The sequence below is a fragment of the Trichosurus vulpecula genome, chromosome 3 (genome assembly GCF_011100635.1).
Source record: "Trichosurus vulpecula isolate mTriVul1 chromosome 3, mTriVul1.pri, whole genome shotgun sequence".
In the NCBI taxonomy this organism is placed as follows: Eukaryota; Metazoa; Chordata; class Mammalia; order Diprotodontia; family Phalangeridae; genus Trichosurus; species Trichosurus vulpecula.
Window position 1 is genome coordinate 125,525,596 of NC_050575.1, and position 125,935 is coordinate 125,651,530.

The 125,935-nt window shown below is 41.3% G+C and overlaps 2 protein-coding genes across 2 annotated transcripts; one reads left to right on the forward strand and one right to left on the reverse strand.

Moving 5' to 3' along the window:
• Positions 1–1,533: 1,533 nt before the first annotated feature.
• Positions 1,534–28,901, reverse strand: RBM18 (RNA binding motif protein 18). The gene is made up of 6 exons (XM_036750549.1): positions 28,735–28,901; positions 26,137–26,255; positions 14,878–15,004; positions 12,610–12,696; positions 9,008–9,093; positions 1,534–3,724 (listed from the first exon to the last, which is right to left on the reverse strand). Exons 2-6 carry the CDS (start codon positions 26,247–26,249, stop codon positions 3,565–3,567), a joined length of 573 nt encoding a protein of 190 aa, XP_036606444.1. The 5' UTR covers positions 26,250–26,255; positions 28,735–28,901; the 3' UTR covers positions 1,534–3,564.
• MRRF (mitochondrial ribosome recycling factor) lies at positions 28,609–82,906 on the forward strand. Its single transcript, XM_036750548.1, has 7 exons — positions 28,609–28,980; positions 35,493–35,703; positions 36,938–37,093; positions 44,544–44,662; positions 54,427–54,518; positions 72,192–72,351; positions 82,196–82,906. Exons 2-7 carry the CDS (start codon positions 35,520–35,522, stop codon positions 82,271–82,273), a joined length of 789 nt encoding a protein of 262 aa, XP_036606443.1. The 5' UTR covers positions 28,609–28,980; positions 35,493–35,519; the 3' UTR covers positions 82,274–82,906.
• Positions 82,907–125,935: the final 43,029 nt, after the last annotated feature.

The following is a 125,935-nucleotide window of genomic DNA, read 5'->3' on the forward strand; positions in this document are numbered from 1 at the left end:
TTACCTTTCCAGCCCTATGTTCCCTTCCATGTATTCTATATCCCAAGGATACTGGTCAGCATTCTGCTCACTCTGTACCCTCTCACACCTCCATGTGCCTTTATTCAGGGTGCTCCCTCTGCCTGGAATGTCTTCTCTCTTCTTCAGTTGGATTCCTACCCATCCTTTAAAGCTCATCTCAAATACTAAGCCAGGAAGTCTTTCTTGATCTGAGACTAGAGGTTAAGTCTTTACACTTAGACCTCACACAGCACTTTGCTTTGCACTCTTTAATGGGCTTATATAATTTTGAGCACAATGGTGATCTGTATTGGTGTGTCATCCCTTTACCAAGTGATAAGCTCCAAGAGGAAAGGGCCCATTTTTATCTAAATTTATCACCTCCCACACTGTGGCTGGCACAGGGCCCTTCACATAGTTGCTTAAAAAATGTTTGCTGAAACAATGCTGAATGTTTGATCTAAAAAAATGAAGAAAATAGTATTTGTACTACCTTACAAACTTAAAAAAAACACTTTGGATATTTTCAGGCACTACAGAAACAACCTGTCATTCAGAAAAGTGGATATTCAGTGAATGCCTGAATACTGGCTCTACCAACTTATTAGGCTTAAATGAGATAAAAGAATGTGAAAAATGCTTTGATAAAGTTTACAAAGAACCTTACCAGAGATGACCTAAACATGCTACTATTCCTAATCAATGATAAGGTTGCATTGCAAAAAAGAACAAGTATGGTGCTGCAGTGTAGTTTCTGCTCCACACATGGAACTTTTCTATAGCAAGGGCAAGAGAGAAAGAGAGCAATCCACTGAAGCTGCTAAGGCAAGGTTGCTCTGCCCGAGTATCAGGAATAAAAAATCTCGTCCCCTACCCTAGCATCAGAACAGAATGGCAGAGCTGGAAGGGAACACAGAATGTTAGATTACAATCCACAAAATGGGAGAGCTTCAAGAGATCCCAGAATACACAATTTTGGGACCTAAAACTAAGTGCTCTTCCTTTGTAGCCTGGAAGTTATCTGTGGACAAGGGAAACTAGGCACAAGGGATCACATTTCTAGCATTTTTGACCAAGTAGGAGATAGGGGAGACAGAACCCAGTGTGGACTCAAGCCTGAACTTCTAGTCTAAATGTGTTATGCTTCCAACAGCAGGGTCCCAATTGTTAATACCAGTTCATATCAGTCCCATGTGGCATAACAGAAAGACCAGTGAATTCAAGATAGAGGATCTGGGGTTGAATCCTGGCTCTGCTCACCATTTGTATGACCTTGGCCAAATCACTTAACCTCTGGGCCTCAGGCTCTTCATGTTTAAAATGAGGCTGGACTGACTAGATGATTTTTATGGTCCCTTCCCAGTCTTGATCTCTTAGGAAGTGGTAGCAGTGGCAGCATTTGAGTTGAACTTTAAAAGATTGGTAAGAATTTAAAAGGTATGGGAGGTGGAATGGGATTATGGGGGGTAGGGAGAGACAACTTCAGTTTCACAATCTTGATTCCAGTGACCCAAGAGAAAAAGAAACTGTATCAACATTTTCTTGCATTTATTCACATAGAGAAATAAGAGTTGCTATAAATCATAACATTGCCTTCAATACAAATAAATAGCTCTGGTTTCTAAAGGAAACAGCTCTATAGAATTCAAAGTCAAATATTCTCAAAATTCCTATTAAAAATAGAAGACTGGTTTGCACTAAATAAGTCCTACTTCATCCCAAGCCTGCTGGGGATACCATCCATAAGACAATGGCTAGGCAAGCCCTCCTATCTTTCTGAATAGGAAGGGATATCACTTGCACCAAAGAGATGTCTTTATTTAATTGCCAATATGTGCTACCCAAAAGATAGCTCAAGAGACACTTAACCAGGAAGCAAACAAATAAACAATCCCCCACCCCCACCCCTGACTACACAAGGTTTCTCTAAATCCAATATTTCCTGAAACTATACCATGATACAGTGAAATTGCTAAGAAGCTTCATTTCTGATATTCAACAAATATAGGAAGGCTTGTGTTGCTTTAGAGAAAGAGCATGCTTTATTATAAAGAAATAGGGGGAACCTCTTGACCATAAAGTTAGGTGTCACCCAGAATAAATCAATGACTTGGAGGAATGAACAAGCTACCCAATGAAACACTTGGCCAAAATTTACCCTAAATAACTAAAATTATGCTAGTAGAAACACCATCCCCATTGGCTTCATGGTTACTCTACTTTCTTTTATCATGAGGCTTTTCAAAGCCAAATAAAATAGAAAACAAGCAGGTGGGTTCTATGTATGAAAATTAAGCATATCTGCCAGAATAGAAGCTGCCCTCCTAAAAAGAGATTTCTTCTAAACAAAGAAAACCCTGACCTGGATCATAGGCTGTACTCCGGGTTTAGAGGGAAAAGTACAGCTTATTCAGACCAATACAATAAATTTCAAGTCATATAGTACTTCTTATCAAAGAAAATCCCTAAATTACTAGGCCAATGACTGAAATACCAATTATACACACTCCCAACTCCTACTCCTTCCACTTTCCCTATCCCAACTCCCTTCCCCCACAACACAGCTCAATCTTTGCTATTGAATTAAAAGTGACAGATTAGGAAAGAGGGTGTCTGACAAGGACTATCTTGGCCTTCATGTTTGCTAAAAGAGCTATTTTATTTTACCACTCACAAAGGTGGCCAAAATGTAGTTCTGAGGAAGGCATTCTCATGCTATAAAACTCCCCTGGAAGACGTCTAATTTCTAAAAGTTTTTCATTAATACTCTTACAGGTTTATTAGTTCATTGTGCTAAACACTATTTTTAAAAAGATGCATCCATAGCTTGACAAAAGGTTTTCAAGACTGAATTGTTGTCTTGGTGAAAAAACATCAATGGGCTCCATAGACTTATCTCCTTTAAAATAGTTTTCAGACATCCACTATGTCTTCCTATTTGGAATTTAAAACATGAGAAAAGGAATGCTTAAACAGATTAAGGACCTGCTCTCTTTGGCAAAGAACTTTTCCTTTCCATTCCTTATCTGCGGCATTTCCACACTGTAAAACTTTGGGGACACCTTTGAATACAATTTAAAAAACAGAATGACAAAAGTAGTCTCTGGCCACCTTCTACTATCCACCCCTGCTGCTGCCCTTAGGTGTTGAAGGCATTTAGGCAAGGCAAAATACACACTTTTCCACCCCATCCCATTCCTACTTCTTTAGAAAATGAGCACTTTGACAAATTTTGTTTTCTCTGTTAAAACAGCCAGTTTCTCTTTGTCTGGTATATTGAATAACATTTTTGGACTCACAAAATGCAAACAGTTCAGTCAACTAGAGTATCCCTGTGTTAAAATCAGAGTTCTGGATGCAATCCAATTTATTCTGGATGGTGTTCAATTCTATACATACTTTGGGCAAGGAATAGCCATAAGAAAAGTTTAAAATGCCATGTTACAAAACTCTAACGTTGTGATTGTGCTCTTGGATAGTACCATTTAAATCTACAAAGTACAAAGGCAGAGGATTTCAGGTGTATAAAGCAGTTTTCTTTGCTGCTACAGCTTTTCCCAACCATCATCTTCGAGACTTCCAAGCAGTTCGGGAGTAAGGACTAGTCCTTTTTTTATCTGGTGGTTTAAAGTAGGAATAGACAGGAGCTGCTGAGTACTCGGCATCAGGGTTTTCGGCCATCATTTTCAGCTTGGCTTCAATTGCTTTTATCTTTGCACTGACACTGGAAAAAGAAGAGAAAAGAGTTCACGATTAAGTGATGGAATGATAATGATAAGAGTATGCTTTCTATAATACCCAAAGCGTATAAAGTGCTTTCATCACAGGTAGTAGTATTCCCATTTTGCAGATGTCAAAAATAGAGGTAAAATGATTTGCCCAGGGTCAGGCACACAGAGAGAGGGATAGTGTAGTGTAGTGAATAAGGCACTCGTTTCAGAGCCAAGAAAACCTGGGTTTGAGTTCTACTTCTTACACATATTAGCTACTGGACCCTCAACAAGTGACTTAACCCCTCAGTGATCTAAGCACAGGAACTTGCTCCTCATATGAATGAGATCATACCCTCAGTTCCTAGCCCCAGGAAGATACTAAGTGTCAGAGCTGGAGCCTCGACTCATGTGTCAGGACCACAAGTCCAGGCTTTGTTTCACTTTACTCTGTTGCTTCTGCTGTCTGGAAAAGGGGCTCAAATTTTACTGCTTCGAGCCCCTCACTGGAGAGAAAAGCACATGTATAGAGGACAGAACTGAGTCTGAGATCCACAGACCTGGGATGGAGTTCTGGTTTGGACATTTACTAGTTTCGTAACCAAGATCAACTCATTTGTCTGTTCTAGATCTCGGTTCTCCTCTATAAACCTACCTCTTAATGTTGTACTATGGAAATATGGTGGTTCTTATAAGCAATGGAGTCTTCAGATAGGAAGACTTCATATGGGCATATGTAGAACAGGATGTTATCAGAGTGTATAATACTGCACTCTGAATGGGGACAATAGTGATACACCATGCTGCTTGACCTGGGAGTCAGGAAATGTTGACAATGTGGTCAGCAAAACAATGGTATCATGAATTGATGAGCAAACACAGTGTTGTTCTGACACAGCACAGTGAAGTGGAATACCATCATCCTTTGCACCACTGTCAAAATAATTTTCCCTATGAAGAAATATGGTTGTCAATCCTCTGGTTAAAAATCTTTAAGAGGCTCCCTAGTAAAATTCAAACCATTGGCATTAAAGCCTTTCACAATCTGGTGCCATCCCACATTTCTAGCTTTCTCCCTCCTCTCTGCCTTCTTATCCCTTCAAGCAAGCTGGATGAACATTCCCTGCTTTCTCTGGCCTCAAGCTTTACTAACATTATTAACTAAACCTAATTCAAATGCCATGTTCTCCAGGAAGCCTGTGATTTCCTATTAGATAGCAACCTTCTCTTTCTATTCAGATGTTAAATGAGATTTTCACATCTAATGAACCTATGTAATACTGTATAAAACAAATATTTATACTTAGAAGTGTAAATAGATGTGTGTATTTAATATATTTTGCTGTTATTTGCATAATATTTTATCTCCCTACTAGATGATAAACTTCATTATCTAAACTTTGTTATCTTCCCTAGCATTTAGCAGTGTTCTGCACATAGGACCTAATAAATATTTGTTGGATGAATTACTTTAATTGTCCTGTAATGGTCTCTTGCTGAGTCAACAAGCAAGTCAAGGCACTGGAGCCCCTCTGGAGAGTTCCTAACTCATTTTCTCATCTTTCCATGTGCCTGGCCACCTCTCCTCCTCCTCCTGTGGTGCTGACTTCTTGCAGTCTGTGCATCTCCTTTCATGAAAGTCTGGGCTCTGCTTCCCTGGATTTGACAAGTGAAAACACCAAACCTCATAATGAATCTCTTTGGGATATCTGCCACTAAGCAGTAGGTCACTGTCTCTTCCATCCTTAAATACTCCTTCATTTCCACTTATTAAAAAACTCTCTTTTCCTTCAAGGTCCAGCTCAGGTACCACTTCCTCCAAGAAGCTTTCGTGGATTCTTCAGGTTAAAACCATCTCTTCTTCCTCAAATTTGTTTGGAGCACTTTGTTGTACCTCTCCCCTTACACTGATCACACTTACTTGTGCACGTCATTATCATCCTATTAGACTGTATGCTCTTTGTGTGATCCTGGGCAAATCACAGACTTTCTAAGCTTCAGATTTTTATCCGTAATATGAGTATAATTAACTATGCTACTTACCAAAGAGTTGTAAAGAAAGTGCTCTGTAAACCTTAAAGTGCTTTCTAAATGTGAGTTATTACCTAGTACTTTTCCTTTAGTAGGTACTTAATATTGAACTTAATGCCCTACAGGTACCAAGAGTCTTGGGAGAGCCCAGAAAGACAATCCAATCATTGCCTTCGTCAAACTTCCAAAGAGATATAGCTTAAGATAGAAACTGGGTCTCGAGCTCGTATGAGCCTACATAGAGGGGAAACAAACGTATGATTTGGAAAAAAAAAATCTTTGATATTCTATGAACAGGTCTACCAAAATCCACGGGCAATTAGGGAATGTCATTTCTCCAGAACTTCTGCCACTTGGATACAAATTGCAGGCAAATGATTCTCCATAAATACACATGGATTTTAATGAGATAAAAGTTGATGTTTTCTATGTAGGAAAAAAAATTGTAAGGTAACTACATATTACTGGACAAATGTGTGCAATGTGTGGATAACAGCTCACATAGACATTGCTCTTTACACTGACAAAATGCTTCCCTGGAAACTCTTACGTGGGAGATCCAGGACTCTTGACTACTGGCATTGATCTTTCCCTTTCACCTTGTTCCCTCCTTCTAAAGAAATCTAAAAGGCAAAGTAAATATGACCTGGAGATTGAAAAACAGGGGAGACATTTATGAGAATGATAGCTTGGGATGATGGGAAGACCACTGAATTCAGAATCTCAGGATAGGGGTTTGTATTCAAGTTCTGCTCCTTATTAACTATGTAACTATGTATGATCTTAGGAACTCAGTTTCCTTATATGTAAAATGAGCAACTTGGACAGATAATCCATTCCATCAAATTGTAAATTAATTCTATGACATTAAAACATCTCACATTTATATAGCATTTTTATAGTTTATAAAGTGCTTTTGGGGAAGCTAGTAAGTAGCAGAGCAATACTTAAATTCAGGTTTTCTGATTCCAAGTTCAGGGTTCTCTTCAGTATCAATTCAGCTGCTTCTCAAGAAACTAGAGACAAATTATTTTTAAAAAATTTGACAAAACACAAGAAACTATTTTTTTAAACTTTGTATCCCTAATGCCTACCTACAACTACACATGATATATTTAATAATATTTCTGAACTGAATTAAAACACAAAATGAATGGTATTCTACTTGGGGCACTCATATACTGTGGGAAAATTTAAAATAAACTGATAAGGATTTATTAAGCACCTATAATGTGCCAGGCATGGGGTCAGGTGTTGGAAATACAAGTATAAAGCAAGATAGTCCTTGCCCTCAAGGAGCTTACATTCTACTGGGGAGGGACAATATGACATAACACGATGTCAAGTAAGTAAATATTTGAACACATATAGAATCACCCAGAATAAACACAGGCAGAATAATACAGAGTAATTTATCTTGGGAATAGAGGGGAGGGCACTAACGACTACAGGAATGAGGAAAAGCCTTTGGGAGATGGCATGCAGATGAGCATGGGGGAAGGGATGCGAAAAGACAAAGAAATGGGGTGAGGACAACAGCAAGTAATCCAGAATGAAGGAGTCAAACATAACAAGGTTATCAACCTGGATTACTGGAATAAGAGTGCTGTGCTTCTGACAGAAAAAGGGAAGGCTGAAAGAAGGGTGGTGTGGAGGGGATTTTGGATACGTTGACTTTGAGATGTCTCCAGGACAATCAGTATGAAATGTCTGACAGCCAACTAATGAAGTGAGATTGAAATTCAGGGGAAATACTGGGGTTAGATATACAGATCAGGGAGTTGGCAACATAAATATGATACTTATAGCCATGGCAGCTAATGAGGTCACCAGCAGAGAGAAAGTGGAGAGAGAAGAGTGGGAGGCAGAGCCTAGAGGGGCACTCATGGTTGGGAGTGTGATATGGATGATGAACCAACAAAGGAGTTGGAAGAGTGGTTAAATGGGTATGAGGAAAACCAGGAGCATGGTGTCATGAAAACCCAGAGAAAAGAGAGTATCCAGGAGGATAGGGTACTCCAAAATTTCAAATAGATTAAGAAGGATGAGGACTAGGAAGGAACACTGGAAAGACAAGTTTCAGTCTGAAATCAGGGTGTAAAAGATTCAAGAGTAAATGCAAGAAGTGTAGACACCTTTTTCTAAGAGTTTGGCTGAGAAAGCTGGATGAAGTATAGGATATGAAAATTTGAGGGGACAGTCAAGCCTAGCGAAGGTTTTTTTTAAGGATGAGGGTGATTTGGGCATGTTTGAAAATAGTAGGAAAGGAACCAGTAGATAGAAGTTACATATTTAGAGGGGGGTGTGATCGAAGTTGCAATCTTTTAAAGAAGAGTCTGACCTTGGCAAAGAGAAGGGCCTCTTCTTTTTCAGAGCCTGGGGCAAGGAGGTAAGATTAGAGGATGATGTCAAGGGGTTTTGAGATTCAGAAAAGTGGATGAAAGGCTCTTGTTGAATGGCCTCAATTTTCTCAGTAAAATAAGAGGAAAGGTCCTTACCTGAGAGAAAGACAGGGAGAAGAGAAGGCATGAGAAGTCTGAGGAGGGAAAAGGCTTGGAAAAGCTTTTGCAGGGAGTAAGACAGGGAAGCAATTAGAAAGGAATAAATGGATTAACTTGCTTCAGTTAGGGTCCAGTTAAAGCTGGATAAAATATATTTATAAGGTACCTAGTTAGCATAGTTGTGTGACTTCTCCAGTTTCCAATTAATAGCATGTGTGTGGGAGTGGAAGCAATGGAAGGTAGTAGAAAGCCAGGAATAAAGTTTGACAAAGGATGGGAATCGATAGGACAAGGGGCAGAGGAATTTCAGAACAGAGGGCAGCATAGCATCAAATTAGCTAACTATAGGGTCAAGGCTGAAGAAAAAGGGAAATGAAAGCAGGGCAAGGGTAATGGCCAGAAAAATTAATGAGGAGTGGTTTGATGACAGATTTTAGGGACAGAGCCTAGAGTCAGAATGTAAGGCAACAGGAAGCTATTGAAGCTTCTTGAGCAGTGAAGTGACACACCCAGTCCTTTGTCTTGGGACTATTAATTTTGTTTCTATGTGGAAGATGGACTGAGAGGGGAAAGAGCAGACACAAAGAGACCAACCTGGACGTCTTTATATTTGTTGAACAGTTACCAACATAGACAGGAGGAGACAGAGTCTTCTTTTTGATGAAGTGGAAAGTTTACCTTGTCATGAACAAAGCCCAGGAATATCAAAGACAGATTACAACATGAGAATGACACTTTGCAAGATTCTGAAATACATGGTCTTACCTTAAGTTGGACTGAGTAGGTTCAGTGCTTGATGACGGCTCAAGACTGATTGGAAGGATTTTGTCATTCTTGTTATGATCGTATCTCTGAAAGTAAGGAAGAAAAGGACTTACTTCATTTTGGCAATGACTAGCCTATAATACTAATACTAACCAGCATTTATATAGTGCTTTAGGGTTTGCAAAGCAATTGCACATATTGTTTCATTTACGCCTCACAACAACTCTTTGAGGTACGTGCTGTTATTAACCTACTTTACAGGTGAGGAAGCTGAGGCTGACAGGGTAAGTCACTTGACCAGGGGCATGCAGCTAGTGTCTCAGGTAGGATTTGAATTCAGGTCTTCCTGACTCCAAGTCAAACAGTCCATTTATTATGCCCACCTTGCTGCCTTTAATTTGAAGCCTAAAACTAAGAAGTTCCCAGTTCATATGATAGTCAAATTTAAAATCCTTTCACATTTTGATTAAGTACAAAACAATATAGTGTTCTAGCTCCAAACCTTTAAGTTTAGAAACAAGATGAAAAGCTGATTTTGATATGGGTTATCTTCTTTTGTCAGGAAGTTTTAGTTTCAAATTCACAAATTCAAATTCACCAACAAACCAACATGGGCATCTCTTACGTTCTATACTTAAATTCCAATTTTACTGTTTCAACTTTAATAATGCTACACCTGGATTCTCTCCACATTCACTTTGTCTATTTACAACTCACCTCAAAATCATGGCCAGAAATGTTATGCTTGGAATTTTACCCATGTTTGCTGACTCCTGCAAGTCTGCACTGGTTTGAGGTGTGTGGAGAGGAACAGGAAACAAGACTGTAGTTACTGATCTAGAAAAAGTTCTATGGTAAAAGAGAAACCAGACCATCAAGAGTTGAAAGGGACTTGTGCTTGAAAATATTTTGAGCTAGAAGGGACCTTAGAATGTTACAACAAAAAAAGACCTGAGAACATTGATGCTGGAAGATACATTGTTAGAGCTGATAGGGATCTTACGGCAAGGAATATTGGAACACAATATGAGTTCTTGGAAAGAATCTCAGAATACAGCACATTAGTGCTGGAGATCTCCTAAGAGGTCATGGAGTCTTCAATTCCATATTCTCTTTGTCTGACCAGTACTTAACAGAGTGAGTCTCTTATAGGTAGGTGTTTAGTAATGCTTTATTGAATTGAATTCCTATGTGAGAACAAGTAAAGTTTTTCCATGAATGGTAAACATAGCATGGTACAGTAGACAGTATGCTGGACTCAGGAGTCAGGAATACCTGGTTTAAATCTGGCCTTCGACACGCATGTGGTTTATGTGACCATGGGTAATTCACTTAACCTTTCTGGGCCTCAGTTTTCTCATCAATACGATAAGGGAATTGGACTAAATGGCTCGTAAGGTTCTCCTCAGCTCAAAGTTTGTGATTCTAAAATGTGAAAGGGTAAACCATAAGTCCTTGGAGGTTTTTAATGTAGGGAGTCAATGCAGAAAAAGACGATGCTATGAAGGAAAGTCTCAAGTGAAACAGAGAAATGACAATTTACCTTGTTAGCATTTTTCAGTAGGATGCAGAACATGGACATAACCACTAGTTCAACAAATGTGCTCTAGTTTTCCTTTGAGGAAAAGGGCACCCAGTGATTTTTCTCTGCTTTTTCTATTCCTTCCAGATAGAAGAAGACATTAGTAATGCCATACATGACCAGAAGAGGAGGTGAGTCAGTCATGTAGTGAGAGGGAGGGGTAGCAGATACACAACCTGAATGCTGCACTGCTACCCAGGAACAATCAAAAGGACAAGAGGAAGGTCTAATTAAGCTTGTTGGGGTGATCCCATATGAGGATTTACAAGAAGACAAGCACAAGACCTGCATATGATTCTCATCCATTTAAAGATGGGTTCAGGTATGTAACAAAATAAATGTTTTTTCAAAGAGAACATACCATGATGAAATTGTGGAGTCATTAAGTTTCTGCACCTAAGAAGCTACATGTTGGGCTTTATGAAAGCTGAAAATCTTTCTAATTGTTCAAACTCATTTTTTAATAGAAAACTCTCAAATTTATACTTGGTTAATCTGGTTACCTGGTCAATATGGGTAGTTGTGTTTACAGCTGAGCTTTGAGAGTGAGGAAGATGATAGCTTTTGATGAATCAACTAATAATCCATTTATTCAATAAACATCTGTTATATAGCTACTCTACGCAAAACACTGTACTAGGTGCTGGGGGAGAAACAGAGAAAAGTCATGACAGCTTAAACTTCTGTCATGCTTTGTGTTTTACAAAGCTCTTTCTTCATTACAACCTGTGAGGCTGGCAACACAGATTATTAGACCACCTGCATTTAACAGCCAAGTAAACTGAGCCTGAAAGGTTAAATTAATTGTAACACAATAACAGTCACAGTTCAGACTTGAAGTTAGGGTGTTTTGATTTCAAACCTAAACTCTTTCTACCATTTGACGCTCAAGGAAATTTGGGTCTAGCAGGAGGTTTTCAGAACAAACAAATACCATTGAATTATAGATACACAGACCTATATAATGATTTAGGCTAACAATGTTAGATAATAGCCATCAACAATCAAATCTTTAAAGATACTACTGCATAGCCTTAGGGATCCCTTCTTGTACCCTCTCTCACCCAAAGGAATTAGCATTTCACCACTTCTATTTTAGCTAACTCCAAAGGAAGCTGTGGCCTGAAAGTTCAACAACTCAATCTTTGGGTTTAAGCCTTTCTAGGTTACAATCTCTAGGCCTCAATTCCTGGATGAATTGTCACACCTTGTTATTTAGGGACAAAACAGAAATCCCAAAGCCCCATGGCACTACTTACAACAATTCTAAAAGGCATTAAAATAAGCACACATGGGTGCTTCAAATCCCCTTAGCAACAATTTGCTTTCCAAATTCTTAGGACAAATAACTGCTTGGTGGCTAAAATGTAAGAAAACTCTAATAAGGATCCCAAAGTGGAGTAGGCATGGTACATATCATTATTCCTTTTTAACAGATGAGGGAACCAGAGCTGTGAGATGTGAAGTAACTGGACCATGAGTGTGCAGCAGAATCTGAACCAGTATCTCCAAATCTAGCAGTCAACAAGCATTTTAGGTGCTTGCTGTGTGCCAGGTACAGTGATAAGCACTGGGAATACAATACAAGCAGAAAGAAAGATGGTCCTTGCCCTCCAGGAGCTCACATTCTCACGTCAAGGACAAAAGTTGAATGAAGAGGTTAATGGTGGAGGTCAAGAGTCATTCCTTTTTTTTTTTTGGAGGGGGGAAGGCAGGGCAATTGGGGTTAAGTGACTTGCCCAAGATCACACAGCTAGTAAATGTCAAGTGTCTGAGGTTAGATTTGAACTCAGGTTCTCCTGACTCCAGGGCTGGTGCTCTACTCACTGCGCCACCTAGCTGCCCCAAGAGTCATTCCTAAAGAGGAATGAATGGTTCGGGCCCTTTCTTTATCTGCAAAAATAACAGGCTAGTTTTGAACGGTAAAAGCTGCCCCTTTTGTCTAAGTGCCTGACCGTTATTTTCAGTCTCTTACATCTGAGATGCTTATATTTTTATGTTTCTATTGAATGAGATTCACCTTAACTTGCGCATGTGCCCACCGTACCACCAACTTCTTAGATAGAGCCAGCTTGCCATTGAGACACTGGATCGCTTGCTCTGCTTCCTATACAGGAAAAAGACACGTTAATAAACAAAGTAAATGTAGGTTTGGTTAGATCTATTATCATAGGGTAACTTCAATTTGGGGAGCTGAAGATGACTAGCAGAACTGCTTTTAACAAGCAAATGACTGATGGCAAAGTGATATAGTGGAGAGAACACTGATGTGGGACTCAGGGAAGCTGCTAACTTCCTTTGGGATCATAGGCAAGTCACACAGCCCCCACTCGAGCCACCTAGGCCTGAGTTTCCCCATCTGTAAAATGAAGGAATTAGATTAGTTTCTAAAGTTCTTTTCAGCAGTAACATTCCATATTGTAAGGTCCCTTTCAGCACTGAAAACCTAGGCTTCAAGGCTGCATCAAAAAGCAAAAACAAAAAGTGGTACCGCCATGTATTTTTATCATGAGGCGCTTCACAGACTACAGTCCAATATTCCCTAGGGGGCCAGGGAACTCCTATCATGGAGCTGGACCCATACTTTGCACTCAGTGTAGTAGTGCTTTCAGATGTTGTGGGAGTCAAGGAAACTCTAGGCAGGAAAAAGCAGGAGTCAGTCAAGGAGACTAAGCAAGAAGGTGGTTGTGTGAGTCAATCTTTGCACCTGGTTTTCAGAAACAAATGCTTTCAACTAATGAAAACACCCTTCCTTTTCAAGGAGCAAAGAAGTTGAAAGGAATTCCTGAACCTGGACATTAGCTGGCCTAGGTCACCCCCAGGAAACCTGGCTGTATGGTTCCTGCTCTACCGAACATCCTTGCCCAATCTGTGTTGACCAAGTTAAGATTTGAAGGGCAAACAGCCAAGTGCCTATTTCATGTATGTACTGGGGATGAAAAAGCCATCGAGTGAAGGGAAACTGTTGAGAAAGGAGAGGTTATGACAGAGCATCACAAGAACTTTTTTGCTCATGTCCCAGTTCTGCCTTCCTGGGTGTCTGAAGTACTGTCTACCATCTGGAGTTGGCCAATGCTACTCTTTCCTGCCGCATCACAGAGCACAAATGGCTAGACAGAGAGACAAAGGAAAGTGTTTTTCATTTCTACTTCATGATGTGAATGGTCACTGTGCTCTGCCCCCTTCTATACTATACTACTGTGCAGGATCTTTGGGAGGTGGCAGAGGCAGATTGTATTAAAAATAAATATACCAATAATACTTTCATTTATCACTGATATGAAAGTAGTTTCATATCCACTGTCTCATTTTATAGTCTTAAGTAGTAGTAAACAGTAGTCCAAGTGGGTATTATCTCTATTTATAGATGAGGAAACTGAGGGGCAAAGAGAAGAAGGGTCCCGGTCCTGGTCACGTGGCTAAAGCTATGAATCACAGAATGTATGGTTGGAACGACCCTGGAGGTCACCTAGTCTACCCTTCATTTTACACAAGGGGAAACTGACTCCTGGAAGGGGAAGATGACTTGCCCACAATCTTGGGATCTTACCTGGGTCTCAGATTTTCAGGTCAGAACTCTTTCCACTACACCACACTGTCAATAAGTCATGCAGAATGTCCTCTGAACACTGAGACAGTGCTCTCTCCAGCTTCCTTGCCAAAATGGTGGCCGTTTTCAGTGATTCCGAATCAAAGAAAGTACCCATCATATTCTAATATCTGGGAAAAGTCAAGAAGAGACCTAGAGTATACTCCTTTTTAGGAATAACTGCTAAAAGGTAATTTAAAAGTTCAGTTCACTCAAAAAATCACTTAGCAAAGTCTCTTGTGTGGCAACTTTGTACTGTGCAGTTTCCATTTGTAAAGTTCATGATCTAAGCTAGCAAAGGAATGACGATTTAACACAAGGAATAAAAGGATCATAGCTAAAATTAAGATTGTTTCTTGCTCTCCACATACTCACATTGGTGCATGTTCCTAGAGGGTTTGGGGATAAGGAATGAATGATGAACCAGTCATAATAAAATAAGGTTTGTGGGTAGCCCCCCACAGAGCTCTAATATCTCAAGGCCCCAAAGCAAAACTAGTTTTGTTGGCTAGCCCCTGAAAGAATGCCTGAGACTGCCTGAACACTGGAAAAGACAGTTTTATGCCAAACACTAACACCCTCTGGCATTCAACTTGGAAAATAGGTCAGAGGAGCCTTAGTGCTTGGGCCTAAAATGTGTCCCTGCAGGAAGTGAATGAATTAGTTTCAATGAACACAATGGAGAGACAGCACAGGTACCTGTTTGGTTTCAAAGTTGACAAAACAGTACCCTCGGGGCTGTCCTTCCAAAGCACCAGATTTGTGGAAAAGAAAGTCAAATTGCTTTACTTTGCCAAATTTCTGAAGGAGTTTGAGGAGATGATACCTGTTGAGAGAAGAATAACAGGGATAAGATGCAAAGAACATGCCACACTTTGGCTAGCTACTTACTATGAAATGGAAAAGGTCAAGGTGGCTGAGAACAAGATCATTTACTTCACAAATGCTCGATTCTAACAACCTTAACCCATAGTTTATATTTCTGTAGAATTTTCCTCATGACAAATCTTTGAAGGAAGGTATGGGAGTACAAAGAGGCCTAGACTTGAGTCAGAAGACCTGGGTTCAAGTGCTGACTCTTCCACCTACTGCCTGTGTGACCTAGGGAAAATAATTGGTTTTTTTGAGTATGAGGTTGGAGAAACAAAGAGAGAAGTCTCAGGCCTCAAGGAACTGACATTCTAATGGGGGGGGGACAGCCTGTAGCCATAGAAGTAATAGAGAATAGCTACAAAATGAATACAAGATAGTTCAGGGGAGGGCTCACTAGAATGTGGGAGAAAGAATACTGGATTTTGAGGAAGAGAGTACATGGGTTAAATTCCTGGCTGTGTTATTTACTATGTTCATGATTGTGGGCAAATTACTTTTCTTCTCCAGGTTTACTTTCCCTCATCTGGAAAATAAGGAGGTCGGACAAAATGATTTCTAGTCCCTTTCAGCTATAAATGTTATGATTCTATGATCTCCCTTTATTATATGATTGACTATATAATCTTCAACTCTGATATTCTGTAATTCTAGTCCAAGTACTATTCTCATTTTGCCAACCAGCAAACTGAGACCCAGAGAGGTGTGGCTTAGTTATTGATGCTAGTAAGCTCTGGAGCCCAAACTTGAACCCACAACTTCTGAAGCTAAGTTCAGCTCTACCACACCCTTCTGACTCTCTAACATTCCACCCTGCCCAATGAAGTCCTATTTTGTTTGGCAAACAAAGTTGTTTGCCTCTACTTGGAATCCTGACTGAAATTATTGTAGTTCTAACATAAAAACAACCCCCTCCCCCACCCACAACCAACAGCTGTCTGGCCTGCAAGCTCCATTTGTTTTCCTTTTGGACAAGGACTCAAAAATAGTGTCGATTTATTTATTTTTAATTTCTTGGCAGTGGAGTGATATTTGTAAATAACTACAATACCACCAAGAACAAAACAAAACAGCTACACACACACACACACACACACACACACACCCCTAGAAAGCTTTTCCCATCAGATAAGGGCTCTTCTGCAAGTCCAACCACCATTGGTAGCGTTTCCATAATGGCTTGAGTGCTATTCCCTGATGTGAATGAACACCAGGACAATGGTGAGCCCCAAACTGAGTGGCTGGCCTGGTGTGGAGCTAGGGAACAGTGCCAGTCCCTTTGAATCATCTCTGAATAATTAGCCAGATACATGGGCTGTTGAAGAGCTGAGATTATGGGAGCCAAGGAAGAAATTTATTCCAGACAAGGGTGTTCACCCCCAAGCTCTTGCTTGCCTCTTCTGCCCCTCACCCCCTCTCTCTGGACTCCTTACTCCAGAAACTGTTTGGTTTCTATAGAGCTTTTTAAGTTATTCAAACAGATGTGGCCTCAACAGGTTGCCTCGGCCAAGCTCAATTTCCACTTCCTGTCATCTGATGTCGAGGGTGAGACAAACCAACAGCTCTCCCATTTCCTTTTCCGCTGGTCTTCCTCCTGGCACCCTCCATGCTATTCAAACTGAGAGTCAAGGCTCTCTCTAAACAATGCTGTCCCTGGGATACTAAAAAGGTATCAGACCACATGCTAAATCTGTTATTACTGGGAATTCTAGCCCATAGGGAGCTAGTAATGTTGTCATAGCCTCATTTATGTTTGTGTTTTTTTTCTAGGCAAAACTCATCAAAAAGGGTTCTTAAGTAAGGGTCCCTTTAGGGAGGGTGGAAGATACAAAATGGAATTTTGTCCTTTGCATAATCTGATACTGATGGACATGAACAGCACATTTTCCTGAGTTCCCAGGGGGCAAGGAGATATAACACAGGCCTAGTACTGGATTTCAGGCTCCCAAGGCACACTGCTGGTCCAGGTTACCTTTTCAGCCCTAGTACAGTATTTCTTTTCACATTATTCTACAATCCAGCCAATGGACAACAATCTTAGTCTAATCAGGCTCTGTATTTCTGTCTCTATGTATGCACACAGGCTATAGCCTATTCCTGGCACACCATCCCTCATCACCTCAAACTTTGGGGATTTTTTTCTTTCTTTAACATTCAGCTCAGGTGTTTCCTCTTCTATGAAACCTTCAGTGATCCACTAGGATAGAAATGAGTTTTTTCTCCTCATTTTTTCATAGAGAACTTTCTCTGGAGCCTTCTCCACAATTACACTAGATTTTCTATTTTGCTTATTTGTTTCCCTCAACCTGCAAGTAGACCACAAACTACTAATATCCACTTTGCCTTTGTTGGTCAGTGCCTTACAGCGATGCTGCACATAGTAGGCATGTGAAAAATTTCTGCTGAATTGATCCATCCTTTCAGGGTGCTTGGGAAAGGCAACACAACTGTTAAGTCTTCATTTCTCAGTTGCCCCTCAGATACTACTTGCTAGTGAGTAGGTAGCTAAGTTCCTACGAGGAAGGAAAGGGTTAAAACACACTAAGTATAAGTGGTGGTTTTGCTCATTTTTCTGGAAAGGTGAATTGTATGTGTAGTTTGTAGATTTCACAGAGGAACTATAAAAGCCTCCAGAGTGTCTTTGCTTTTAGCTGCAGCCTTTATACATGACACCCATTCAAACTACTGCCTAGTCAGTAACTATTTTGTGCGGCCAGTCGTTGTATTATGTTAGGTCAAAGTACTTTTTTTTTGTATGTTTGTAACTGACCCAAGGGCTACTATAGGTGGGTCATCTTTTCTTTAGCTCTGTTCTGCTTAGTAGCAGGAAGGTAAGGTGACGTGCATTTCCTAGGAAATGAATTTTATTCTAATCAGAAAGAAACATGCCGACAGATTATTCTTTGAAAAGCTGTAACAAACACATTTTGCCCAAGGAGTAAGACCTTAAGAGTTCAGGAACATCTGTGAGGTCTATGTCTTTCAACTGCTCCAGGATCCTTTTCTTGTCTGATTATTTCTCGAAATTATTAGAACACTGGAACAAAAGGAATTAACTGTTTACCATTTGGCTTCCTGGAGATGGGGACTGCAAACCCTGATAGTGGACAAAGCCTGAAGAGGCTTATTCTCACATCTGCAAGCACTTCTATCTGCTGATGAAGTGGGGAGGGGGGAAGGGGAGAAGGAGAGCTCATTAGTCATCAGAAACTGGCTCCATTTAATGAACTGTGGTCATCACAGCATTTAACTATAGAATTATAGCAGAAGATAGGTCTGCATCACCCCCTTAGAGAACGACTCTCTTACCCCGTGGTCACAATCATTTGCACTCCTATAGGCACTTTCTCATTGTACAATCGTGGGGCTAGATGTAGAAGTTTCTGTGATATTTTAACAACCTGGCTGCTGTCTTAGCCCACACAAACTGTCACAGGCTCTCTGGTCCAACCAACTTAGATTCCTTGCTGACTCCAGAACACAGCCTATAAATACTTTTGGGCCTCTGTGTATGCCTCTGTTCCCCTCAACACTCTCCCCTTGAACCCACAATCAATGCTTGTTAACATTTTACTGTTCTCTTCAAGGCTGAACTCAAATGACACCTCTATGAAGTCTTCCTTGATTTCTCACAAGATGAATTTGTCTTATATCTATTCACATAGATGTCTCATCCTCCTTCCTATTAGAAAGGGATTGTATCCTATTTATTGTATTTCCCTTACACGCTGCCTCAGTGTGTGGGCCCATAAACAGCCAAGATCTTGGTGCAGTGGAAGGTTGCCAGGGCACAGAGTGGGGATTTCTGGGTTCAAATCCACAAATTCTAGCTGCTAACCTGAGCAAGCACAACCTCACTGAACCACATTTTCCTCACATAAAATAGGGATAATGTGTGATATAGGAGAAGAGTATGGGGATTAAAAGTCAGAATACCTGGGTTTAAATCCTGGTCCTAAAACTGATTACTAGATGACTTTGGGAAAATTTATTTAAACTTCCCTGGGCTTCAGTTTCCTCATATACATCAGTCTCCATTTCCTGAAGCTTTAAAATAAAATTTCATTCAACTGCACTAAAACTTTTGGGACACCTTATGCACATACAGACACATAAATACAGATACAGACACACAGGGCAATGGATGACAAAGTTTAGGGGAAGATAAAGTTGTGAAACTACATCTTTCTTCCTACTTTATTGTAGATTTGGAAGACTAGGGGTATGGAATACTACATATATTGTCAAACCCAGTTGTTTTGTTTTTTTTTTGTTTTTTTTTTTTGTTTTTTTGGCAGGGCAAATGCAGTTAAGTGACTTGCCCAAGGTCACACAGCTAGTATGTGTCAAGTGTCTGAGGCTGAATTTGAACTTAGGTCTTCCTGACTCCAGGGCCAGGGGATAGGGAAGAGATCATAGGAACACAGATTTAGAGCTAGAAGGGACATTAGAGACAGAGGCCAACACTATCATTTTATAGATGAAGAAATTAAGACTCAGAGACCCAAGGTCATACAAGTACTAAGCGGTAGAGGTAGGATTTGAATTCAGGTCTTTCTGGCTCTGGGACCAATACTTTATTATACCATTATGTTCAGAAATGAACAAAAGACATCAACAAAGGTAAGATAAAATTTTTAAAAATGTTACGGGAGGTCCCTGGGGTGGATGGTTGGGGGTAGAAGGCAATTTTCTATATTGGACATCAAAGAAGGCTTCATAGAGGAGGTAGCATTTTCAAAGAATTTTAGTTTAGAAGCGACCTCTGGGGTCATTCAGTCTCATTCAAAACTGAAGCATCAAAGTCATCTACGACACAGGTGTCAAACTAGGGGCCCTCAAAATTCCCTGGTATGGCCAAAACCAGATTAAAATGTGATTAGGAAATGTTTAACACAATTTTAAAAATACAATACAGCATATATAATGTTACTTCGTGGTTTTTTAAGTCAATATGCAGGCTGCAGGGATCTGTTTCTATTTGGGTTTGACACCACCATTCTATAACATTCAACCATTACTTTAAAGCTTCCAGGAAAAGAACCCTCAATTCTTCGTGTGGAAGCACACACCAATTTCGAGCAGATCTGACTATTAGTATGGTTTGTCCCTTCACTGAGCCCAAATCCACTTCCACCATAATCTCCACACACTGCTCCTAGTTCTGCTCCCTGGGGTTGAGCAAAACAATCATACTCCCAAGTTCATAGACCTGGGCTTTAAAAGTATGGGTAGGATTTCAACAGGGCTTTGAGGGTGGAGCTTAGGGGACTATCAGAGCCATTTTACACACCACAGTTTATAAGATATGCTAGAATAATGACAGGCAGGGAGCCAAGATTCAGTGAGAAGGGGCAACTGTCATGATTCATGTAAGAGAGGAGGAAGATGTGTGGGAAAGAGCAAGAATATGAATAGGGAATCAAGATAAGAAGGGGATGTGTAAGGAGAATGCAGCAGGAATTAGCCAGTGATTTGTGGGTGACAAGGGAAAACCAAGCAGGGCAAATCAGTATGAGGCTCAAAGAAAGTAACAGCAGGAAAAATCTGGGAATGAATGCATTAACTAGGCCAATCAGGCCCTAAGTTGTACAGGTGACTACGTAATTAATACTGTCAGCTGGAAGGAAGGGAACTAGGGTGCAAAGGTGGGAAAGTGGCAAATCTGCATCACTGATGCTAGCTGCATTAATGGATAGGAACACTCAATGACTCAACTTTTGACACATGTGAAATGGCAAATGCCCACTGGACCCTTCCTGCTGGACATCAGGAGACCTTCAGGACAACTACCCCACTGCATAGAGCTATACTAGATACTGTTTCTACCCTTCAGATTTTCATTCAAATAGGCAGAGTAGGGAATGAGAAGCACTGGGTATGTTGAAAAGAGTTCTTCTCTTAATCAAAAGAGTACCACCTAACAAAATCTTGGTTGGGTATTACTTTACCTGAACTAATTAACAGGTCAATAAAGCCCAAGGAGAAATAGCAACAGAGATGGAATAACCAGATAAAAGATTTAGAGCTGTAAGGAACCTTAGTCATCACCTAGTCCAACCTCCTCATTTTACAGATGAGGAAACTGAGGCCCAAAATGAGTCAAGACCTTGCCTAAGGTGAGAGGTCACAGTAAAATGCAGAGCTAAGATTGGAATCCAGGTTATCAGACCTCATGTCTGGTATGCTTCCCATGGTACCATATTACATATCTGCATCCAAGCCGTAAGAGCAACTGACACCCAAACTACCATGGCTTTTATAGTGGTTTGGTGATAGCTAAGACTGATCAATTTTTTGTTTTGGGCAGGGCAATTGAGGTTAAGTGACTTGCCCAAGGTCATACAGCTAGTACATGTGTCAAGTGCCTGAGGCTGGATTTGAACTCAGGTCCTCCTGACTCCAGGGCCAGTGCTCTACTCACTGCACCATCAAGCTGCCCCAGGACTGATCAATTTTGAACTGGGGCAAGTTACAAGAAGTAAAATCAGTAGGAAAGCACGGTGTACTGGAAAAACATTGGGGTCTGAATCTTCTTTGAATTGAACTGAATCAATATTTCATTCCATCAAAACTCAGGTCAAGTGCTACCTCCTTCAAAAGTCTTTTCCCAATTCCCTCTGTTGTCAATGCTCATTGCCCAATCAAGATCATGTTGTACTTCCCCAGTAGAATGTAATCTTCCTGAGGGCAGATTGTCTCACTTTGTCAATGCCAACGTATGGCATACAGGTGCTTAGTAAGTCCTAGCTGCATTCTCATGTCATTATATATTTGTATTCCCCATCCCTCCTCATCATTACTAGGAAACACAGTTTCTTCATTTGTCTTACGAAGCCCTCTTTAAAATAGAGCAGGTGTCAACCTAAAATTTATGTTATCTGAGTTCTCACTGCAGCAAGGCAATCCTTTTATTCCTCTCCAGTTGATCTCACTGCACTCACCACAGCAACTCTTCTAAACATTCTCTTCTCTCCTCAAGCCTTCCACAACAAATCCTACCCCATCCTCTCAACTGAGGACTTCATCAAAAAATTGAGGCCATCTGACATGATCTTTCTTTTCTCCCCACCTCACAACCACTGGAAATCAGACTGTGAGCTCCCTGAGGGCAAGGGCTGATTTTGCCTTTCATGTTATCTTCAGGATTAGCACAGCACAAGGCATACAATAGGTGTTCAATAAATACTTGCTGATCTGACATCAACCCTCACGGTCGGTCTCCCCTCTTTTATTCCAGTCTCTGAGGAAGAAGTGGCCATTCTCCCTGCCAATATGAACCCTTTTTATACTTACTTTTGATCCTATCTCCTCTCATTTTTTTTCTGATTGGTCCCACTGCCATAGCCACTCTTCTTTAATCTTTTCCTATCAACTAGTTCCTTCTTGTATGTCTATGAACAGAATGTCCCCAGTCCTCCTTTGAACTTCCCTATTCCTGTCAATGGCACCATCCTTCCAATCACCTGGGATTCACAAGCTCCATGCCATCCCTGACTCTTCACTTTCTTTCATCTCAGCTATCCAACTAGTTTCCAAATCTTTTTTCTATCTCCACGACCTCTCTTGTAGTCATCCCTTTCTCTCCACTCACACTGCCACCACCTTAGTCCAGGCCCTCATCACCCCTCTCCTGTAGTGCAGTAGCTTCCTAATTGGTCTCCTTGCCTCAAATCTTTCCCTATTCTAATCTCTCCTTTACACAGTTGCCAAAGTAATTTCCTGAAGTGCAGGACTGACTACGTCACCTTCTTTCTCCATTGGTTCCCTTTTACATCAAGGATAAAATATAAACGTTCTGCAAAGCTCTTCATAATTTGGCTGCATTCTCTTTTCAGCCTCATGACATTATCTCGCTTCACAAACTTTAAAGTGTAGCCAAACTGGCTTTCTTGCCATTCCTCACACGTGACACTCCATTTCCCATCTGCTCCACCCCCTCTTGTCATCCATGCCTTGAATGCTCTCCCTCCTGACCTCCGGTTCTTAGAATCCTGGGTTTCCTCCTGCAGGAGGCCTTTTCTGATTCCTTCAGCTTCTAAGGCCTACTCCAACCAGAGTTTGGTATGTGCTTTGTTACAAATTGGTATCTGTGCAATGTTTGTCAATTGATATCCGAAAGGCTGTTATGTGACAGATAGATTAGCTCTGATCTGTATCTTTGATCTTTTGACCTGAGGGCACAACTAGGCCCACTGGGTGGAAATTGAAAAAGAGGTGTGTAAATTTAGGTTTACATAAGGACAAACTTCAGAAGTTAGAGCAATCCAGAGTTAACCAAAAATTGAATAGACTGGTTCTGGAGGTGGGAGTTTTCCCCTAACTGGAGGATTTCAAGGAAAGTCTTGATAACCACTTGTTGCATATGTTGTAGTGCGGATTCTTTTTCACCAGGGGGTTGGAATAGAAGCTCTAAAATTCCGTGGCTGATAAGTGCTACAGAAATGAAAATGGATCCTGACCCATACAATCACTTCCCAGCTATTAGTACCTTCTGGTCCTGGCCCAAATCCTAACTGAAGTATGGCCCTCTTCTCTTTCACCCTTCCCCTCCTCCTACTCTTCTGTCAGATCCTTTTCCAATGAGAGTTGTTTCTAGGTAAGAGAGTATGGTCTGAACTCCTTTTTGTTTTTTGCCCCTCTCAGACTATTATTTATCATGACAACTGAAGGTTCCCTTGTGGGAAAAAAAAGTCCCTCTCTTCTTCTTGTTTCCCTATCATGTATTCCATCATATGGTATACTGCAAACATTCACTGGTTTGGGCGTAAGGAGAACCGGGTTCCAGTTCTAGTTTAGCTACAACACCCTGTGTGTCCACGAGCAAATCATTCCTTATTCCTGGGTCTCAGTTTCTCCATCTGTAAAACAAGGGCTTTGGATCCTATGTTTCTCAGGTCCTCTACAACACCTTGTGTGTACATTCCTTATCTCTGGGTCTCAGTTTCCCCAAGTGTAAAATAAAGGAATTGGACCCAATGGTTTCTCAGATCCTCTACGACTCTATGCTCTAAGGCTCTTTCCCAACTCTAACTTTTTAATGTTCTATATTCTAATGGAATATAATTTTATCCCTATTTCATACACAGCTGAGTTAGTGTGAGTAATTAAGGTGGGACTTTCTTTTGCTGTTTTCTCTTTTGGAGCACTTATTTAATCAAGTGCCCTTGATGAGTCCTGCCTTTGCTTCTTTGATTAAATCAGGAGTCTTTGATGACCTCCTTACCTCAAGGGAAAGCCTAGTTTACATGGGTTTGAGTCACATGTTTGTGATTTCAGCTTTTAGGTCACATCAGTTTGAGTCGCATGTTTGTGACACATTTAGGTCACAGGGTTTGAGTCGCATGTTGTGATGACCTTTGACCCTGAGCAGGGTATATAAACTAAGAGGTTGGCGTTTTTTTCCTTTGGGGCTCACTCATGGAAGGAGTGTTGAGACTCCGGGCAAGCAGTTGTAACTACCCCCCACCCCCCACACCCCAGCCCTTGGCTTTGCTAACCCAGACCCATTGGTTCTTTGGTAACTATGAATTGTGGTTTGGTCTGTTTGTAATTTGTTTGTATTTGCTCTGAAGTTCAGGGTGCTGGCTTTTTCCCCTGAACTAAATGAGTAATATTTGTATGTGTGATTAAAGTGAGATTGTTAACCCCTTGAAGTTACTTTCCTTAGTAAGGCAGATCAATGAACCGGTGGGCAGCTCTTGTTACTAGTCTTGTTGGGTCTTACACCTCAACAGCAATTGCTAGTCACATTGTTGTTACAGTTAGTGTAATGAGGTCCTTTTCTACTTGATAACAGGTACTCTTGTGCTCCTTTTGGAAATGATTTCATTATGTGGGGAATATTTCTGGAAGAATAGTTCACCTTAACTACTGAGTAATGAATATTCCTTTTCCTGAGTAGTAAAACTAGGGAGAAAATCTTTAGCAAGAATAACATAAAATTTTTTAAAAAGTTCAGTAACATAAAGATCACAAGCACACCATTTGAAGTCATATCTCCCAACTCAAACCATACAAAAGATCTGTAACATATCCAAATTCTCTAACATAATGAGGGCATCAAGAGTGGGAAGAATAAGATACAAGGGAGAAAGATGTGTTAATTTTTGAAGTTTACTGGCTTGAAGGACATTTGGAAGTAAAGACTCTTCAAAGAAGTAACAATTTGCCACAGTGTGCCAGGTGGGATGCATTGTATGGTGTGGAAAAAACATTTTATTTGGTATCAGAAAACCTGGTTGTGAATTTTGACTCTGCTACTTACTAGTTGTGACCTGGGACAAGCCACTTCATCTCTTTAGGCCTCAGTTTCCTCATCTGTAAAATGAAAAGTTTGGACTAAATGACCTCTAAGGTTTATTTCCACTTTAAATCATAATGAACCTATAGTTTTAAGGATTCCTATTCTGCTGGCTTGCCACTGAAAACTCCAAATTTACACAAAGAGACAGGATTAATAAACATGCCAAATGTATATTACATCTTCAAAGCAGCTGGAGGTTAGGGGTAGGAAGAGGAGACATACACTCAGAAAACCAAAATGTTTATTTTTCTTCAAAAAATTTATCAATATTTCTGCCTCTACACCTTTACTCTATACCTGGATTGCCCATTTCTTCCTTCTCCAGTTCTCCTCCCCTATTCCAATTCCAATTTTATATTCTATTTATCTTCTAGGAAACTTTTCCAACTTTACCAGCTATAAAGGATTTTTCTTTTCTCAGGTCTAGCACTTTATACTCTTCTTATGCACCTATCATATTCAAATATGGGTTGTTTTCACAGAATCACTGATTTAGAGCTGCAAGAAATCTTACAGGTGACCTAATCCAACTCCCTCATTTTATAAATAAGGAAGCTGAGGCCCAGATATGTAAGATCTATTAATTTATATCCATGTTTCATTCCTCCATTAGGTGCAAACTCTTCCACGGCAGAAACTGACTTATTTATCTTTATGATCTCCCAGTGCCTACTGGTGTGTTCTGCACACAGTAGGCTCAAAACTCATTTACTGAATGAATAACCCTGCCTTACATTAACATCACCATTTATAGTTATTGGGAGAAAGCCATTTAGACTCACTCTGTGATCTTGGGGTCCAGGTTGCCAATCCATAGCCGATGCCCCTCTTGTAGGGAACCCTCTGAAAGGATAGATGCATTCTCCAGGGGAAGAGTTTTGGTTTCTGCCTCCATCAATCCCTGTGGTATTTAAGATGAAACAAGGGGAGGATATTCAGTTAGGCAACTAAGATTATGTGAATCTTTTTTGGGGAAGGGTGGGTAGAGGTGAAGGAGAGAGATAGGAGAAATCAAAATATAGACTCTTCCTTCCCGATCCTTCGGTAAGTCCCTCGAAGATTACTGTCCTAGGAGCAAAGGATTTAGTCCTCAAAGAGATTTTAAAGATCACAGGATCACTAATCTAAACTTTGAAGGGATCTTAGTAATCACTCAGTCCAACTGCCTTTTTTTTTTGGTAGGGATTCCTTCCTTCTTTCTTTCTGTCTGTCTTTCTTTCTTTTTTGGAGTGGGGAAGGCAGGGCAATTGGGGTTAAGTGACTTGCCCAAGGTCACACAGCTAGGAAGTGTATCAAGTGTATGAGCTCACATTTGAACTCAGGTCCTCCTGACTCCAGGGCTGGTGCTTTACTCACTGCGCCACCTAGCTGCCCCTCCAACTGCCTTCTTTAAAAGAAGAGGCAACATAAGTCTAGAGTGATTAGCTCAAGGTCACATAGTTTTAGAAACGGGATTTGAATCCAGGTCCTCTGACTCCATATTAGTCCTCTTTTCACTATAACATACTGCTTTAAAAACAAAGTGGTAAGACCAGATAACTTCTTGAAGTTCCCTCTCAACTCTTAGGCGTTATGATCGACTGATTGAGCCACTCTAACCACAAGGCCTCAGCACTAAAGCCCCAGGGACAGCTCCCTTGGTAGCCCTAACAAAGAAACTCTTCATATGAAGTATTGGGAGTGAATAGGTGGAATGTCAATAGAACTTACGGAGGCAGCCTGGTGGCTCAATGAATTGAGCACTGGGCCTAAAGTCAGGAAGACCTGAGTTCAAATCTGGCCTCAAACACCTATTAGCTGTGTGAACCTAGGCAAGTCATTTTGTTTGCCTTAATCCACTGGAGAAAGAAATGGCAGACTACTCCAGTAGCTTTGCCAAGAAAACCTATTTGTTTGACAAAGAGTCAAACATGACTGAACAACAGAACTTAAGTTTGGTATTTGGAGTATGAAGTTAGTTAGGCAGTTAATTTCAGTTCAACAAGTGTCACTCAAAATAAACACAAAGAATTTGGTATGGGGGTTTGCAGAAGCTGTTTCTAGGTGAGACTTGGGCATCTGAAGGAAAAATAAATCAACAAGCATTTATTAAGTGTTTACTACTTGTCAGGCACTGTCTTAAGCACACAGTCCCTGACCTTATGTAGCTTACATTCTAATGACGAAAACACAACATGTAAATAGCTACATACAAGATACATATAGAGTACAGGGAAGATAACTTTAAAGCAACTTGGGGAGGGGGGAAAGAGGGACCAGGAAAGGCCTCCTGAAGAAAGTGGGCTTTGAGTTGAACCCTTTGAAACCTTTGAATTCTGAAGGAAGTCAGGGATTTGGGAATCAGAGGAGAGATGAAAGAACGTTCCAGGAATTGGGGACAGCCAGTACCAAAGTAGGGATGGGAGATGGAACATTGTGTTCCAGGAATAGCAAGGCGGCCAGTATGTCTGGACTGCAATGTGTGTGGAGGAGAGTAAAGTATATGAAGGCAGGAAGAGGTCAGGTTGTGAAGAACTTTAAATGCTAAACAAGGTGTTTATATTTGATCCTAAAACTCAAAAGGGGGTCACTGGAATTTGAGTGGGGTGTGTGAGACACAGTACACCCTTGCACCTGAGGAGAGATGGGGGAATGGACTTGCTCCTTGCCGCAGTCCTTGAGATGTCCCATATGTTACCCAAGGCTATACATCCTTCAAGATCACTGGAAACTTCTTGGTAGGTCTGAGAACACACATGCCACTTCTGGGAACTAAAAAGGAGCCTGACGTATTGCACATTTCAGGCAAGAGGGCCTGTGGTTCTCAGCAATATGTAAACTTTTTTTTTCTTTTTATCGAAAGGCCTTGCACAATGCCGGCCACACAGTAGGCAATCAAACACGACTGTGGACTTGAATTGATTTATAGAAATCTTCGAGGAACTGTGGTGTTTCAGTTGTAGACGGATTCTTAAAGATGGTCAGGATTTAAAAAAGAAAAAAAAGGATGATGTAAGAGGGGACAAGATCATTCCGAGCAGTGTACCATATTAGGGAGGTTGGGAACAACATCTGAAGGGTGGGAGAACACAGCAGTAATAAAGGAGGGGGTGGCACAGAGGTGGGAGGGGGATGGCCAGAGGAAAAGTGTATATATAGTAATTGCTCGGGGAACTGAAAGGGGTAGAGGTGAAGATGGAGTGGGAAAGGGAATCGTGTGTGGGAGACACCATAAGGGAGTACAGGAGGGGCAGAGGAGAGGAGGGATAAACCAAGACCGGGGTAGGAGCGTGGGGGGACACGGCTGGCAAGGGGGCAAGTAGGAACAGTCGGTATGGGAAGGGTAGGGGGAGGAGGTGATTGACAACGAGCGGGGCAGTTCCCGGCGGGCCTCAACTCACCCTCTGGGCTCAGGCTTGATCTCCTCGGCTCCTCCCGCCGCTAAGGCGGCTGCGGCTCGGGATTCCACCACCTGACTCCAACCGCCAGGCCCGGACCCCGACCTCCCTTCTTCCCCTCTTTGACTCCGCCACAGCCACCAGAGATGCGCCTGCGCAATTTGCGCCTCTTCGTGACGTCACAGGCCTGCGTTGATGACGTGCGACCAGCAGCGAAGCCCGTTTCCCCGGCAGCGGAAGCCACGGCCGGTGAGTCCGAACCTCGGCCCACCTTGGCTTTTGGGCAGGAGGCATCGCGGCGGAGCCAGAGAGGCAGGGACGCGCGTGCAGTAGCCCAAGCCCGGAAAGGAGTAGGCTTCAGGGTCCAAAGCATTATCGTGCCCTATCTCCTGGACCTCCCCCTTCCCCCAACCCCAAGAGTTCGCTTTGACCTTTGCGTGAGGGGCGGAGCTTGTCGCCCTAAAGTGAGGCTCGGGGTGTGGGCGGGGCTTCGCCTGAATTTAGAAGACTCCGGGGCTGGGGGCGGAGCCTGTTATTTTAGATCGGGGCTGGGGCAGGACCTACGCTCTTTACCTAGGGTTTAGGGGGAAGGGGGCGGTGTTTGTTACTCCGGACCTAGGCTGAGGGCTGAGAGTGGAGTCTATGCCTAATCTGTGACCTAGAGAAGCGGTTCGCAAAATATTTTAGTCCCTTTACACTCTTAAAAATTATTGAGGACCATGAAGAGCTTTTGTTTATGTGGGTTATGTCTGTCGATATTTATTCTGTTAGAAATTAAAAGAATTTTAAAATATTTAATTCATTTCAAAATAGCAATATAAACCCATTATGTATGAGCATAAGTAATATTAATATGTAAAATAACTATATTTTCCAAAGCAAAAAAATCTAGTGAGAGGAATGGTATTACTTCACATATTTTTTGCAAATCTAATATCTGGCTTAATAGAAGACAGCTGGATTCTCATATCTGCTTCTGCCTTCAATCTGCCAGGATATGTTATGGTTGTGGTATATGAAGAAAATCTTACCTCAAACAGATGCGTAGTGGAAAAAGGAAGAATATTTTAATAGGAAAATAACATCTTAGTATTATTACGGAAATAGTTTTGACCTGGGGGACACCTTCCTCTCCGGGGAGACCACACTTTGAGAACTTCTGACCTAGAGCATTGAAACCCAAGAAAGTCATAATTTTCTACAGCTTCTAGTAAGGATCATAGAATCATATGATTTAGTGCTGGAAACAAGACTCTCTCAATCAGTTAACATTAAGTGCCTACTGTGTGCTGAGCTCTGGGGATACAAAATAAGAGGCAAAAGATAGTCCCTGCCCTCAGGGAGCTCACAATCTAATGGAGGAGACGACAAACAAATATATATGATTAAGCTATGTGTAAGATAATAGGAAATGATTAGCAGAGGGAAGGCATTAGAATTAAGAAGGATTGGAAAGGGGTTTCTATAAAAGAAGAGGTTTTAGTTGAGACATAAAGAAAGCCAAGGAAGAGAGTAGATGGAGATGAGGAAGGAGAGCATTCAGGCATAGGGGACAGCCCAACAAAATGCCCACTTGTGAAAGATGGAATGTCTTGTTCAAGAAACAGTCAGGAGGCCAGTGTTACCAGATTGAAGAGTACATGTTGGGAAGGAAAGTATAAAAAGGCTGGAAAAGTAAGTAGGAGACTAGGTTATGAAGGGCTTTGAACAGCAAGTAGAAGATTTTGTATTTTTGATACTGAAGGTGATAGGGAACTACTGGAGTTTATTGACTAGGGGTGGTTACATTGTTGGGCCTGTGCTTTAGGAAATGGCTGAATGGAGGTTGGATTGGAGTGGGTAGAGAGAACTGGGCAGGCAGACCCACCAGCTGGCTATTGCAGTAATACAGGCATGAGGTGACAAGGGCTTCACCAGAGTGTGGGAATCATCAGAGGAGAGAAAGGGATGAGAGATACTGGAAAGGTGAAATCTGTGAGCCTTGGCAACAGATTGGATATAGGCAGTGAGAGAGAGTGAGAAACTCAGGCTGATTCCTAGGTTTCAAGGCTGAGGGACTAGGACCGTGACGATGCCCTTTACAATAATAGAGAAAGTAGAAGGGAGGGAGGGTTTAGGTGGAAAGGTGCATTCTGTTTTAGACATGTTGAGTTTAAGATATCTTCTGAATATACTGTTTGAGATGTCTGAAAGGCAGTTGGAGATGCAAGTTTGGAGGTCAACAGAGAGGTTGGGGCGGGCTAGGTAGATTTGAGAATCATCGGATAGAGGTAATAATTAAATCCATGGGAGCTGATAAAATCACCAAGTGAAGTAGTATAGAGGAAGAAGAGAAGAGGGCTCAGGATCTATGGTTAGAGGGCATGATCTGGAGGAGGATCCAGCAAAGGAGACCGAAAAAGAGAAGTAAGATAGGTAAAAGGAGAAGCAGGAGAGAGTGGTGTCTGGAAAATCTAGAGAAAAGAGAGTATCAAGGAGAGGAGAGTGATCAACAGCACCAAAACTACAGAGAGATTGAAGAGAATGAAGACTGAGAAAAGGCCATTGAGTTTTGGCCACTTCTTCATGTGAGACTGAGGTAAAGAAGGAGGTAGTGACAGAAGGTCACTCTATGAGTGATCGGAGATGATGAAGAGGGGAGAAGAGGGAGCTCGCAGTGAATGGCTTCAATTTTTTTCTGTAAAACATGAGTCAAGGTTCTCAGCTGAGAGAGTGTGAGGAGGGGGGAGCCATACAAGGTTTGAGGAGGGATGAAAAGGTTTGGAAGAGTCTCTGAGAGTGGGGTAGTGAGTTGATAAGGCAGGTATGGAAGGATTACCTAGCAGCAGTGAGGGCCCAGTTGAGGCTGTGTAACAAATTTGTAGTGGACCCACTCAGATTGGCTGTGCGATTCTTTCCATCTCTAGAGATCATCTAGTTCAGTCCCATCATTTATGTTATTAGAGAGGCAATGTAATGCCAGGTGTGCTGGTCTGGGGCAGTCAGGGGAGATGCTTATTTGGTGTGCGAATAAGTTACTAGGGCAATTATTTGGACCTTTCTTCACCTCAGCTTTCTCACCTGTAAAATGGAGATGATGACACCTGCCCCTACCTTTGCCTCTACATTTATATATGTAAAGTCCTTTGTAAAGCTTAAAGTGATATATTAAGCTGTTGTTGTGGACCTTGTCCAAATCCATATACTCTGACTCCAAATTCTTTGCTTTAGATGGCAGGGACCTTGGAGATAAAGAAATCTAATGCCCTCATTTTATACGTGGGGAGATTAAAGCCAATGGAGTTGATCCTTTTTTGTACTCCAGCATATCTTGCAGGCTTCTTATATGTTACTCATATGTTCACTCACTGTGCTTCAGCTAAACAGACCTTCTTGCCTGTTTCTCGAAACTGCCCAGGCCAGACATGTCATTTCTGTGTTTCGTTTCACAGTGACAGCAATGCACTTCTTAGAATCCCTAGTTTCCTTCAATACTCAGCTCAAACATCATTTCCTATGTGAGACATTTACTGGTTCCCCTAGCTCCTGGTGCCTCCCTCCCCTGCTGAATTACCTTATGTGTTTTCGCATATTTTAAAATATGTTTATATATGTAGGTGTTATCTTCTCCAGTAGAACGTCACTACCTTGAGGGCAGGGACTGTTTCATTTTTGTCTTTGTAACCTCAGTGCCTAACACAGTCGCTAGTGCTGGGTAGGCACTTACTATTTTTTCATTAATCACAAACTTTTCCCCTCCAGCTGACCCTGCCTTACTTCCTTTACTGATTGATGAGAAACTTGGGAAAACTACCATTCTCAAAGTCTTTCTGAAGAGAACTTGTCTCTTAGTTGCAAAACTAAAATTGGATAATCCTTATGATACTCAGAAGACAACTTGATTGTCTGGGTCCTTTTGGATTGCTTAGCCACCTCATCACGTGTCATTTTCTATTTCCTTAACTTACTGAACACTTCATTGGACAACGAAGGAAAGGAAGAAGGTAAAACTTGAATCAGGCAGTGATGTAGGTCCACATCTGCCCCGTTGGTAGAGAAGGAAGAGTGGTTTAGGGATTAGGATTTTAGAGATGAGGTTTTTGGAAAGTTGGTCTTGACTTTTAAAAATGTATAAAGAAAAGACTATATGTAGCAAAATTGTAACTAGTTGCACTTTTTTGGAAGTGACACCTGGAAAGCAGAGTAGTATTATAGAAAGATCATTGGCCTTTGGCTTGGGAGGCCTGCGGTCTTGCCCAGTAGCTCTGAGGCGTTGGGTAAGCCTCTTCACTTCTGTGGACTTTCATTTCATCTAAAACATGAAGGGGCTGAGCTGTAAATCTGTGAGCCTAAGATTCTTTTTCTGAGGTCGATTCTAGCATTTGTGTTCTGAGATCCCTTTCAGATCTGACATTTAATTTTTCTGACATTTTATGTCTAAAGGCATTTCTGGCTCTAAAGTCCTAACGTCTTATGTTCTGAGATCCTTAGCCCTATTTTTTCCCCAAGATCCCTTCCAGATTTAACACTATTTTGTAAGGTTATCTCCATCTCTTATATGATTAAATTTCATAGGCTTTGGAGTTGGAAGGGACCTTAGAAATAATTTGAGAGGAAAACACTGAGACCCAGTGAAATGACTTCCTTGTTTAGTGTTACACAGACAAGAAGTAAGTAGCATAGCTGAGGTTTGAATCACTGTTTGGATTCCTCAGCCAGTGCTTGTTCTATTTTCTAAAATGTTGTTACAAGGTCTCTTTTAATTCTGATATACTATTTTTAAAAATCTCCTGCAGTTCCTTTTCTTTGCGTGTGTAATTAAACATTGTTTTTAGTCTACTATATATATATAATAATGTATCATTGTATACTTGACAAGCTAGTAACATTATTGAACTTCTCCTTTCAAATTTCCTGACTTACGTGCAATTAAAATCTTAGCCTTAAATGTTTCAGTAATGCAGGTTATTTATAGAGGCTGTTTTCCGGTTCTCTTGTACTAGTTCTACTTTTGGGTTCTGCATTTTCTTCCAAAGGTTGTTTATTTCTAACCCAATTCTAGTTTTTATTGCTATACTGCTTTCTATTATGACTTGTAAATAGGGGGACCAGGGAAGCTTGTCTCAAATTGAGCAGGCAGATTTAGGCACGTGGTAGATTAAAAAATTCAAACAATTCTTCTTTCCGCTAACACCTCCCCCTTCCCCCCTCAAAAAACCAAACCCTGCACATAATTAGAAGCCCATATTTGGACATGGGTATGGGTTAAAAAGTGACCATATTTGGCAGAAGCCCAGATATAGAAACCTTACCCGAAGCCAACCTTTTACGTAGAGCTCTGCTAAAATAGAGCAGGATACTGCTAGTACCTGGTGATATAAATTCCCGACAGAATTTGTTCCTATTGGCTCCTTGCATAGCTGGGCAATGTCCTGCATCCTTTGCTGAAGGAAATGCTAATTACTTTTACAAAATTGGTGTGTTCATAGTAACAGGAGGAGGAATTATTCATGTTTAACCCATTAGTTTGCATCTCTGGAAAGGCCATGCAATTACATTTTTTTTTAAATTAATGGTGACTATTAAAAGCAGCATGGCAAAGAGGATAGAATGCTGGGTTTAGAATCAGGAATACTTGGGGTCATATCACAACTCTTAACACTTGCTCTGTGAATTTATGCAATTTATGTGTCTCAGGCATTGAGCTCTTAAGGACTTAGCTACTAAGTCATAGATGGATTGCTATCCAAGAGTCTTCCAGTCTGAAGTCATAGATCTATGTGACTTGTACTTGATTTACACTGAAATATGAGTCTTTGAAAGAAAAAGCCCAGGGCATTATAGAAAGTTCCAGATAGAAAGGACTTTAGAATATGACATGTTGGAACAGAGAATGTTAGAATTGGAAGTTGCCTTAGAGATCATCATACAGGTAAGGAGCCCAAGACCCTGAGAAGGGGAATGGCTCTTAGGGGGACATAGTGAGTGGCATGGCCAGGACTCAAACCCAGATTTCCCAATTGTCATCCCTTTATACTGTATCACATTCCTTCTTTAGAGGGGCTCATTTATTTTGAGAGGGAGTCTATAAGATGAAAACTGGAACTAACTGGTAAAGATGGCAGACTCAGGGTGTTGGCTAATTTATTCATCTAAAACAGTGCCTTGCACATAGCAGGTGCTCAAGAAATATTTGTCGAATGAACAAAATACTCACTAAGTTATATTATCTCCCTGCATTCCCCAGCTGTGTGAGAGAGCCCCCTTTTCTCTCTGAAGCTATGAATACAACATTGCTATTCAACAATTATGTAGTTCTATCACAGAGGTAGCTGCAGGCTGGGAAATCTTTGAGGGTTTAAAACTATAGAAATATAATGAGTAACTTGTGTTTACACAGAGGAGAATGGCATCTTCCAGAGCTCTAGCACCAATAACATTAAAAGCCTCAGATCTGATCCATGCTTTAGACTTGTAGCAAAGAAAAGTACATTCTAATTTGTAATCAGTGCATATGGAGCAGAAGACAATTTTAATTAAAAGCTGTCATGTAATTTTTCCCATCGTTTTGTGCCTGTTGAGGGTTTTAAAAAAATCAGCTTAAAACCTACCTCCTATAATCTGTACTCCCTGTTTACAGTACAGCATAGTTACAATTTTGTATATTTTTTCCACATAAGTATTTCATTATAGTCAACAAGGTTCAGGTTGCTGGAATGGCCTCTTGCCTCAGTGTTCACTGCTTATTTCATGTCTTTGAAAGGATTTTCTTTCTTTCGTAGATGGTTTCTCAAAGATCGTTTTAAACCATGGCTTTGGGACTAAGATGCTTTCGTTGGGTGCAGCCTGGGTTTTGCAACTCTCTTTCAGTCTTGACAAGGCCTATTTCAGAAGTTAGGCTGAGGAGTATGAGTATAACCTGGAATGACTGCCAGCAATGTGGGGCCTATCCAGCTGTGCCCATCCGACATTTTGCTACCAAGAAAGCCAAAGGTATGGAAACCATACCTTAATCTCTCTTTTCTTCTTTTTTTTTTTGTTGTTGTTTACAGATACAGTCATAGAACTAACACAGAAGAACAGAACTGGAAAGGACCATAGCTTATGATAATAATTATAGTTCATTATTTACAGAGTTAGAACAGAATCTGTTAGAACTGAGAGAGACTTTAGCACATAGAATACTGGGGCAATAGAACACAGTATATTAAAATGGAAAGCAGTCCTTGAACACACAGTGCTAGAGTTGGAAGGGACCATAAGCCACAACATACAAAATAGCTTTTATGTGAAGTCTCATATCTTCATAATAACAATAACAGCTAACATTTATATAGCACTTACTATATGCCTTTACATTTATGATCTTATGTTATCCTCACAATAACCCTTCAAGGTAGGTACTGTTGTTATGCCCTGTTTTTACAGATGAGGAAACTGAGGCAAACAGGGCTAAGTGACTTGCCCATGGTTACACAACTAGTAAGTACTTATCTGAGGCCAGATTTGAAGTCAGGTCTTCCTAACTCCAGGCCTATAGCTGAACAAAAATCACCTCTAGAACAGGCCTGACAAGAAATGAAATTTCTGTTGTACTTTGCTATTTACTAAGTGTTTTCTTTACCAAAAATCCCTGGGAGGTGGGGAAGACAGTTATTTTTTTTTTCTCTGGACCTGTGGTTTCATTGGTATAAGGAGCTCTGTTGTATAAACTAACCATCAGTAAATGTTTGACACCTTAAAGTTCTAGAGAATTCCCTGGGGCACTGAAAGGTTGAGTGACTTGTCCAGGGTCACAGCCAGGAAGTGTGATCTGTCGGACTTGAATGCAGATTTTCCAGCCTCTGAGCTTGGCTCTTTCTCCGCCATACCACAGTGCTTCTTTGGCAGGTTATTACTATCCTCATTTAGCAGAATAAGAAACTGAGATTTGGTGAGGGGAAATGATTTGCTTAATATATAGATATTAAGGGGCAGAGTTGAAACCCAGACTGGGTCTGAGGTCTCTCAAGGTGTCTTGATTCTGAGCCCAGTCAACCAATTAACAAGCATTTGTTAAGGGATTACTATATATGTCAGGAGCTGTGCTAAGCACCAGGGGTACAAAGAAAAAGCAAAATGGGTCCCTGCCCTCAAGGAACTTACATTCTAAAGGATTTTAAGTCCAGTGGTTGCTGATGTTAGTGCTGTTGCTGCTGCCTGTGTTCATTGTGTGTTTGATTCCTAGCCAAAGCTAAAGGACATCCCCAGCCCCGAGTCAACATTAATGCATCCTTGGTGGAGGACACAATCCGTCTAGAAGAGGTAGATGTGGAAATGAAGTCTGTGGTAGAAGCCCTTAAGGATAATTTCAACAAAAATCTCAATATAAGAACCTCTCCAGGTTAGTAACATATATATTGCTATCCAATGTGTTATTGCTGTAAATTGAATTCACAGGCATAAGGACTTAACCTGTGGTTTCATTGATAGAGGGAACTCTGGGGGGAGGAAACTTTCTTTACCTCTGCAATTTCTAGTCTTAGGGAGCTGCCCAGATCACTGAAAAGTTGAGTTACTTGACTAGGGTCCCATTGCCAGTGTGTTTCAGATATAAGACTTGAACTCAGGTTTTCTTGTCTCTGATGCCAGCTTTCTGTCCATTGTGCCACACAATAAGTAATTAGAACCAAGAGCTTTGATCTGCATCCTCAGATTTCTTCTGGCGTATTATTTTTCATCACTCACTGGGAACTGAATGACTGTAACCTTGAAATTTCCAACTAAAGAGTTTCTACATCCTGGGTTTGACCAGGGAGAATCCGTTTGGGTTAATAACTTCCTGAAAATGGCTTTTTGTAAGTGGGAAATGTCAGAAATGTCTATGAGAACTGTTTGCAGATGTGACAAAGAGGCAAGTTGTCAGCTTGCACGTCAGCAAGGCAGGAAAAATCCAATTTCCACTAAATGAGCCTTTTGGAAATTGTCATCAACCTAGTGTCAGGCTCATTGGCATCTCTGGAGGTGAGGGAGTTTGGGCAGGGATCCCTCCGTCCATTCCCCTTCAGGATAGGCTGTTTTATATAAGATAATTGAAAATATTTTATTAAGTTGCTCTTGAGCAAACAAAGAGAAAAACATATGGTTCCATTTGTAAACATCATTATATACACACTGAGCTGTAAGATACAACCAGCATTAAGGAAGAAGACCATTCTACTCCTTTGTCAGCTGGGATATAGCTGTCTTTGCTGACAGGAGAGTATGCCATTCAATCTCTTTAACTGTTTATTTTAACCCTCCTTATTGTTTTTGGTATGAAATGAATAAAAGGTGGCCCCTTTCCCTGGTGTGTTTTATCCGCTAACATTCTGTAGTTAAAACCAGAGAGCAAGTAGAGGGGGAGCTCTGGGAGAAATATGATACCTAAAATTGGCCGGTAAATTTTGCTCCACCTGACCAGAGAAGATCTGCTGGACTGGCAGAGAGGGGCCATTGAGTGTCGTTTGTTAAATGTTAACCTCAGGGAATGTGAAGGGCAGAAAAGAGGAGGAGCAAGATCCTTGCTGGGGACCAATGAGAGGAAAGACTTTAATATGCTATGGAGCATAAGGGGTGATAACTATCATCAATGTAAACTAAACATTTCACCTGTTTTTAGAGTACTTTAAAGTTTATAAAGTACTTTCCTTTCACCAGACCTTTGAGGTAAGGAGACAAGGATTATTATCCCTGTTTGCAAGTGGGAAAATTAAGGTCCATGGAAATGAAGTGACTTGTCACTGGTATCACAGCTAGTTTGTGTTGGAGCTGGGGCTCGAATCCAGGTCTTCTGACTCTATTGCTTACTCTCCTCACCACACCATGATGAGACTTCCACTAAGATCACAGAAGTACTTTCTTTGGCAAAGAATGTCATGACAAATAAGCAGAGTGGAATTAAGATGCACTAGAAAGCATTTCTCCCTTCATCTTCTTAGTTTCTGAGTGATTTTTGTGAAGGAATAATAAGAAGAAGAACTCACACTGGCACCAGCTTGATATTTTACAGTTCTTTCCTCAAAATACTCCTGTAAAGTAGGATCATTGGTTTTAGAGCCTAAAGGAGTCTTAAAGATCATTCCCAACTCTCACTTTAGATGAGAAAATGAGTCCAAGAGAGGTGAATTGATTTGCTTAAGATGACATAAAGCATTTGAATCCAAGCTCTGACTTACGAAGGGAACAATTCTGATATGCACCCAACTTGGTCCCTTCAAACAACCAATATGGATGCACAGAGAACCTGCTAATCAACTTAGATTTTAAGAAGATATCTAAAGGATAGAAATAAGAACAGGTAATTAACACAAATTAATACAAAGAATTAATACAAAGTAGGAAATGAATGAATGAATGAAAAATTAGCAAGTGCTTACTATGTGCTGAGTACTGGAGATACAAAAATAAAAGCAAAGATTGTCCCTACCCTCAGGTCAAGCAAACCAGCATTTATTAAAGCACTTACCATGTGCCAGTCACTGTCCTGAGTCCAGAGATAAAAAGAAAGGCAAAACTAGTCCCTGCCCTCAAGGAGCTTACAGTCTAATTGAGGAGCTAACATGTAGATAACTTTGTACAAACAACATATTTAACAGTAAAAATAAGAGAGAATCTCAGAGGGAAGGTGCTAACATTAAGGAGGACCAGGAATGGCTCCTTGCAGAAGTTGGAATTTTAGTTGAGACTTGAAGGAAGCCAGAGGCTGAGATGAGGAGGGAGAGAATTCCAGGCATAGGGGAAAGCCAGTGAAAAAACCCAGAGTTGGGAGATGGAGTGCCTTGTGTGAGGAACAGTGAGGAGGCTAGTGTCAGATCATAGAATATATGGAGGGGGGAGTAAGGTGTTAGAAGAATGGGAAGGTAAGAAGGGTCCAGATTATGAAGGACTTTAAAAGCCAAACAAAGGATTTTATATTTCGTCCTGGAAGCAATAGGGAGCCACTAGAGTTTGTTAAATAAAGGAGTAACATGGTCATATCTGTGCTTCAGAAAGGTTTGCTTTAGTGGAGGATGAATAGGCAGAGAGGCCAACTTAAAGGTTTTTGCAGTGGTGGCAGCATGAGGTGATGAGGACCAGCCTCAGAGTGGTGGCAAGGTCAGAGGGAAGAAGAAGGCATGTATGAGAGATGTTGGAAGCTACCTTCCAATTCTGTCAGTTCTGCAATTGATAGCACTTGGCAACATATTAGGTAAAAGACTGAGAGGAGCTAAAGATGACTCCCAGGTTTTGAGCCTTGGTCACTGGCAGAATGGTGGAAGTTAGGAAAAAGGGAGGATTTGGGGGGAAAGATACAGGGTTCATTTTTGGATATGTTGAATTTCAGATGTCTACAGGACATCCAGTTCTAGATGTCCAATGAGCAGGTAGGGATGGGAAAACTGGAGGTCAAGAGAGAGGAGGTAAGGTCTGGAGAAAGGTTATGGCTGGACAAATAGATCTGTGTGGAGGTGATAATTGAATCCATGGGAGTTGATGACCAAGCAAAATCATATAGAGGGAGAATAGCATCCAGGACAAAGCTTTCATGGACTCTTGCACTTAGTAGAAAGGAGAACTAGAAGACAGAAGTGTCACAAAAACCTAGAGGGAAGAGAGTATCAAGGAGGAGAGAGTGATGGACAGTGTTAAAGAGAAGTCAAGGAGAATGAGTGTTTAGGAAAGGCCATTGGATATTACAGTTTGGGGGAGAAAACCCATCTAGTAGAGTGGTGGTCACGGAGGGATATCTTGATTTGAAAGTGACAGAAATGGGGAGTTGTTAGGGTAATTAGGGTGGGACTTTTTTTTTTTTTTTTGCTGTTCTTCTCTTTTGGAATGCTAAGGCCATCCAGTGCCTTTAATGAGCCTTGTCTTTGAATGGGGCAGGTAAAATGGGGCCTTTTGTCTTTTGTTTTGGAGTGCTTCTCAGCACTGAAGTAATCAAGTACCTTTGATGAGTCTTACCTTTCAAATGTAATGGCAAAGTGGACTTTTTGTTGTCTTTGTTTTGGAGTGCTTCTCAGCACTAAGGAATCTTTGATTGAATCGGAAGTCTTTGATGACCTGCTTATGGAAGGCCTAATTCACGTGAGTTTGAGACACATGGTTGAGACTCCCTTTGACTGTGAAGAAGTGTGTATATGTACTCAGAGGTTAGCATTTCACCTTTGGGCGCGCGCTCATTGGAAGAATGTTGGTGATTTGGCCAAATGAGACTCTGGGTAGCTGTTGGAGCAACCCCACCCCCGCCCCAGCTTTGAAAAACCCAGATGTTGTTGCTTCTCTCTGTGGTAACTATGTATGTATTGCTATGGATAGACTGGTTTGTGTTATTGGCTCTGTTTATATAATGCATGCTTGTAATTTCTGTTTGTCTACTCTCTGAAGTTCAGGGTGCTGACTTTTCCCCCTGAACTAAGTAAATGATATATGTATGTTTAATTAAAGTGAGATTGTTAACCCCTTGAAGTTGCTTTCCTTAGAAAAGCAGATCAAAGAACCCGTGCTAGTAGCCCTCCTGTGTGCTGGTGTTGTTAGTCTTTCACCCCCACAACAGCTTCTAGCAACATTGCTGTTACAGAAGTGGAGCCACGGAGGCGCAGTGACAGAATTGATTTGATTATATTCTGGAATTGGACAAGATGGGAGTAAAGGGTAGGCATTCAGTAGCATGGCAGCTAATTGGGAGATTAGCCAGGAAGTGACCTTTTGGTACTATGACAACAGTTTTAGAGATACCAAAACTTAAAATGAGCTGATGCTGGCAAGAAAAGACAGGGACATGACTAAGTTATTCTTGCTGTTTTAAAAGTGATATTGGAGAAAAGAGAAGAACCATTGCTTGGAGTGGTTGAGACAGGCATAACTGATTGCATAAAGAAAGTATAGCTGCCTAAATTCTTATTTTGCTTGTTTTCTCTGCCAAGGAAAGGGATCTTTGCACTGGAGAAGACAGGACAGAAATGACTTAGAAGATATAAATAAATAAGTAATAAAGAAATAATTAGAGAGCATGTTATCATCCTTTAATGAATTCAAGACCCCTGACCCAGATAAACTACCTCCTCCATTCCTGAAAGAACTAGCATATGTGATTTCTGAGTCACTGTTAATAATATTTGAATGACTTTGGAGAACGGGAAAGGGGCTGCAAGACTGGAAAAGGTTAGATGTCTTAGTTTTCAAAAAAGGGAAGAGAATGGAGTCTGTAAACCGTAGGACGGTGACCTTGACTTCAATTCCTGGCAGAATTCTAGAACATTATTAGAGATAAGTTTAGCCAACATTTGTGAAAGAAAGATGTGATGCAGCCTTGCAACAAGAACACATCCTAGGCCTTATTACTAATCTGGTGCATAAAAGAACATTGAAGATGTAGCTGACCTTTTTTTTTTAAGCAAAACATTTGATAAAATCTTTCCTGTTGTTCTTGTGGAAAAGATAGGCAGAGGTAGGTTAGAGAATAGTACAGATAGATTGAACTGGAGTTTGGTAAATGACCAGACTCGAAGAACACCCTTTAGTAGTTCAGTGACAACTTGGCAGAAGGTCTCCAGTACAGTGCCACAGAGATCTGTGCTTGTTCCTGTGCTGTTTAACGTTTATATTAATGACTTGGATAAAGGTGCGGATGATGCTAAGCTTGGAGGATAGCTAACTCCATGAATGACGGAGCCAGGATCCAAAAAGATCTCAACAGGCTAGATCTTTGGACTGAACCTGATAAGATGAAATATCATAAGAATAAGTGTAAAGTCTTACATTTGGATTCAAAAAAAGCAGACTTTAGGGGTAGCTAGGTAGTGCAGTGGATAGAGTACAGGCCCTGGAGTCAGGAGGACAGGAGTTCAAATTTGGTCTTGGACACTTACTGTATCGCTTAACCCCAATTGCCTCAAAAAAAGAAAAAAGCAGACTTTACTAGTATTATATGGAGGGAGTTATGGTTAGCAATTTGTCTGAAAAAGAACTAGGGGTTTTAGTAGACTGTAAGCTCAGTATAAGTCACTAGTGATGTGTCATCAAAAAAAGCTAATTCAATCTTGGGCTGCATTAAGAAAAACATAGCTTCTGAGAAGAAGAAGGTGATAGTCATGCTGTATTCTGTTTTGATCAGACCACAACTAGAATATCATGTTTGTTTCTTGGCATCACAATTTAGGAAGGTCAGTAATAAGCTGGAAAGGGTCCAGAGAAGGGCAGCCAGAATGGGAGAAGGGCCTGGAGCTCATGCCACAAAAGGAATGGTTGAAAGAATGTCATAAGAAGGGTCCCAGTGGAGGGAGAACGTGATAGGTTTCTTCTAGGTTTGAAGCATTACGAAAGAGAGATTACACTTATTCTCTGTAACCACAGAAGTCAGAAGTAGGAGCAGTGGGTGGAAGATGAAAAGGCAGATTTAGGCTTGATAATAGTAGGATCTTAATAATTAGAGCTATTCAGAAGTGGAGTGGATTGTCTTGTAAGAGGTTTGTCTCAGGCAGAAAATGGACAGCAAACTATTAGATACTGTAGTTGGTGTTATTTGGGGGGTATGGGCTGTACTAGGTAGCATCTGAAATTCCTTTTTATCTCTGAAATTCTGTGATTCTTTATTTCCCAATTCTGTTCCTTCTGCTACACCATGGATAAGTGCTTAGATAATTACCCCAATTTTACAGCTGAGGAAGCTAAGGAAGAAGAAGTCAGTTGCTCACTATTCATAGGGCTGGTGAGTGGCAGAGCTAATACCTTAACTCAAGCCTCTTGATTCTAAGCATGGCATTCTCTTTTGTTTCACCATGATATTCAATTAGCCTAGTGGAATTGGAGTCCCTCGACGCACAGGGTACATTCAAACTCCTTTTCGTCATCTATTGACCAGATTTTTTTTCTCCTTCATTTCCCTTTCTCTACTAACAAAATCCTTTGTAATGACTGAACTCACTCAGAGCAATGGTCTCCATTATTTTGCTTTTGGTAGCTAAATTAGGTAGTTTCCAACAAACTTACTCTTTACGAAGGCAACAATTTCAGATCAAGGCTTCAGCTCAGCTCTTATGTCTCTGGCAAGGTATTGTATTATAATAACATAAGAGGACCAGAGTAGTCTAAAATTTAGTTGCAAGTGACCTTTTATTTTCTTTTGCTTTCTTTGGTTCTCTTTGAGTCACAAAAGGTGTCAACAGCAATCGATCCCTACTATACCTGTTGTAGTTGTATTTTGCACAGGAAATCAGGGAATTTGGAAAAACATTTTTCTAGCTTTTGATTATAGACATATCTCTACCATCTTTGATGCTTTACAGCTGTGCCAACAAAGTACAGATTTGGGCAGGTCAATCCAAGGTAGAAGGACTTTGGGGATGGGCCCAATGACAGGTGAAGGCTGGTATCCAAGGACCAGTTAATGTTTGGAGAGAAATCACCAGAATGCTGGCCAAAATTGGAGGAGCCATTATCTATGTTAGGGGAGAGAACACTAGTCCTAATGAAATCATCAGTCTGTGAAGTACTAAAGTATAAATAACTGTGATAGTTTTTGCCATTGTCAGGCTTTGCATGGGTATTTTGCAAAAGTGAGCTTGGTGGCGACTCAGTATAGAGGTCAATTTTGAAGTGGCAAAAATTCAGTTTAATTCAGACTTTTCTGTGTTTGTTATTTTCAAAAAACCGTGTTGAGTGCCGGGGGGATACAAAGCTCAAATCAAAATAATCCCTGCCTTTTAGGAGTTTATGTTCTTTTTGGGGGGAGGAGTGAGGGAAGGGGCTACAATATGTATACAAGTAAGGGAATATAAAGCCTATACCAAATAATACAAGGTAATGGTGAAATGCGGAATGTTCTCTCTCAGGGTCCCTGGATCACATAACTGTGACAACTGGTGATGGAAAGTTTGCTCTAAATCAGATCGGCCAAATCTCCCTGAAATCGCCTCAGCTGATTTTAGTAAACATGACCAATTTCCCAGAGGTAAGATTGCATTGCTCAAAAGTTCCATGTGGGCTGAAGGTGGAGTGGGGAGGAAGGCAGAAAGCCTAGATCAAGAGGAGAAGGAAGTATTTCTTTCCCTGTCCCCACCATTTTCTTAGGTTTAAGTAGAAGACAGAATAACATAAACATTCAGAGAAAATGTTAACCTGGGTGGGGATAAAGAAAAATATTCTTGTTGCTGCTCAGTTTCCTTTTGGCTGATTATGGGGCAGTGTAGTGGTGCAGAGTACATTGTTAATTGTTGTTCAGTTGTGGCTAACTCTTTGTGACCACATGGACAGTTTTCTTGGCAAACTACTGGAGTGGTTTACCGTTTTCTTCTCCAGTGGACTAAGGCAAATAGAAGTTAAGTGACTTGCCCAGGCTCACGCAGCCACTAAATGTCTGAGGCCAGATTTGAGTTCATAGAGACTGACTCCAGGCCCAGCACTCTTATCTCTTGAGCCATCTAGCTGCCCCTGCGTCATTAATACTGCCTCCTAACTGGACTGAGTGAACCATTTGAGAATAGAGAGTGGGCTTTTTGAGGCCAGGTAAGGAAACTAGTACTAAATATGGAGTCAAAAAGACTTAGTTCTAAGTCCTAGCTCTGCTACTTACTAGTTGTGTGCCTTGGCTGAGTCCCTTCACTCCTTTAGGTCACAGTTTCCTCATTTATAAAATGAGAGTTCCTTACACCTTCAGATTTCCCTTTTTTAGGTCTAAATTCTATAAAACTCTTTCCTTCTTTAGTCCCTAAAATTCATTATCATCTCCACAGTATGAATTCAGTCTATGTGGAACACTGGACCGATTTATTATATAACATATTGAAAATCATAAATTCATAGAATTGGATGAGACCTTAGAACAGAGGGGCCCCCACCCCCTTCTCCCACCAGATTAAAATGTAATTGGGAAATACTTAACAAAGTCAAGTACAGCATAGAGAAATGTTAATTTGTGGATTTCTAAGTCAGTATGGGGCCCACAAGGATCAAGTTTCTATCCAAGTTTGACACCACTGCCTTAGAGAACGTCTAATCTAAGCCATGCTTTTGACTGAAGGGAGAATTAAAACACAAGGAGTTGAAGTCATTTGTTACATTGAGTTGGTAGCAGGGATAGGAATAGACACAGAGTCTCTTGACTCCAAGGCTTTCTACTGCACCTTCTTGCCTATTGTTATACCTTTCTCAACCTTTACTGTGATGTGGGGAAGGGGAGTTAGTTTAAGAAAACAACCAAAAGTCACTTGGAGCCAAATCAATTGAATAAGGTATATGCTCAAAATTAGCAATTTGCAGAGGGAAATATAAGGAAACAGTTGTCATATAATTGAAAGGACCCTTAATTTGGAGCCAAAAGATGTGGGTTTCAATTCTGGTCATGCTGGTTTGCCATGTGACCTCAGACAAGGCACTTAACCTTTTAGTATAATAATATGTAAAATAAGGAGGTTGGACTAGATTATTTATATTATCCTCTCTTCAGCTCTAAAACCCTTTTCTCTTCTTCCCTTTCCTCCCTTTCCTCCCTTTCCTCCCTTCCCCCCCAAAAAAGTCCCCCAAGTAAAAAACAAACCCCAAGACATTTTGATTATTCATAATGAATCTCATTTTCTTTTGTGACTTATAATTTGGTTCTGAAAGCAGTTGTGATATCACTGGAAGAAATGTCTAGCTTGTTAAGCCAGAGAACATTTGACAGGCTCAATTATAGAAGGAAGTTTCTATACCATTCTCCACCTTTTCCCACCCCACCCCTAAAGCTTTTGCTTGATGGATACCCCTAGAGCCTATAAAACCAGTGCTACTGAAGACAGGGGAGGTGGGAAATAATCCAGCATCTGTGCTGAGGTGAGCCTTTTCATGAGCACCATCTGCCCGTTTGAGACAGGATTATGGAGACTTAGAGCTAGAATATATCTCCCATATCTGCTTCCTCTGGGCCCCTCAGCCATATCTAGCTAGTTTATTTCATACCAGTGATACTGCAGAGCCAATTTAGGGAATGGCCTCCTAATTGCACAGCTTGAAGACCTCATCAGTGGGATTGCTTTACAGTTCCAGCCACTTCTGTTATTAAATATAAAATGGCATTCACAAAGGAGGAACCTGATTGGTCACTGCAGGCTGATAGGAGGCAGGAAGAGGACCCGTAGAAATTAAAGCACTTAATTTTTTTTTTGAAGTCAGACTGTCTTCATCTTTTTCTACTGCTACATCACTCTCATTTTCTGCCCATTACAACTCGATGACTTTAGAAGCACTTGCAGATGACTTGGAACAGAAGTTCATTGCCAAGGGCATCATGAGGAAATATAAGTTACTTGTTCCTTTTGTGATTCCTTTGTGTTATCTGGTGTTATCTGTGGAACAGTATTGCTGTAACTAAACATTTCCTTCCTATAGCTTAGAAACAGTACATAAAGGGATTGAACTTCCCAACTTCAACATGCTGACCTATCCTCTGTCTGTTGACTTGATTTCTTTTCAAATTCTATGATGTTTGTTGATGTAACACAAATTTATATATACATAGCATCATAGAGTCAGAGTTCATAGGCTTTAGAGTCGAAAGAGACCTTCAAGGGCATCTGGCCCAGCCTTCTTATTTTACACAGGAGGAGACTGAGTCCCAGAGCTGCTCAGTGATCTGCCCAACTCACCTCCAATAGAAGGAGTGGAGCTCAGATTCTCACTTAGATCCTTTGATTAGGAACCCCGTGCGCTTTGCAGTACATGATGCTCATTAGAACTGGAAAGATCATCATTTGAGATCATCTAATGCAAATTCTTTATTTTCTACAAGGGAAAATTGAGGCCCAGAGAGGGGAAGTAATTCTCCCTAAGTCACACAGCAGGTTTGTGGCAGGATTGTGACTTGAATCCGAGTCTTGTGATTTCCAACCCTGCATTCTTTCCACTGCACCACGAAAACAAACAAAAAAAACCCCATACCTCTTTTGCATTTGTTTAACATGTGTCTTGGCTGATAAATGATACCGGCTTGTAGCTGCCATCGACAGACTTGCCTGCAGCTAGAGTTAATGATGGGAAAAGAGAGGAATAGAAACCACAGCATGATTTTAGCAAAACAAGGCAAGTAGGAAAAAAGGATGCAATCAGTTCTTGCCCTCTTGCAGCAATGAAATTAACTAGAAATAATGGGAAAAGCATTGGTTTTGGAGTCTGAAGACCTGCATTCAAACCTCTGCTTAGCCGATTACTGACTGCGTGACCTTTGATAAACTGCTTCACCTCACTGAACGTCAGGATACTTCTACTGTTTGCTGCAAGGGGTTGTGAGGAAAGTTCTTTGTAAACCTTTGAATGCTATAGGAATACCGAAAGTATACATATATACCCAATGTGACAGAAAGAATGCTGGATTGAATTAGGCAACCTGGGCTGTAGTCTTCACTCTGCCACTGATACACTGTTATGTTGGCAAGTCAAATTGCTTAGCTCAGCCTCAGTTTCCTTCTCCATCAAGTCAAACATTTGCACTAGATTATTTCTGAAGTCTCCATCCAGTTCTAATATGACTCTAAGAGTTAAATAGACTTCAGACAACTTGAAATGGATCTCATCCATATAAGTTGGTAAAATCCCTGAGAGCTGTCCACCTGTACTGACCTGTGAAGGCCTGTGTGCAGTCTTCCTTCCTTTGGCTCATCACTCATCACCTTGGCTGGGATACTTCTCCAGCAGCAGATGTAGGCTGCCTCTGTGCCACACTTGGAGGCTTTTCAGCTTGGATCGAGCTACCAGTGCTTGCAGTCTATTGTCATGGCCTTCAGTAGTGCCCAGATTTGCCTCTGTCATTGCAGGAAGATTTTAGTGGAGGCTATTTGTAAGAACTCCAGGGGACTAATGACCTCATCAGTTTGTGTCTTCCCTCTGCAGTACAGATTGTTTCTCCTTAACACTCCTATTCCATGTGATTCTAGTTCAAATCTTTCCATGATTACTCCCAAAGGGATCCCACTAATGTGACCCATGAAACATCTATGTAGGTGGGGACTAGAGAGTTCAAATACGGCAATAAAGTGTGAGGGAATTTGGCTAAGAGTCAGAGGACCAACGTACTGTCCCTGCCCTGACATTTATTACCTCTGCAACCTTGGACAAGTCACCTTCCCTGCCTATGTCTTAGTTTCTTCATCTGTCCCATGAGGTGGTATGGATTGAATTCCTTCTAGCAGAGCATGAATGTAATCAAATTCAAAGTGTTATATGTGTAAATGGTAAATTATATTTTATGTGTGAAAAATGAGTTGTTCAAATGCCTTATTGTATAAAACCTTCCTCTTGCTCTTTGAAGGTACTGATTTCTGCCCCAATAGACTTACAAACAGTTTTCAAGGATATTTTGTTAAAGCCATCTACATATTTTGCAATGAATATCTTCCTCACGTGGAAAGTTATTTTTTATTATGTTTTTCCCTGTTTGTAAAATCAAAATTCTTTCATTGTAGTATTGAATAACTGGAACCAGAAATGACAGAATTCACTTTATTTGATGCTACATAGATGAAGTATAAAGTCCTCAGTGTTTTTTAAGCCAGCATGTCAGAATCTTTAAAAACAATTATTGCTGCTTTTTGCTTTTATACTGTTATTTTTTGAAGTACTCTACTCTTTACTTCTCACTATGTTCCTTCCCCTTGTTACACAGAAAAACAGTCAAGCAAAACCAGTTGACCCAGAAACCACTTCTGACAGTGTGTTCAGCTTTCTCCACCCTTAATCCTCTACTTCTCTGTTGAGAGGAGGGGAATCTGTTTCAGCATCTCTTCTCTGGAATCAAGATGGTCATTGAATTGAACCTAAATTGAGCTGACTTTTAATGTTTTCATTTACATTATTATGATGATTACATATATTGTACTCCTGATTCAGTTTTCCTCTCTCTGCATCAGTTCACCCAAAGTCTTCCCATGCTTCTCAGAATTCCTTGTATTTGTCATTTTTACAGTGCAGTAGCATTTTAGTACATTCATATTATACAACTTGTTTAGGGATTCTCCAATCAATAGGTACCCACATTGTCTTCAGATTTTTGCTACTACAGAAACATTTGTTGAAAAGTGCTATTATGAATACTTTCTATGTGAGAATTTTCTGTCTTATCTCTTTGGGATTTGTCCCTAGTATTGGGATTGCTGGGTCAAAGGGGATTTATATTTACAGTTTAGTGCCTTTCCTCACAAAATTCCAAGTTATTTTTTAGGACTTTGTAACAACTCACAGCTCTATCAGAAATATATTAATTCCCCTTTCTTTCTAGAGCACTTCCAACATTGACCGTTTTTATCTTTTATCATCTTTACCAATCTGATGGATGATGTGATGTGAAACCTTAGAGATATTAAAATATGTGTTTTTCTTATTATTAGTGATTTGCAGCTTTTTTCCTTCAAAAATGTTTTTGTTAATTTTTTGAATGTCTTTTCCCCCCCAAATATATTCCTTCTCCCAGAGAACTATCTTCTGTATCAAGGAGCAAAATAGAGAGGAAAAAAAGCAGTTCAGCAAAACTAACCAAGACATAGCATATGCAAAGTTTTCACTTCCATAGTCCTCCACCTCTACAAAGAAAAAAGTGACATGCATTTTCTAATCTCTCTCTCGGTCATCATAATTACTTAGCATTCATACTTGATTTGTTTTCTTTCCATTTTACATGTTATAATCATTGTCTATATTATTTATCTGGTTCTGCTTACTTAATTGTGTCATTTTCATGTAAGTTTTCCCATGCTTTTCCATAGTCTTCATATTTATTATTTTTACAGTGATACAGTATTCCATTACATTCATACATCACAGTTTGTTTAGCCATTCCTTAGTCAATAGGTATCTACTCTATTCCCTGTTTTTGCTGCTATGAAAAGTGCTACTATAAATATTTGGTTGCACTGTGATCTTTGTCTCTTTTACATTTGGGGGAATATGTGCTTAGCAGTGGAATCTCTGGGTCAAAAGATATGGACAGTTTAATCACTTTCCCCAACTATTTTCTAGAGTGATTGGCCCGATCATAGCTCTGTCAACAGTATGTTCATGTATCTTGTTGTTGACTGGAGCATTTTTCATATGGTTGTTGATAGCAATAATTGATACAGCTCTTTAAGGTTTGAAAAGGACCTTACACGCATTATCTCATTTGATTCTCACAACCACCTGAGACGTAAGTGCTACTGATGTTATTTCCATTTTAAAGATGAGAAATTGCCGTGAGAGTAAGTGTCTGGGGGTGGACTTCCAGCCCAGGGCTTTAGGCTTCTCTGAACCCTACTTTTTGCAGTTATTCCTTTGTAAACTGTTTATTCACATCCGTTGACCACTTATTTATTGGGAAATAACACTGGGGAGACTTTAAAAAAGAACAACCAGAGACATGAACACAATGAAATAAAGAAAAGAAACTTTGAAAGATTTCAGAGTTTTAATTAACACAATGATCAGTCATGACTTTAGAAGACTAAGGGTGCAGCAGGCCTGAGGTGATAAACTAGAGCTGCATCAAACATGACCCATGTGTTGGTGGGTTTTGTTTGACAATATTTATTTGTTATATTATGAGGCTCCTCTTGGGAAGAGGATGTGTTAGTGAGTGGTGAGAGAAGTGCAAAAAAAGAAGATAGGAAAGAACACCAGTAAGAAATTAAAAATACACAGAAGGAAGCAAAAAAAAAATTTTTGGAAGGAATTTTTTTCCTATAAACAGAAGGGGCAATTTTGTTAGGGCCTTGTTAAATAAAACAGACTAATACAAGTTCAAATACAATCTTTTTATTCTTTGTATATTAAAATGTTTGTTGATAATTGTTAAGTTCATAATAAAAAAGAAAAAAGGGAACCAGAAGAAGGCTATTAGTTTGTTGGGTACATCATTCATGGAGGCTTTAGAGGACAGAGGCAAGAATTGTACAGTATATAGAGATACGTATGTCCAAATGGATGTTGTCCCTTTAAAAGTAGCTCCCTCAGGATTGTCTGTCTGCCTGTTCCAAGATGTAGTCTCTGGCCTTGACTTTAGGACCAAATTATGAGTCATGCCAAGAAATGAATCTTACAATTTTATAGACATATCCCAATTTTGACCCTAAGCAGAATAACTTGTAGGACACTTTAATACTTGTGGAGCATTTTCTTCATAATAATGAGCCTGTGAGGTATTTTGTTGTTGTTCACTTGTTTCAGTTCTGCCTTATTCTTTGTGACCCCATTTGGGGGTTTTCTTGGCGAAGATACTAGAATAGTTTGCCATTTCCTTCTCCAGCTAATTGGTAGATGAACTGAGGCACAGGGTTAAGTGACTTGCCCAGGGTCTGGTAAGTGTCTGAGGCAGGATTTGAATTCGTGAAGATGAGTCTTCCTCATTCAAAGTCCAGTGATCTGTCCACTGCACCACCTAGCTGTGAGGTATGATCACAGCTATTATCATTCTTACTGAGGAAACTGAGGTTCATGGAGGCTAAACTTGTCTATGATCACACGCTAATAAGTGGGAACCATTCTTAGAGCCTGACATCAGAGCTTGATCATTCATTTACCCACCTTATATGTACCAGATTTGCTCAAATGACTTTTGGCTGTTTTCATGTCAGATTCACCCCCTCACCACTGCAATTCCTTTTAATCCAACACATTTATTACTAGAAAGGTTGAGGAGATATAAAGATTAGAAGGAGATGAAGGCAGTTTGGTATAGTAGAGAGTGAATTGGCCCAGGGACCAAGAAACTGGAGACTTATCCCTCCTCTGCCACTAACTCATTTTGTGACCCTGCACAATACATTCTATGAGTCTTTATTTTTTCTTTAGTAAAATCAGGGGACTAGGTCCCCTTATGAGTTAGAAGGTAAAGATCTGCCACCATTGAGGATTTTCAACAAAACATACCCAAGACCCTGAGCTGAAATCTCAAAGAGACATTCTAAGATTGGCTTGAGCAGTGGCAGCATGTTTGGAATAAGTGTATAAGTTTAGAGAAAGGCAGTGTTACATAGTGGAAAGTGTATTGGCCTAGGATTCTGAAGAGACCTCTATTTAGATCCTGGCTCTGGCTCCCACTTAATTTTTTGCAAGGAGATTTTTTTTATAAATTTTAAGCATTGTATAAATGTCAATTATTATTATTATCATCATGTCCTAAGAGAACTACCTAGCTGGATAGAGCAGTCGGTTTCTTTGTATTAAAAGGAAAAAAACCTCAAACGAGTTAGTGAATCCCTGTTAACTTTATAGTCACACCTTTTATAGAACCTGCACCTTGAATAGTGCTCTGCACAAATAGACCTTTAATGTTTCATGAATAAATGTTGACTATAGAAGCAAAGTTGTTTTTGGAATGGAGGGGATTTCATTTATTCTGTCCCCTTCCCAGTGAAAGGCACTCAACATAAGCTTAGGAATATCTAGGGGAAGAAGAGCTAGACCTGGAATTAAGGTATTGAGTTCTACAGTAGGATTTTGAATGGGCTTAGCTGTCAGATTTAACTCCCAGAAAATGTCTTCAGTGAAGGCTGCTTTCATTAATTTTTCAGGCAGGTAATGAAAGGTTCTCAGTTTTGAGCTGCTCCTTAGTATGGCAGACCAGGTATAGTTGCAGCATTGCTTAGGCATGAAGAAAAGTCATTAAAGAAGCTGTTCAGTCTCCATCCAGCACCTGGAGTAGCATGTGAACATCTTAGAGAGGCAGATTTGGGCTTCTATAATGGAAAATTTCCCATGGATAAGAGCTGTTCTGAACCAAAATGGCCTGGGGGGGGTGGGTAGTGGGTTCCCCATATTTATGGAGCCTAGATAACCGCTTGTTAGGGATGCTATAGAGTAGATTCTTGCTTGTATATGGATGAGTTGGATTATCAGGGATTCTTAACCTGGGGTCTGTGAACTTATTTTTAAACTATTGTGATAACTATCTTTTAGGATAATCGATTTTCTTTGTAATCTTATCTATTTTATTTGATGCCTCTAAAAACACTATTCTGAGCATGGGTCTTTAGACTTCATCAGACTGCTAAAGGGGTCCATGACACAAAATAGGTTAAGAATCCCAGAATTAGATGATCTCTGAGATGCCTTTCAATTCCCAAATTGCTGTAATTCTCTGATACTTAGTAGGATATAACTGTGTTTAAATCAGCCTCCAGGAGCCCTTTGAGACAGGTCATCAGCCCCTGGGCTCAAACACAGAGTTCCTTGAATCCTTAAATACAGACATTCTCACTGTGTCCATGAACACCCAAGCAGGCATTTCATCACTCAAGAGAAAGAATGAGTATGTTTGGCGTGAACACAGTCTAGCACCTAAGGAGTTAAATTGATTTAATCTTTCACAATCGGCACTGGGAGATTTCTAGTCAACTGGAATTTTTAACAGACAAAATCTTTCATCTGTCTTTACACCAATCTTTGCACAATCCAGCCCCCTCCCTGGAGGATTTATTGTGGTTTTGATCTGCATTGCCTCAAACCATTGAAATCTTTTCAAAGCAGCAGAGGTTTTTTTTTTCTTCTTCTTGTTACTTTTTTTTTTCTCTTGCAGTACCCTGGTACCAAGAGTGGACACAGTTTGCTATTCAGCCTGATCAAAGCAGTCTGCACCAATGTAACTTCCTGATCTTACGGGGAACAGAACTAAATGTTTCCATGTTCAGCTGAGATGGATCGCCAACTGTCGACAGAGCAGTTGCATCTGGCAATAATTATTTACTAATTCTACTTACCGTTTGATCTGGTTTGCAGTGTACAGCTGCAGCTATCAAGGCCATAAGAGAAAGTGGAATGAATCTGAACCCAGAAGTCGATGGGACAGTAATTCGGGTGCCAATTCCCAAGTAAGTTAAGTAACTCTCAGGTGAAATTCATACAGTTCAACTGAATTCAGCAAATGTTTATTAAGTGCAAGGTCCTATTCTAGACCCTTGGCATGTAGAGATAGATGGGCTGTCCCATCATGGTTTTATCCTCTATAGGATGTCAGAGATGGAAGGAATCGTAGGAAAAAAATGTCAGAAAAGATTTTAGAACATACAATATAAGATCAGAAGATGTCTTTTAGAAACTATCCCTTTATATATGATTTTATGCATGAAGAAATAGGTCTGTAGATGTCAGGTTACTTGCCTAGAGTTAAGTTTCCTGTAAATTTAATAAACTTTTATTCAGTGGCCAGTACTGGGCACTTGCACTGGGCAGGTTGGACTGAATTGGACACAGGCCTTGCTCTCTATTTGCTAATGTTAGTATCAAATACACAAATACATTGATATGAGAGGGGATTGAAATTAGGTCAAAGGAATAGTCTAGGTCGCAGGGGTGGGAAACCTGTGGGCCTCGAGGCCACATGTAGCCTTCTAGGTCCTTGGGTTCGGCCTTTTGACTAAGTCCAAGTTTTGCAAAACAAGTCCTTTGATTAAGGAGATTTATTCTGTGAAGTTTGGATTCAGCCAAAGGGTTTCCCTTGAGGACCTAGAGGACCACATGTGGCCTCAAGGCTGCAGGCTCCCCACCCCGCAAGCCAAGTGCTATGAAAATCAAGAAAAAAGAAATCACTGTTGTGGAGGATCAGGGCTGTGCATATGACTTGTTGTGCATTGTCCTGGAGTTGAAGTCAAGGTGAGTTGAGTTCCCATTTTGCTAATGGCCTTTTCTAGCCCATTGGGCAAGTCACTGAACATTTCTAAGCCTCGTTTTCCTTGTCCACAAAGTTATCACAGGGTTATTAGGAGCTTCAAAGGAGGTGGTGTGTATAAAGTGCTTTGTAAACCTTAAATGTCAGCTTTTTTAGGGTTATCATCCATGCCTTACTCCTTGCATGGGAACACTCCAGGACTCTGTTCTGATCTTTTCATGATCTCATCAGGTCTTATGGGTTCAACTCTCATCTCTATGCAGGTTATTTCTAAAACTACTTATCTAGCTCTCATCTTTCTTCTGAGCTTTAGTCTAGGTACAAGGGTGGGGAATCTGCTGCCTAGAGGCCACATGTGGCCCTCTAGCACCTCAAATGCAGCTCTTTGACTGAATCCAAACTTCACAGAATTCACAGAATCCTACTGCTGGACTTCTAACTGTGTGCTGGACAGTTCCACCTGGGTATCCCAAAAGCATCCGAACTTATTTCCAAAACTGAACTATTATCACCCTAAACCTAATCATCCTATTTCTTCCAGTCACCAGGTTCTCAGCCTAAGCACTATCACTCCAACTCTTCACTCTCACCCATTCCTCATATATAATATATTGCTAAGTCTTGTCAATTCTGGTTTTACAACATGTCTCATATACATAAGTATATTTAAGCCTTTCTCTATATATAACCCATAGCTACCACACTGCAAACCTTTATCACTTCTCACATGGGCAATTGTAATAGCCTCCCAATTGGTCCCCTTGTATCCAACCTCTTAACCTCTGCCCTCCCTAATCCATCTTCCACAGCTGCCCTTTTGATGTTCCAAAGGTATAGGTCTGACCATGTTGCTTCTCTACTCAGATAATTCCAGTACTTCTACATTCCTTCTAGAATAAAATACAGACTCTTCTGTTTGGCTTTCAAAACCTTTTATAAGCTGACTCTGCCCTATCTTTCTGGGATGATTTTAATTCACACCTTTCACATACTCTAGTACCTACCAAACTGGCCTCTTTGCCTTCCTTCATATACATTCTCCATCTCTTTCCTCCATGGCTTTTCACAGGATATCCTCCCTGCTTGGAATACTCTCTTCCACCTCTTGGAACCCCTTGATTCCTCAAGGCTACACTCAAGTACCACCTTCTTAAAGTAGCATTTCTTGATTCCCCCAGTTGTTAGAGCCCTTCCCCCCAATCACTTTGTGTCTGTTTTGTATATAATTCTTGTAGTTACTTATTTGTATCATATCCTGCCAGTAGAAATATAAGTTTTGGGGCAGCTAGGTGGCACAGCGAGTGGAACACCAGCCCTGGAGTCAGGAGGATCTGAGTTCAAATGTGGCCTCAGACACTTGATATATTTACTAGCTGTATGACTTTGGGCAAGTCACTTAACCCCAATGCCCTGCCTTCCCTGCTCCAAAAAAAAAAAAAAAAGAGGAAGAAGAAGAAATATAAGCTTCTAGGGGGCGGAGCCAAGATGGCAGAGTAAAAGCAGGGACTTGCTTGAGCTCTCACCAAACCCCTCCAAATACCTGTAAAAAATGACTCTAAACAAATTCTAGAGCAGCAGAACCCACAAAATGATACAAAGTGAAACAAATTTCCATCCCAAGACACCGTGGAAGATGAACAGGAAAGATCTGTTACACCTCTCTGAAAGAAGAGTGAAGTTCAACAGTGTAGGCTGTGCTGGACAGGGCTGGAACAGGCCTCAGGGCACTGAATCACTGTCGTGATTTCCAGACTTCTCAACCCAGAAATGCCAAAGACAACTTAGAAAGTCAGTAGGAGAGATCTGTTAAACCTGGGTGAGAGAAGAGTGCAGTCCAGCCCCAGGGCAGCAGCAGCGATGGCTGCTTCTGTAGTTCTTGACCCACAGACAGTGGGGGGGATATAGCAGCTGATCAGAGGGGGATTGCAGGAATCTCTTTGCTGATGCTGAAGCAGGATTCTCGTGCTTTGCCTGTGCTTAGATCTGGGTCACAGTCCTGGGTGGTGGTCTTGGGTCCAGGAGAAGCACTGGCGGAACTTGTGGCAGTGGTGGAGAGGGAATCCTCACAGTTCCAAGGCAGAAAAGAGTGCTTGTGGTCCCTCACAGACCAGAGCACAGGCCAGGAGAGTAGTTAACTCCTTTCCTTTGATCATGCCACGTTGGAAGAGCTGAAAATTTACAGGTCCCTAGAAGCATCAGTGAAAATAGCTGCACAAAACCCATGAACTTTGGGACAGTTTGTTCTCTACCCTGGAAGTAGAGTCCTACCTTAACAAAGAGCTGGGAAAATTAAATGTAACCTTCTCAAGGACAGGGACTCTCTCATTTTTCTGTTTGTGTCCCCATCCCCATTCCCCAGGCCATGGCACAGTCCATAGTACTTAACAAATTCTTGTGTTGGGTTTTCTTTTAAAATTAACTGATGAAATGCTTCAGAGAGGGAACATCTTCTGAAAAGTGGAGCTCATGAAACAATCAGAGTTAAATGTAAGACTGTGGAGACTCCAAAGAAATGCTCTTTCTGTCCTCAGAGAGGTTATAGTTTGGCTTGGGGAGCTGAGACAAGTGTGTAGATAAATTTAATAACAAGGCAGAATGTAATAATAATAGCATATTTATATATAATCCTTTAAGATTTTACCAAGCACTTTCCTCACAACATCCCTCTGAAGTAAGCAGCAAGAGAATTATCTTCTCTACCTACAGACCAAACCAAAGCTCTGTGATTTACCCATTATCATCACATATCTAGAAGGTGACAGAGGCCTGGGCTTGAACCTAGGTCTTCTACTCCCAAGTTGGTTATTCTAGTATACCGCTACTACTTCAGAGTGTGATCAGTATCATAAGACAGTTAAAAACAAATTTTTAAGAGGGTTCAGTTTTATGCTGCATTCCTTTGTCAGAGAAAAGAGGGATTATGTCCATGGGAAAGTCTGATAAAAGGGGTGGGTAGCATATGAGATAGGCCTTTTGAGAATTTTAGCTGGTGGAATTGGGCAGGACATTCCAGCTGGAGGGACCAGTGTAAGCAAATTTCTTGGGAGTGGGAAAACCTCAGCAAGTAGTACCCGCATTATTTGCTTTCTTTGACCTCTGTCCAAGTCGATGACCATATTGGACAGCCTTTAGCCTTTGTCCATTATGGATTGGACAGAAACTTATCGATGGATTTTTTACTTTAAGATCTTTGTTTGGAGCTTATTTCCATCTATGCATCTGTCATTTCGTCTGTTTTTATAAATGATCATAGTAGCTGGCTGTGGTGCAAAGCTAGTTAGAACATTGTTTGTAGACTTCATGAGATTAAAGCAAGATTTCAGACTTCTTTCATTTTGTGCAAAATAACCAGCTCATCAGGTTCCTTCCCTGCCCCCCCATTTTATCTTCTAAACAAATGTCTGAGTACTCTCATATTAATATTATTGCCAGGGTTAGTAACACATTGCCCTGGGATGTGCTCTTGACTAGGAGGAAGGCGAAGCAGCTTTGAGCTGTGGCTTTGCCATTAGCTAGGTGGCTGGGCAATCCTGGTCCAGTTGTTTACCTCCCTGGCCTTCATTTTCCTATTCTGAAAATGAGGTGTTAGAGCAGGGTGGGGGGACCTGCAGCCTTGAGGCCACATGTGGAATTCTAGGTCCTTGAGTATAGCCTTTTGACTGAATCCAAGTTTTATAAAACAAATCCTTTTTATTAAGGGAATTTGTTCTGTGAAGCTTGGATTCAGTCAAAGGGCCTCACTTGAGGACCTAGAGCCACATGTGGCCTTGAAGCCTCAGGTTCCCTACTTTTGGTTAGACCATATGGTCTTACAAGATCTCTTATAGCACTGACGCTGTGTTTGCTATGTTCTAACATCTGATAGAACATTTATTAAGTACTTACGATGTGCTAGACATTGTCTTAAATTCTGTGGTTGCAGATATAAGCAGGGAAGACAGTTCTTACCTTCAATGAGCTGAATTCTAATGGGGGAAGTTAATCCAGAAAGAGGAGTTGGAAGGTGAGGTAGCGGGGAAGAGGGGATACAAGGGGCTGGGGGGGGGGGTGTAGTGCAGCTACATGTGCTGTGGCATGAGGTGGCAATAGCTAGGAAGTATTGGAGAAGATTGGTTCTGGGGGAGATAAGGCAAGATCTCACCAACCAGAGCCTGGTGTCCCAGGGGAGGAGTCCAAAGTTTGTTTGTTTTGTGGAGGGTGGTTGCAGATGGGAGATGAAGATGTTGACTATTGCGGAGATGGCTTAGCAATACTTCTGTTCTGTGGCCAGTTTCCCAATATTTTATTTTAGAGCTCTTCTAGCTTCGATGTTCTGTGCCCTAAGTTCTGATATTCTCTAAGGTCTCTTGCAGCACTAGCTGTCTGATACAATGAATTTGTTATGAATGAATTTGTTACATTGTTGTAATGGATCCACCCTTCAATGTTGAGGCCCACTCATAAGATTATTTTTATGTCAAAGGTCTAACTTGCACATTATGGAATTCTGCAGTCCCAGAAGAGTTCTTCCTTCCTTTGAATGTGAATTATGTAACTTCAAATTGAAGAACTGGGGAGTTTAACTACCATTTACAAAGGCATAGGAATCTGTTGTGTTACATTAGAGTAGGCAATGGGAGTAATCTAAGAGAAAAATGACAGAACACGCCTTTCTGCTTCTGTAAACTCCATTTTACATCCTTTTTAAAAAATTACTTTAACAGGGTAGGTGAAGGTCATGAGGACATTACTGAATTATATTTTGGGGAGTTTTCCAGCTAGAAATTGATTTCTCAAAGGCAAGATAGCATGATTAAGAAGATTGATGCTTTACAACTTGACTACTATGAAAAAAAGTTTAATGCAAAGGTATATATAGAACCTATATCGGATTAAATGCCGTCTGGGAGAGGGGAGAAGAGGGAGGGAGGGAAAATTTGAAACTCAAAAACTTGTGGAACTGAGTGCTGTAAACTAAAAATAAAAAAGAAATTAAAAAAAAAAAAAGAAAATTGATGTAGGAGTAAAGCTAGGCTCTTACTGACATTGCCCCTAACTCACTTGTTATAAAATTGACATACTAGTACATAGTATCCTAGAAGGGTAATGTGGGGCGGGGGGGCTGGTAATAGAGATAATGTATTAAATGCTTTGAATTCCTAAGAAGGTAGAAACTATGTAAACACAGGATATTAATATTATAGGAAAAGCCCTTATTACCTTGAATCCATTTAATGGTATCTCTGAATTAATAATCCCAACACACTTATAAACTTTAAATCACTATACAAATGAGTTATTAAAGATAGAGCTGTAGAATAGATCGTCATATATATGATATATTTTTCATACATACATATTCTCCACAGGAGTCTTCCTCTGTTGCCTTATTTTGGTCCAGGTGTGACCTTGGAATCTCAGTGCCTTTGCCATTGGGAGCACAAGCTCTGGTCAGTTCGACCAAGTAGGAAAGGCTTTCAGTATGGGCCTGTTGATAGTTTTACATGTGTGTCATCTTCTGCCACTCGAAGACTGTCCTATGAGCAAAGAGGCTCATTACCAGAGAGTTGGCCACCTGATGAGAGGTAGTTGGTGAGAGGTTGGTGGTGTTGGGGTGTGTGTGTGTGTGTGTGTGTGTGTGTGTGTGTATGTAAAAGTAGAAAAGGAGGTGGACCAGTCCTGGAGTCACACTGAGGGATAGTAAAATGGACAACCTATGTGCTCCATTGGTATTTGTGAACCAGAGGCAGACCTTTGGTGTATTGGGTATATCCTTTCTGGAAAACTTACAAAAATGTTGGCAAATGTCACCTAAATGAGGTGGCTTGGATAGGTTGTAAACTGTACCAGTTAAGGGAGTGCCCACACAAATGAGACTGTTTTGAAGTATCCATAAATCTATTTTTATAGCTCCATCTTTAATAACTCATTTGTATAAAGATTTAAAGTTTACAAGTAAAGTGCTTATCTCATAATAAATACTATTACCTCCATTTTACAGAAGAAAAGACTGATACCGAGAATTAAAATGACTTCTCATGCTCTCATTTGCCCTAGGTCTCTTTTCTTTTTTCTGTTTTTTGGGGGTAGGTAGAGCTGAGCCATCCCCTCTCTAATTACTTTTGAATTGGCATACTTCATCTGGCCTCAGATATCCCAGACCATGTTTCAGCCTTCACATCTTATCCATCTCTCCCCTCAGGCCATCTACCTGCCTATCCATTTCTCCCTTCCCTAGCCACCACTTCCCTATTTGTGGTGTTTTCTCCTGTTATATTATAAACCCCTTGAAGAAAACAGGCATTTATTAAGCACTTACTATGTGCCAGGCACTGTGCTATGCACTTAAAAAATATCTCATCTGATCCTCGCAACAATTTTGTGAGGTAGGTACTATTATTGTCATCCCCATTTTATAGTTGGGAAAACTGAGGTAGACAAGTTAAATGACTTGCTTAGGGTCACAAAGCTAGGAAGTGTCTGAGGCTGGATTTGAATTCAGGTTTTCCTGACTCTGTGCTCTGTCTGCCTAGCTGACTTCCTTGAGGTTAGGGACTCTCTTTTTGAATTTGTATCCCCAAAGCTTAGCACAGTACCTGTCACATAAGTGCCCAATAAATGTTTTTTCATTCATTCATTCAGCTCAGACTACTGAAGAGTAGTTTGATTTTTAATGAACATACAGTTTGTTCCTTGAATATGAACTTTAAGAAAATAATGAATTTCTGGTAGATAAATCCCAAACAAAAACAACCCTATTTCTAGTAATATCTTTGTTTCTTTGTTTGACAAGGAAAAGGTTAGTCCTTGGTCCTATTCTTGGTCCTTTTGGACTTAATCTTTTAAAAGAAATCACCTCTGTGATTTGGTCCTACTGGTCCTATTCTTTTAGAAAGTCACCTCTGTTATCTTTCCACTCAGGACTCTTTTAGTCCTGACATCCTGGGAGCAATTGAGGTAATTGCTGTCATTTCCCCCTGTGCATTTGGAAGTTAGTGTGCCTTCTGTCTCTTTGAAGGAAGGGCCTGATGATCAAGAAAATTCCACCCAGAATCTTCTGTCTAGGACTTTTGTATGTCCATTTGGTACACTGCTGACCATAAAGTTTCATATAGCATGATGGGGGGAAACCCCAGTGGATTAGAGTAAAAAGAAATGGTTTCAAATTCTAGTTCTGCGTTTTGCCCCTGTGGGACCTTGGGAAAATCCCTTTTCATCTCTGAGCCTCAGTTTCCCTAGAGGTGGTTGGACTAGATGTGTTCTAAAGTCCTTTCCCATTCTAAATCCTATCATCTTGACTGAAGTACTAGAGCCCGAATTCTATCTTTTCAAAGCTATTTTCCTATAATCTGATCAGCCCCAAATACTACCCTCCCCCATTTACATGCCGGCTCCTATATCTGTCTTGTGGTTGATTGTGCTAGAGGGATAGTGTGTCTGAATAACACATTCCAGGAAATATTGGTAATATCCTCTCTTATACACACATACACACACACGCATACATGGAACTTTGGCATTCTTTAAAGAGAAAAATCAGTTAAGAATGAGTCAAAGACCTCATTTTGGATCGAGAGCCCAGAAATTTGCTTTGAGCAACTGCAGCTGTTTATGGTAGAGTTTGCTACCTCTTTCATTACCACACAGATACCAGCCATTGCTGTTCATCTCTGAGTAATTCATTCTGTCAGATGATTTTCTACACATGGTGCTTTTTTAAAGAAAGTATCTGGTGGGCCTCCATCAGTCTGCAGGACACTTGCTTCCTTTTATTTGGCCTTGCACATCCAAAAGAGAACCATCTTTTTCAAGAGAAACTTCATGCATTTAAGTTCTAGAGAGGCCCACATGTTTCTATGGTTTGCCTTGTGTGTATAATTGCAGCACACTCCCAAGACAGGAGACCCAGTGTTTAGGCACCTGCCTGCCGATTGAAAGACACAAAGAGAAGCAATCAGCTTCGCAGACACACTTCTAAAGGAATTGAGCTTTCCACAGAAACTGGAGAGAGAAAGTTGTCACCAACACCTATGCAAAACGTTGCATAAATAAGAGGCCACTTCTGTCCTCTTCTCTCTGATATCTTCTTCCATCACCTAATAGACTGATTTAAAATGCGAAGAAAGTTGCCAGCAATCTTCCAGGTTAGATAGCATCATTAACGTGTCTAACCCCTCTGAGCAGACATCCCTCCTGCTGCACTCAGATTGGAAGAGGGACAGGGACAACAGTGACTAATTACACATCTACACTGGCTCAGAATTTTCCAGTACCACTGATGGGGTCACAGCATTGTCACACCACGGTTCTCTTATAGCAGGGTTGGATGCAATAACCTTGATCAGACCACAGCTATAGCATAGCATTCAGTTCTGGGTGCCACATTGTAGGAGGAACATTGACAAGCCAGTGCCTGTCCAGACATTGGCTAGGCTGGGGGAGGAGACTGTAGACAGTTCCATACAAAGATTTATTGAAGGAACTGGAAGTGTTTGGCCTAGAGAAGAGAAGACTTGGGGGACAATATTGTCATCATCTTCAAATATCTGACCACCTGTAAGACTTAATTTTCTTGGCCCTGGAAAGCAAAACCAGGACCAGTGGGGAAGAAGTTATAAGGAGGCAGGTTTTAACTCACTGCAGTCTGGTAGGAGTTCTTGTCCAGAAGTGGAATTGGCTTCCTCAGGAGGTAGTGAGTCCTATGTCATGAGGGTCTTCAAGCACAGGGCAGATGACCACTTGTTATGGATACTACCCCAGGTTGAGGTAAAACTTGTTGACCTCTGGGGGCCCATCTAACTCATTTCATGTTTTTAGTATAATGGAAAGAGTCCTGGATTTTGAATCAAAGATCTGTTGAAATTCTGTTTTTGCCACTTAGTAGTTGTGTGACCTTGGCCAGGTTGCTTCCCCTCTCAGCCTCAGTTTCCTCATTTGTCAAATGAGAGGATTAGACTCCATGACTTTTAAGGTCCAAGAGTTAGATCAGTTCTCTCATTCTAACCTGTCATTGTTTGGGGATACAAAGGTTACCGACAAAAAGTTCAGTTACTTAAATGTGGGATGGCACTGGTATTTGTCAGACAGATGGGGATGCATGAGCTCTGTGACCTCAAACCAAGATGCATAGGAAATCAGGCCACACTGCACAAACAAAAACATTTCCTTCAAGGCCTCAGAGCCCCAAGTCCCCAGGCTGCCCCTGCCTGAAAACAATAAAGCTGGTGAGTGTGCTCATGGCAGATTTGCCGTCCTGCTCTTCCCATCCCTGGGGAGGAGTTCTTTTCACAGAATCCCAGCAGGAAGATGGCTAGATTCACACTCCTATATTTCCCCTTGCCCCTTAGAAGATTAGAGTTGAAGTACTGGAAAATCCCCTTCCCTAGAATAGCAGGACGTTCTTTTTCTCTGGAATATATTTGTATCATTTCTTTTTGCCAGATCCTGGGCCTAGAAGGTTTAAAGTACAACAGTTCTCATTTAATTCATAGGATCATTTCAGTATGTCTTTTAAATTTGTAAGCACCTTACTCACAGGTGTTTTGTGACATAGGGGGAGAATTTCATGAATTGCTTGAGTTGGACCTTGAAGGAAGAGAAGTATTCCAACAGGTAGAGATGAGGGGGCCACATTCGCCAGAGGACAGGTGCAGGGGACAGCAAGATGATATTGGGCCACTATGACTAGTGAAGTTTGGCAGGAATTTAGAGGGCATGAAGAGGATATGGTGTGAAATAAGCTAGACTAGAATCAGATGGAGGAGGGCTTTGAATGCCAGGGCTAGAAGTTTGTATTTTCTCCTGTAGGTAGTAGGGAGCCTAATAAGATTGTTGAACTTAAAGTTGGCAAGGACCTTGGAAGAGAGGTCGTCTGGTCCAGTTCTCTTATTTTATGGATGACGAAGTTTGAGGCTCACAAATTGTATTTTTCAAAGAGTAAGGCAAAGAAAGCTTTCAATTTCATGGGAAAAAAGTGGATGTATTGGTATTTTGCTTCATTAGACTGAGATCCTTGAGGATAGGTACCATCTTTTGCCTTTTTTTGTAAACTCAGTTCTTAGCACAGCCTGGAACACAGTAAGATTTAATAAATGCTAGTTGACTTAATGCTGAGAAGGGAAGAAATTCAGGCATTTTCAGATCTTAAGGGATGATGATTCATTTACAAAAGGATCCTCACTTTATAAAAAGCTTTGTAGCAAAGGTCATAGAAATCTGGAAGACACCAAGATTACTTAAGTATTCATTTATTATAGCTGGGATTCTTAACTTTTTTTGTATCATGGACCCCTTTGGTGGTCTGGGAAACCTATCGACCCTTTTCTCAGAATGTTTATTTCCTACACTCATAATTGAAGGAAATGCTAAGTTTCAGTTAGAGGTTAGTGAAAATAAAAACAAATTTTTTTCCCATCTAAGGTCTGGGACCCCTAGAAAGTTAAGGGGTCTCTGGACTCTAGATTAAGATCTCTTGGTTTATAGACTCTTACCATCATGGTGGTACCATAGGCAGTGGAAAGAACACCAACACCAGGTTGGGATGTTAGAAAATTTAGGTTTGAATCCTGGTCTCCTACTTATTTGCCAGTTGACCTTGGGCAAGTCATTGAACCTTTTTAGGCCTCACTTTCCTTATCTGTAAAATAAAGGGGCTTAACTGGTTTTAAGAACCCTTCCAGGGATGAAAAGTTAGTGAGGTCTAGGATTGGAGAACCATAAATAAAAAATCCTGGGAACTGATTGAAGATCTTTTAGACATGTCGATAGTGCTTCTCTGGGACTTAAAGCAAGTCAGTAGGAAAAATAGAATCCTCTTTACAAAATGTGCACTGGAACAAAGCATTTGGGGAGCACTGCATACTTTTCAAACCACATGCACCATCTTGATCACTGAGTTGGGCATCAGGAGATGCTGGTTTGAATCTCTCCATTTCTGCACCTAGTGATAAGATCTTGGGAAGTCCTTCTCCAGTGCTCAGTTTCGTCCTCTGTAAAACCATCATGATAATGCTTAGCATACTGCTTCGTAGAGGTGTTGTGAGGAAAGTGTTTGGTAAGCTGTAAGCCTTGTATAAATGACCTGTTTTTGTCACCACACCAAACTGCGATCTTTGGAGGCATGCAAATGACCCTGGGCTTTTGAAGGTTCTGGAAGGAATCACCAAAGATGAAGTTCCCTGTCCCTTGTACCCAGCTGAAAGGGATCTCTTCCTTCTTAAAGTTTTTGTACAATTTTGCCTTGATGGCTACTTGGAACTGCTTACTTTCTTCCTTGCATCATAGTTCCTTAATTGATTGACTTCTACCTTCTTAATAGAGAATCAGGATGGGGAGGGCAGAGATGTGTCTCCCCTGCCTAGTACCTTGCCTTAAATGTAAGATACTTAGCAAATGTTTGCAAAATTGGGCTGAATTTGTATCTTAGCACCTGACACAGCAATTTGCAATTTAAATTAATTTGTTTGAACAAATGTTTATTAAATGCCTGTTTTGTACTGAATATTGTGATGGGAAAGATAAGAAATATAAACACAAAGTCAATACCTAATGTGTATTAGTTTTAATGTCATTGAAATTATGTCCTCCACCAGTGTTGTATTCCAGTAACTCATCACACAGAGGAAACACTGGGTTCTTACAAACCCTGCCATTGGTGTTAGGCAAATAGTGGTAGGCCCCACCGAGCTGAAAAGGCTCCCAAGTATGGATCTGATGAGGAGCCTAGATATGTTTCTTGTCTGAAGACCAATTTGTCAAGGTTGTAGAGACTCATCCCCAGGTTGACTGTAGGATAATGCAGCTTTTGTCCATAGCATTTCTCAGAGACTGTGTAGTAAGTTGCAGAGGGAGATTGCTGTTGTGTCATGGGGAAAGGAATACTCTCCTAGAACCGTGTAGTATTTAAGTATTATATCCCCAATACTTGGTACAATTCTATGATGATCAATTTAATTCAACATACACATTAATATCTGCTGTATGTAAAGCATTGTGCCAGGTAGCGGGGGAGATACCAAGTTTGGGCACATAGTAGATGCTTGGTAGATGTTAATTGAGTTGAATTGAAAATTACTTAAAGTCATTTCCCATAAGTGTAATCAGAAAACCATTTAAAGTTGAATAATAGCTATCTTTTGCAGTCATTACATCTGCGTATGTTGCTTTCTCCTCCTTCATCACCTGCTAGATAGCTCTATGTACATTTATCCTGCTGATGTGTAAATAATAGGAAGCACTTATCTTACCATGGGGACTCTTGTCTGCCACGTGTTGAGAGTGGGGTGTGCCTTTTACACATTGTTCCAAGGGATATGTTCAAGGAGTCCAGGAAGGTGTCTGTCTTGGATATATCAGGAAGACCTAACCAGAAAAGTTTGTCTAAACAATGCCTCACCCTGTGGCCAGAGCCAAACCTGCTGAGTGGTTAAAACCTTTGCATTGTGTCATGGGGGATCTCTGACCCTGACGGAAGGGGCTGCTGTATTCATCAGCTGGCACAAGGCCCGGCTGGAGGGTGGACCCTGTGCCGTCTCTGGAGCCCTTCTGCACTAGGTCTGTGGAGTCGTTTGGAATGAGAGGGATGCTAGCCCTGCCGCGCCACTCTACACCTGCCCTGGGCAGAACACACCCAGACTGTTGTTTTCACTTCTAGGCGTAATATTTGAGAAGGGACACTGACAAACTGGGACACTTCCAGAGGAAGACAGCTAGCATGGGGAGAGGACTTGTGATGGTAGAGAATCACAAGTTTTAGAGCTGGAATTGACCTTGGAAATTTTCTAGGCCAGAGCTCCCTTTTTACAGAGAGGAAACTGAGGCCCAGAGAAGCTAAGTGAACTTTATATGGTCTGTAGCTTAGCTGGCACTTGAGCTCAAGTCTCTGATCCCAAATCCAGTCCTCTTCCTACTATACACTTCTGTCTGTCAGTTCACAGGATCATAGGACCACAGATTTAGAGCTGGAGAGGACCTAAGAGGCCATTGAATCCAACTCCTTCATCTTACAGATAAAGAAATTGAGGTACATAGAGGTTCGGTGACTTGCTGAGGGTTATACAGCTAGTGTCTGAAGCAGCGTTTGAACTCAGGTCTTCCTAACTCCAGGTGCAGCACCCTATCCTCCTAACTGCCTCATCGAAAGATCTAGGGCAGGAATGGTGGCCCACACCTTTGGTTCCTGCTATTGGGAAGGCTAAGGCTAGTGGATTGCTTGAATGTAAGACCTCTGAGTTGTAGTAGGGCTGAGCCAATTGGAAGTCTGAACTAAGTGTGACAGCAGTACGTTAAGCCCCCAACGTTTGAGGCCCATCAGGCTTCATTCAGGGTGAAGCTGCTCAGAGAGGAAACAGAATATGTCTGGGCTCTCATGCCTGTTATTGGTGGAATTGAGCCTATAGATGACCACTACACTTCAGCCTGGGTGAGGTGGGGAGACCCAATCTAGAAAGAAAGGAGAAGGTCTAGTGATGTTTTTTTAACCTGTAGAAGAGAACCTTGGCTTTGTAGGTCAGGGACAGGGGGCGATGGAGAGTGACAGAGGAAAGCGTCAAGTCTGTCTTCAGGGATTGTATAAAGGACTCTCCCAGGGAAGAAGGATTCAATTTCAACCCAAGGGGCAGGACTAGGAATAATTGTGACCACATTCAGTGCATTTTGAATGTTCCCTCCATCATGCTGCTATTGATCAACTCCTAATGGTACCTCAGAGCCTCAGGAACAAAAAAGAGACATACATGAAAGGTAAATCTGTAAATCCATGTCAATGGGCATGATAAAAATCAGTATTTTATGTAGATTTTTACTTCCCAGAACAACCTGATGATACTTTTTGTGCTTCAAAACTGAGGATGCTTAGAAAAACTCCATTTACTTATCAGAATGATGGTTTCTTCAAAAATTCTTTAGTTCACATGGTAGCACAAATTTTCATGGTTCTTTACAAAGCACTTTTCTCACAATAACCCTTTACAGTAGGTAATACAACCATTATTATATTCAGTTTATAGATGAGAAACTGAAGTTGAGAGAAGTTCAGGGACATACAACTAGTAAATATTCAAATATCCAGGAACTTCGAACCTAGGTCTTTTGATTCCAAGGTCACTTTCTCTTTCATTATACCAAATTCTTTCCTGGCCTGTATTGCAACAGAAAATAAGTTACAATAAATATGATTGATAAAATACCTTCTATGCAATAAGTGTATATATATATATATATATGAAATTATCTGCTGTGACATGTATTCTAACCTTTTTTGGACTGTTCATTTTCTACAGTTTATCAGCTTAATCAATACTTGTTGGATTGGATGGATGATGTTTTTGAAATGCTGTGAGAGACAAATGTATCTCTAGTATCTAAGGGCGCTGAGCCCAGCAGTTTATAATGATAGTTTCTTCCCTGGCAAGAGAAATGCTGATACTCAGCCATCTTGTAACAAAATTGTGAAATCTAGGAAAAGGTTATCTTCAGTCCTCCTATAACCTTCGCTGTTTTTGCCATTTTATGCCCTCTGTGGGGCTCTGTGATTGATAATGCTAGGTTAACAATCAATAATGATCAGACAGGTTAGAGACCATTCACTTATGCCTTAGTAAAAATTTAAATTATTTATGCCCTACTTCTAGGAGTATTTTCGTTACCTTTAATTATGGAGTCATGGTGGTGGCGGTGATGGTGGGTGGGGGTGGTGGTGGTGGTGGTGGTGGCGGCGGCGGCGGCGGCGGCGGTGGCGGTGGTGGTGGGTGGTGGTGGTGGTGGTGGTGGTGATGTGATAATACCAGCTTTTTGGCACCTTACAGTATTGGAATTATATTCACAGCCTTAATCTCATTGGAGCCTCACAAGCACCCTGTGAGGTAGTCAGGGCAAATAGTGTTTTTCCCAGTGATTAAATGACTTCCCCAAAGTCACATAACTACTGAGCGGTGGAGCCAAACCTTCTAATTCCAAAGCCAAGACTCTTTGCCATATCTCAGTGGTCTGTGTTTAGAAGTTTAAGTGGCTTCCCACTTACACAAATTATTCATAATGTTCTTCCTGGCATCACAATATGATTAGTTTTGGAGGTTTTTTTGGTGGATCAAGTTTCAATTTCCATGTTCCTTCCCTGTTTCTTTTGCTGTGCCAAAAAATAGAACCTAAAAGAAAAATATCATTGTGATTTCCATTAATTCGATTGAAAAGCATGAGGGCAACAAGAACCAACCCAAATTCCTCAACTACTGACATGGTGGTTAGATCCCACTTCAGCTCTGGAATTCATATTTTTGACTTTGAAAGTATATTCTGCCTAGAATCCTAAAGAATACTCTTTTAGGTGCAACTTAGGTGCCCAACTGTATGTGATTTATGCACAAGGCTCTCTCATGAGTGGGGTATCAAGTATTCTGACACAGAATTCTCCTTGTGGTACACTGTTTGCTCTTTAAAATGCTCCCTTTTCCATTGCCCCTTAAATTCCTTTAAACTTTCAACAAGGAGATTGAATGGGTTGTTTTGAGGAGGGAGAGTAAGAGTGTGGAAGCATCAGAACAGCAGACAGGATGAGGAGGTATCCACATCATAGCTTACGGAGAATCTTAAAAATCATATGTCTTAAATCCAGACAGTTTGCAGACTATAAGAATGTATGGTAAAATAACTGTTTAATGGTAAGAATCAGGTGTTCTGGGAATTAGGGGATCTGGACTCTATTCTAGTCAGGAGTCCAGCTCTGCCCCAATTAAGTTGTGTGAATTTGAGAAAGTAGCTTAACCTCCCTGAGTCTCAGTTTCTTCTTCTGTAAAATGGGAGTAATAGCTGTTTTACTTGCTCATCATAGAAGGTGACTGTGAAGAAAGTCAAGTAGAAGCTGTGAAGCACCCCTGTAAATAAATAAACACTTCTTTTGGTTTGGAGTGCTGATGTCACTGGTGTAGGGAACTCCCAGGGACAAAACTCCATGCACCAAAACAGATGGTGACACAACCAGTATGTGTCTTGGGCAGGATTTGAACCTAGGTCTTCCTGACTCCAGGGTTATTGTCTTCCACTACTTCTCCCCTCTTCTCCAGCCCTGCCGAACTACTGTTACCTTATTCTAATTTGTATTACAACTATTGGCATAGACGTCAGTTTCCTCCCTTTTAGCTTTTTAAGGGCAGGAACTGTACTCTTCCATCTTTGTATCCTTGGTCGCAGGCAAGGGGTCCTATGCATGTAAGTCAGTTCTATTGAGTATAGTGCTATACAATTTACAAGGTGCTTTATGTCCCTTTTCTTACTTGATCTGCCCAATATTCCTGTGCAGGAGTGCAAACATTCTTGTCCCTGTTTTAAAGATAAATCACAGAATCATGGAGAGTTCAAAGAACTCTTAAAAGTACCCCCCACCCAGTCAAAAATGTCTTCTGGGGGCAGCTAGGTGGCGCAGTACACATGAACTAGCAGTGTGACCTTGGGCAAGTCACTTAACCCCAATTGCCCTGCCAAAAAAACCAAAAAATAAAAAAATAAACAAAAATAAATAAAAATTTCTTCTGTCTTATGAGAAATGGCCATCCAACCTCTGCTTGAAACTGAGGCTTTCTCCAAGGTCATGTAGCTTTCGAGACTTTACACCAAGCCTTCAAAACATGTGGCCTGGGCTCTACTACCATCTGCCAAAGGATTTCAGGCAGCCTGTGAAAAATATAAAGGATATAAAACTGGCCTGCAAAACATACTGCCCTGTGGGCTGCTTTGGTGGGCCACATGTTGTGCAGGCCGGCTTTACACTAACCCCAGTGCTTCTCTACATAGACATGATCAAGCTTTCTAACTCTTATTTTTCTCTTTTCAGCAGTACCTATGGTAACAAATGTCTGGCTAGTTTTTTTCTAATGTTTCCCCCCCACCCTTTCTTGTTGATCAGAGTTACAAGGGAACACAGAGAAATGCTGGTCAAGCTCGCAAAACAGAACACAAACAAGGCTAAGGATGCCCTGAGGAAAGTACGGACAAATGCAATGAATAAACTGAAGAAATCCAAGGACACTGTGGCTGAAGATACAATTAAACTAATAGAGAAACAGGTAATTGTCATTTTCAGATCAGTACATAAATATACATAAAGTGAATGCAACAGCTGCCATAAATGCCATATGGGACAAGCAAGGGGTTAATTATTACAGGTCTCATTCTAAAATGCTTTACATATGGCAAAGTGCTGTCTTCACACCATCCTCGGGAAGTCAGTAGTACAAATACTGTTCCCATTTTATAGGTGAGGCAACTGAGGCCTGTAGAGGGGAAGTGACCCACCCAAGGACAAACAGGAGCAGAGCCAGAACTAGAGTCAAGGCGAATGTATGGGAGAAAAGAAGGATCATTGAACTTTTTTTCTGGGAGGGACCTTAGAGTGAAGAAAGTCAAGTAGAAGCTGTGAAGCAGCCCTGTAAATAAATAAACACTGCTATTGGTCTGGAGGGATGATGTCACTGGTGTAGGAAACTCCCAGGGAGAAAACTCCATGCCCCAAAGCAGATGGTGACACAGCCAGTATGTGCTGTACTACCTTCCTGTTTTTCTTCTGAGGAAACCGAGACTCTTACACTTTACTTGACGTTATGAAGATCATACAGGTAGTAGGTAGCAGAGCTGCTAACTCCAAATTCAATGCTCTTCACTCATGATTCCTGGGCCTTCCAGCTAGAAGGAGTTTAGATTTAGGGCCATCTGAGAGTTTTGAAGAAAACCGTGCTTTAGGAGAAGTAATTGTATTAAATTTATGCAGTGCTTTGTGCCTTACAATGCACTTTCCTCATAGCCCTCCTGGGTGGTAGGTGACGAAACTGAGCCTCAGAGAGGCTAAATGACTTGGCACGGTGACATACCTCCTAAATGTCAGAACCAGGACTTGAACCCAGCTTCCCTGACTCTAGAGTCAATAATTGAACAGCTTTTGGAGGAGGAATTAAGGGGAGGTCTTGGAAAGGGGTAGCTATGTTGACACAGGTGCCCTAGAGAAGGTCCTTGGTGCCCTGAGTGTCCCATTTGCTAGATGTTGCTGAGAGTTGGAGGTGGGAGACCCTGGAGGCTGGAATTCATGTTGGGGTCTCTTATTCTCCCAGCACTGTAGGGTAAAGCACAGTGGATACTGGACCCAGAATCAGGATATAGAGCTAGGCTTAAATCCTAGCACTTAGACTAGCTGTGAGTATGAGCAAGCCACTTCAACTCTCTGAACCTCAGTTTCCTTATCTATAAAATGAAGAAAATCATACTTGTATGAGATGCAGCTCAGGCTTGTTGTGAAGAAGAGGCTTTGTAACCTTAAAGTGCTGTAAAAATGATGAATTGTTATTATTTCTACCAAGTACAGTCATCTAATATCCCAGAGGTCCCTCCTTCCCTCCCTCCCTCCCTCCCTCCCTTCCTTCCTTCCTCCCTCCTTTCCTCCCTCCCTTCCTTCCTTCCTTCCTTCCTTCCTCAGATGTACCTAGCATGTAGATTCTATTTCCCTTAACTCTTGCCTCATTCTTTTTTCTAGTTATTTAAATGACAAATGCCCAGAGACCATGCAGGCACATAAAAGGGAGGTAGAAAATGCTCTTAGGCCGGTAGACCAGGCAGGATGGAGGGCCTGAACTGAGCCTAGTGGGCTTACAGTGGCATTTTGGGCAGGAGAAAGAAGGGCTCCTGCTAAGGCTGCATAATCCCTTCTCTGCATCAGTAAGTTGCTGCTGCTTTCCTGTGAGAAGCCCTGGAACATTTGGGACTGGCAGACTTTCCTTAGTTATCCAGGGCTGTATTGGCCTTTTGCCCACGACAGTAGCAGCAGAGGCAAGAGACCCACTTGGGTAAGAGAAGATGCTCCAAGAAGTTCGTCAGGTATTGGATCCATGTTTTAATTGATAAAGAAAACTCTTGGGTGATTAAACTCCCCTTTTTCTCCAACTTGAAGAATCTTAGTTGCTTCTTGCTTTGGGAAGTTAAAGGACTTGCCCAAAGGCAAAGGCAGAACTTGAACCCAGGACTTCTGGCTCAGAGGCCAGCTCTCTATGTTGCTTTGTTGTCTGTTGGATGTCATATGTTAAAAATATAGAAATAATGTTAAAATATTGCTGGAAGGAACTTTAGAACCCAAAATGTCAGGACATAGAACATAGTAGACCTGGAATGGACTTTTAAACATAGAACATTAACCATGGAATGACCTGGAAGGGACCTGATAATCTGTATTTTAGCACAAGCGCTGGTAGCTCCTCCCAGGCTAGAAAGGAAAAGCTCTATTTCACCCAGCATTTAGCAGTGTGTTTTTTGCACACAGCAAGTGTCTAATAAATATCTGTTGTATTGCTTTATTATGAGTAGAGGCCCTATCTACCTACTGTTTATGATGCTTTAAGCAAGCTTTCTCATCTATAAGGTGATGATTTCTGAGGTCCCTTCCAGCTTTGAGTCTATGATCATCTATAATTGCCTATTTCAAGACCAGTCTCTCCATGTGGAGAGGCCCACCACCACCACTGAGTTGGCCACTAGATAATTAATTTTTTGGCCAAAGCAATTCAGGAAGACAGCTACTAAATCATGGAGAAGTTTTGACTTCTCTTGGTTGTGGGGAATACCCACAAGGGTGGAATCATGGATCTTTTGAAGTATACCTTTGTTTATGGTTTAATTTCCTCCATTCGTCATAGACATTGATTTGGAGTTTTTGCTGATGAGACAGGCCAGCAGTAATGCCGTCAAAGGGCTATGATTCTTTGTGTGGTGTTTCCAAATCTTTGCGGAGTATTGCAAACCCCTTTCCACATCTACTTGATGTATACACGAGTTTTAATATGAGGCTAATATTAGTTCATTTAACAGCTTGAATTTCAGTAGCATTTTATAGTTTTTAAAAAATGTATATTCTTCTCAGTAGCACTAAGGTAGGCAGTACAAGGATTATTGTGTCCATTTTACAGGTGAGCAAATTTTGAGTCAGAGAAGGAGTCTGACTTTTAAGATCTCATAGCAAGTTAGTGGAACAATCTGGACCTACAACTCAGGTCTTCTCACTCTAGCCCACACTCTTTCCACTGCCCTGGTTGCCTTTCCAAGTATTTTCTTCCATAGTGTTTGGCTTCCTCCACAGTGGAGAAGTTGTCTTTACTTCTCTAGAAGAAGGGCTTAACTGTCCACTCTTGGGTTTGTAGGAAAGAAGAGATCCAGTTCTAGACTTCTGTCCCTGTAGGTTTAATTTCCCTCTCCTCCCTCCTTCCCTCCCAGTCTCCCCCAGCCCCTTGGCCTGGCAAAATTGTGCTGAGTGAGGACTGAGGTCCTCCCTTCTCTGGCTCTGACATCTGCCGGCCTTCTGTTTTACCTTCAATCTGTCCTGCTGCTGAAACAGGCCTGCTAAACATGAAAGCACTTGGCAGCTATGGGTGGCGTCTTCGGCCAAGAACCTTTCACTACAAACCTTTCAGAGAAGTGAAGCCACTCAGAAATAAACTAACCGTGCTGCCAATGGGGACAGAAGAGAAATCGAGTATTGGCTGCTGAGAGGCAGAGAGGGAGGAAAGCCATAGATTCAGGGTGCCAGGAACTTGCCTTCCCCTGACTCCCAGGCATGCTTGGGGAAAGGTAGCCTTGAAGGCTGACCTGCTTTTGGAGAGGACTTCAGGTGGTCCACTTCCCTCCTTTTTTGAAGCCTAGCCATGTTTCTGAGCCTGGGCCAGTCCAGAAAGGCCCTGGGCTCCTAGCACAGCCTGCACCATGCTGGAAATAGGACTCAACACCCCCAAACTTGGGTTTTTGTCTTCTCCTGCCACCTACCTCCTTGTATGAACTGGGACATCACTTTTCTTCTCTGGACCTCAGATTCCTCAGCCATAAAATGTGGGGATTATACTAGAGGGTCTCTGTGGTTCCTTATAGCCTTGTTCACAGAAGCAGAATTTCAGAGTTGGAAGGGTCCTTGGTGACTTTGTGGTCCCACCCCTGCCACAAAAAGAGTCTCTTCTCTCACATTCCTTTTCTGAGCTTTCCTCCAGTTCCCCCCTTTTCTGTTCCAAGCAGCCCATCCAGCCTCAGCAGATCAGGGGCAGGTACTCTAGACCAGGGCTGTCACCCCAGTATAGCACAACAGGCGCCTTGCAGTCAGGGAAGGGAACTTGGGTTCCTGTCCCATGGCCTGAATGTGTGTGACACTGGACACATCATTTTGTTCCTCTCTGCTTGACTTTCTCGGTCTATAAAACAGGGATAGTGATCCCTGCTCTGACTGTTTCATGAGGGTGCTATGAGGATACAATGAGATAGTATTTGTGAAGATGCTTTGAAAAGTACAAAGTGCTATATACAGATATATTTTTATATTCATTCTGTAACCAAAGATTAAGCTTAAGTTGTGTTTTTCCCAGCCCCTAGAGTAGTGTTCTGTCCTTTTTTTGTTACTGTTCAGTTGTTTTAGTCACGTCTGACTCTTTGTGACCCCATTTAGAGTTTCCTTGGCAGAGATACTGAGTGGTTTGCCATTTCCTTCTCCAGAGCATTTTATATATGAGGAAACTGAGGCAAACATGGTTAAGTGATTTGCCCAGGGTCACATAGCTGGTAAGTGTCTGAGGCCGGATTTGAACTCAGGTCTTCCTGATGCCAGGCTCAGTGTTCTATCCACTGCATCACCTCGTACCCCCAGTTAAGCACATAATATGTGCTTAATACATGTTTGTTGAATAGGGTGGGGATAGTGACTTCTTGGCATAGGAAACCTCCTGAATGAGGAAACTTCTGTCTCCATAGTTTGCAGTCTTAATTGTGTAGAGCAGTAGCGGGCAAGCTATGTCTGGGGGCCAAATTCGGCCTGCCGTCTACTTTTGTATAGCCCTCTAGCTAAGAACGGCTTTTACATTTTGGGGCAGGCTCTAGTGTGCTGAACCTTGGCCTTGAGCACTGAGAAGTTGTGTGACTTGCCCAAGGTCACACCATCAGTATGAGTCACATGTGGAACTTGAACTCAGATCTTCCTAGCTCCAAGGCTATGTTTCCATCCATGACATCTCGTTCTTTCTAGGTGTTGACCCTGGGGTAGAGGAGTGGGAAATACCAATTAAATTTAAGTCATTTCAACAGATGTGTATAAGTACCTATTATGTACCAATCACTGTTAGGTGCTGGAGTTGATTTTGGTACAGAAATAGTGATGACGTGGTCCCTGCCATTTTTGCACGATGTGAAATAAATATTCAGTGCCATAAAGTGAACTGTATTGTAGAACAGAATAGAATAAGAACACGAAAGGTGTTTGAAGTTGAAGGGTGGGAAAGATCAATTGTGGCTTATCATTATTATTAGTAGTAGCTAGCATTTATATAAGGCTTTGAGGTTTGTAAAGCGCCTTACCAATAGTATTTCATTATTTCATGTCCTCACAGCACCCCTGGAAGACAGGTGCTATCATTATTATTATTATTATCATTATCACTCCCATTTTACAGATGAGGAAACTGAAGTTGAGGGAAGTTAAATGACTTGCTTAGAGTCACACAGATCTGAGTGTCTGTATCCAAGGCAGGATTTGAACTCAGGTCTTTATGAGTCCAGGTCCAACACCCTATCCACTGTGCCATCTAACAGTTTACAAAAGATGTTGGAGTGGGAGAGAGTAGATCAGGGAAAGCTTGCTAGAGGCAGCAACTTTTAAGCAGAGCCTTGAAGAAAGATGGTATTCTTATTCTTGCTGTCCTCCTGGAACCCGCCCTAGATGCTGTCTTCTCTCAGAAACCTTAATTGAACTCCCATCTAGGACACGGCTTTCTTCCTCAGACCTCACAAAGCCTTTTGTTTGTACCTGTCGATTTATTTGTCATATCATATTCTGTACTGTAGGCCTCACTCTGTGTGTATGGAAGCAGCATGAGGTAGAAGAAACGATGTTGGAGGCCTGGGTTCAAAGTGTATCCCCCACTTTAGAACTTTATGGTTGTGAGCACATCCCTTGATCATAGTTTCTACAGCTATAAAATTGGGATAGTAATACTGAACATTACCTACCTCATGGGGTGATGCAGAAAACACTATAAGCCTTAAAAGGGCATAGACATATGAGCTGCTCCACCTCCTCCCAGATCGTAAGCTTCTGAATGCCAGAACTTTGCCTTATCTAAACCTTGTATCCCTGCCAGTACCCAGCATAGTGTTCTTCACACACTACAGCAGGCATTGATCAAGATGGACTTTAATTGAATGGAGCAATTTTTATTAAAAGGCAGATGGAGAAGCAGAACAGGAGAAAAATATCAGAATTACAAGCAAGCTGGCCGTAGCCCTCTTTGTCCTTGGAGTCTGGCATACAAGAGGCATTTCAGAATACGGATGGGACAGAGGGCGGTGCTGACTGGCTGAGGGAGCATCCTCAGCCCGGCATCCGCTGCTCAGCTGCTCTCCCACTTTTTTTCTGCTTCAAAACTCCTGCATGTTTTCTTCAGGGCTCTGCATGATGCCAGAACATGGGTACTGAGGTGCTGAGAAGCATCCTATCATGTTACTAAAAGGTTTAGTGAAGAAACATATTCAACAATTCAATTAAATATTAAGCACTTTCTGTATACAAAGCACAGTGCTGAGTCTTCAGAAAAATGGTCTCTGTTTTCAATAGAGTTTGTAGTCTGGAAGGGGGGAATATGGCACATACATAAATACCTATAACATACAATATGCAAAGTCAATATATATATATGTATATACATATATGTGTGTGTGTGTACATATATATATCAGAAATCTAGAGACAAAGTGCTGTGTGAAATTTGAGACAGGGGAAAGTCATTACCATTTGGGGGCGGGGGGGGGCAGTAAGGTGGAGGTGGGATAGCAAGGCTTCCTGACCTATATGACTTTTGGGCAAGTTGTGCTCTCTGGGCCTCAGTTTCATTATCTTTTAAATTAGAGGATTCGATTAGATGATGTCTAATACCCTTTCCAACTTCAAATCTGTCAACCTATAAGTGACTTGCCCAAAGACAGACAGGTAGTATTTGAATTCAGCTCTAAAGGGTGGGTAAGAATCTGACGGGTGCAGGTCAGAGAGCAAGTGCAAGGGCCCCCCTCTGCATCCCGGCCACAGGGACAGCTTGAGCAAAGGCGTTGTATTAGGGAGGTGCAGTAGCCCAGCCTGGCTGAAGCATAAAGTGGTGGAAGGGAGATGAAGCTTGAGAGAGAGAGCGGCACCAGATTTTCAGTGGGACTGCCTTGAATTTGTAAGGCCCCCTCCAGCTGTAATACCTGCGGTCTTTAAGGCCCTGTCTCCCAGAGCCATAGAGGTGATTCTTGAGTTCTTGAGGACCAGTCCAGTGAAACTAAAGTGCTACCAGGTCATACCAAGCTGGACAGGCTTCCATTAAGAGTTTTCCTTTGGCTGTGTCTCTCATTTGAGAGCCAGCTAAGCTATGTTTGGAGATACTCATCGATGGATTTGTTACCCTATAGGGTAACAGATTGTTTGTCCACAGCAACCTTCCTAGATTGTCTACCAAAGGGCTTGCATCCACAGCAGTGGAGGGAGTAGCCACACTGATGAAGAAATCACACATCTCTGCAGTAAATAGTATTGTTATTAGTAATAATGCTAATGCTAACCTAGGAATTTGAGGCTCAGGTATTTAAACTTGGCAGGCAAAAGCTGAGCATTGCAAATTTCTCCATGTACTTAGTTTGCCAAATTGACCTGCTTCAGTACCTGGGACTGCAGTAATGGTGACACCTGAGAAATATCCCTCAGTCCTTAAGGAAAGAGGGCCTGAAATCATCACTTTCACCAGCAGCTCCAAGTTCTCCCTATTTTGACTATTTTGCATATTTTCAGCTTCAGAATTCTGGCCAAGAGTCCACACACAGCTTTGGAATCAGATTCACAGGATCAGAGTTTTTAGAGCTGGAAGGAACCTTAGAGAGCATTTTATTCAACCTCCTTATTTGTAGAAAAGAAAACTGAGGCTTTGAGAGGTAAAATTACCTGCCCAAGGTCATACAAGTGGTAAAGAGCAGAGCTAGGGTTTGAGTCCAGGTTCCTGGAATTTAAAACCAGTGTTCTATCTACTGTTCTGTATCCTAGGATTAACTTACATCTAGATAGAATTTTCACAACCACCTTTAAATTAGGTACTACAAGTGTTATTCACCCCATTTTACAGATGAGAAAACTGAAGCTCCAAGAGCTTTAGTTACAAGCCTATAGGCATACAGATAGGAGGAATGAGAGGGAAAATGTCTGTTCAGTTCTTCCTGATTGCAAGTGTATCCACTGTACCAGGCTGGGAAGGGTTCAGTGCTTTGCTAACTGGGCATTCTGGCCTTTGGAGTTCCCTAGGCCCCAGGGAACGAGTCTGCTATAAGGTATTCCCTTTGAGGGAATATTAAGGAAAAGCTATGCTGGTTTCAGGTCTCTTAAGGTCCTAATCTTTCATCTTCAACATGTGACTAAATATTGGGAGAACTATTCATTTGGTTACATCCCAACTAATATCATTAGTTCCTTGAAAACAAGATGTTGGGTGGACTGGTAATATGGGGACAATAGGAAATATGTTCCTGGGTGGCCAAAAATTGTATTGTAAAATTTTAAAATAAAATAGGGGGAATTTTACAGGGCCAAAGAGAATCAAAATGCTGAGCCTTGAAAGAGGAATAACAGGGTATGTGGCGGGTGAGGAGGGTACAGTAAATGTAGTAGTCAGGTTTGCTTGGATTATAGAATGGGTGGAAGGGAGTAATATGTAATAAGGCTGGAAGGTTTAGGTGGTACCAGATTATGTGGCACCCTCAAATGTCAGGAAAAAGATTTTGAAATTTACCTAATACGTAATTGGGAGCCACTGAAGATTTTTGAGCGGAAGAATGACCTCACCAAATCTGTGCACACAGATAATTAAATTGGCAGTAGTATGAAGGGTGGGGTGGAGGTGAGAAGACTTGTTAGAAAGGTATTGCAATAGCATAGGCAGATGATAATAGAATAGAGCAGCAGTTCTCAAACTTTTTATCTCTTTGTACTCTTAAAAATTATTGAGTCACTCCCCCCAAGAACTTTTGTTTATATGGCTAAATATATTAATTGATATTTACTATATTAGAAATTAAAATGTTTTAGTGTTATTATGAAAATAATTTCGACTTCATAGAACCCCTGAAATGATCTCCAGGACCCTCAGGAGTCCCCAGATCACATTGTAAGAACCACTGGAACAGAGAATTATCTCTACCTGGTAGAATCTCCTCTTCTTTCCTCTCTTCTCTCGGGAAGGTGAGGCTAAGGGTGGAATGGGACATAGGAAGTAACATCTCCTGTGGACCTTCCTAGCAACTATATTCTTTTTTTAAAATTCAATTTTATTTTATTTTCAGTTTCTAATTCTCACCCTCTGCCTTCCCCCTCCTGACCCATTGAGAAGGCAAAAAAAGCAAACAAACCAGAAAACCAAAACTCATTACAAATATGTATAGTTATGCAAAACAAATTCCTGCATTAGCCATGTCCAAAAAAAGAAAGAAAAAGAAAGGAGGAAAAAATATGCTTCAGTCTGCACTCTGAGTCTATCATTTCTCTATCTGGAATGGATGGCATGTTTCATCATGAGTCCTTGGGAATTGTGGTTGGTCATTGTGTGGATTGTAGTTATTACTTAAGTCTTTCAAACTTGATTATCCTTACAATCTTCAGCAGTCATTTTTTAAATGACAAGACTGGATGCTCTCCACCAATCAGAGGGTATAGGCGGAGGAAGAAACGGAATTAGAAGAGATCCTTAAATGGGGTTGGATTTTCATGGACTCATATCATTATTACCCAGTGACATGGGTTGGTGCAACATCACAGGGGGCATCTTTGGATTGGGGCACTGAATTTGCCTTGATTGGAATTCTAGACTCTCTTGTTCTGTCTCACTACAGATTGGACAAATGGCAGATGACACGGTAGCTGAGATGGACAAGCACTTGGCATTGAAGACCAAGGAACTCTTGGGCTAAGAAAGAAACTCCCGATGAGTCCAGCTGTGGAAAGTTTGCAGAAGTAACAGTGTCCTAGGTTGTATTTCAGGGCCAAAGCTTTGGAGCATTGCAGTTGACTGGATTCTTCTCTCCTGTGCTTTTTGTTACTTTTAGGAGGTGTCCTTTTTGGATGTCTTGTTCAAGCCAAAAGATTGTTTCCTGTCTCCCACAAGACCATCAACTTGTATAGGACTGGACCATTATAACTCTTAGCTGACCTTGATGTCGAGTAATTTTATGTTGGGCATGCATCCACTAAGTAAATACCTGTAGTTGAGCCCTGTCAGGCTGAGTTTCCTTCATTTGACGTTCCTGAGGGAACAGGAATATTAGTAAATTGTGACCATCTCTCTGTCTTCTGTTAAGCACTACCTCAAGGAATATTTAGTGTGGGCTTGTTTTCTTCCTTTTGAATGAGAAAGTGGGTACATTTTGTCTTACTGATTGTTCCTGAGGTTGAACTTCATGTCCACTGTTGGGGAACTTTACCTGTAATTCATATTCTGAAGCTAGGCCTCAATTTTAAATGTCTCTGTATTTTGCGTGTAGTCAGTTTTCACTGATGAATTGGGTCTAAATAAAATGAAATAAACAAAAACAACCAACAAAGATGAAATCTTTCATTTCCATCTCTTCTCTCTCACTAGTATTTGGCTTGAACTACCCTTGTTCCAGTAACTTAAAAAAAAAAACCAGAAAGTTGGAGTGGCCCACCTTCAAAAATTCAGTTAAGTTAAAAGCTAGAAATAATATACACAGAAATATTTCAAGAGACATCAAGTAACTTGCCCAAGTTACTGATTCTTGTCAAAGATTGCTCAAGTTACTGAATTTTGTCAAAAGATAAAATTGCCTGGGAAAAAGCAAGAGGCTCCAGCTTGGAACAGAAATGTTGAATCTCAGAATCACCAAATGCTAGAACTTGAAAGGGTCCTTAAAACATACAATGTTGAAGCTGAAAAGGAACAGAACACACAATGTTAGGGCAAAGAACATAGAATGGAGAATTGTAAGGGAGGTTAGAATGCATTGAATTTTGGAACAGAACAAAATCTTAGAGCCACGAGGCACCTTAGAGGTCATTGAGTCTGGCTCCTTCAGTTTTATATTGAGGGAACCAAGGCTCAGAGAGGTTGGGTGACTTGCGTAGTGTCACACAGCTAGGATGTGTCTGAGGCAGGGTTTGAACCTAGGACACATCATGCTACCTTATCGTGGAGCCCCACCAATCTCGGGGCAAGTATAATTTCTTCCCACAGTTCACATGATGGATGCTTTCTATTCAGTGTCACAACTATAAGACATATTCCTCCCAAAAGGATCTGATGTTTTAGTGGCTTGCGAGCTTATGAGTCTGCTAGCGTGATATGGTAGCCAAAAAAGCTAATGAAATCTTGCACTACAGTAAGAAAAGCACAGTGTGCAAAGTGAGGAAGGTGACAGTCCTGCTGTACTTTGCCTTGGTCAGACCACATCTGCGCTATTTTGTCCAGTTCTGAGAGCCACATTTCAGAAAGAAGAGTCTCTAGAGGAAGCTGATAGAATTGTGAAAGGGTTTGAGATATTGGCATATGCACAGCATTGAAGGAAGTGGGGTGAGAGGCAGGGAATATTTGTCATAGAGAAGATTGAGGTGGGAATGGAATAGTATAGTTGTCCTTAAGTATTTGAGGCAGCATCATGTGGAAGACAGGTTAGATTTATTCAGCTTGTAGGAGCAAGGGGTAGAAGTGGCAGGGGGGCAAACTTAGGCTTGATGCAAGAAAGAGCTTCAGAACAGTTAGCCATCCCAGAGTCAAATGGACTGCCATGGGCAGGAGTGGGTCTCATCTGAGACCTTCAAGCAAATGCTCGATGTTACAGAGGGGGACCCTGGTCAGGAATAGGTTGGATTCTTTGGCCTCTGAGGTCCTTTCCAACCTTGAGATTCTGCCATAACTGCCTCTAATTAGTGGCTGAAACAGCCCTCCAACAGCAAATAGACTTCCCCCAAATGCAGGATTTTTTTTTTTAATAAACAGAGGAAATGATAAATTATGTAGTAACTCCACTCCAAAGGCATTTGGTTCTTAACAGCCGAGTCCTCTGTAGTCTTTAAATAAACAAAAACTTATTTTGTGAACAGACAGGAAAAAAATGAAAGATTTTCTATACTCGGGTTCCACATGTCAACAATTTCTCCCCTGTGTGTATTTTGGCCAGAGCTCTATATCATGATAAATGAATAAAGGAAAACCTCGAGCCCAAGGCAGTCCAGACAGCTCAGCAAATGGCTTTCAGCTGATTACTCTATTTTAGTTGACATTTATCAAATAGTTTCTTGGTCCCTCTCTGTGTCTGTGCTGCAGGGGTAACAGGCTGGAAGGCTTTACCTGCCCAAATATCCTAAGAAATTTTGGAGCAAGTGATTTTGTGTTCTTATTTAGGGGGGAAAAGCTGGGTCAGGATGGAGAAGCAGGGTACTGTAATGTAAAGAACACCAAATGGGGTAGAGGGGTGTCAAAATACCAGATCCAAGTCCCAGCTCCCTCTAATTAGAAGCATATCCTTGAGTAAATCACTTCCCCCCTGGACTTTAATTTTCTTATCTGTAAAATAAGGGAGTTGTGCTCAGTTGTCTATATGCTAACACTCTCTCTCTTCCTAGATGTTTTGCTCTGAAGGTCCTTTCCATCTCTACTATTCTTCATTCTAAGGCCTTTCCTTGCTCTTATATTCTTTGTTCTTTGTTCTAATATCCTGTGTTCTAAGATCTTTTCTAGCTCTAACATTCTAACAGTATAAGACAAACTCTTGTAATAATTAAAGTTTAGATAGTGGTTGTATGGAATACAGAGAGGCTATTAAAACAAAACAGATGCGGTAGGTAACGAGGGATAGGGGTGGGGGTGGAGGGAGCAGGCAACAAGGAATGAGCCAAAATAGTCTGAACTGAGTGGGCATTAGGCATTAAGTAGATGAGCTGAAAAGTGATCACTGAAAAAAAAAATACAATAACCAATCAGGAGGGTTCTGCTGAGGGTATAGGAATCTCTGAGTACATGGATTGAAGAGGAGTGGTCCCCTAGGCCTAAGTGGTGTCCCACAGCAGCAGTAGTGTAGGTTGTTGTTAAGGGAATCAAATCCACAAAACTATCAAGATGGGGATTTGGCAAAGGCTACAAAGACTAGATAAGGGGAATAAATGAGCAGAAGGTGTTGATCCTGCCAAAAGAATTGTGGAGAAGAAAGGGCTTTGACGAGTATATGAAGGAAGAGAAATTCTAAGAAGTAACCTTTTTTTAAGCAAAGGGACAAAATTAACAGCTATTTAATTTTTTTTTTACCATCTGTCATTAAGAAGCTAAATAATGAAAAGGGAGAAGGACCAAAAATAAGGAAGACTTTACCTTGAAATCAAAGGCTAATAAGAGGCAGTGCTGTAGTGGAAAGTTCATTGGATTTAGAATCAAGATTTGGACATGAAATCTTGGCTCTGACACTCACTAGTAGTGTGACCTTGAACAAGTCAGTTAACCTTTCTGCACCTCAGTTTTCTCATCTGTAAAATGAGGGCACTGACTTCATGACGTAAAGTGATAGACAAGAGGTGCAGAATGAGATACACATTTTTGAAGATGGCCAATGTGTAGATTTGCTTTGCTCAACTGTGGTTTTGCTTTTGTTTTTTGTTACAAAAGGTTAAATTTGGAGGGAACTGAAAAGAATTGAGTGAACAGAGGGTGGCTAGTGATGGCAAAACAGAAACAAAAAATGATAAAAGCATCAGTGAAGCATTTAATATAATGCATAGAAGAGAACAGAATGAGTTCAGAAGGAACATAGATGAGCGAGAGCTTTAGAACTAACATATTGAATTTATTATTTGCTGGAAATCCCAACCTGTACATGCTAGAGATTCACTTTTTTGTGTACAGTTCCCTTTTCCATTCTTTGTATTTGAAAATGTCCATATTTGTTGATGTTTGTTGAGTTTAGAATAACTATATATGTGTGTGTGTATCATATATACACACATATGTATACATACACACACATATATAAACATATATTTAAAATGAGTAGTTGGACTAGCAGATCTTTGAGGCCCCTTCCAACTCTAAATTCTATGATCTTCCAGAGTAGGTTGGCCTTGAGGTGTTGGTTGATGACTGTCATTCAAGATGGCAGCAGAGTGAATTGATAAGAGCTCATTTAACAGCACTGTCCTCACAACTCCGTGTGAGGTAAGTAGTGAAAATTTTATTGTTTCCATTTTGCAAATTAGGAAATCGAGGTCCAGATCAGGGAAATGACTTGACTTATAGTCATTTTATCCTCAGAAGAACTTTCCTGATTGGGGCTGGGGCGGGGGGGCTATTATTGCTTTAATTGGCTGTAATACTTAATAATATGTAATACATTTTTTGCAATAATATTAACATGACAGTTACTATAATAATGATTTAATAATTTGATAATTATTGTTTTATTTTTCCTATCACCTCTTCTTTGCTCGTTGACTCAGTGCCTAATGTCCACTCAGGTCACACCGTCTATTTTGTTCCATTTCTTTTCCCTAGTTATTGTATGTTTCACTTTGGTGCTCTGCATTCCATACACATCCATCCCCAAACCCAGGTCTTCTGATTCCAGTTTGGTCCAGGGTTCTTTCTACTATACCCTGATGCCTTTCGCTATGCCTTTTCTAGACTCTATTTGTTGCTAACCCAAGCTGCAATGTAAACTTGTTTATTATGACCCAAGGCAGTTGCTGGTGAGCAGAGTTGGTTGTTGACATAATTGTTATCTCTTTCCAGGTTGATGTCTTTTACCTAGTACCAATATTAGCTCTAATATTCTGTGTTTTGTTTTTAATATTTTTTTGTGTTAAGCTCCTTCCCTTCTATGTTCTTACATTTATCATCTAATTCATTTCTTTCATCACTAACATTTTAGGTTTCGATGAGTCTCATAGATAATACATGTGTGTCAGCTATTATAAGTGGAAACTCTCCTCCTATAAACGTTTGGATTTGATTTCCTATAGCATCCAGGTACTAAAAGGTGCTCCTGGGACCTAAGCAAATCAGCACCATGGCCAGCAGTCAGGCTAAGTGCTGACAGCATCATATTAACAAGGAAAAAGTCCTGGGTTCAATCATTTCAATTGGTGAATTAGTGTTGCTGCTACAAAATGGGGTAGGGGTGGGGGTGGGGAGAGAGATAACCACAAAAACAACAACATTGTGCCAGGAGTAAGGAGGCCTGGATTTTCAAACTCTTTTACCAATAACCAAATGTGTGACCTTGGATGAGTCATTGAACTTTTCTGGGCCTCAGTTTCCTCACCTGTAAAATGAGAGGCTTAGATCTAATAATATCTCAGGACCTTTACAATTCTAATATGCTATTCTAAAGTACTTCTCAGCTCATTCTATGTTCTAGCATTCCTTCCAGATAGAACATTCTCAGTTCTAAGATTCTAGGTTCCTAGATTAATAGATTCTGAGTTTGTGGGGATCTCAGAGGACAACTAGCCCAATCTTCTCATTTTACATATGAGGAAACAAAGGATCAGAGAGGTTAAACGATTTGCCCGAGATACAGGGAGTTGCTGGCTGGATGAGAATTCTAATCCAGATCCTTGCCACTGAGCTTTCCGTTACACCATGCTACTTCTTTGTTCTGATCTTCTGATTCTGACCCTGTATGTTTTTATATTCTGTGTTTTAATGTCCCATTAAGCTCTGGCAATCTTTTTTATTTTCTAATATGCTTTGTTTTAAGGTCCCTTCCAGCTGCATAAACCATGTTCCATGTTATAACATACTATGTTTCAAGGCTGTAACATTCTCTGGTCCTATGTGATACCCAAAATACATTTATAACTGGGACCTGAGGTGTTTCTGTGGCAGCACAGGGATCACTCAGAGACACCCCCTCCCCCGGTGCTCCCCTCCCCAAGGCTGGCCTGCTGAGAATACAACCTTCCACGGAAACAGCAGGGAAAAAAACCCCTTAGGACTCTGGCAAGCTCTTGACATGGTTAAAAAACCAACATTGCTCTTCAAAATAGATGTGATTGGGCTCCTTGTGATCCAAAAGAGACACTAAGATTGCTTTGTGCAGGGATGAGCCATTCGCCTGATTGTGCGCTTCCCAGATTTGTATAAAACAGAATACGGATGGTGTGTCAGAGTTTACCGCTCACAGACATTTTCTGTGGCAAGCTCTGCAAAATGTATCAGTCCAATCTCTGCCTCCTATATTCAGTGTTGATTAGACACTATTTCTGCCTGGATTTTCAGAAAGCTCAAGTGCTTTTTTAATCACTACCGAGGCTCATTACTGCTCTGCAGTGACTCTCATGTCCTCCAGTTCTCCTTTCAGATTAGATTCTATAGTCAGATGAATATTGGATGATTTCATTACATACAAATGCAATCAACAGTTTTGCATAAATTTCTTCCCTTTTCTTGAGTTTCAATTGACCCCAGCACCCATGGCGGCAGGCGCAATACACATGTAAATGAGATGGATTTGCAGCAAAGATAGGAGCCTATAGAGATGGGTACAAACACAAACGAAACTAGTGGGTATGATAAATGTTAGAGCTGAAAAGGATATTAGAACATAGACCAGAGAATGCTGAAACTAGAAGGGGCCCTAAAACAGAATGTTACAACATAGACCACAGGATGTTGAAGAACATAAGATATTAGAACACACATTTCAGAGGTGGAAAGGACCTTAGAGAAGCCCTTTTATATTATTTCTGACCCATCTTCTGCTTGACCACCTACAGTTATGGGAAGTTCACATACGAGATAAATTCTCCTTCAGACTTTGGAACTCATTCCATGCTGGCCCAACATGTCAAACTCAGGGAGACTGTCCTAGAGACAAATCTCCCTTATTGCTCATTCTCAGGAATATTTTTTAAGAGTAAGGATCAGGGATATGCTGGTAGATGCTTAACAACTAGCTCTTTGAAAAATACATGACACACTTTTAAGTTTAATCTAAATTATTAACATTTTTCTCAAGTGCGTTCTTAGTTCTAGACAGTCAATAAAAAGATAAATCAAGCCCTTATTTGTAGCATTTGTCAGTTTCCAAGGTGCAAATGCACACACTGAAAATTTAACAACCAGCTCAAGAGCTGGTATAAACTAGCTCCAGCACAGCTCTGAGAATTATCTATAGGATTGTAGATTTGCAGGTAGAAGGGACCTCAGAGGCCATCTAGCCCAACCCCCTCATTTTAGAGATGAGGAGACTAAAAGTCCAGGGCAGAGGGATAAATGAACTGCCCAATGTCACATGGACAGTAAGCCTCTGAAGTAGAACTTGAGTTTAGGTCTTCTGATGCCAGAAGTCAGAGTGATCTTTTCCACTTTACCAGTGAACCCTCAAGCTATATCCTGGCAGCTCGGGCCCCTCACATGACTTTTCCATTGGGCTGATTTGCCCAGCCTTGAAAGTGCATTGTTCTGTACCCTCTCCTGCACCCTCTGTAAGCTAGCGAATTGTCAAGGGTGGGATTTCTGAGCATCAAGACTTAAGATAGAGCAGCCCCAAGTTCCAAGCACCAAGATGGCTAATAGCCTTTGAGGCCCTGTTCCAATGAGTAGTAGCCTGGCTACCTTGCTCTGTCTTGTGCCCAGGCAGGCAGATGCTTACAAGCTTTTGGAGGATGATAATGACCATGCACCTGCATATGGCTACAGACACAGCAGCCTGGCAGAGGATGCCTGTTCCCTAGTTATCTCTGAGAGGCATCATGGCAAAGGGTGCTGCTAGATGAGGAGCCAGAGACCTGGGTTTGAGTTGGTTTCTGCACTTGTAGCATGGCCTGTGTGGCAAGTCACTTCATTTCCCTGAGCCTCAGTTTCCCTTTCTGTAAGAGAGGGATAATGAACCCATATCTTGTTGTGAGAATCAAATAAGATAATGTATACAAAGCATGTGTAAACTAAATTATTACCATTATGACCGGTTTACTGTCAATGTAAAATTAAGACAACTGACAATCTTAGTTACGAGGCCACCAGTCAAGTTTATAATATGGTGGAAAGATCTCTGAACTGGCAGGAGATCCGAGTTCCAGTCTCAGCTTTGCCACTAAGTCTTTGTATGTTCTTGGGAAAGTCACTTCTCATCTCTGGGCCTTAGTTTCTTGCTTTGTAAAATTAGGACATTAGACTAGATCACCTCTAAGGTTCCTTCTGGCTCCAATACCCTCTGTTTTAACATTCTGTTTATTCTAAAGTCCCTTCCAGTTCTAACATTTCCACATTCGAAGTTTCCTTACAGATCAAACATTCTATGTTCTGTATTCTAACATTCTATTGTTCTAAGGTCTCTTCCAGCTCTAATGCAGAAATATCCTATGATTATGGAGTGAGGGCTACCACCATGGTCCAGATTCTCTTCCTTTCTCAGTTTTCATCCCTCCTTCCCATTCAGTGTCTTTCTTTTCCTTCCTCTCCCTTCTTTATTTCTCTGACTGCTTCTCTTTTTTTTCCTTTTTCTCTCTCTCTCTGTCTCAGCCTCCTTTGTTTGCCTGCCTAACTGCCTATCTTTCTAGCACTCTCTGCTGTATCTGTAGCTGAGTGAGAGCTGACCTCCCCCCTCTGCAGGTCTGAGTGGCCTTTAGGAAGAGGGGAATGAGGGGGTGGGGTGGGTAAGGCTCTGAACTTCGAGGAGCCCCATTGCAGTGACCTCCCCCCTGGCTGGGGTAGAGCCCCCCTGGCCATCCATCTTCCAGTAATGTGAGTTTCTCCTCTTCCCCTGGGATGGCATGGGGGGAGGGGAAAGGCTTCTAGAAAGCCATCACTCTTTCTCTCTTCATGAACCCATTTTATTACTGTTACCAGAGTTCAACTGGGATACATCAGCACTGAGGTCACCAGAGAGGGGTTTCTGTGAGGGAGGAGGGGAGTGGGGAGAACAGCTTTCCACATGGAGGATTTTTTTTCTGTGGTGCCTCAGGCAAACAGAGGTTTATTTCTTTATTCCTCCCTGCCTCAAGTCTTGTTTTTTGGTGAGGCCCTTACTCTCTGTGTGACCTGAAACTGCCCTGTTCCTTTTTGCTCATTCCTTTTCCCCAGGGCTCCCCATCCTGAGGACAGTCTAGGATGTGTGTGACCCAAAGCATCATAGGATATCAGAATGAGACAAGATCTTAGAGACCATCCAATGTAGTGTGCTGGGACTGGAGGACCATGGTTCAAATCCTACTTCTGCTAAATATCACTGATAAAATCTTAAAGCAGCTCAATTCACTTCCTTAGGCCTCAGTTTTCTGAGTTTGGACTAGAAGATCTTTCAAGTTCTTGGTCTCTCAGATGTCAGAACCTAGTCTCAAGGAAGGAAAGGTCACACAGTGACTGAGTGACAGAGCTAGTCTCTTGACTCCTAGCCCAGTGCTGTGGCCCATTGTAGCACACACAATGCCTCTCAGGCCAGGCCTAGCTCCTTGCCTGTTCCCAATTACAGGGGATAAGCATTGCTCTCTGACACTCACTGATAAGGAAACAATTTATTAAATGTGTGTTCCAGGTGCTTTAAAAATATCGTTTTACTCGACCTTCACAACAACCCTGGGAAGTAGGGACTATTATTATCTCTATTTTACAGAGGAGGAAATGAGGCTAGGGTCACACAGCTAGTATGTGTCTATGGGTGGATTTGAACTCAGGTCTTCCTTCCCCCCCCCCACCCCCCGCACTTTATCTGCTGCATTGCTTAGCTGTCTCTAGGTAGGGATAATCCTGATGTTATTTCAAGGCCATCCACCATCTGCCCCACTCTCCTTTTCAGGCTTAAGTGCTTACTGTTTTCTTATGTATACTTGCCACTCAAGACCAAACCAACCAACACTCTCCACTCCCTCTTTTATCTTCCCTCCCCTGCCCAGGTTTTCTGCTTTTGAATCCTACTGTTTTCTCTACCTAGTATGTCCTTCTTCACCTCATTCTACCCATGCACTCCACCTATTTATCCTTCAAGATTCCAGCTCTTCTGTCACTTTTTCTGTGCATACTTCCTTGAGTCCCCATGAGAAACCTGAATGGCCCCTTCCTCCTCAGATACCTCATGCCCCTTTCTGTATATCTCACATTTGTATCATAGTTATGTGTGCCCCTGCCTCTCCATGATTCCCTTTTCCTCTTGCCACTAGACTGAGCTGTGTATTGTTCTTCAGTGTCCACCATATATCCAAGCATGGGGCTGAATACAGAGTACATACTAATCCTTATTAAATGAATGGGTAAGTGGGCCTTGAAATTCCCCAAGAGGAAGTGACTCCAGAACAAGGACCTAATCTTCTGATTTTCTGTGGTTGTGTGATCTTGGACAAGTCACTTCTTTGTTCTGGGGCTCAGATTCCATGCTGGAAAATGTCAGAGGTGGATTGTAGATGATTTTGAGGTCCCTTCTAGCCCTCTTTCTATACTCTCTTGTTCTGTGTTCTGGGGGACATTCCAGTTGCAATATTTTATCTTTTATGGTCTCTTTCAGCTTGAAAACTTGACAATGGCCATGATAGCATTGGACTCTGTGGGATTGTTTGCCAACTAACTTCTCTGGAGTTCCTTCCATCCTTGGCTAAGATCTTGACAGAGAATCAGTGGCAGGTTGAGTTGGCCTTCTAGGGAAGTGGTTAATTTCTATTTTCCTGTACTTCTTTCAGAGCCTGGAGAACCGAAGAGCAGGCAGAAGCAGGCAGTATGAAGAGATGGCTAGGATAGAGGTTGATTAAATGAATCCCCCAGGTATTCTGTTCTAGGGAAAACCAAGGAAGTCTGAGAGCCTGAAATCAAATATAAAGTTTTAGAAAAAAATCCAAGAGAGGCTAGTTTCCCTTTCAAGGGAGAAAACTACATTTGATCACTGATAGGATTAGAAATAGGGCCAACTTTTGATTACTTTTGATGCTACTGGAGGTGGGGGCCATTAGATTGAATAATTGGAAATGGCAGGTTTCTGTCTGGCCTCTCCAAGAGCAGAGGCTCAGTCTGAGCCCAAAAGTCCAACCCCCAAGAAGAATAGATTCTGTTCCATTGCTTCCTGAACTGCTTTTGATCTTTTCTCACTGGAACACAAAGAGGCAAATACTATCTTCGTGGTGGTTTTAAAAGATATATACCTGCACAAGACCAGAGAGAGAGTGTTTGCTTCCTGACTGAAGACAGGAGGAGGGACAAGATGACCCTTGGAGGTCCCTGTTGACCTTTAGAGTATGTGAATATTGGAGGATTGTGAGATAATAATAATTCACATTTATATGGTACTTTCAGTGCTATCCACACATAATGTCAGGACCAGCCCTGCCTAGAGGCAGCTAGGGAAGCTAAGAGAAATCAGTAGCCTTGGCCATGATCGTATAACTAGTAAGTATCTGAGGCAGGATTTGAACACAAATTCTTCTCCCCCCACTCCTAATCCCCCATAGGACTCACATTCTATCCACCGTGCTATATACTGCCTCTTTAGGGCAAGGGTTTAAAAGGGAGCACTTCCCGAGAACTTCTAAATAGTTCCATTGGATGAAGGGCAGCATAGCATAATAGAGTGAGCTTTGGCTCCACACCTGGCCACTTCCTACCTATTCTCTCTGGGCCTCCATTTCCTCATCTACAAAATAAGGCTATGAGATTTGATGAACTAAAGTTTTAAATCTTTGATCCTATGACTTCTAAAGATCCAGCCATAATTTCATCACACTTTAAAGCAAAGTTGATGGACTCATACAATGTTGGGTTCTTAGACTCCAGGATGTTAGAATATAGAAATTAGGAACTGGGAGGAACCTTAGAAAAGCAGTGGTTAGAGCCTGAAGGGCCTTAAGTGATCATTATTCTAGACCTTGCTTGTGTCATGGACCCCTCTAGCAGTTTGGTGCCTGTCAGCCCCTTTTCAGAATCACGTTTTTAAAGTGCACAAAATAAAATATGTAGCATTACAAAAGCAACTAGTTATGTTGAAATACAGTAATCAAAAGTTAAAAAAGAAAAAAAACCCAAATCCTTGGACTCCAGTTTAAAAACCTTTAATCTAGATTCTAGGTCAACTTGCTCATTTTTTTTCAAAAAGAAAAATTGAGGCCCAGAGAGGGCAAATGACTTAGAATAGAATAAGCATTGATTAAGCACTTACTGTATGCCAAGCGCTTTACAAATATTATCTCATTTGATCCTAACAACAGCCCTACAAGGTAAGTGCTATTATCATTTTTGTTTTATAGTTGAGGAAACGGAGGCAAACAGAGATTAGGTGACTTTCCAAGAGTCACACAGCTAATAAGTGTCTGAGGCTGCATTTGAACTCAGGTCTTCCTGACTCAAAGGACTCTCTCCATTGTGCCTGCTAGCTGCCTCATTCAAGTTCATATAACAGACTAATGACATGAACTAACTCTGGCTTCAACCTTGCCTTATTTTGTTGTTGTTCGGTTATCGTCAGTCTTGTCTTGCTCTTTGTGACCTCATTTGGGGTTTTCTTGGCAAAGATACTGGAGTGGTTTGCCATTTCCTTCTCCAGCTCATTTTACAGATGAGGAAACTGAGGCAGAGATTTTTTTTTTTAAGTGCCTTGCCCAGGGTCATACAACTAGTAAGTGTTTGAGGTCAGATTAGAACTCAGGAAGATGATTCTTCCCGGCTCCATGTCCAGTACTCTATCCACCAAACTACCTAGCTGCCCATTGGCTTATTAGGCAAGTTCTAATTCGGAGGAAAAGATTCTCCATGACGTTGTCGAGTGTTCCAAGATTTGTCAAATGTTCTCTGGATTCACAAGGCTCCATTCAGAGGGTCTTCTAGGAGGAGAGAGAGAAGAAGTGGGATTCTGAAGATGTTCTTAGTTAACTGAGAGCAAAGTCCGGGGTGTCCCAGGGAGAAGCAGTGACCCCACAGAGATGAGAATCATTACATCAGACACAGACCCTGGCTTTAGGACAAGACTCTCTTCTGGTCCCCGGCCCAGGGCCTCCTTCTCACAACTGCTCACCTGGGAAAGGAGGCAGAGAGGTCTGGCAGCCGGACACTCCGTGCTCTAATCTTCTTAAGTGTTTTTTAATTAATGGGAACAAAACTCTTTCCAATTAGGAGCCACATGGGAAGTTGGCAGGGGGAGGGGGAGTAATCTTCTTGGTAGGTACATTAGACAGAAACCACTTGTCCTGAGAGTTGGGTCTATTGCTCACTCCCCACCCCACCCCCACCCCAGCCTGGGGGAGACTTGAACACTCAGGCAATTTCTATAAAATAAACTATATAATCAGGTAAATAAGTCCATAAGGTAGATTGTTCCTTTCCAGCTGCTCATGTCCCTTGTCGGTAACCTGTCTAATCTCAGGGTAATGCAACATGTGTCCAATTATGGCTGGATCTCCTTTGAGAATGGTTTGGGGAGAAGGCCGGTGTAGGGGGTTGTTGGGGGAGGGGAGCCATGGAAACAGAATTAAAACATTTAAACTGTCAATCCGAATCCTGGAGAGGCCTGATTACCTGGCCTGGGAGGAGGACTGGTTTGGTTTGGTGTCTGCTACAATTTCCTGGCCTCCGGCATTGACACTGGATGACTCCTTCCTTCCAGGGAGGAAGCCTTCTGGCTACCTGAGACCTGGGGTCCTCGAGGGGGTGGAGTAAGGTCTGTCCCTCTGAACCCAGAGCCAAATTCCCCTCCTTCCAGCCTAGCACACTATATCTAGGTTGCCAGCAGGCTGAATATTTATGATATACATATGTAATACATACATATAAAATATATACATACATACATGTAAAGGCATGTATGATCAATGTGTAGTATCATGTAATAGTAGAAAGAGCATAGGATTTGGAATCAGGAACTGGATTAGAATTCCATTTCTACTACTTACCAGCTGTATGACTGATCAAGTCACTTCCTTATCTGTAAGACTGGCATAATAATACATTCTCTGCTTAAGTCCTCCTCATTTGTGAGGATTAAAAGCGGTAATGAATGAACTGGTGATCACACTGTAGGCAGGTAAGTTGAAAGAGCTTGGTTGGCATGTATGGCCTGGAGGAGAGGAGATATAGGGAGGATTTAATCAATGTCTACAAGGATTTGAAGGGCTATCATGGTTTTCTCACCTCATGTCAGGATTATTGTGGTAGCCTTCTGGTCAGCCTCCCTGCCTCAAGTCTCTTCCCTCTGTAATCCATCCTCCTCTCAGCTGTCAGTGATCTTCCTAACATCTAGCTCTGACCATGTCATCCCACTATTTAGTAAAATCCACTGGCTCTCTCTTACCTTTAGGATCAAATATAAAATCCCATTTGGCTTTTGAAGTCTCTCATAACCTGACCCCCTTCCTACCTTTCCGGTCTTCTTATACTTTTTTCCCTCCATGTACTCTGTGATCCAGCAACACCAGCCTCCTGAATGTTTCGGCTCATAAAACTCCATCCCTTTGGTTTTTTCTACTGTCTCTTATCCAGGGAATGATCTCCCTCTTCATCTCTGCCTCAAGGTTTCTCTGGCTTTCTTCAGGCCTCAGCTCAAACCCTTCTGCTAGGCTTTCCAATTCCCCCTTAATCTCAATGCTAGTGCCTTCCCCTTGAAATTACCTCCATTTACCCTGTATGTATCTTATACATACACAGTTATTTGCATGTTGTCTTCCCCTGTGAGAGTATGAGCTTCTCGAGGGCAGGGATTGTTTTTTGCCTTTCTTTGTATCCCCAGTGCTTAGCACAGTGCCTGGCACGGATTAAGGACTTAACTGACTTGTTGATTTGCTTGGTCCAGGAGAGCAGAATAAGAAGAAATGGGAAGAAGTTGTAGAGAGGCAGATTTGGGCTTCCTAATGAGAGCTCTCTAAAAGTGGAATGAAATGCCTTGAGAGGTAGTGAGCTCCCCGTTTTGAGATCTTCCAGGGGAGGCCACATAACCACTTGTCTGGAATGTGGAAAGGATTCCTGCTCAGGTATGGGCCAGACTATACAACACTGGGGATCTCTTTCAGCTTTCAGCTTTTGTAATTCTACGATTCTGATAATGGAGGAGAAAGAATCAAGTAAACAGTAATGTGAGATGTAAATATATTATCCCTCTATTTCTATAATCTGTGGCATGAACTGTGTGTGAAAGGGATTTGTTTTTGGTAATTGACATATCTGTAAACTGAATGTGAAACATATTAACAGTGTGTATGTGTATAATCCATAGAAAAGGGATCTATATGCACTTGGTACAATTTTATGGGGATTTGGATGTGTGACCCATAAGCATAACGGATATAAAATAAATGCGTCGGGGATAGGTGTGTGCATATTACACAACTGTATGGGCTGTATGCAAGTATAAAAATAGAACAAAATTATGTAAGAGAGCTGCCTAAGGATATATTATAGATGTCAGGAAATATTTGTGATATATTTTCATGACTGGATGAATACGATACCTGGGGTATGTCATACATAAACATGAGATGGATGTATGTATCTGATACATGCACATGGGTGAACCCTGTTCACAAGCTAGTGGGGTGTATGTTTATGTGATATATATAGATATATATATATATACACACACAGATGTATAGGGACTACATGTGTGTAGGCTGGTTAGGCAAGGTGCTAAAAGAGCCGCCTGCCTGGTGAGAGAGAGAGAGAGAGAGAGAGAGAGAGAGAGAGAGAGAGAGAGAGAGAGAGACTGTAAATGGGACTCTCAGAGTTTTAGCCTGATGCTAGACCCATGACCTTTGTTCTCATTCTAGTCTTACTCACAGTCCTGAGGCTTTGTGGGAAGGGCAAATAGAGGCAAACATGGACTCGGCCTCCCATAGACTATACCTGAATGGTGTAGTAGAAAGAAAACTGGGTTTGGAGTCGCAAGTCCTAAGTTTAAGTCTCAATTCTGTCATTAACTCCATATGGCCTCAGGCAAGTTACTTCTCTCTGGATTTTAGTTTTGTCTTATGTAAAATATGCAGGTTGGAAGAGATGATCTTGAAGGTTCCTTCCCACTGTAAAATCTGATGACCAGAGGTTGCAGACAGGCAGATTCTATGAGAGGAACCCCCCACCCCCACCCTCGTCACATGTGGTTAGGCCAACATTCCCCATCCTTGCCTCTTTCCTCGTTCCACCCTCCTTCCCCACCCAGCTGTCCTTGGGTACTGGCCAGGTTTCCTCGATTCTTCCTCCCACCCCCCACCAGCCAGGGGCCTTTGGGTCTCATTGGGCAAACATTCCCCTCTAAGGCTATTGTTTCTGACCTGTTGGCTGGAGACAGGAGCTGAACAGGAGAGGAGGGAAGCGTGGCGGTTGGGCAGGCCTGGCCAGATGAGGACCTTCTGCCCCTAGAGAGACAGTGCAGGCCAGGCAGGAGGACCTGGGAGGGCTGAAGATTCCTTAGGCCAGGCAGCAGGAGGAAATGCAGCATTGTTCACTTGGGGGGTGGGGGGAGACAGGGAGGGGAAGTGTGGCTTCCTTCCAGGGAGTTCCCTCTGCCCCGTTGGACATAAAAGGAGATAGTCGGGGGAGCTGGCCCAAGGCCGGTGGGGCTCTGGGGCGGCTGCCTTTCAGGGAGGAAGCCCGACCCTGATCCTCAGCTAGCATCTCCATCCTTTTTATTCACCTCCCCCCCTCCTCCCCTACCAGTTCCCCAAACATTTAGGTCATAGCAGGGAGGGGAGGAGTGGCTTCCTCCCTCAGCTGAGTAGGCCACTTGGAACCTAGATCATTAATCAATTATAGGACACTCTCTTTAATCTGTCCAAATCATGGTACAGTGGTAAAAACTACTACTCTTGGAGACTCAAGACCCAAGTTGTAGTCTGGGTTCTGACCCTGGCTAGGAATGTGACTTCATGCAAGGCAGTTCAGTACTCTGGGCCCAAGTTTCAGATTTCATCTAATGAGGGTAATAATAGCTGTACTAACCACCTAGTATTAGAGGATTCAGAGCTAGAAGGGATCTGAGAGGACCTTGGGTCCAACTCCTTTATTTTGCAGATGAGTCAACAAACTCAGTGACTCACCCAAGACACAGGTCTTCTGACCCTACGCCTATTGGCTTTTCCAATATGTTGAAGCAATCTCTCACTTGGTATTTTGAGGAAGGCACTTGCTGAGTCTCTGAAGTGCTAGAGAAAAATGTGAGCTGTTACTATTACTTTTGTGAGGACACATATGAGGCTGAGGTCCAATTTTCCTCTGAATCATATAGGAAATTAACAGTAGTCACAATCATTCCTTAGGTGTGCATAGCACTTTATGGTTACAAAGCACAGTGCCATATATTGTCTTATTTGATCCTCACAACGGGAGTGGTTATTGTCCTTTGTGTTCAAAGATGACCAAAATGACACTACCATGTTGGAGTCAAGCTACAGTGTGTCTGACTGTGGCTGGGCAGACACAGATATGAGCTCAGAAGGCTCTACCCCAGGTCAGACACAAATAGTCCATATGAACACTTGGAGTGGAGATGTCTCTAAATTTTCACATCTCACATTTCTTTTGAACTACTGCAATTGTGCTTTGCTCATAGAACACAGCACCTTCTTTGATGTGGGCATGCCATGCTGGACAGTCCTGTACCAATATCTCCCATGTTTCACAATTGATTCCAAAGTTCTTCAGAGAGACCTTGAGAGTGTCCTTGCATAGCTTCTTCTGACCTCCATGCGAGCACTTGCCTTGCATAAGTTCTACATAAAACAGTCTTTTAGGCAAGGGTGTATTTGGCATTTGAACAATGTGGCCAGCCCACTGGAGTTGTGCTCTCTGTCCTATGAGGGACACAGTTCAGGATCATTATCCCCATTTTACAGATGATGAAACAGGCCCAGAGAGCTTGAAGGATGTATCTAAGGTCACATGGCTAGAAAATGACACATCTGCAAATAGAAACCAACCTGTTTAGTTTCCAGTTCAGCGGTCTTTCCATTGTACCCTTGGTTAGGATTGCAGGGTAGGGAGGAGTGGATAAGGTGGGGGCTGGCAGGGGTGAGTGGGGGTAATGAGGTGTGGAGTTTAACCTATTCAATAGAATTGTCTGTTTCCAAGGGGGACTTTTGTAGCATACCTTTAAACAAATTAGTCTGGGAATTGCAAATGCCTTATTTATCCCTACAGCAGGCCTGAAAGGACCTCTGACAACCGATTTCAAGAACTTTATCAGAAGTTATTGTTGGACCCTTTGCAGATTGTCTCTGAGCCCTAGTTAACTTATCTGTCAAATGAGTACGGTAATATACTAAAAACACTATAAAAGTGAGAATTATCCAAATGGAGATTAATTTAAATTACAAATCTTGGTGTCAAAATATGGTTGATTAAATATATTTCCCTTCTCTCTGTTGAAAGGTGGGAGACTACAGGTTCAGAGTGGTGAATATGCCATCAGGTGTCTGTGGTGGTTGTTGGTCAGTTATGCTTAACTGTTTTTTTTTTTTTTAACAAGAGAGGGTTCATTGCAGAGGAGTTATATTGAAAAGTAGTGGAGGAGTAAAAGAGTATCAATAAAACCTTAAAAAAGTAAGTAGGTGTTATTTCATTCTTTGCTTGTTTTTTGACACTGAGTCTCCTTATCCTGCCCAGGTTGGAAATGCAATGGTTTCTCAGAGACATAATCTCAATATTTAATGGCATGGACACTAGGACTTGCTCTGTTTCTGATCTAGACTCGTTGGACCCCTTTTAGACAGCCTGGTTACCCTTTCCAAACAACCTATCTGCTCAGCACACTGTTGCTCAAACCTCCAGAGCTCAAGCAATCCACCATCCTCATAGAAGGGATTACTGACATGCATCACCGCTCCTAGCCATTCTTTGAATTTGTAAACCCAGTGCATAAGGCAATGCCTGGCATTTAGTAGGTGCTTATTAAGCTTGTAGATAGTTTGATTAAAAAAAGAGGTTAAACAAAAGAAGAAATGGGGAGTATTATATTTAATGTGCTCATTCCTTTATTCAGTAGACATTTCTTCAGTGCTTCTGGTCTTCCATTCTAAGATTATCTTTCATCTATTTTGCATATGTCTTACATGTGCTTATTCAGGAACAGGTCTCCTTCCTTGGAATGTTACCTTCTTGAGGTTAGGGACTATGTTTTTTGCCCTTATTTGTATCTCAAGTGCTCAGCTCAGTGCCTGGCCCCTTAGTTAAGTGCCCAATACATGCTTGTTGATTGGGTGAGAGGATGTGGCTAATATGACAAAGAGACAAAGTATTTAGGGAGTTCAGAGGAAGAAGAGATCATGTCTACCCAGGAGGTGATCAGGGGAGATTTCCTAGAAAACTGGTATCTCTGTTGGTTGTAAAGGACCGGTTGAGTTTCAGCAGTTATGTTATAATTGGAGAGAAGGGCATCAACACACAAGGATTGGGAAAAAACAGGATGTATTGGTGGACAGAGAGGTTACAAGATTTCCAGTTTAGCACATGTTAGCATGAAGTTGAGTAGAGGGAGGTAAGACTGAAGAGACTTGGGTCATATCATGGAGGGTGATAAATGCCAGGCTGAAGATATTGGACTTTATTTAGTAGGTAGAAGGGAGCCATTGAAGATCCCTGAGCTGAGGAGTATATCCTCGGAGTAAATATTAGAAGATAAATCTGTTGGTTTGGGCAGGATAGGTAGGAGCCATGAGGCAGATAGAGCAGTTAGGAAAGTATTATAATAGTCTAGGAGGTCAAATATTACAAGAGTCTCATCTCTTCCTAAGTCAGTCTTGGCTGGCTGTTATTTGGCAACACTGTCTTAGCACTGTTAGTAAGTTTCTTTATAAAAATGAAAGTAATAACACCTTACGTTTTTAGAAGTTTTATTGGTGCCTCTTGTCTTCACATCATAGTCATTTCCAGATATCTCACAAACTGTCCCTTGGGGCAGGGGGGGAAACCAGTTGATATATTGACCATGTCTGACAAGGTATGCAACATTCCACATCCATAGTACCTAATCTCACCACTGAAAGGAAGGAGCTACACTTCTTCATCTCCTCTCCAGGGCAAAGATCAACCATTGTAATTACTTAGCATTCAGCTTTGTTTTGTTGCTTTTCCATTTTCCATTGTTGTAGTTATTATGTATATTGTTTTCCTGATTCTGCTTACTTCAGTCTCTATCAATTCACACAAATAGTACCATGTTTTTCTGAATCTTTTATATTCATAATTTCTTATGGCACAATAATATTCCTTTATGTACTGCAATTTGTTCAGCTATTCCCCAACCAGTAGGTGCCCATTTTATTTCTAGTCATTTGCTACTACAAAAAGTGTTCTATGAATATATTGGAATATAAAGGCCTTTTTTTCTCTCCTGTTTTTGACCTCCTTGAGGATATTTGGGTCAAGGGATGTGAACAATTTTTGTGACTTTCCTAGTTAATTCCAAATTGTTTTCCAGAATGGTTCAATTGGTTGGCAGCTCCATCAGTAGCATTGTGCTTGTCTTCTCACAACCCCTCAAGCAATGACTATGAAAAGAGATAGGTTCAAGTTTCAGTTCTAACACTTGGTAACTCTGTGATGCTCTCTTTGACGTCATCTATAAAATGGAGAATAATCCTGGCGTTACCTATCTCATAGAGTTATTGTGAGAAAAGTATTTTGTAAAACTTGAAAGATATCTTTATATGTATATCTGAATGGTTATTAACAATAACATTAATAAATTCCTCTTCTGATGCCTTATGTGTGGAGATGTGCCTGAACTCTTGATGATTCTATCATTGGAGAACAAAATTTGACTGTTTCTTCTTTAAGATGGAAAGGCTTTGAGCATGGCTATGGGTGGGTATCTGTTGTCCAAGGTTCAATGCAGATAAAGGCTTCTCAGTAGAAAGTGATAGATTTTTTTTGCTCTCAACAGCTCATGAAATTATCTAGGCAGCTTGGTAGCTCAGTGGTTAGAGTGAAGGATTTAGAGTCAGTAAGACCTGAGTTTAAATCCTGCCTCAGATGCTTAAACTGTATGATCCTGGGCAAATCACTTTCTATTTGCCTCAGTTTCCTCATCTGTAAAATGGGAATAACACCTACCTCACAGGGTTGCTGTGAGAATCAAATGAGTTAACATGTGCAAAGTGTTTTATAAACCTTAAAATTCCATATAAGTTCTCCTCCTCCTCCTTCTTTTCTTCCTCCTCCTCTTCCTTCTCCTCTTTCTCCTCCTCCTCCTCCTCCACCTTCTTATTTTTATGGCATGTGGGGTTGCAGTCTATACCCATGAAAGGAACACCTTCATGGACGAAATCCAAGATATTTTGAAGAACTGAAATGATTTTGCTGTGGTACAGACTTTTCACTAATTCGTATTGGTTTCTCCTGGTAGTCTGAAGTATTGAGGCCTGAATATCATTATTAATAACAGCGTTAAAATATTAATGCACAATGGAGCAGCACTGATAGGGACACCTATTGCATCAGAAAGATTTAGTTAAACATCTCAGCAATGCAGAGGTGATTATAACGTACTTGGCTTGGTCTGTACAGTCTGAGGGCATTAATATGTAATTAACAAGAGAAATAGAACTAAGAAAATAGCAACCCCTGTGGTTTCCATAGCACCATTCAATCCAGGATTTCAAAGTGGTTTTGTATTATCAACTCATGGAGGAAGGAAAAAGGCCGAGGCTGAGTCTCCCCAGTTAATGCTCAAGTCAAATGACTTAGAATTCTAGAATGTCAGAGCTGCAAGGGCTATAAAAAAATAGAATGCTAAATGTAAACTATTTGAGCTGGACTTTAGAACACACAATATCACAACATACTATTGAAAAGACTTTAAAAGGCTATCTGGAGGGGCCCTTGGGACACAAAATGTTTGCGCATACAGTTCAAACCTGAGAACCTAAGGATCCTGAGAACATAAAATTACTAGAAGATAGAACATGGAATGAATACAAGAGCTGGAAGGGACCTTAGAGGTTCCCTAGTCGAACTCTCTCATTTTATAGCTGGGAAGACTAAAGCCCAGAGAAATTAATAGATCATAGAGCAAATTGGGTGGGGACCTCCTGAAAAGAATTGAAAAAACTTCTTGCTCCCCCAAATTGTTTCCTCTTTTCACCAGGCGGTAACAGTTAAAACAACTTCAGGTGAAATTTGGGGAGCTTATCTAGGGTCCTCCAGGGCTCAGCCTTGGTGTGTATATTAGGCACCGTTCCCCCATATCCTCCTTCCCCCACCCCAAGCCAAGGAACCCTATACCAGGGTAGTAATTGACATCAGATGCTTCTGTGACCTATGGAATCCACCCAAGGAGCCTGGAACCATTTATTGTCTGGAAGCAAAACCTCTGGCCCACTATCCATCTCTCTACCACCACCACCACCATCACCACTACCACCAACACTCCCTCCCTCCCTCTTTGCTCCCTCTCTTTTCTAGGTGGGTTGGGCAGGAGGTCCCTACCTTCTAAACTTGGCCTGCCCCAGCCTGATGAATATGATTGCTGAAAAGCTCCTTCCTGAATTCCCCTTTCCTGGGGATAGGGTTACAAGTTACCAGACTTCCTGTCCAGCCTGGCCTTTTCATTTCGGATCGGTTGCCTTTTCAGATGCTGTCTGTCAACCCTTCTCATTCATGCCCCCAGCCCCCAGCCCCCAGCCCTGGGATGGGCAAGGCAGAGGAGGAGGCAGGCCACAGCTGAGGTCCTGAGGACTGAGCATCACCCCCCCACCCCCTTCCACTGCTCCACACCCAGGGTCCCTTCCGAGCAGGACAGTTGTGGGGACCACGGGCTCCAGTTAGAGTTTCTACTCAGCTCCACCATTCTATAGTTTAACATTCCTTCCACTTATGACATTCTGGATTCTCATGTTCTATGTTTTGTATGCCCTGAACGAAGCCTCTTTCTGACTGCAATTGCCTGTGACTTGAGCCAGGTCAGTGCAGGGCTGACCTTCCAGCCCCTTCCTGGTCTTAGGGCACTTTCTCTTTCCAATTGGAGCTGAGCAGCTGGGAGAGCTGAGCAGAATGGTGGGAGGGGAAGGAGCCGGCTGGCCAGTGGTGGCGGCGGCAGCAGCAGCAGCATCAGTAACAGCAGCAGCTTCGGCAGCCCCTTTGTACTGGGAAGAAGGGACTGTAATGGCCTCAATTATGGGCAATCAGGATGCATTGGGGCGGGCTGTGGAAGTACTCAAAGAGAGGATGTTTTGCTTGAATCCAGAGTAATTGAGCGATTCTGACTCGGGGATTCAGGTGCCCAAAGTTTGGCTTTTTATCTTTGTCCTGGACAAAGCCCTACTAATGAGAGAGAGGCAGGGCCTGCACCCCCATCCTCCCCCTCCCGCACACCTTTACATAGCTCCCATGGTTCCTTTAGCCCCCAGGCCCAATTCATACCTCGTGATCTACCCAGCATGGTCCCCGCCTCAGTCAACTCCTAGAGCCCTAATACCCAGGCCCTATGGCCATATCTCCTCCCATCCCATGATCTTTCCATTGTGCCCCATCCCCAAGTCTATCCTTGGAGAGTCCAGCCCCACCTCTCCCGATCCCAAAACATACATGTGCACATATGCAAACCAAAGGACTCAATAGGGGACTCGGCCCTGAGAATGCCAAGGTGGTTCTAGGAGCCAAGGAAGTCAGGGTTCCAGCCATAGTAGCTAGCCAACTAGGTTCATTCAATGGGTTGATGGGATGAACACTTCCTGAGTTCAAATCTGGCTTCAGACATTTACTAGCCGTGTGACCTTGGGCAAGTCACTTAACCCTGTTGGCATCGGTTTCCTCATCTGTAAAATGAACTGGAAATGGCAAACCACTGCAGTAATCTTTGCTCAGAAAACCCAGATGTGATCACAAGGAGTCAGATGTGACTGAAAAATGATTGAACAACAAAAACAACAAAGATCCTTTCCGGTTTTAAAGCTATGATTCTATAAACCTAATTTCAGGCTCCCAAATGAGCAGTGGAAAAGATACTGGCTTTGGAGTCAGGGAACCTGGGCTTGGTTCTTGGCAATATCACTTACTAACTGCATGACCCATGTGACATATCTTCTATAGGACTTGAATAGATCATCTGTATGATGAGGGCATTGAACTTGGCCTCTTGGGTCCCTTACAGCTTTAATGATCTATTATCTTCCTAACTCTAAATGTGATATACATGGACAATGGTCCCACAGGATGCGCAGGCATGGATGGATTATTGATGGAGATATCTACACTGATTCATCCCAGTATAGTCCTAACAACCATTATCTAAAGTTATTATTCAAATGTGGAAAGATTTGCTTCAGGGAGTGAATTCCCCTTCTCAGGGAGTCTTCAAGTGCAAATTGGATGACCACTGGTCTGGGAATACTGTAGAGGGTACAAGTTGGACAAAATGATCTTTGAGGTCCTCCCTGGCACTAAGGTTCTGTAATTCTCTTCAGGTGTCCCTTTCGTTGGGCCTGAGGCAGAGCCCTGATATCCTCAGAGCCACTGGGGCACCTATGGGAGCTGATGGATCCTTGGGGGAAGAGGAGGTATTGGAAACTACACAGTGGATCACTGAGAGTCTGACGCTGATGGGCTCCCTTTCATCTGAAGTCTGCTGATTTCCTGGTTAGGTGGCTGTGGGCTGCCACCATGTGGCCACTTGAGGGATGAACATCAGGGCCAGGTCTAAGCGGAGAGGAATCATTTGGAATCATTTTTCCAAGAGTTCCCCAGCTGCTCTGATATAGATACTTGAGTTGGTGGGGAGGATGTAGGGAGATGTTTGACTGTATACCTAACCAAGTTTTCCTGGTCGCTTCCTAGTGGGGGCCATTGGCACAAGGAGAGTGTGTGGTGGAGAGGGGGAGGGTATACCCTCCTTTGTACGCACCCAGAATAACCACATTCTGGAATTTCACACATATAGTGAATACATGATAGTTGACTCAAGACCCCCAGAAAATTTCTGGCAACTGTAAGCATCCAATCTGTATTGCCTACTAACCTCTAAGGCAAAATTGAATCTTACAATCTAATATCTATTGTTACTAACTTGGCTCAAAGATATGATTTCAATACCTACTATTTATTAACAGGTACAATTTCATAGGTGGCTAGGTGGCACAGTGGATAGAGTACTGGGCTGGATTCAGGAAGGCTCATCTTTCTGAGTTCAAATCTGGCCTCAGACTCTTAGTTGTTGGGTGACCCTGGGCAGGTCACTTAACTCAGTTTCCTCATCTGGAGAAAGAAATGGCAAACCACTCTAGTATCTTTGCCAAGAAAACCCAAATAGAGTCATGAAGAGTCAGACATGATTGAACAAAGACAATGATTTCATAACTTTTATAGGTCATGGTCACATAACCTCAGATAAAGCTCTCCGTTTTCTGTAAGCAAACTTGTAAGGTTCCCTCCCTCACCCCCCATTCCTTTGACTGGGTGTGGTCCTCAAACTTCTATACTTTAGAATTTTATCTTAAATCTGTCAGCAGAACTGATAAGATCTTATAAGCCTGCCCAAATTGAAAGTCCTGAAACTTTACAGATAAGGACAACTCAAGAATCTTTGCTACTTTTTTCCCCCCAAACAGTAAGTTATTACTCTTATCATCCATTTTAGAGCAAAATAAATGCAATTAAATATTTGATAGTCTTCAGACATTTTGACCGTATTCTTCAACAACTAAATTCATATCTAACAGCATCCAGATTAAGAGAGAAGTTACTTTTATAATAGCATTTCTGATACAATGGTTTCCCAAATTTCACAATATAAGATTTTTTAAAGAAACACAATAATATACACAATTAAAACATGGAACAATTTTTTTTATCAGTAAGATGACATCAATTCAGTTGAATGCATTTCCAAATTATTTTAGATGGAAAATCATTCATTTTAATTGATTTTGGCATTCTATACTGATTGCATTCAAGACCAATATAGAGTACTCACATTTACTCACATGTATATATAGTTCTTAGCATGTGTCAGGTACTGTACTAAGCACTTTACAATTATTTTGTTGTTTGATCCTCACAACAAATCTGGGAGGTGGGTGCTGTTATTAGTCCCTTTACACATTAGGGAACTTTGGTAAACAGAGGTAAAATAACTTGGGCACATAGCTAATAAATTTCCAAGGCCAGATTTGAACTCAGGTTTTTCTGATCCATGCATTTTCCTAGCACGATTTAATTCTGCATTAATTTCTGATTTACCACAATTATCCTAATAGGAGAACAGTCTGAATTTAATTGAGACCACATTATGATTTAGTTTCAGGACAAACTTCAACTAAATCAAATCTGGATTTATAATTACTAATGGTAACATTCAGAATCTCAATTTTCCCAAGGGCCATTAGCTGCCAGCACCTCAAATTTTAGAGCCCACCGTTTTCAGTTAGTTCATGATTAAAAAAAAAAAATTAAGGAGAAGAACCAAGTTCAAGCTGTGACTAGCTCAGATGCAATCTAGCTATGTGATTGGGCTAATAAGATTGTAAAATCAGGATGAAATCTCATAGTATTATGGTAACCTCTCTAGAGTTATGAACCTAAAGGTGCTATAGAAATGTGGAAGGGAGGCACCATTAGCCTAGGGCTTAGTCTCAGGGGCACTTCTAACACCGAACTCCTGCCCACCGCTAATCCCTCACCTCTCAAGAGACCATAGACAGGCAGCTAGGTGGCAGGAGGTACCACACTGAACTTGGAGTTAGGAAAGCCTGTGTTCAAATCCAGCCTCAGATGCTGTGTGATCCTGGGTAAGTCATTTAACCTCTCTGTACTCAGGTTCCTCGTCTGTAAAATGGGGATTGATTGGCACCTATGCCCAGGTTGTTGTGAAGATAAACTGAGATATATTTGTAAAGTACTTTGCAAACCTGAAAGCGCTAAGTGCTAGTTTGTTGTTATAATAATTATTATTATTAAAACCAGTGAGGCCTCAACCAGACACTGGAAGAGGTCTTAGAATATGGAGTGCCTTAGAAGTCACCTTAGGAGTCCAATACCTTTGTTTTACAGATGAGGAAACAGACTGGAGAAAGAAAACTATGTACCCAAGGTCTTGCAGCTAGTAAATAGTAGAGTCAGGACCTAAACCTTCCTATTCCAAGTTCAGTACTCCTTCCACTCTGCCCTTCCTGTGACCTCTCCGATACTGCCTAGGGAAGGAGGGGGCTTTAGGTTGGGGAAAGGGGAAGGAAAACCAGGCTGAAGTCAGAGGGAGAGAGAGGGAAAAGGCGGGGAGGGAAAAGGGTACAGGCTGACCCAAGGTTTCTCTTAGCAGGAAGAGGGTGGAGCATAAGACAGGGACCCAAAGGCTACTTGGAGATTGGATGGAAGATTTTAGAAACATCATAACTGTTTAATCAAATAAAAGGTTCTGACTGGGGTTGAGAGGGGTGGTGGTATAGAGACATAGTGACTTTCCTCATTGGGAAAAGGGTATATTCTGGGAAAGGGAACAAGTAGACCTTGTGCTTTGTGCAACAGGCATCTATACCCCTTGCTGTTCAGGCCTGGGAACTGATAGAACTTCCTCTTATGGAAGGGCTAGGACCAGGACCCACACTGGGTTCAAACCCATGGGATCTCAAAGCAGGGGGAACCTTGTCTGATGTAGGGAAAAGAAGGCCCCTGGATCAGGAATTACTAGATCATAGGATCATATGGATTTTTAAAGTTTAAAGAGACCTTTGAGCAGGGGTTCTTAAGCTTGTTTGTGTCATGGACTCCCCCTCCTTTGGCAATCTAGTGAAACCTATGGTCACCTTCTCCCCTATATCTCTATATACGGGTAAAATAAAATGCATAGAATTACAAAGGGAAACAATTCTATTTAAATACCACCATAAACTTTAAAAAACAAAAAAAAAAATAAATTCAAGCACTCCAAGTTAAGAACCCCTACTTTAGAGATAATCTAATCCAAACACTCCTCCCACCCCTCATTTCCTTATCTAAGGAAACAGAAGCACAGAAAAATAAAGCCTGTTCTAGGTAACGTAGGTAACCAATTAGGAAGGCGAAATTCCAAGCCATGTCTTCTGACTCTAAATCCCATGTTTTTTTACATTGCACCAAACACAAATTATTAGACTTGGAAGTGACCTTAAAGGAAACTGAGACAGAGAAAGAGGTAGCGATGTGCTCCAGGTCACACAGGTAAGTAGACAGCTGAGCTGAGATCTGGCTTTTTCATGAATTCAGTGGTGCTTCCATCATTCTATACTACTTCCAGTCTGGGACTTGGGGTCTCATTAGTTCCACCTATGCTACCAATTGGACAAATAACCTTAAACAAGTGCCTTTTTGGACCTTCCCTTTTCCAGTCCCTTCCCCTTTCTGGGCTTCAGTCTCCCTCTTTGCAAAGCAGAGGAGGGATAGGGGGTTTGTATTGAAGAATCTAAAAAGTCACTTATTATTTTAAGATTCTGCCAATTTGGGGGACATAGTTATTGCCAGGACCAAGCAAGAAAAAGGAAGAGTCTGGGATCCTGGAGGTTCTAAGGGAGTTGAGAGTAGTCTGATAAAGAAGAGTTGAGGTGAAAACAATGGGTTACTGATTCTCCTCATCCACCACTCAGTTCTCTAGCTTCCAGCCGACCACCCAGGCCACATCCATGTTTTTCTGCTTTCTATTTTAAGACTTCTTAAAGTTCTGAAGAAGTCCTGGAGCAGAGCTCATTCCCTGTTCCTTTGAGCTGCAGAGAATGGGTGGAAGTAGGGCTATCAACTAGAGCTCAGATTAGCAGTCTTGTCATCAGAGGATGTGAGTTCAAATCCTGGCTCTGCTATTTACTACCTGTCTGTCCTCGGCCAAATACCTTAATATCTCTGGGTCTTAGTTTCCTCATTTGTAAAATGAAGGAGGTGGACTAAATAGTCTCTGTAATTCCTTCCAACTCTAAATCCTAAATCCCAGCTCTTTGGGGAGCCTGGGAGTCCTTCCAGAGCAGCCTCTCTCTTTGCAGCAGAAGGGAATAGGGGGAGGCCATCCACTCAATCAATTAGGCTGTGTTTTTTAAGCATTTCCTAGCTCGAGGCCAGTTGTGTCAAGCTCAAATAGAAACAGATCCTTGCAGGTCCCATGTTGACTTAGAAAACTACAAATTAACAGTATCTCTGTTGTATTGTATTTTTATTTCGATGAATATTTAGCAATTACATTTTACTCTAGTTCAGACATATGCAAGTTTGACACTTCTGGTCTAGTTACTGCGCTTGGTGCTGGGAATACAAAGACAAAAAATAAACAGTTCTTGCCCTCAAGGAGCTTACATTCTATAGGGGAGACAATACACATATATAAGTATATATGAAACATATACACCATAAGTATAAGATAAATTTTGGGGAGAAAGATAGCAGTAGTGGCTCAGTTTGGGGGTCATGGGGCATTGGGAAAGGACTTTCTCTGGCCAGGATGGAGGCAGAGGGATGTTAGAATAAAGTTATCAGAAGGATTGGGAAGTATTTCTCCAATTAGTTCATGTCCTCCCTTGCTCCCTCTCAGTATTAACCTAGGCTTGGGGGGGTGGGGTGGAGGTAGAGGAAGGTTCTAGCTGGAGCTCTGACAGACCAAGTTTCTGGGAGGGTGAGGAATGTGGCCCCATCCCTAGGGTGGGGCAGCCTGGGTCTTGCCATACAGCCCAGGGGACTGAGCTTATGGGGAGGGGGTGAGGGAATAGGTGTGGCAGTAATGTTGGGGAGTGAGGGAAGCACATAGCTAATGCTTTAGTAGCAAAAACCTTCCCTGGAGTCACACTTCAGAAGAGGGAGAAGGCTTGTGAGGGAAAATGCCCTCAGGTCTCCCATGCCCAGTTAGTTCTGCAGTGTCTGAACCCATAGAAATCTCACATCTATTCCTGTTCCACTCTCTGGATGATGAGTTATTTTCCCAGAACAATGAGGTCTCCCCACCCTTTGCTCTCCTATGCTTAGAGGACAATGGGCCTTCTACCCCTCCTTCTTCCCAGGGCCAACTGGCTGGGAGCAGCCTTGGGTCCAGGCAGCTACAGGTCCAGACTCATCTGAGCAGGCAATACCATCCTTTCCCTTAGGGCCCAGGGAATATCTGATGACTGGATAAGTTAGATGACCTAAGATTTAGTATCTTCCTCTACCTACAATTTTCCCCTCCAAACTGCCTAAAATCCCACCATTAGCAATCCATTCTTTTGTGACATCACTGTACCAAGAGACAGGTGAGATAGCAGGAAGACAATACTTATATATTTTCAAGGCATTTTAAGGTCTACAAAGCACTTTCCTCACAACTCTGTGATGTCCTAATTTTGTAGTTGAGTTAGGTAATCAGAGAGGCTATGTGACTTTTTCATATCACAAAGCAGGTGTTAGAATCATAATTCGATCCCAGCTCTCCTAATCACAATTTCAGTGCTCCTTTTGACTGTATTATCTCTTCTTTCTGGTTGAGTTATTGTGAGATTTTGGAATGGAACATAGAGGGAGGTCTCTTGGGCCCTGGGAGAATTCCTTCCTAGGAAAATATGGAGTGGATGATGTGCATGTATAATGGGAAACAGCCAAGGTCATAGAACCCTATACTCCACCACACAATGGAAGATCATTTATAGTGGAAATGACTAGCTGCTCACTTACCTTTTTATTGCTACTAGAGAGGGCTTCATGTTTTCTCTTGTGGTTCTAGCCTCTGGGACATGGCTAGCCCTCTCCCAGACTCCATCATGGTCATTCATCTGTCACATGCTCAGAGTCAGTTTTAAGAAAACTGGAAATTCACTTATTATAGATAGAGAAGGTAGAGACAGAGTATTGACAGAGAAGTTAGGGCTAAGAATACCCACTGGTTCTTGTCACTGCCTGCTGCTGCTCCTGCTCCCAGGAGTCCCCACTCTGGGAATTTATAAGTCTAATGGTCACTGGAGTTTTCAGGAGAAGGCACAAAGTGCTAGAACCTACTACTAGCCCTAACCCTTCTATGTCAACACTCAGGGAAGCCAAGGGGAACTTCATTAGGGATGTGCAGGTATTAGGCCTACCTGAGGCATTCACCACCCAGGTGTGTACTAAGGGTAAGCTGATCTCCCTCATGAAGGAAAAGCCCAGGGTGTCCAAGGAACCTCTCCATGTACTCTGGCTTGTTAGAGATAAAGAGTTACTCTTCAGGATGGAAGAAATAACCCAAGAAGGAAATCAGGAAGGAAGAGGTTCTGAGGTAGCAGACAGGAATTGAAACCACTGTCATGGGGTTGGCAAGTAGAAGAATGTGGCAGAGAAGAACAGGAAGAAAATGAGACTGTGAGCCACTGAAACTAGGTTTGAGGCTTATCCCAAGAAGAGCAAAATTGGACTTTCTGAGTCCTCATACTCTAGGAGCCATTTTGGAGGATCCATAGGCCTGTGTTATCTTCTGAAGGTATGCTTGTGAGAGTGATAGAAGTTCTGTTAAGACCTCTCTAACTTGCCAAATGCAATTCACTACTGCTGCTTGAAGGAAGAGGTGGAGGTGGAAGAGGGGCTGAGGAGAGAAAGAGAGAGGAAGAAGGAAAAGAAGGTGAGGAGGGAGAAAGTCTTAAGTAGTTAAATAGTGTTGGCTATTCCCCTCCACTCCATTCAATGAGTAATGAGCATATACATGCAATGACCGTATTTTCAGAAGTAAATGTGATAGGAGATATGAATCTGCTGTTGCCCTAGTCATCCATTTCTTGTATGCTCTCATAGTGGGAGCAACTTGCTCCTCTGAGTGGTGATTTAGAGTCTCTTTTTCATCATGTACACACATAGAGCTAATTAGTGAGAGATCCATTCTTAAGATACCAGCCTCCTGGCACTCCCGGTCAGCTAGGGCCCCTCCTGTTCCCTTTGACTTACTTGGGTCTACTCCTGCCTCTCCAAGAAGTAGGAAGAAGGAAGAATTACATTCTCATGCAGACATTCTTAACCTGGGGTCCATGGACTCATGTGGCTAGATTTCAGGGGGTCTGGGAACTTGGAAAAAAGTCACATTTTCATTGTCACCAACCTTTGGTTTTCTTGGTTGTCCCATGTATTTTATGTTTTGCATTTAAAAACATCATTCTGAAGAGTCCATAGGCTTCATCATACTTCCAAAGGGCCTCATGGTACTCCAAAATGTTAAGAAGCCCTGTTTGCTGAAGCTTATTGAAGATTTCTTTTCTTACTTGAACATAGGTTACCTCAGGAGAAACAAAGCAGGGATGATCACCTCACCCAAAAGCACAGCAGGGGACAGAGCTTGGCCCTAGAACGAAGCCCAGATTCAGGAAATAAAACTAGAGAGAATGAGGAAACCAAAGAAGATACAAACTAGCATAACAATTATTGCAAATCTGCAGGTTCTTTAAATGGAGGAATGAGTAGCTTTGTAGCTACTCTAAGCACACACTAAAAACAAACAAACAAAAGACATCAGTACCTAGGGAAAAATGAAGCCAGAGATTAAAAATGAAATAAAACTTTTGGAGGAAAAAAATTGAAAGAAGATTAAGTAGCTGAAAAGAGAAAGTGGAAACCTTATTCAAGCAGTGGATTCGTTGAAAACTAGAGCAGACAAAATAGAAATCAGTGACTCTGTGAGATAGCAATAAATAAAATCATAAGATTGGAAAAATAGGGGGAAAAACGTAGGTTACCAAAAACAATTGACTTGAAAACAGGTCAGAGAAGGATAATTTAAGAATCATTGAATTCCTTGAAAGCCATTATTAGAAAAAGGACAGATCCTGTATTTTTAGGCAGTCAGTTAATAAACATTTATTAAGTACCTACTATGTGTCAGGTACTGTGTGCTAAGTGCTGGAGATACAAACACAAAAAAAGAAAGACAGCCCTTGCCCTCAAGGAACAACCTCCTAAATGGGGGGAGGGGAGAGGGAGGAAGAGGGGATATATAGGACAGGAAAAGGTACCTGACTTGAGGACATAGTAGAGAAGTCAGTCAGAAAAGTCCCAAAGTAGTGCAGCCAGTTGAGAAGTGAGATGTCACGAATGAAAATTTCCCAGATTCCATCCCCCAATTGATAAATGGTCAGAGGATATGTACAGACAGTTTTCAGATGATGAAATCAATGCTATCTATAGTCATATGAAGAAATGCTCTAAAATACTTTTGATTAGACTAAAATGCAAATTAAAACAACTCTGAAGTACCATCTCACACCTATCAGATTGGCTAATATTATCATTATTATCATCTATTGAAAATGAGAAGATGTGGGAAAATTGGGATACTACTGTACTGTTGGTGGAATTGTGAACTGATCTAGCCATTTGGAAGAGCAATTTGAAGCTATGCCCAAAGAGCAATCAAACTGTGCATACCCTTTGATCCAGCAATATCACTACTAGGTCTTTATCCCAAAGAGATCATAAAAAGAGAAAGACCTACATGCACAAATATATTAATAGCAGCTCTTTTGTGGTGGCAAAAAATTAGAAATTAAGGGGATGCCCATCAATTGAGAAATGGTTGGATAAGCTGTGGTATATGAATACAATGCAATACTATTGTGCTATAAGAAATGATGAGCAGGTGGATTTCAGAAAAGCCTGGAAAGAACTGATGCTAACTGAAATGAACAGGACCAGGAGAACATTGTACACAGTAACAGTAACACTGTATGATAAACAACTATGAATGACTTAGCTCCTTTCAGCAATACAATGATCCAAGACAATTCCAAAGGACTCATGATGGAAAATGCTATCCATATCCAGAGAAAAACTCTAAATGCAGATCAAAGCATACCATTTTCACTTTCCTTATTTTTTTGTGTGGTTTTTCTCCTTTTGGTCTGTTTCTTCTTTCATAGCCTGACTAGTATGGAAATATATTTTCCACAATTGTACATATGTCAAATTGCTTACTGTTTTAGGAAGGGGAGTTCCAGGAAGGAGGGAGGGAAGAAAATTTGGAACTCAACAGTCTGTAAAAATTAATGTTAAAAATTGTCTTTGTATGTAATTGGAAAAAATAAAATGCTATATAAAAGAAAATTTCACAGATTTATTAGAACCTCCTGAAAGGAATCTTAAAAGGAAAAGCCCCAGGAATGTCCCAGCCAAAATCCAGAGCTCCCATACCAAAGAAAAAATACTAAAAGAATCCTCAAAGAAGGAGTTTAAATACTAAGGAATGACAATCAGAATCAGGTAAGACCTGGAAGCTTTTACGATAAACCAGAAGAGATTCTAGAAGGATATTCTAAAAGGCAAGAAGATATAGGCTTATAATCAAGAATAGCTTACCTTGCAGAACTGAGTATAATCCTAGAGGGAAAAAAAGTAAATTTTAATGGAATAGAGGACTCTCAAACCTTTTGATGAAAAGACCTTTGCGGAGTAAGAACTTTGAATTGCACACACAAAAGTCCAGAAAAACCTAGAATTGCTCGAGCAATTGAGAGGAACTGTGTGATGATATAATTGAGGTGTGTGAGAAGAAGATTATACAAGCCTGGAGGAAGTGATGTGGGTAGTAGGCATCATATGAATGCAAGGTGTGCTGGTAAATGTTTAACAACTATCTCGCCAAAAAAAAAATGTACTGCATAACACTTTTAAATTTAATTTGCATCATTGATATTTTATCCACCACTTCCTTAATTCTAGACGAACAAGAAAACAATAAATCAAGTCTTGATTTATAGCATTGGTGATTTCCAATTGGCTCTTGAGAGCTGGCTCCAGCATGCCCCAGAATGAACCTTATTCTTATCTGAAAAGATGGAAGAGACTTGAACATGCACAGAAACAATTTTCTATAGAAATACATCAAATTCAACAAGGAAAAAAATAGGGATTGGCGAGGGTGTGGTTAAGAGGTAGGAAAATACCAGGGAGTTAATAGTCACAAGCAAAACAATCTTCCTGATGGTAAAGGGTAGATTAGGAGGTTAGGGAAGGAAGGGGGGAAGGAGAGCAGAAAAACAAAGAACTAGAACGTAGGAGAGTGTCTTACATACCCTTTTAGACAACCAGGGAATGGTTGAACAAATTGTGGTAAATGGATGTAATAGAATATTATTGAGCTGGAAGAAATGATGAAATAGATGATTTCAGAGAATGCTTTGCAGTATGAACTGATGTTGAGTCAAGAGAGCACAACCAAGAGAACAGTTTATACAAAGATAGCAATCCATTGCAAAGAAAAAACTTAAGAATGAACATCAATGCAATGACAAACTATGTCTCTAGAGATCTATGATGAAACAGACCTACCTTCTGGCAGGGAGGTAGGTTATAGACACAAGGTGCAGAGAGACACGTTTTTGGGCCATGGCCACTGTGTACTCTTTTAGCTCAACTCTGCTTATTTCTTACAAGAAGTTTTTTTTTTCCTCTTTCATTTTCTCAGTTTTTTTATTGGGTGGAGGAGGAAGGGGAAGAGGTTAGGAAGATTAGAAAAGTGATGCCCCCCAAAAAGGGCCGTTGAAACATTTTTTTAAATGCATAGAGATAGACACAAGGAAGTTCAGAAGGGAGCACAGATACTCAAGGCAGTTTTGAGAGCTACATGTATAATTTACTGTATATTTTAAAGAAAAAGGGGCAGGTAGTATGAAATGGAGATTTGAAGCTTCATAGGGAGGGGAATCTCTTTTTAATGTTCTGCTGTCTGTATGGAAATGTTCTTTTTTGGTGTTTAACTTCAGAATAAAAATTTTAAAAAACAAAACAAAAAACCAAAAGCAATTAGGAAAGTGTGAAGCTGTAGTTCTATTTTAGTAGACAGCAGGATCGAGAATAAGTTTACCAATAAGGAAACAATTTGACCACAGCCAAAATGAAACAGCAAAGTTAAAAAAATTTAAAAGGGATTTGCTATATTTGAAGTATTGTACTTGGTGCTAAGAATGCAAAAATGGAAAAACCACACAGTCCCTGCCCTCAAGGTTATATATTAATAGGAGGTATAAGACCCAGAGACAAAGAAATACGGTCAAGGAAAAATATGAGAGAGGTAGAGAAGAGAGACAAAGTGTTTGGAGGGAAAGGTTACTTTTAACTGAAAACGAAGGGGGTGGGAAAAAAATGTCCAGAGAAAATTGTAAAAGTGGAAATTATGACATGACAAACAGAAAGGGATGACTCAGAAAGAAGTATAATGTTGGAGGATGTTATGAAGGATTAGGCAATGGGCCTTAGGCTTTGCTAATATGTCAGTTTCCTGAGGATTCCAGCTTCTTGGAATGGATCCCAGGCAATTCCCCTTTCACTGTTTTCTAAACCTCCCAGATCTACCTAAAAACTTCAGTTTGAGGCATCATCCATCCTCCTGAGCCTGCTTGGCTCCTAGGGTTCAGAGGGTCTCTTGTACTCCTCTCTCTTAGTAGGATCATAGGCTGATACTCAGAATGGAGCTTAGAGAACATCTTGTTCACTGGCTCTCCAATGCTTTGGTCTCTGAGGACCCAAAGAGCTTTTGTTTATGTGGGTTATATCTATTGATATTAACTGAATTAGAGTTAAAACATCTTAGCATTATCATGAAAATACTTTTGACCTTGCAAATCCCCTGGAAGTCTTAGGGACCCACCCCTTGGCTTTCCTGACTTCCTTCTAGTCCTAGCTAAAATCTCCTCTTCTCTAGGAAGCCTCTCCCGGTCTCCTTTCAGGTTAGTACCTTCCCTCTGTTGAATATCTATAATTTATCCTTTATATATTTTGTTTGTACATAGTTGTCTCCCTTTGAGCTTCTTGAGAGCAGGGCCTTTCTTTGTATTGGCAGCACTTAGCACAGTACCTGGCACATAGAAGACACTTGATAGGTGTTTTTTGACTGACTGAGTAACCCTCAAAAATCTCCAGACTATACTTTGGGACCTGCTGAAATAGTCTAACACCTTCATTTACACAAAAGGAAACAGGCACAGGGAGGATAACTGACTTAGCCAAGGTCACACAAGTAATAATTTGCAGATCTGGAATCAAAATCCAAGCCTTTTGTCTCCAAATACACAGATCTTTCCACTACCAGAGGTAGGGAACCTGTAGCCTTGAAGCCACAAGTGGCCCTCTAGGTCCTCAAGTGTGGCCCTGTGACTGAATCCAAACTTCACAGAACAAATCCTTTTTGAAGTGGCCTCGAGGCTGCAGGTTCCCCACCCCTGCACTACACCATGAAATACCTTTCCTCCTTTTCCTGGGCTTATGAAAATAAGTAAATGCCAGCTTTTACTTCCTGACCTCTCTTTTCTTTATCATAACCAAGCTATCTTGGGGTTTCATCAAGGATATTTCATTATAGGCTGGGCCTTTTTCATTTTTGTCTCTGTGTCCCCATCCCTTCTCATAGTGCCTGCCACCCTAGATGGAGCTCATTGCAAACCCAGGCTCACAGTTGGCAATCAGGAGCTCTCATGGAGTAATGGCAAGAAAACTGAATTGAGAGTTAGAAGACAAAGGGTTCTAATCCCAGGTTCAAGTGCTTAACTACTTATTCCTTGTGTTAGCTTGGCGAAATCACTAAGCTTCTCTGAGCTTGTTTCCTCACCTAAAACATAATAAAATTAATGAAGACACCCCTGATTTTACAGATGAAGAAACTGAGGGCTGAGGGACTAAGTGATTTACACAAATAAATGACAGTCAAGACCTGAACTCAGGGCACAGGGTGCAGAGAAGTTCGTGCTGAGAGCAGAGCTCAGTAAGCAAGCACTGTTTACATATTCGATTAGATGTGTTTATTAGGCAATTGTGGATACATGACTTCAGAATGTTTTTTAAATTGTGTCTGGCTCAACTCTGAATTCCCCAAGGGTGGGGCTCATAGTATCATAGATTTAGAGTTGAAAAGGATCTTAAAAATTACCTAGTCATTTTTAAAAACAATGACACTCAAGCTCCGAAGAAGTTAAATACTATAACTTGGCCAAGGACACAGAGCTACTAAGTAGAAGAGCCAAAAATCAAACCTAGGATCTCAGACTCCAAATCCAGTGCTCTTTCTTCTCTCCCAGAGGGCCTGATGTCCTCCTCCTCCTCCTCCTCCTCCTCCTCCTCCATTGCCATCTATCTCTCTACCTTCCTTTGGAGGGTCTGGTAGTCCCTCTTTTCAGAGTTTGTTTCTCTTCTGAAATCTTGCTCTTTCTACCTATACCATCTTTTGAATCTGACCTCTTCCCTCTGCTCACATAGCTGCCACCTTGGTTCAGGTCCTCATCACCTCCTGCCTGGATTATTGTAGTTTAGTCTTTCTTCCTCAAGTTACTCTCCACTCCAGTCCTTCCTACACACTTCTACCCACATGATTTTCCTTAAGCAACCCGGGTCTGACAAGATCACTCACCTACTCAGTCAACTCCATTGGCCCCAGTGTCTTCAGCATAAAATATAAACTCCTTTGTTTAGCTTTTAAAATGTTTACAACTTGGCCTCTGATTAATCTTTCCAGCCTCAGTGGACATTACTCTTCCCCCACACTCTGTGAACTAGCCAAAATGGCCTTCTTTGTGTTCCTCAAACAGCAGCCCACCTCCCACCTCTGTGCTGACCATCCTATGTGCTGGAATACACTCTCTCCTCACTTCTGCCTCAAAGAATGCCTCTCTCCTTTTCTTGAAAGTCAAAGCTCGAGCACCATTTTCTACATAAGACCTTTATCACTTCGTCTCCTAGTGGTCTCCCTCCCAAGCTAACTTATATGTAACTACTTTGTATTATTTTTTTCTTTGTGTTTACTGTTGTAAGATAATAGATTTAGAGGTGGAAGGGACATTAGAGGGAACTGAATCCAACCCCCTCATTTTTATAGATAAGGAAACTGAGTCACAGACAGATGAAGTGACTTATTCAAGATCACACACACGAAGTAAGTGGAAGAGCTGGAATTTGAACCCAGGATCTCTGAGTCTATTGATTTTTCCACTTTAAGACATTTCTGATTACTTTGCAATTACTTTATGAAAATTAATATACATGGTCTTTGAATAATAGTTGGTAAATTTTTAAAAAGCATATTACCACCAAAACGCTGTGAAATCTATGAGAGGCAGTGTGTCATTGGAGGAAATGTGCACAACCAGGAGTCAAGAGGCCCTCATGTTCAAATTCTTGTTCTTATAATTATTAGCTGTTGAGCTTGGTCAGGTTACTTCATTTTCTGATTCACAGTTTCCTCATATGTAAAATGGAATGATTATCCTGGCACTACCCAGCTCACAGAGGCTGTGGAGAATGTAGCAGAAACCTTAAATTGCTCTAGAAATAGGAGCCATTCTTCTTCTATGAGATGTTCTTAAGTCTCTTCCAACTCTGAGGTTCTATGGTACAGTGACTTGAGGGTCTGCTCTGTGCAGGACCATCTCTAGGCAGAAGGGGACACAGAGGTAAACAACATATTGGTCCCTGCACTTATGGAGCTCACCACCTGGAGATAGATGTGGATTCAATTCCAGAAACATTAAAAAAAGTGCATACTATGTGCAAAGCACAGCAGGGTATCAGGGTTACCAAGAGAATCATGACACAGGCCCAACTCTAAATTAGTTTATAGTCTTCTGGGGGAGAAGAACAAATAAATGAATAACCCGAATATGAAAATGATATAGAGGAAAGTGAGATCAATGCAAAGTAGGGGTTCAAAGGCAAAGTTTTGGAGTTAGCTAGCTGGCTCATTTTGTAGAGATCAGGCTCAGGGATGCCTTTATGAGGTTTCCAGAATGTCTGAGAGAACTAGAAATTAGAAAAGAAGAAAAGCAATAATAATTCAGATGCATATATAGTGTTTTAAAGTTTACAAAACGCTTCCTCACAACAACACTGTGAATTAGGGAGTAGAACTATCCTTATCTTCATTTTGTAGATGGAAAAACTGAGGCTCATAGAGATAAAATGGTCTGCTTGTTGTTTCATAGCTACTAGGGTCAGAGAGTAAGAGCTGTAAGAAGCCAGAGCAATGGTTAGCAGATTTTTAAAAAATAAATTTTTATTGATAGAATTTGCTTTTATGTAGACTAAATTTTCCCATGCATGCTCCCCCCTTTCCTCCCAGAGAGCCATTCCATATTAGAAAGCATATTTTTAAAAGAAAAAAAAAGGGGGAAGAAGAGCAAACACAACAAGCAAAATTGATTAATATATCAACAAAATCTACCTATCTACTTATCTGTCTATCTGTCTGTCTGTCTATCTGTCTGTCTAACTAGACCTGAGCACTTCTCACCTCTGCAAAGGAGTTGGGGCAAGCGTTTTCTCATACCCTTCTTTGGAGCCATACTTGTTCTTTGTAATTTGATAATATTCACTTTTATTTATTGTCCTTTCCATTTACATTACTGTAGTTACTGTGTATGCTGTTTTCTTGGCTTTGTTTATTCGCTCTGCATCAGTTCATGTAAATCTTTCCAAGCTTCTATATATTTATCATTTCTTATAACATATTATTATTCCATTATGTTCACATACCACAATTTGTTTAGTCATTTCCCTAATTGATGGGCATCTGCTTTGTTTCCAGGCCTTTCCTACCACAAAAAGTACTTCTATAAATATTTTGGTGTGTATATGCGTCCTTTCTTATCAGTGATCTCCTTGAGGTATATGCCTAGTAGTAGATTTTCTGGGTCAAAGAAGATAGAGCTTTTAATTACTTTATTTCCACAATTTCTTTCCAAAAGGATTTTCAAAGTGGCTGGGCTAATTCATTGCTCCATCAACAGTGCATTAGTGTGCCTATTTTCCAACAGCTCCTTCAACCTTGACTATTCCCTTCTTTTGTCATCATCTTTACCAATTTGCTGAGTATGAGGTGAGACCTCAGAGTTGTGTTGATTTTTGTTTTTCAGCTTTAAGAAAACGACTGTTCTTCCTGTTCTTTCAGCTTTCAGAAATGTAAGCTCACTGTCAACCCCTGAATCTCCTATGTCCCTCTAAAGATCTTGGCTTGTTTTCTTTGTAAAAATTTATCTGTTTTTCAGCAATAGCTTGTCAGTTCTTGGTGTTGTTTTTCCTTCTTGGCCATGCTTTCTTGTGTGTTTCTAAACAACTGATCTTGTTTCTTTGTAGGTTTGCCTATCCAAGGTCATTCATAAACTGGGAACTATGCATTCATCTCCTCAGGTTTTCCTCTTTGGACTGCTAGGCCAATCTCATTGAGGAATCTGGCAAGATTCTGAGGTTCCATGAGATTTAATGATTTATGATAGATCATTAGGGGTGAAAAAGTCTTTAGAACATAGAATATGAAAACTTCTTGAAGGGACCTTGGAATATATTAATAACTACCATTTATATACCATAGAATATGAAATCTTCTGGAAAGGATCTTAAATGATAAATATAATAAATAACACATTTATATTATCATGTCATATAACATATTAAATAATATTATAACATTATATTCTATATTATTAAATAATGAATAATATATTATAAATAAATATAACAAATAAATAATAAACTAATATAATAAAGAAAATAAAATATAAATATAAAATATCTTCTGGAAGAGACTTTAAAATAGAATAATTAATCACATTTCTATAATATAGAAAGTGAAAACTTTTGGAAGAAAACTTAGAATGTAATAATAACTCACATTTATATACCATAGAATATGAAAATTTCTGGAAGAGACCTTGGAATATAATAATAATTCAAATTAATATAGCACTCTAAAGTTTGCAAAGCACTTTCCTCATAATAACCTTACAAGGTAGGTAAGATGAACATTATTATCCCCATTTTACAGATGAAGAAATGGAGGCATTGAGAGTAAGTGATTGATGATCTGTGATCACACAGAGGGTTAATATTTGACATGAGATTCAAGTCTCGGTCTCTGGACTTTAGGTCCCAAACCCTTCATACTATGTCATGTTGCCTCTCAAGTATTAAAGTATGTCCAAGCTGAAAAGGACCTTAGAGCATAGAGCCTGTGGAACATAGAATGATAGCATTGAAAGGGAACCAAGTACATCAAGTTCAGAGATCTTTGAACACTTATAGGGGAAGCATTTCTTAAGTGCTTACTTTGCTCAGTGCTGGAGATGCCAGTGCAGGCAAGTAAGATCATTTCTTCTCTTGAAGAGTTTAAAGACTAAAGGAGAGGGAGAAGTGGGGAGAGGGAACCTAGGGAGGCAGCACAGTGTGGTGATGAGGTAAAAGCCTGACTCTGGGCAGGATGAGGTCAGGGGACCAAAGTCTGATTTGGAGAGTTGGGGTGGGGGGGGGAGATGAAGATGATGGCTGGGGTATACAAATCTGCCTGGTGAGGATGTGCTTGGAAGGGGTTAACACATTGTGTTAGAAGTAGAAAGTACTTTGGCGATTGTCTGATCCAAGTGAGAAAACGGGTCTAGAGAATGGACTTAACCAACATGATACAACTAATTAGCAGCAAAGTCTGGACTAGAAGAATCCAGGTTTTAAGATTTTTAATCCCATTCTCTTTAGATTACACCATATTACTTTTTGGAAGGGAGAAGCGGTAAGGCTAAGCTAATTGTTAAACCTAGGGATAATTGTTAAACCTTTAGGCACAGATGTGGCCAGGAAGCAAGTTTGTCCTGTACAAACATCTTTAAATCTTCTGTGGTAGCACAAGCTCCTTATGAGAAGGAAGGAAAAGGAAGCATAATATAGGATATTCAAAGTCTCCTGTGATTCACTTACTGAAGTGACAGCCCCCTTACCTTCCCCTATGGAGTATCTCTGAGGGAGGAACTTTACTCTGAGTTGAGTAGGAAGGAAAGGCTATCACTGTTTTCTCCAGAAGGTGGGTGAGTGCCTTGTCGTCTCCCATTCCTCCTCCTTCTCCTGTCTCACCTCCCAAATCTGTGCCAGGCCCTAGAGCCACTGGCTTTTAAGGGAGAAGCTTGGGAGTTGCCTGGGTGGGGACAGAACTGGGGTGGGGACTAGGTGGCTCATCCTTTTTTTTGTGTCAATATTCCTCACTGGTTGGCTAGGATTGTAAGAGCAAAGAGAGGATCTTTAAGCATGTTGGCTTTAAAGTAGTCCTAGACAGACTAGAACTATAGGAGGCTTATTGTTCCTATACCTTGATTATCATAGAATTTGGAGCAGGAAGAGATCATGTAACCTAACCCACTTATTTTCTAGATGGTGAAAAAGCGACCGGTAAAGGGTGACTTCCCCAAGCTCACACTGATAATAAGGAATAGAGTTAGGATTCAGACTTAAGATTTTTTAAAATTTACTTTAAATTCTGTGCCCTTTTCACTATTCTCTAGCTTGGAACTGAGGAAACTGAGGCAGGAGAATGGGCCAGGGACAGAAATGAGAAGTAGGCTTGCCTATTTTGTCAGTTTGCAGTTAGAGGACCCATGTTTCCATCCTAACTTTGCTACTTACTAGTTGGGAGGGCTTCCAGCAAGTCACTTCCCTTCTTAGCTTCCTTCTCTAGAAAGTGGGTCATAGAGGATCAGATGCTTTCTAAGGTTCCTCCCAGTTCTAAATCTTCCATGATCCTGTTTGAGGAACAATAATAGTTCGTGCAATGTAGGCAATGGAAAGATTCCAGAACCATACCACCTGGGTATGGAAGACGGATAGTGGGGTGTGAGAGATACGGAGAGGCAGAGCTCAGTTTGGCAGAAAGAAGTAAGTTAAAATGAAATTAACCACAAAAGGAGCTTCTTGCCTTCCCAGGTAGTGAAGTGCCGGTGCCTGGAAGAATTCAAGCAACATTTAGTCAGGGATTCTGTAAAGGACTCTAAGTGGGAGTTTGCATTTGTGAGTC

Excerpts from the sequence above, each read along its gene's own strand:
- MRRF (XM_036750548.1), top strand. The coding sequence starts at position 35,520 with ATGGCTTTGGGACTAAGATGCTTTCGTTGGGTGCAGCCTGGGTTTTGC. Across the intron at positions 37,094-44,543 it reads CAATATAAGAACCTCTCCAG|GGTCCCTGGATCACATAACT; the intron begins GTTAGTAACATA and ends GTTCTCTCTCAG. Across the intron at positions 44,663-54,426 it reads ACATGACCAATTTCCCAGAG|TGTACAGCTGCAGCTATCAA; the intron begins GTAAGATTGCAT and ends TCTGGTTTGCAG.
- RBM18 (XM_036750549.1), bottom strand. The coding sequence starts at position 26,249 with ATGGAGGCAGAAACCAAAACTCTTCCCCTGGAGAATGCATCTATCCTT. Across the intron at positions 12,697-14,877 it reads TCAACTTTGAAACCAAACAG|GAAGCAGAGCAAGCGATCCA; the intron begins GTACCTGTGCTG and ends TTTCCTGTATAG. Across the intron at positions 9,094-12,609 it reads GGGCACATGCGCAAGTTAAG|AGATACGATCATAACAAGAA; the intron begins GTGAATCTCATT and ends CCTTACTTTCAG.